Source organism: Solea senegalensis, linkage group LG13 (assembly GCF_019176455.1).
Source record: "Solea senegalensis isolate Sse05_10M linkage group LG13, IFAPA_SoseM_1, whole genome shotgun sequence".
NCBI lineage: Eukaryota > Metazoa > Chordata > Actinopteri > Pleuronectiformes > Soleidae > Solea > Solea senegalensis.
The window spans coordinates 10,039,304-10,151,224 of NC_058033.1; the positions used below are offsets into that span (position 1 = coordinate 10,039,304).

General features: G+C 42.2%; 3 protein-coding genes across 4 annotated transcripts; 1 reads left to right on the forward strand and 2 right to left on the reverse strand.

Annotated features, from left to right (window-relative positions):
- Window positions 1-489: 489 nt before the first annotated feature.
- Window positions 490-18,176, forward strand: fez1 (fasciculation and elongation protein zeta 1 (zygin I)). 2 transcript variants are annotated; one of them, XM_044042766.1, is made up of 10 exons: window positions 490-795; window positions 4,174-4,532; window positions 8,656-8,743; window positions 11,658-11,744; window positions 12,376-12,541; window positions 14,026-14,339; window positions 15,542-15,622; window positions 16,797-16,872; window positions 16,965-17,030; window positions 17,134-18,176. In XM_044042766.1, exons 2-10 carry the CDS (start codon window positions 4,204-4,206, stop codon window positions 17,139-17,141), a joined length of 1,215 nt encoding a protein of 404 aa, XP_043898701.1. In that variant the 5' UTR covers window positions 490-795; window positions 4,174-4,203; the 3' UTR covers window positions 17,142-18,176. The 2 variants fall into 2 exon arrangements, with proteins under 2 accessions (XP_043898701.1, XP_043898700.1); XM_044042765.1 differs by having other exon boundaries at window positions 17,170-18,176.
- A 1,244-nt stretch (window positions 18,177-19,420) lies between these two features.
- On the reverse strand, window positions 19,421-62,582 carry esama (endothelial cell adhesion molecule a). The gene is made up of 7 exons (XM_044042940.1): window positions 62,168-62,582; window positions 23,431-23,582; window positions 23,004-23,205; window positions 22,759-22,914; window positions 22,227-22,349; window positions 22,002-22,137; window positions 19,421-21,740 (listed from the first exon to the last, which is right to left on the reverse strand). The coding sequence occupies exons 1-7, from the start codon at window positions 62,235-62,237 to the stop codon at window positions 21,206-21,208; spliced, it is 1,374 nt and encodes a 457-aa protein (XP_043898875.1). The 5' UTR covers window positions 62,238-62,582; the 3' UTR covers window positions 19,421-21,205.
- Window positions 62,583-79,068: 16,486 nt separating this feature from the next.
- On the reverse strand, window positions 79,069-86,107 carry LOC122779120 (myb/SANT-like DNA-binding domain-containing protein 2). Its single transcript, XM_044041200.1, has 4 exons — window positions 85,660-86,107; window positions 84,289-84,544; window positions 84,128-84,191; window positions 79,069-82,538 (listed from the first exon to the last, which is right to left on the reverse strand). Exons 1-4 carry the CDS (start codon window positions 86,092-86,094, stop codon window positions 81,623-81,625), a joined length of 1,671 nt encoding a protein of 556 aa, XP_043897135.1. The 5' UTR covers window positions 86,095-86,107; the 3' UTR covers window positions 79,069-81,622.
- Window positions 86,108-111,921: the final 25,814 nt, after the last annotated feature.

Here is a 111,921-nt window from a genome sequence, read left to right on the forward strand (position 1 = left end):
GCTAACACACATGCCAATTGTGTTAACAATTAACATGGGATTCTTTTTAGCCTTGTTTTCAGAGCTGCTATTTTTTCCTGTTTTATCCCATTTTATTATTTCACTTTGGAAATAATTTACCTATTTGATTCATTCATTAATAGCTTATTTTTTATTATTATTATCATTATTATTATTATTATTATTATTATTATTACTCCATTCAGGTGTGTGGCAGAGTGATGAATCTTCATGGTAGCTGGTGACTCCAGTGCCAGTTCATTTAAAAGTATGCACTACCTTGCCCCCCCAAAAAACCCCTCCTCCTGCTTCTCCTCATAAATACTGGGGGCCTTAATGTGTTCAAGGAAGGGTGGGAGGTAGAGAGGGAGGGAGGAGGCAAGGACAAAGGGAGAAGGAGAAGATAGAGAGGGAAGAAAGGAGGCAGGGAGGAGGAGTGGAGAGGAGAGGGGTGGTGGGCTGATGTCGTCAGAGGCCTGGCTGTGGCTCCGCGCATGCGCATCCCGAGCGAGGCTGATCGCCTATTGATTGAAAACAACGGGCTGTGGGAGGACGGACACGGGCGGCTGTGGGCTAACACGGGTGAGGGAAGGGACACAGAGCGGAGCTCGAGCCACGCTGCCATCTTTGGTCTATTCTGGACTTTGACACCTTCGTCCATTTCGCTCTGGAATGAATGTGACTGCTGCTGCTGCTGCTCGAGGGAAGAAGGCGGCTCGTATTCAGCCCGTGCTCGTCTAGAGAAGCTGCTCCGTCTTAAATCCCAGCAGCAGCGAACCACAACAAACACAGCAGGTAATCTGTCCTCTGACGGTCTTACTGTCACCTTTCATGTGTCCATGCTCCTGACCTCTCTCTGCATCATTTTCCCCCCGTTCTTGCCTTGTAACCATGGTTTCCTCCTCCATCCTCTCCATCCTCACAGCTCTCCTCTCCCTCCCCCACTCTCCTCTTTTTTTCTCTCCCCCCTTCCTCTGATGAGCTGATGACATGCACTTGCTGAGAGGATGATTTTTGATTTCAGCCTCGGACGCCTGGATGTTATTGATTTGAGTGAAAATGGCTTCACTTATATTTGTGTGGGACCAAAACAAAAAGAAAAAGAATGAATTTACAGTTATTTTTTCTCCCGCTTTATGCAGTAAATATCAATTCATACCTGCTGTGGGACAATGAGTCAGACAATGGCGATAACAGATGCGAGCATCCTATTTACATACCTGTTCCTGACACACAGAACGGGAAATACCATGTGCTGATAATCCAAAAATATTTAACCCTGGTTCGATAGAAAGAATAAATACAAAATACAAATGTGCAGTGGAGCTCTAATGAGCTGTGATTGGCTTCTCTGTCATACCTGTATCCTGGTTGAGGTCTAAAAAGAAAGCACTCACACACACTAGAGCGGCAACTTATGATTTTTATGTTTTATTATTGATAAATCTGTTATTTCCTCAATTATCTTGTCCCTCCAAATTTGATATTTTCATTCAAATGTGATAATTGTTAAATATGTTCACATTTCATGAAAATGCTGTTGGTGACATGGCTGAGAAAAAGTAATTAAAGGTGAGAGTCAATGGTTGTTCATGTCTGTGTGTTTGATACACCTGTCCACGGTGTAACCCCGCCTTTTGCCTGATGTCAACTGGGATTGGCTCCGCCCCCACGTGACCCTCATGTGCATAGGACAAAGCAGTACACGATGAATGAAAACAACAGTGGTCCAGTGGAGAATTATATTGCAAATAGTTGCATCTCAAGCTTTCTAAATAGACTCATCAGTAAGCAGAAGGACGAGAGTCTGTGCTGTCAGGACATTTCTGTCCTTGCCAAATGTTCAAGCAGCAGCAGTACATCAGCAGAGTGTCCCCCCCACCCCCCGTGGCAAGGTGACAGTCACTTTCTTACATTTCCACGTTCACATTTAACACCAAACGACCTGAACGTGGCAGTGACTGACACGGCGCTTGTCAGTCACTGCCACGTGAAGGGAAGGGATGAGAGGATAATTCATTTAATTACGTAACCGGATTAGAAAATCTGCGTGTGAGGCTAATAGTGAGTTGCATTCAACATACACAGTCACTTAGAGAAGAGAAGGGCCAGTAATGATCGTGAAAAACAATATCCGGTTGCTGCAGACAGACAGAGCAGCACTCTGCTGTGTGTTGACGCTGAGGAGAGGAAGAGAGGCTTGCACAAGCTTGTTTGGAAATGGACTCCACTGCACTTACTGTACACCAGGCCATGGTCCAGCAAACACGCAGGCCATGAAACTCAGGCCTCACTAGTGTAATTACACTGCGTCAGAAAGCTGAATTTGTCTTTAAAACTGACTGCAGCACTGAGCGCGCCAGTGACTGCACCCTTTACTTTCTGATTTATGAAATTTGATATTGTTTGTTTTTCAATCGCTGAAGGTCTTTTGCCCGCTAATGAGGAAGCATTTTAAAATCTGAAACTGAACTTTATAATCAGTCTACAGTTGGTGTAATTAGCTTTCTCTCACTATATTACATGTCTGTGAATGGAAAGTTAATTTGATTGTCAACAAACTGTGTACATATGTCCACGAGAACTGTTTACTGAGTCATTATAATCAGCAATTGATATGTATCTATGTCCTGGTTTGATGAGTGTTCAATCTGAATTAGGAGTTTAAATTTATTCTGTGGTCTCAATTCGTAATTAATTAATTTCCTACAGTTTTATCCTCTACATGGTGCTTGTGGAGCCAATCCTGGCAGACACAGGGTGAGGGGCCAGTACACAAAGAAGAACAAACTTTCACACTCACACCTATGATCAGAGGTCTGAAACTTGCGCCCTCCACAGTCAATTGCATGCATCCTGCCACTTAATATCAAGTTATAATGTGTTATTTCTGTATATTTCTCTATTAATGGATTCATTATGCATCATAAACATGTTAATTTTCTGAACTAGTTAATGATCCATATCTAAACAAAACCTTTTATTTTGAAATGACGTGAAATATCATCGTAAATGTAAATTCTCAAAACTTTTGACTATTTTTTCCCCCAACTGACCAAACTAAGACACTCAGGTTCCTTGAGTACACAGGGAGAACGGGGTCTTACTGGGATTCAAACCAGTGACCTTCTTGCTGTGAGGCAAAAATGCTAGCCCCTGCAACAACGTGTGACCTATTATGTTATTATTTTAAGTAATAACTATATATTATGATTATTATTCAGTACAAAAAAGGTTTTAATGTTGTGAACATAGGAACACAAACATCCTGGTTTTTGTATAAAACATTAAGAATTTTCTGGGAGACACTTCAATGTTATTTTTTAAACTTGCCATAACTTTTACAAACATAATAATCATGTGTGCATATTTCATCACTTGTTTTATTATTTATTATGAAGTATTCTTGTAAAATACATAATTTTTACAGACTTAGACAAACTGATAAAGCTAAAGTTTGATTACACTGCTTTATTTTCCCCCACAGTTAAGCAAGCTGGATTATTGGACTGAATAGCTAAATACCCAGGGGAAGTTATAAAATATCAGATACTCAATAAAAGTACAACTCCCTGGGCCTCCTTGTTGTGTTTTTGTCAGGTTTTATATTTTTCTATTCAGCTGTGTCCACGTTTAAATCCGACATACGCGCTTGCATTTACGCATCCGATGAAATTGAGTGAAGATTAAAATAAATACATCCATTAAAAGTCTATTCCCATAAAGAAACCATTGACCTGGATTACGAATTAATGTGACACATGGTGACAAATTTTCCTGCAGTTTCATGTCCCACAATCTTGGTCACCTCATCACTTAATTCCCAATAGCAGTACTTAATTAACTGTGCTTTACTAGTTAAGCCAAGTAGTTGTGCTCCCTGTGGGACCTGGTCCCCTTCTGGCTCATTTACTTGCAGCTCCTCTTTGTCTAGACAAGATGGTGCCATTCCAGATGAGGTGATGTTGGTGTGATTTAGGAGACGGCAGATAAATTCCTCCGGGAATCGAGCAAATGGGGATCAATTCAAATCACAAAAGACTTTTTTGTGCTTTGATTTATGTGGACATTTGCTGCAGCAGTGTCATTGTCCAATCAAGTAAATGCTGATTAGACTTCACACATGGGTTCTATTTGCTTCTAACACTCTTGCTGCCACTCTGTTCCACTCAGGGCTCGGACACTAACCTGTCAGGGGAAATCATGGAAGCCCCGCTGGTGTGTTTGGATGAAGAGTTTGAGGATCTCCGGCCGTGTCGCATGGATGAGCTGGACCATCCGTCCCCGGATCACTCCTCCTACTCCACCACCTCCACCACCGTCCCACTGGCCTCCATCACCCGGGAAGAGTTCTCCGAGTTGGAGAACTTCTCCGAGATGATGAGCTTCAAGTCGATGGAGGATCTGGTCAACGAGTTTGACGAGAAGCTCAACGTCTGCTTCCACAACTACAACACCAAGACGGAGGTTCTGGCACCGATACGCAATCAGTCACACAACCAGGAGGATGAGGAGCAGCTGCAGGATGAAGAGTGAGTCCGCACTGTTGATTTTGTGTGACGCTAAAGTGTGTGTGAAGCTGCAAATGGAGTGCTCCTCCCTAGTCATATTTGCAGGTAACGTACCAGTGAATACATACGAGAATTCAGTAGGAAAACAACATATATCTCAAGGGATTAAGGCTGCAACTAACGATTATTTTCATAGTCGTAGGTTCACTGAGTAATTGTTTGGCCCATAAAATGTCAGAAAATGTTGAAAAAATATTTATATATCAAATGATGATATTCTCAGTTGTCCACGAACCAAAAGAATTCACTTTTAAAATGATTTAGAGAAAGGAAAAGGAAAGAGGAAGAAACCAGACAACACTCAAAATACTGATAATAATGACTGATAATCAAAATAGTTGACGATTAATTTAGTAATCAATTAATAAATGATTCATTTAGTAATTGTTTCAGCCCTACAAGGGATAGAGGCAACATGGAGGGAGATGATCCTCTGTGGGGACACCTATAGCCGAGAGAAGATGACAAGAATTGCAAGAAAAATTCCAAATACCGTGGCTAATAAAAGGAGCACAAAGTGACATCATGAAACACCACAGGCAGACCGTGCGAGCACACGGAGCAGAAGCTAATCTTTCGGCTCTTTATGTTAATCACACGTATGCATTCTCGCTCATTACAGCACAAACTCGGGGCCAAAACAGTGGCTCAGCTGCCCAGCATGACATACATGACAAAAGCCAGCTTATGTACACAGGCAGGCTGCAGACATCACACACAACTAACCAATCAGCAGCCTGGCCCCACCCTCACCAGCTGACCTGCACGCTGAATTATTCAGTGTGCAGCTTCGTGCACCTCAGTCGGATTTGGCTCGGAGCTTCTGCCTCTGCCGTCCTATTCGCCGCTTATCCTACGTGTTCTTTTATTGAGTTATTTATTTATTCGTTTTTGAAACGCAGGCGTCGACACACTTTGGGTATGAATAGAAAAGGCTAAAAATAGCTCATTAAGTAGCCCATTAAGAAGAGTGTGAGGAGAGAAAGCATCACATGTTTTGTTTTTTGCAGACAACATGAAATTGGCTGGTAAATATGAGCCTGTGCTAATGACGAACACAGTGTGACACACACTCACACATGTCTGTGGGTGGGGGAGTTTGTACCACACTAATCTGCATAATAAAAAAAACCAAATGCCTTAACCTGACGTGTTATGGCACACATAAAGGAACAGAATAGATATAGTCCAGTCCAAAAACCATGTGTTCCAATCTTTCCTGGAGTCTTTGTTCCTGGAACAATGACTCATTGTTCCTTCTTTTTTTCAGCACAATCCATCACAATTCTCAACAGTCCAGTCTGTGTGACTAAATCGTTATTCGGCCTAACCAAGGCCTTTTTTGCTAACCTTAACTATCAACAGTTAACCTTAACCTAAGCACAACTCAAATCATAGCTCTAAACTTGGGGTTCTGCCATATTAGGGCCAGGTTTTGGTCTCCATGTGGACTACTCGTCCTGACAAGGTCAGTGTTTATGCCAGAAAAGGTTCTTAATAGGCAGCAAATACAAGAGCACACACGCTAGCCCCTTACCCCATCCTTAACCACCACAACTAAATGCCTAACCTTAACCCATTTCTAACGCTTACCCAAAAACCAAGTCTTAACCTGATAGAATGTGAGGACCAGGTTTATTATACCAGTGTTTCCCAACACACCTGATTCAGATGAACAGCTCATTATCAGGCTTCTGCAGAGCTTGACGAGCTGTTCATCTGCATCAGGTGTGTTGTACACACACACACACACACACACACAGAATGCGATCCGCTATTAATAGAGGGATCCGACTGATGCTGATTACAGGAAAACATACAGTGTCCGTTCATTGAAGCCTGGATTTTAAATAACAAAGTCTGCATCTCCACGCAGAACAAACAACAACATTAAATCTCAAACTCATTTCAGCTTAAACCCGGAGAACATGAGTGAGTGGAGCAGTGAGTGGAGATGAGGCAGAGATGATTCTCTTCAGTGGCTGAAGGCCAGCGAACGCAGCAGGACAGCTTTGTAAAATGGAGCTTGACCAAACATTGCCTCTATATCACGCACGCAGCATGTGCTGTTCATGTGTTGTTGTTTGTACTGTGGTGATATATTCATGTGATGACCATAATGCCTTCTAGTAAATTTGACTATAACACATTTATCATATTTCTTTACCTCGTTACTGAGGTCTCATCACTATCTCTGAAATTAAAAACCAAAGATTTTAAAAACTAGGAATCCTGCACTGCTATTTATAACTCCACCAACTGCTGCTTAGTGTAGCACAGGCCAGTGACTCATTCTGCTTTGAAAAGTGAAGTCCTGGAATTAGGATGGAATTAGCCACCAGGGTGCAACTCCACTGGTTGGAAATTCTCTGGAAATGTAGCCTAATTTGCACTCGATTTATAACATCAGTAAACCTTCCTGAGGAGTTAATGGTCTCACTCGCTAGTTTTTGGATTTTTTAAAGTTGTGTTCCCCATTCTGTAGCTGTAAAGATGTTTACATTGGCTAAAAACATTGTGGTCTGAATCGGCAACCTCCGTAGAGCTGATATAAATGCAAGAAGCTCGTCCTGGTGTGATGAAAAATAACAATTCATACAATCAGGTAATTGTAGACTTAAAAACGTAAAACATTACATATTTCTATTCTCTTATCTTCATTTCTGCCAAATAAAAATAATTGTACCCTAGATTTTACACACTGTACCTTTGATGGTCAAAGGTACAGTGGTCAGCTGTAACCTAATCAGATGTCTAATGAGTGAGAACCAGTGACAGTTGCACAGGTGTGCTGAGCCTTTAAGAATGACATGATTCAACAGCTTTCAGTTCAGCCTTAACTAATATAAACTGTTAAACTACTTATCTCTAAACCATAGGCTGCATAAAAAAGGATGTAGTCTATGGTTATGTTGTTAAAGTCTATGTAAACTTGGATTCTCTTGAAATACCATCTGTGGATGACTTAACTGGTTAGTATTTAAATCCACAAACATGCTATAGCATGTTTTAGCCGTAACATGATTTCCTCAAAAATGATGATCCTAATAGATAATGAATGGATTTTAGATTCTCTCAGTCAGGTTCAACCTTCCCTACTCTTCCAAATACGGTTACTTCTGGTTACTAGTTCAAGGAACGGGCCAAAAATACTAAACCCAAGGATTCGAAAAGGCAGCTCACAGACAAAGGTCATTTCATTCCAACTGTTTAAATTGCTCCATGCTGAAGAAAACAAGTCAAAACAGAAGAGCAAACAAACAATTGTTATCCACCACCTTCCACTGAATGCAAAGTAGTTACAAAACAAAACATCGAGGATAACATAGCAGTTAAATGATCATGTATACCATTTTACTACATTGTTATTTCTTAGTTTCGTGTGTATTGAAACTTGTTAGCCTAGTGTTTGTGCTGCTTGCTCACATCCATGGCCCACAGTCACGTCTGATGAGGTAAGCAGCGAGCTGAATGGCGTCCTCTGTGTGAGCGGGTGTGGGCAGTGCCACTGTGAGCAGGGCAGCGGGCCTGAGCCAACCTCGGCCTGGAATCAGCAGGAGGAAACACAAAAGCCTCCCAGACAAAGGAGACTTCTCGTCTCAGTTTGTGTCTGTGTGTGTGTCACTGCTGCGCAGACAGACGTGCGCTTCCCTGCGTCTAAAGACAAGTGGCACAATGATGTGAGAAGCTTTATCTAACTCTCTGCTAAGGACACCTTTTAACAAGTAGTAAGCCATGCTTCTTTTCTTTCTTTTTTGTTCTTTCTGTTGCGCATTGTTGCTCCGCAGCCTCCAGCTCTGTACATTGAGCGTCATCATTGACTCAGTGCACTGAAATATTGACTTAGTTGCAGGCTGCTGAAGACAGGGCTGGGCAAACTGCTTTCTTATATGCAGGCACACATAACAACACAGCAGAATCTGCTCTAATGATGTTATATAACTGTCTAACTACATCGTTAAAAGCTTATCATCTAAAAATCCTTCAATGCTAAGGCCAAATATTGTGCTTTCTCTGAATTTGTACTTTTTTTTTTTTTTTAAATATCGGTAGTTAAGTGTATGTTTGTGTGTATTTTTTACAGTGTGTGGGACGCTCTAACTGATAACTACATCTCCACTTGGGACGGCCCAGACTCTGAGGGACTCAACGGCAACCTTTCTGACCAGGAGGTACAAGTCACCCACTTCTTTCTACGTGCTTTAGATCTATACATCTATAAATTCATTTTTGATTTTTTATTGTAACCTAAGCTACATGTATTATAAACCTGATTTTTCTTTGCTGACAAGCTGTATTATACTATGTAAACACGTGATTACTGGTTACTCTTCTTCTGGTTTTTTTGGGGTAGTTTTTCCTCACCTCACCTTAAAGGTTGTTAAGCACTATGAGACAAATTTGTGACGATGGCTCTGCAAATGAGACCAGAACCATGAGCGCTTTGTTTTTCGTGCTGAAGCAGCAAACCCGCGTCGTTCTCTCCGAGCCTTAATCACATGCTGACACTCTAAGACACGCCTGGCCGGCCTTGACCACTCGGCTGTTCAGCAGACATCTTCTTTCCCCCCCCCTTCCCTCCTTTAATTGGCTGTCACATATAACCAGACAGCAGGTACTTCACAGTCCAGGCCACATTTAGGCTGCTCAAGGCCAGAGCAGACGTTTTCTTTCCAGAGTAAGACGCTTGTTGTGAGATTATACCACACTTAGCTCTCCTATATTTAAACGTGTATATATATAATATATAAAAGTATACTACATGTAATAATATATGCAATTATGTAATAAAATGTGTAATAATGTAAAACAATACAGGCCATAGGGGTGGGAACCGGGCGCAGCAGCCTTAGCAAAGAAGCCCAGACACTCCTCTCCTTAGCCACCTCTACCAGCTCCTCTGGGGGGGTTTCCAAGGCGTTCCCAGGCCAGGCTGAGTGATATAATCCCTCCAGTATGTCCTGGGTCGGCCCTGGGGTCTCCTCCCAGAAGGACATGCATCCTAACCAGATGCCCAAACTACCTCAGGCTGGCTCCTCTCGACGTGGAGGAGCAGCAGTTCCAATCTGAGCCCGCCCCTGCGGAGGAAGCTAATTTCAGCTGCCTGTATTTGCAATCTTATTCTTTCGGTTATTACCCAAAGTTCATGCCTATAGATGAGGTAAACCGAGATTTTTGTCCTTTCGGCTTAGCTCCTTTTTCACCACACCGCATCACTGCAGACATTGTCCCAATCCGCCTGTCGATCTCCCGCTCCATCCTTCCCTCATCCGTGAAAGAGACCCCAAGATACTTAAACTCCTCCCCTTGAGGCAGGACTTCTCCCCCTACCCGGAGTGGGCAATCCCCCCTTTTCCAGCAGAGAACCATGACCTCGGACTTGGAGGTGCTGATCCTCATCCCAACCTCTTCACACTCGGCTGCAAACCTACCCAGCAACCGCCGGAGGTTGTGGTTTGATGAAGCTAAGAGGACCAAATCATCTCACCCTCCACCTCACCCCTGCGTCTATAAGTTTCTGTTCATAAAAGTTATGAACAAAATCGGTGGCAACGTGCAGCCCTCATTAGGAACAGTTCTGACTTACGGCCGGATACGCGAAACCAGACTCGCACTCCTTCCATACAGGGACTGAATGGCACGTAGAAAGGGGCCATCCATGAAGTTGTCCTATTTATTTCATGTGGATCGTTTTAGCAAAATAACAGACGACAGAACTTTTTCTGAACTGTCTCACTGTTGTTCTATCAAAAAAAACCTTCACTGATCTGCACAGGAATCCGTCAACAGGAAATACTGTACACGACTAGAGAGATGGCAGGATCCCCTCTAAGCTTGTTGTAAGTCATTCTCTTGGCCACTGCGACAGGGGTGCTCACAGAAACAGTTGAAATCTGTTTATTACCCATTTAACAATACTAGCACTTATAAATACACAAGTATTTAATGGAAAAATCTGTGCAGAACCAGTGTCGAAACAGCAATTTAACATTAAATGAGTCTTAATCCCTGAAGGTAAACTAAATAAAGAGTCAGGTAGCAGTAATTAAGGAGGAACTTTATAACTCCATGATCACAGAGGGAAAGGACATCCTGTGGTTTTCAGAACAGTCTCGAGCTGAACAGGTGCACGAACAACACAACATAACCCCTCTTCCCTGCGACTGTAGCTCCATTCTTAAGACTGGGCCGGGTTCTCTGGATCACTTTGTTTTGGCTGTTGTTGTTGGTTACCATCGGGCCACTCTCCTGGCAAATGTTGCTGACCACCACAGACGCATAAAACATCCACACAGACATTGCCAGACACAAAGTGGGACAGAAAAGAGCTGACACTGGACAGAGTTCCTGATGGATTTGTGCTATCTCCACCATCCTGAAGCTCAAACGGCTCCTTTGCTTTTGCTGATGCTGAGCTCCAGGTGTTTTTAATTCTCTCAACTCAAACTGTGTTCTGTAGCAGACACGGGTGAATTACAATATTAATGTCAAGTGGACCATATTGGACCTTACTGGAGTGACAGAATGCAGAAACTATGAAACGGCATTGACATTAATTTTGTGGATGTTTGGTCGTAAAGCAAAGTACTGGCCGTGCTGACCTTTCCACGCGGTGATGTCGCTAGATTAATGTCAGAGGAGCGTCGACGTGATTTAGGTTCATCTTCAGAGGATAGAGATCATCCGCCGGGCGCCGTAAATATCTGTTAAACATTTCTTTAATCCGTCTAACATGGATTTGTGTCCTCAGTTTAAAGTCTTGGCAACATTTCCAATCCGTGACCCACTTTATGTTACAGTTTAATGCACCCGTCTAAACCACATGGAGGAGAATTATTGCAAATGAGTTAATTAGTGGAGTATTAACTACTGAAATGATTTCACAAAGGGAGTAGATGATTGGAACAGACAGTGTTTAATAATGCAAATAGTTCCGCTCTCATTCCCAGACAGTGATCAAAAATTTATTTTAATTTAGTTTAGTATTCCTCTGCAGAAAAGCACATTTGAATCTTTAGCCTCCTTTTCTTATATTTTGTTTTTTTTAAGGTTAAATGCTCTAATGTTTCCCTCAATATTCTGCAGATCCATGAAAAAGATGAGGAGGAGATGAATGAGAAGAATGACAACACCAAATGCCTGAATGACGACCCTCTTATCACAGCTGATCAGGTATGAGCGTATGGGGCTGACACAAAAACCCTTAATGTGCTACTACTTAATGTATACTTAAGGAGATTCTTAAGGGTCAGAGCCATCAAGACAAAACAGCAAGGTTTTAAAAAGGAACTCAAACTTTGTGGAAATCTCCCTAAAGCCTTTTGAGATTTTGTACAAACACGGGGGTGATTTATAAGGGCAATACTGCACATTAGGAAGTCTGATCATCCGCTGTAAATGGCTGGAAAGTCCTGTGAAAGGGTTTATCTATCACAGAGCAATCTGTCCTGTCCTGTTCTGAGGTTGGCAGAAACACTTGACTTAGTCACACTGCACACAAGGATCGCTTTACACAGTACGACCGAATAGATCAGTAATAAACGTAAAAGGTTTCGAGACATCCAAGAGTTTACTTCTACAAGATGTAAAAGACAACACTCTGTCATGACAAGTGGAGGGTTGGACTGTTGCTCGAACATATGGCTGACATTTGAACACATGCCAAGATCCAACTCAGGCTGCCAGAGCCTGTGCTAAGTCCACTTCAAGCTCTTAAAGGCTCCACTCCACTGATAAAGAGATAGTAATGAATGAATGTCTACTGACTGTCCTTCCATCTTCCACCCTCTCCTCCCCTCCTAAGGTAATTGAGGAGATAGTGGAGATGATGGAGAATTCTCCTGACCCTGGTGAGACTGAGGAAGAGGATGAGGAGGAGAGCAGCCACTGCTCCTCCAGGACCAGTCCCTCCCTGCTGGAGGAGATCAGGCAGCTGTCGCAGGCCTCAAATAACAACTGCTCCTATGAAGGTAGGAGGTAGCAGATGTTTATAAGTCATTTTGTTCACTGCTACTATTTTCCCAGTTAGTCCGGGATGTGATTGGAGATTGGCAGCATTCCTGACAGACCCCAGTTCCCTATAAACAGCAGAGATAGACATTTGCCATAGGATGGGCATCAAAAAGAATTTATTATTAATTATCCATCCATCCATCTTCTACCCCTTATTTGAGGTGGGGTCGTAGGGGTAGTAGCTTGAGCAGAGAAGCCCAGACTTCCCCCTCCCCGGCCACTTTGTCCAGCTCTTCCAGGGGAATCTCGAGATGGACTCCTCAGGTGTTCCTGGAGGCATCCCAGCCAGATGCAGAGGAGTAGTGGATGACCAAGCTTCTCACCCTATCACTAAGGGAGAGCCCAGACACCCTGCGGAGGAAACCCATTTTGGCTGCTTGTATCAGAGATTTCGTTCTTTCTGTCACTACCCACAGCTCGTGACCATAGGTGAGGGTAGGAAAGTAGATTGACCGGTAAATTGCGAGCTTTGCCTTTTGGCTCAGCTTCTTCTTCACCAAGACAGACCAATACAGAGCCCACATTACTGCTGACGCTGCACCAATCCGCCTATCAATCTCCCGTTCAATTCTTCCCTCACTCGTGAACAAGACCCTGAGATACTTAAACTCCTCCACTTGGGGCAGGATCTCACTCCTGACACGGAGAGGGCATTTCACCCTTTTCCGGCTTAGGACCATGGTCTTGGATTTGGAGGTGCTGATTCTCATCCTAGCCGCTTTACACTCGGCTGCAAACTGCTCCAGCAAGAGTTAAAGATCACGGTCCAATGAAGCAAACAGGATTGCATCATCCGCAAAAAGCAGAGACCCAATCCTGAGTCCATCAAACCGGACTCCCTCAATGCCCTGGCTGTGTCTAGAAATCAGTGAAAGTCTAACCCTCACTGGAAATGAATACAACTTACTGCCTTATCAAGGGGTCTGGTACCCCATACTCCTGGAGCACTCCCCACAGAACTCACAGGTAGACTGGTTGGGCAAAAACCACAACTACTCCACCTGAATCCGAGGTTCGATGACCCAATGGACCCTCCTCTTCGGGACCCTCGGATAGTGGAGTAGGAAAAAGAGCTTCATGAATGTGTTATAGATAATAAGCAGAGGGCAGACAATAACTTTGTTTAAAGCTAACATTTTGAGTGATAAATAGTGAACTCATTGCACTTCCTGTGACTATTTCAAGATAAAGGTCTGTGTGTTTTCATCACATGAATGCTTTTATTGTGAAGATGCAGCAATAGGAACTAAGTAACACCTGCCATCTCATCTTATGCCTTGTGTAAGTGGTAACTAGTAAAGCTGCTGTGTTTGGTCACAGATTATTGCTTCAGTACTGACTTGACAGTAGTGTGATTATATGTGTATAATTACATTAATAGCATTAGTGGAACAAATGAAACCATTAGCAGTATAACAGCCACGCTTGTCCCTCCTTGCAGGCCTGGACCTGATGCCCAGCTCAGCCCTGGTGGAGCTGCTGCACCGGGTGGAGGCCACCATCCGCGAGTTCTCAGAGGAGCTGGTGAGCCAGCTGGCCCGGCGCGAGGAGCTGGAGTTTGAGAAGGAAGTGAAGAACACGTTCATCACAGCCCTGATGGAGGTGCAGAACAGGCAGAAGGAGCAGCAAGCGAGCAGCAAGCGCAGGCGCCGGGACAAAGCCATGAGCCTGCAGGGGGGAGGCACGCAGCCCGTGAACGGGGGGAACACAACCTCCACAGGACGTACGGAGAAAACGGGGAGCATGCCTGTCAAGGTGAGTGGCAGTGGTGGATGTTAATGCTCTCCGTGTGAATGATTATTGTCTATGTGCTGTAATTTTTTGCTCCTTTCACTCATTATTTCCCACAAATTTGTGCCACTACACCAGAGTTAATGATGCAAAAATGCTTATTTCTGCCCTCCATTATTCATTCTTCCTACTCCCTCCCACTGACTGTTAGCGTAATGGCTCTCAGGTCCATTAGCTTCTAAAGTGTCTTCCAGGAAAGATCCTAAAGTGCAGGTGACCCATTGTTGTCTTCATACAGAAACACAGAGAGACTCTAATGGACTGTAAATCACAGCAGCAGTGTTGGTAAATCCTGGATACCTGTGGCTGCATTACTGATGTAATGTAATGACCAAATGATGCAGAAGCACTATCTACATGTATCATCTATGGGATCAGGCACTAATGTTGGACGAGAAAGGCCTGGCTCACAATCTCTGTTACAGTTCATCCCGAAGGTGCTCGATGGGGTTGAGGTCAGGGTTCTGTGCTGGGCCGGTCAAGTTCTTCCAAACCGAACTCAAAGTCAAACCATGTCTTTATAGTTTATAGTTGCTCTGTGCACTGGGGGACAATTATGTTGGACCAGAAAAGGGCCTTCCTCAAACTGTTGACACAAAGTTGGAAGCATAGCATTGTCCAAAATGGCCTAGACCAAAATCTGACTTAAACATCTTAATTTAATACAAAAAGGCAATAAAAGCCAAGGATAGAGTTGGCACATGCTTCAGCAGAACAGGTTACAAATAAAAAGCAAGATACAACATCCAACCAATCATAATCCATAGCTGGCTGTAAGTTTTAAGGTGAAATACAGATATGGAACTGTTAATCCTTAGCAAGTCAAATCAGCCAAAGATACTTTTATAACTGTGACTGTTGTTTTGATAAAGGGACTTTTGTAAGAATTGTAAGGTTATTACGAGTATTAGTGCCACGCATGAAGACGTTAATCTGGACATGTCGACATTTAAACTCTGCATATGTGGATTAATCTCGAAAATTTCGAGAATTAAATTGGAATATCATGTAGAGATTTAAGTCGACATTTCTCTCTGTTCAGTGAAATTACCAACCACACACTGTTCTGATTCAGTGGCAGCTTCTGTTACTTCTGTTGAGTGACTGATAGCATTACACTGTAATAATGCTCTGTATGTCTGTGTTTGTGTTCTTCAACGTTGCAGCGTTTCAGCATGGAAGGACTGTCCAGCATCCTGCAGACAGGCATCAGACAGACATTTGGAAGCACAGGCAATGACAAACAGGTAAATATTTCAAAATATTGTCAAAACAAATGTGATTTACAAATTGCATAACTGTATCTTGTAGAGCTGCATCTGTTTTGGTCCAAAAAACACGAACTCAGCTGCTGCTGCTGCTGCGGCGGCGGCTGCACCACCTTTACTCACACCACTGCCTCAGTCCAGTATGCGGTTGAGGTCACAAACACAGTGTGTACTGTAACATGATCTCTGCTGATAGAGGGAGAAATAATGCTGGGGAATGATACACTGCGAGAAAGGTGCCTGCCTTTTTTATGCCCTTCATTCTGATCTAGGACGCTTTAAAACTGACCCACCCAGATTTACTGTAGATCCATGTAAAGATAAAGTCTTTGAGAGTTGTGAGCTATTTATTCATTTATTGTAATGCATTCATGTACAATATCAGAGTTTGGAGAGTGATTATTGAGTGCATTTTCATCATTTTAATTAATGATTCATGATAATTAATGTAGAGCACCCCTCTGCTGCTGCTAATGAGCCACTGATTTGAAACAGGTGTGTTGGGGCAGGTATAAAACACACATGGCAGTGAGCCCACAGGGCCTGCATTGTTCAGAAACACTGATGTAGAGAGTTTGTTGATGTTTTTTTTAGCATTTTGGGAACTATTCTTTTACTTCCAGGAGCTTGTCTTAGTTTACAGTTTGAAAACAGGAGGAAACAGCTTACCTTAAGCCGAGGGGAAAAAAAGAAATCCACACCACAGCAGCGTTTAGCGGAGTGTATTATCATTATTATTTGTTTTGCTTAATCCGTGCTGGATGTATTGCAGGACAAAATGCTCAATTCACTGTTTTTATGTAGCACTTCCATTCAAGGAGCTTCACATTACAGATCGCTCTTTCATGCAGTGCTTCTATATCTATCACTCACTGAGAGCACACACACACACACACACACACCAGGATTCATTTCAACATCCCACCAACCCTCTTATCAGTGGACAGCCTGCTCTTACTCCTCAGTCCTCCCTGCTTAGTAGTTATTAAAGCACATATCTATATACTGTATATGTGTACATTTGGTGGAGTGAGTGTTGAAATATTGCTTTACATCCAAGTGCTATCACTTATTTCTACATAAATAAGCCCACTTGTCTTATTAAATCTCCCCCAAAATGTTTCTGTTAAACCATCCAAACGTTTCCTTCCAGTATCTGAACACAGTTATTCCATATGAGAAGAACGCCTCCCCTCCGTCTGTGGACGACCTGCAGATGCTCACAAAAAGTGAGTGTTTTATCTTTTTTTTTATTATTATTTAAAAAAAGACGTGTATGTCCAGAGCTGACACCTTTTTCATCTTTATCTTTACCACTTAGTTCTTTATGCCATGAAGGAGGACAGTGAGAAGGTTCCCACACTGCTAACTGACTACATACTGAAAGGTAAACACTGCTTTTAATACCCAGTGCAGGAGGCTTTTAAATTGAATTTCTTGATTTTAGCCTGATGTTTTTATACTTTAAATATGTTTGTCTCATCCCACAGAGACGTAACATGACCCTCCTCTGTTTCCTCCTCCAGTCTTGTGTCCCACCTAAAGCACTGGTGCGGGGCCGGTGGCCACAGTGTGACGGAGCGTCCTCCTCCTCCTCCAGCCGAGGGGCCTTATAGTGACCCTCCTCTCACCTCTGGCCCGTGCTGCATGACCCCTTTTATCATTATCAACCATGGATCCTCACCATCGACATTATCGTGTTCACCTCAACTACTCGACTACTGCCTTTTGCTGAGCTCACCTTCTTCTCCCCCCCCACCCTTTCCTACACATTCAAGTTCAGGGCCAGACCCCAAAATGGCCGCCGTCTAAACACTAAAATGGGGGCCCATCGCTGCCCATTTTAAAGGACTTCACTAACGGAGCATGACACGCTGTTACTGATCGCAAGACCTCTTTGGTACAGGGATATGATGTCATCACTGCTTTTCTTTTCCCTTTTCCATTTTCTCTTTTGTTTCTTCTAACAAGAGTTTCAGTGTTGCCAAGTCTTTTTCTCACCAATCGACTGACCTCATTACCACAGCCGATCATTGGTCAGCGATTTATGTTTCAGACGAAAAAACAAACAAAACACGCTCAAAGAATTCATTTGAATACAAAAGCCATGCACCTTTTTTCTGCCAACTTAGTACTGTAGCGCCATGTTAATACCAACGAACAACTATTACGGGTGCAGTGCATTACAAAGCTACTTTTTCTTTTTGTTTATCTTTTTAACGTCTGATATCCAGTGCTCTTCTGATTTTTGTAAAGTAATTTTTCTTATTTGTATCTGAATACTTGATATAAACTCTCTTGTTGTTGGTTTTTTTCGATTTACTGCCACCAGAGGGACCGTCCTCTGTGTGTTCCATCCTGTTCAGACACGCAGAGTATGTGTATTACTTGGATTTATCATCCCCACAGTGAGACAGGCTCATTCCAATAAAGGCGTGCATATTTGCATATTGGCATATTTATGACTTCCTTTGCGCCATGTACGTGAATGTTACATCGCTAATCGCAAGATTCTAATAAACGTTCTGCCCGAGTGGTGTGTTCACGTGTGCTTTCTTCAAAACAATTCACGACATAACTCAAAAAATGACTCAACTTTGCAAGATTTAGTCAAAGATCATGAGTCAATAAAAGAATTTGATGTTTTAGATGAAGAATTGAGCAGAAAAGTTGCTTCCTTGTTCGTGATTGACACATTTTGTGAATGAGTACAATCTTCATTTTCACAAACAAATAAAACCTGAGCAAAAAATACTATTTATGCAATTTGGAAAATGCGTCAAAATATCATCTATTTTGAGACTTTCGGACAATTATCACTACTGAAGACATGACCTATAATGAACACACACACACACACCCCTGAGGATGTCCATATAAGGACTTGTGTATTACTCCCATGGCTATTTACCAATGATGCACCTGGGGCTCAGATTAAGGGTTAATACCCGATCGTACATATTCAGTTTGAAGTGACTACAGAGAAACTTATGTAAAAACAGGTGTTTGACAGAAGGGGAAGTACATCTGAATCATTCTAAACATGAGAGATGATCACTTCTGGGGACAAAAAGTGGTGTAACGGTGTTTTTCCCATCATAAACTGCAATTATGGAGAAAAATAACTCCAATTCCTCAATTTTAGGCCATAAATTCTGGACAACCAGACTCACTTTTTTGCATATTGTGCACATTATTCACCGTAACTTTAAATCTGGGCAACAAATGGAGATATAAATCTGTCGAAAGATAAATATTCAAATAAAACTCAAGTCGGCATGTTTCTGATTAAGTCATATATTCTTAATTCTCCTCCCCACTGAGTTAAAGGTGTTAATTAATTAAACTGTAGCTAGATGATTCTAATGCATGAAACTATGTTGAAATTATTTTTATAATAATTACCATTTTTTATTATTATATACTTCATAAGTTTAAGTATGAATGCTACAGATGAAAGTTCATCACTCACAGATTTCTTTATTGTGCCTTTTTTTGTCTCTGTCGTTTTCTAACAGAGCGACTCTGCTGCCCTCTGGTGGCCGAGCTGCTGCAATCTTAACATCACATCCAGGAGCAGCATTGATTGAATGTTTTTAACCCTGCCTGTTGTGACTCATTATGGCCACTAGAGGGACAGATCATGGCCTTTCATTTCAGATCATTCATTTCCTGCTTTTGTCTAACCCTAACCTGGATAATCCACTCTAAATTATATTTTTAAGTTATAATACACATTTGGGGGGGGGTGAAAACATGCATACACACAAACAAACGCCTGATCATTTGAACTTTAATTGAAAATAATTATACAAAGCATTGGTCATGAACATAAATATGGAGGATCCTGCACATTCACGTCCCCACACTAATCTGTAAATGTGTACAACAGCAGTAATACGATCCACCACGGTCCACACTTCTCCACATTATACAACACACAGCATATACTGTTTTTATATAAAGTCGGCTCTTGTGCTCAAATACGTGACTGTATAAAAATAAAGGTTTGCCTTGAACACGTTTGAACATTCCTACTGCGTAAAGCGAACGCCGTTTTCCAAACTATACACAACCAACACCACGGCTACGTTTGCCGAGCTCGAATCAACACGTGCTCAAAAACTGTAAAAGAAGATTTGTGCACGTTAAAAACCAAAAATAAAAATAAAAAAATGCTCCAGTGTAATGACGATACAGCAGAATGGATAGTGAGATCCTTCAGTGTCTAAACAGACATTTGTGTGACTTGAAAGAAATAAAAAAAAAAAAAAAAAGGTGAGTACATACATACATACATAGTGACTCTGCGATAAAGTCATTGAAATTAATTAATATGCAGTGTTTTGAGCTTATTTACATCTAGGGCTGAAACAACTACTTTGAGAATCGATGAATCGGTTTTGTTTTGTTTTAATACAAGCTTCCTGATTTTCCAGCTTCTTAAATGTGAATATTTTCTGGTTTCTTTGCTCCATTTGACAAAAAAAAATCATTAACACACATCTACATGTTCCTACATTTTTATGGACAAAATAATACTCGATTCATCGAGAAAAGACTTGTTCGTTGCAGCCCTATTTACGTCCTCTCATGACAGGAAGTGGTAGGCAAGTGTCTTCCTGTTGCAGTTAATCCTAAACATTGTCAGACCCTATGGCGTACTATATTATTTATATTATATTATATGATAATAACATGTTCATTTTTTGGCATCTTTGATCAATAATTCCATAATAACCTTTCAGCATTATATAAATCTTAGGATATAGAGCCATAATCCCCACAACATTAGCATTTAATCACCTGCTAATGAGACCCAACAATCCCAAACCTCTTAAAGGACGACTTGGAGCAGTAGACGATCACGGGATGAAAGCGTCTTCCTGCATCACGTAAAAATAGATCTCTTTCTATATAAAGAGATCACGTATATGCGGGCCTCTGTTACACATGGAACAGAAAATAAATATCTATCTATGTACAATCTTTGTTTGGAGAATGAAGAAGAGTCTGAGGACATTTCAGGAGCTGATTTACTGTGTTTTTTTTTGCAATGCCCAAAAGTTTCCTGATCAGACATGTAACGTTGACTTTTTATACATAGATCTTCATATGTTAACCTAAACATTGCAGAATCCCCTTTGATCGGTCACCTCTCTGAACAGTAGAGATATAATGTGCTTACAAAAGTCCTCCTTTTAAGACGTTGTTCTGTTTGTGTTCTCCAGCGATGATTCCCTTGCGGTTCACTTTTTATCACTCGCACTGCAGGCAGGCATTTAAAGGATACATGAAAAATAATAGTAATAATAAGAAGAAATGCAGTAATAAAGTAGAAACAGCATGTTTATGCACATGTCTGAACGTATGTTGCAGTACATGAATATAAAAGTATAAGTAAAGCAAGTAAACCGTGTCTGAACGTGACATTTTCATCTACTGTAAATCGCTGCTAAATAGTTTATTTTTAAAGCGTTTGCCTTCTTTAAAAGCAGATCAGTGTCTGAGCCTCAGAGAGTAAAAGTGTTTTTTTTTGTCAACAGCATTGTTTTGTGAACACTAGACCAGAGATCCGGCCTGGTTCTGCGCAGGCACCATGATGGGCACTCCTCCCATGCGGACAATGTTCGAGGCCGTCACGCCAGAGGCGGGCAGCGGCGGCGGCGGGGACGCAGCGTCGTGAAGCTGCAGCTGGGGCTGGCCGTAGGTCTGCGGCAGCACCTGGGCCTGAGGCAGCTGGCCGTAGCGCTCCGGCCGCGGAGGGGAGCCCCCGTTGGACTCGGAGTGGAGCGGCTGCTCGCGGGGTAGGATGGCGTTGTTGCTGAACGTGAAGTGGGTCGGCGTGGAGGCTCCGTGGTGGCGGGACGGCCGGTAGCCGGCCATGCTGCCGGTGGCCGTGATGATGGAGGCGGTGTCTGAAGGCGGGCGCTGCGGGTACTGCTGCAGGTGGTGGTGGAGGTTGTTGTGGTGGAGGGAGGGCTCTTTGTGGTGCGGGCTGGAGGCGATGGACGACAGGGTGCCATTCTTGGAAATGATGTCTGAGCCCATGCCGCTCTTAGCCCAGGACACACGCTTTGGAGCCTGAGCATCCTCCCTGAAAGTGAAGGGCACATGCAGACTTGATTTATGCCCAGTCGTCGTGATGATAATGGTTTGTACTTCATCATCAGTGTATTACGTACTCGCTGATTCACTATCATAACTGTCCAATACTGGTCTAAATCACTGGATCACAGGAGTTCAAGTCCCACTGGAACGTGACCTTTCTTCATTAGGGCATTCTCTCTACTGACCAGCGCAAACCCTGTGTGACCACAGCGATGTCATTGCTTTTGTTTCAACCACACAAACTCACTTGATTTCGTTGGCCATGTCGTCCTCGTTGTCTCGCCGCCTCTTCAGCAGGAAAAAGCCGCAGATGCAGAGCAAGAGTATGAGGAAGCCGACTATGGAGCCCACAGTGGCACCAGCGATCACGCCCGCTCTGTTGGCTGTAATTAGACAACACACGGCAGGGTTACATGCACGCGATCCCACGCGACTGTGGCCGCGAGTGAAAGTGCCGCGTGGTTTTACGTACGGCTGACGATCTCCAGGTTGATGATGCAGCTCTCCAAGCCGGCAGAGTTACTGGCTGTACACATGTACTTCCCTGACATGTTGCTGCTCAGGTTACTCAACTTCAGCGTGCCCGTCTTCTCATCTAGAAGACCAGAGATGGACGTGATCAAGGGTCAGATGGTGGAAGTTATAGCAAATTTACAATGTACTGCATGTTAAAATACTATATTATACTATATTAACTATTTAAAATGAAGAAACCGAAATGATAGTTTTAAGTGTTTTTAGTTTAGTGTTAAATGTTGTTCAATATTCTTCTTACACAGTGTTTACACTGTGCATATATCATTACATTTTTCATTATTTTGCCTCTGTAATTGATGTAACTGAAGTATTTTCATAATGGTATTATACTATATTACCTAGCATTAAAAAGTGACATGGAGTTGACACAATCAAGAAGTGACAGCAAATTCTCCTGACTTTAACGACTCATTGTGGAGGAACCCAAACGACAGGTTTGGCATCGTTAGCTCGTGTGCGTCACTCACTGAGCATGGGGGAAAAGAAGACTTCAGAGGTGGGGCTGGTTTTCTTCCACTTGTACAGAGGAACGGGTTTCCCAGAACTGGATGTGCAGCTCAGCGTCACGTTGCCCTTCAGCACTGGCTTCCCCGATAGAGAGCACTTAGGAACAGCAGGAGGGACTGAAGAGAGAGGAGAGACGACGAAGAGGATTTACAAAGCGTTCACCACGAACGCGACAAACTGTGCGTGACAGACTCGTGAGTCTCACCCTTCACATCCAGGGTGAGTTCAGCGGGGTTGATGGGCTTGTCGGGAATGATGATCTGGCAGAGGTAACGTCCCGAGTCGGCCTCTTCCGTGTTGTTGATGTACAGAGAGACGTTGCGCGAGGGCATGGTGGTGGTGAAACCCACGCGGCCCTTAAACTGGGAGCTGCCCTCGCTTATGGAGCCCTTGGTGTAGGAGATGATCTGCACGATGGAGAGAGACGGAGAGCCACTGTCACGTGTGTCATACATCAAATAATATCCAGTAGAGCATCAATTACAAATAATATTAAATAAAGAACTCTTCTTCTTGCTGCAAAGGTAAGAAAACTAGGATTAGCGACGTGGGTTTTACCCTTTCTGACTGTAATCTCGCACATAATAGTCACAAGTTTATCGATATTGCAGATATCCCCTTGAAATCCTTACCAGCTGGGGGCTGTTGGTGATAAAGTTCCACAAAATGGTGTTGGTGCTCATGTCACTGCCTGGTACCGGGTTGTATGACGCGCTCAGGACCACCATCTGACCCTTGATCACATCCATACTCGTTTGGGGTATCTGGATTTCAGCTAAAACACCTGAGCGAGAAAGAGAAAGAAAAGAAAAAGAAGCAGTATGAGACGTTTATACCAGAAGGTCACACTGAGATTTTTTTTTCCATCATACAAACAACTTCACAACCACAACGACCTCAAGAAATATACAGTCATAAAAATCAGTTAGAGTGCATGATATAGAGACAGGTCATACATTTTACTGAAGTACAAGTAAAAGTACTGGTCTAAACATGTAAAGTTACAAGTAAAAAGTTAGTTTAAAATGTAAAATATGTACATAGTAGCACAAAAATTCACACAAAAACACAGAGAACAGATCAGACGTCCATGAGTAAAATGTAGTGTGCATCTATGGCCAGGGTGGGGCAGCAGAGAGTCAGAACAGAACGAACTACTCCTTGAGGAGAAAATGTCAAATGCAGTTTTTTCCACAATGATTTGTGATACTGTAAATAAACATATTAATGCACAGAGGCTGCATATTTTCAATTTATTCTTATTAGTAGTTTTAAGGGAGAATAAAAAAAAAAAATCCTTTAGTAAGAGAAAATTAATTCTAGTGTATTATTATATAAAAAGAAAACTGAATTGAAGTTTAATCACAGATCTCTCTCCTTGTCCTTCTCTCTCTTCTCTCACCATCTCATTGCCATCAATTCCTATTCCTCCTCGCCTCACACATTGCCACCTTTCCTTTGCCTCTCACTCTTACTCTTTTTTTCTTTTTTTTGGTCTTTTGCTTCTCCCTCTCTTGGGGTCGCCACAGCGGATGCTCCGCATATTTGATTTGGCAGAGATTTTTTTTTTTAATGCCAGATGCCCTTCCTGACTCCCATTTATCCAGGCTTTAGGGACCAACATAAGGAATACACCAGATGTGACCCCCCCTCCACCTGTGGCTGGGGTCAATTTAAAGTGTTCAATTAACAATGAGGAATGGGGATTGGATTGAGTACCTTGCTCAGTGGCACCCCAGCCCTTGACCTAATCCGTCACAAGCTCAGTCTTCTTTCCACTTGACTATTGGCAGCTTCACCACAAATTATATACTTTTTTAGCAAATCCAACAGGAAAGGAAAGACTTTTTGAACCCAAACAACTGTCACCTGTGTGTGTGTGTGTGTGTGTGTGTGTGTGTGTGTGTGTGTGTGTGTGTGTGTGTTCAGAAGCCAGTGGATATTTTAGGACATAACAAATCATCATCTGCGTTGGCATTTTCTGTAAAGGAACAATGGTTGTTTAATTTTAACCAACAATGACCTTCATGCACTACACCAGCGTACACTGTGTAAGATACTGTATTTAGAACCGTCGACGTTCCCCTGGTGCTGTATGTTTGAACGTCACAATTTCATTGTTTAGGGTCAAGTTTCCCAGTGGAAAGGAGTGTTACCCTAAACGAGGAGCCACTTTTAAAGATGACAATCTAATTCACAATATAAATCCCTACAAAAGCATATTTGTGCAACAGTATTTGTTAGGTTTCTCAGTTGTGTTACTATAGAAACATGATCAAATACTTGATATAATATTGTACACTTTATTTTAAGATGTATTTACCAGAACAAATTATTTAATCAAGATGATTAGCTTTGGAAAGTATCTATAAACAATCTATCTCCCCCCCTTAGTTTTAAAGTAAATCCATTTAAAGGATTAAGTGCAAGATAAATAATGTTATCATTATTTTGTAATGTCTTTTGGAGCACAGGTGGAATTAGAATTGGAACAACACACCATGTAAAGGGATCTCCGCAGAGGGAGGTGTGCATATCAGTTTCTCCGTCACCATGGAGACGGATGGAGTGGATAAGTGACAGTGACAAGAGAGACAGGGAACGTGTGTAGGATACACTCTCGCGGGAATGTTGTTTTTAATAAAGAGACGTGCTCAATAAAGTCATGACGATGTGGGCGGACTGAAGGAAATGTAAGAAATAATGGAAGAAAAAAAAGTGAGATGGATTAAAACAAGAGAAGAAGAGAAAAGACAGGACACAACAGCAACGAAGAGGGGGGTCATCGTGTCAATTGCTCTTTAGAGTCTTAAGAAGATTGGCGGTGAGCGTTCAGCCTCACACAGATGACTGACTGACGGGTAGACGGTCGGATCAGTGAACGCGGAGCGAGAGAGAGATGAAAGAAAGAGGCTTAAACACAAATGTAATGAGTCAGTGTGGAGCAGGAGCCTGCAACAGGCTCCACTGAGAGGCTGCAGTAAGTCTCACAGAGGAGGAAGGATGAGACCACGGGTTTCTATTTATGGAGCGGTGGGAAACAGGACTGGGACAAGGAAGACAAAGCAACACGAGCCAATGAACGTGTATTTTATTATAATAACAATAATAATAATAATGATATGAATGATAACTTCGATATGTGATGAACTGGTGACCTGTCCCGTTTGTACCCCGCCTATCGCCCTATGTCAGCTGAGATTGGCACAGCGCCCCCCCGTGACCCTCATATGGAGGACACAGAGGGAGAAGATGGTTTCACAAAACTCAAGGTCGCTGTACCAAGTAGAAAGAACACAAGCCAGAACAAAAAACAATCAGGTAGCAAAAACCTGTTGCTCCAACATTGATTTAAAAAGACTCCAAAGTTGTTGCATGGCAAATAGCCAGAGGGAGTGAGTTCCAGAGAGTTAGGGCATGCATAGTTTTGCCTGCAGGTGTTGGGGACGGAGAGGGGACCGAGTTCGGCAGACCGCAGGTTCCCGGGAGGGACTGTGGACATGTAGGAGGTCATAAAGATAATGTGGAGATAAAGTGAATGGAGAGACGTGTTGCAGAGGAGGAGAAGCCGAGTGCAGATGTTTCAGCGTGTGTGTCAAGGTTTTGTCCGAGTGAGAACCCTGGCAGCAGAGTTCTGCACACACTGGAGCTGATCCAAACAGGACCATCTCAGAAAGCACAACATGTGGTGCCTTGAAGCAGATTACACTACTGGAGCAGAAGTCCACACTGGGTGCCACTTCTACCACTTTCTTAGGTGCCATGTGTACCTAATAAAAAGGCTGCTGAGTGAACACACAACACTCTATATTTTGTAAAGTCTGAATCTGATAAACATGGAAGCAGTTGCAATACTACGGTGTCTATATTGACTGTTAACTGGGACAAGATGGCAAAGGTTGAAAATCTGGACATGGCCCGAGCCATTATGCTTCTTTTCCTGTGTTGGTGGATTTGAATGATGCAGATTCCTGTGTGCCATCCCTCCTTCCCCATTGGTGCTCCTGTTCCTGCCCCCCTGACTCTCTTCCACCACCTGCATCCCTCGGTTGACCCGCTCTTCTACCACCGTGATTGGTTTGCCCTGTTCCAGCTCACCTGACCAATCCTCACTCACCTCCTCATCAGGCACACCTGTATAAATACCAGTAGCTGACATTCACTCAGTTGGTGCTGTTTATATGATGTGTTGGGGTTGGGAATTTGTATTAATTGTTAGCTATATTTTGTGACTTGTGTTGAACCTGTGTTTTAGTTTAAATATGAACTGTCTGGATATGTCAGACTTAAGGGTGCTATTCTTATTTTGTCTTTTAATTTTGTTTCCTGTACCTTTTTTATTTTTGAATAGCATCCTTCTCCATCAGTTCCTCCTGTTCTTTTTTTGTGTTATACTGATCTATTCTCCTCATTAAAACGCTATTGAATTTTTTGAACAACCTATTTAAATCTGGTTATCTACTTCGCTTCCCCTTCCATAACGAGCCGGAGTCGTAACATTGACATATGTCTCATGATTTTGGGACTTGAAATGTGGTCAATGTAAACTTCTTTGTGGGAAAGAAAATGTATTGTGTTCAATAAACACAAAAAAAACACAAAAGTGCAATTCATGACCTTAGTGTTTCACTGGGGAAAACGTTATGCTCCTCATTAGTGCAGACAGTTTGTGAGTTAGCATGACCAAATTAGCATTTTTTTTTTTTTTCTCTATAAAAACATTTTTACAAATGCAGCTTTAAGAAGATTTCCTAACACAAATCCTTGATGATTTTGGTTAATAGGGGTAAAACAAAAAATATGATGAGAACCTGGGTTTTATCTGTTAGTGGATGTTGAATTTGTGGGAAAATCTGACCAAGGGGGAGGAGACAATGATGAACAGGATGGGGCCGAGTACAGAGCCTTGGGGAACACCAAAGGAGACAGGAGATGGTTGGGATGTGAATAATTTCAACTGAATTAACTGACTAACTCGTGTGGACCATATATATCGTGCATTGTGTCGTCACGTACCACATAAAAGATGAATGAATGAATGCATGCAAGGCTGGAAAAGAGGGATGAATAGAGAAAGAGAACAAAGCGACAGGGCTCACATAACGTAACGTCCGCTCCTCACTCTCGATTTGGTCAGCAAGCATTCGTCTTTCTCACTGTGGCAGGTCTGAAATCCAGTCTGCAGACCCGAGGACAATTGGCTCTAAATATTCAATGGTGACTGATGGAGGGGAAGATGGGAGTGAGTCTGCTCCGAGTGACGAGAACCAAGGTAGTAATGAGGTCTCATCACTGTAATGGGGAAGATTTCACTAAGCCTAATTTAACAAGGTGTTTTCATGGTTCAGTGGTTTCTGTCTTCAGAGGTGAGCACACTTTGTATCAGCATTTCGAAGTGACGTCATGGGATTATAGGGAAAAAGTGATCGGGGAAAGTGGCATGGACTGATGGTGTTGTAATGAGATTTGAATAAGTTAAACATTATGGTCAAATAGAAGAGAATCCGCACAGTCCTCTCATACATGACTGATAGCCCAAGGCGCACTCTCCATCTCTGAGACTCCCTGCTGATGTAGGAAGTTGCTGCCAATGCGGGAGAAGCGACTTTTCCACTGAAGGGACGTTTGCGTGCAGCTGCTACGTGTGAGAACGAGCCAAGTGGGGCGCCCTCTCCCTCCCTCTCTCTCTCTCTCTCTCTCTGAACTGCCCTGTGATTTTTTTTCAGAGTCTTCCATCATATGCCAACATCCTCAGGCTCTAAACAGACCCTGGAGGAGGTGCAAAAGTCTACTTCTCTCTCAGATCACTTGATTTACATGATGCTAAAAACAGGGTGCTAGAATTTTTCAAACAGAAAACATTTTTTATAGTTTTATACTTGTGTGGCTACTCTCTTGTTGAGATTGTACCTTTTCTAGACTTTCTCAAGATTTTTACACAAAATTCCAGACTTTTCAAGGTCTGGAAAACTCAAAGATTTAAGACTTTCAAGACTTGCACAAGCACCTTGTAAAAGGTTTATTGAAATAATTGATCAGTGACAATTATACTCTTATAATATAACCTTAGTTACTGACTGTAAACCACTACCTTTTACAGTCGGAAAACAATGACACTGACTCATAATGTATAGTGAGCGAGTGACATGTTAAAGCCATACTGCTTTATACCTGTGGGGACTTCCTATAAAGTGTTTCTATTACTTTTTTAATGTCTTGCTTTTGTCTGACGTTCTTTTTGTTCCTTTTCTTTTATTTATACTGAAAATTGGTGTTCTGATTTTGTGATTTCTTCCATGGATATCCTGTTTTCTTTATTTTTTTAATCTCTTTCTTTAAACCTTGTGTTTTTATAAAACAATTATCATTATTTTATTATTTGGAGCCAGAATGTGAGTGCTTGAAAAAAAAAGAATCACCTGAAACTTGATTCCGTGGTTCAGAGTGTGAAGAGCAAACATGAGTGAGTTGGCATTCTGCTTAGTGCTTAGGGGACACAACATGTTTTTTTCCTTGATGAAAGCCTGATGTGTGTGTGTGTGTGTGTGTGTGTGTGTGCGTGTTTATGTATATTCATGTCCTCTAATTACAGGAAACACTTTAGATTGTTTAATTCTACAGGCTTCAGTGAAGATAAAGTAGAAGCCATGCAGCGTTTGATGACAGTGAACTCGCAGTAACTTAGTGTCTTTCATGCTAAAAAAAAAGATGGGTGGGGTGGGCCGGTCGCTTCCCCCATCTTATCAGTTAGTTTGAGTAAACCTCTACAGCAAGTGTGTGTGTGTGTGTGTGTGTGTGTATGGGGCAAAATAGGAATGTCATAGGTAAGTGCTTGTTAGTTTAATTTGAAGCACAGTGAAGATTAGAGACGATAAGATCTGGATGAGCTGCAGGAAGAAGTGGTTCCGTTTTTGAAAAGTTGGCCCAGGGGACAACTGAGTTGTCTCTCTGGAGGCTGGGTGGGAGAGATGGTGATGCTATTCTCTCTCTCATGGAGATAAAACTACTGGAGCCACCACAGAAGCAATGACTCAGTGGCGGTTCCCCGATCATCAAAGCTCTGTACTGGCCCCCATCCTGTTCATCATAACAGATCTATAGAAGTATCCGTCTCAAATGATGATAGTCCTTGCCACATTGCTAACATTTACACTCTGCTGTGAGCCTCATCACAAAGGTTTGAGATCCTCACTGACTCTGAACCTCCTCATGGACATCATGCATTACTATGTATATTGTAAAGATGTCTGATCTTGTTCCTTTCATATTTAAAGAGGCTATATGTGGAATATGTGGGATATTTCAAGTGGTTTTTGTGCAGATCTGTGAGGAAACAAAGATGCTCTCTTTGTAGAATAAGATGTGGATAGATCAAGTTAATAATTAATCTAAAAGGATATTTTGACACATTTTGGCTGTAACAAATATTGCGCCTCCCGCGATTTGAAAATTGGAGTAGGCTGGATTGCAATTTCGAATAATTGTTCAGCCGTAATGGGTCTGCATTAAGAGGAGTGTAACGCTGTTTCATGTTTGCCTTTCGTAGAAAAGGTTCACCGTCTCAGACGTATACAGAATAATGTTGTAGAGTGTTTATTTGTCTCTATATATATAAATACTGCGTGATGCCAATTTATAGGAAGGACGTGCATCACCGTGTCTGTTTTCAAGACAGGAAAGAAATGAGACTTTTCGACATAATTGTAGTGTCATTTGCAGCACACTTACACACAGACAGAACAAAAGCCTTTCATGAATAATTGATGGTGGAGGAGTGAGAGTGGCGGAAAAAAGATGCACGACTGATTCAATGTCCCCGTGCGATCAACACGAGTCCCGATAGCTACATTTAAAGTCGTTCACGGGGAAACCGGTCTTAAATGTTTATATACATATTTATATGTGTGTATAAACCAATTCAAAGTATGTGAAAGTGGAGAACACTTGACAAATAATAAGCTGTGGGCGCACACATTGAGCCACCTTTCCTCCAAATCAATGGTAATGCTCTACTGACTCCTCACATACATGATACTACAGCCAAATTAGTCTCACGACATACGAAAATCAATTTAATCTTTCTTTTCTTCCATGGACCGTGCACATGCACATACACACGTATGCACACAAAACACTGGAGCATGTCGTTCAACCGAGACGACTCGGGCCCCGAAAGCTCATCATCTGATAACTGCACGAGCGTTGCTCCTTTCAGTATAATTAAAGCAAGAGACACAGTGCTGGGACTCTCACAGAGAGGAATGTGTCATCTCTGTCCTCGAGCTGCAAAACTACCAGCCACTCATCACTTGCTACATCAAGAGAGAGACAGAGAGAGAGTGCGAGAGAGGAGAAAACACAGAAGGCATCTGCTTAATTGGGGGAGAGCAGAGAGTGCGAGGCCGGCAGGGTCAGCAGTGTGTGCATGTTTGTGTGCTCTGTATATACCATCTGCCTATGAAACACATTGTGATAAATATCTTCGGCACTCGGCTTCCTTTTCGTATGTGCTTCAGGGTCTGAATCCGCCGTGCCCTCTTGACTGCTAAGCACAGAGAATGATGTAGAGCCTATAGTCTGCTGCACCGTATGGAAGGCCGAGTTTGACCTTGCACGTCGAGTGACAGCATTGCGCAGTATTTACCACAAGTCATGTATACAGTACGTGCACATAATTACGAGGCGATGAGTGACCTTCAGTGCCAATGTTGTGCATTTCCCTGAACAGAATAACCAAATGGGTTGATATGAAAACAGGCATCAAACGGTTAAAATAAATACAATGCAGTACATTAGTGGCAGTAAACCTAATGAATTAAGGCATTCTTAATCTGTTTAACAGCAATTAACTGACCAAGCGTTAATCATTAATGTCCCTCCTGTCTGCACTGCCAATAAATCTGCCAATAAACTCCAACAGAAGACGAGGACGGCGGAGAAGAAGATTCAGGATTCTTATTTGCATTATTATCTCCGTTCTCATATTCTTACTCAACAGTGTTTTTGTGCCAGTGTGACGCGCCGGCCTGTGATAGCGTCTGAGCCTTTAGCAGAAAAACAGAACAGAGTGAGCGCCGCGGTTAATTGGATCCGCCCTCCATCTCACCGAGACATCATGGGAACTGCCGAAGAGCAAGAAACGACGAAAACTCGTCAATGGATTGAGCCCGAAGTTCTTATTAAAGACAAATTGCAGATAAAAAAACAACATTGCTCATGTGACGCAAACAGTCTTATCAGCCGGCCTCCGATGCAGCTTTAGAATGGGGGGGGGGATATCACGTCTGCTGCCACAAAAAAAGGTCTATAAGCATTTGGTGATTAGAAGTGAGACTGTGAGTAATCTATTGGGGCAAAAAAAACAAAAGCAATAGTTCACATTGTCTATAAAAAACAAATAGGACAGACATTCTCGAACCCCTCTGGACAAACATACACTTCCTCTCTATTGTGTGGATGATAGCAGGGAGGAAAAAGCTGTGCGTCCTGATAATGCCGCGACGGGGCTTGATTCCAGGATTAACCTGTGAGGTGCTGTTCCTGTGAAGTCCACGCGGACACATCAACAGCCGTTAATGCTCACCGAGTGCTCACTATTCCCTCACGAAAGCCTGACTCACTCATTTATGAGTATTTGTGTTATTTTTAACTTTTTTCCAATGTGTTGCACGGGTAGCAAAGTTCGACTGGAAGCACGACCACTGTGTTTTCGTCAACAACTCAGAGGTCTGCTTAACAGTGAGGTGTAGGAGTCTAGTATACTCAAGCTCCTGTATATTAATTGCAACTAGTCTTTTTACTGTTATATAGAAAACATCAAATCTTATTCTTTCTGAAAAGAATACTTAGAAATGGAGAAAAAGAGAAAAAGGAAAACCAACAGCCATAAAACACAGAGAGTCAGCATTCTGAGAATGACTTTGGAGGAGTCGGTTTACATCCTGGTTTCTTAACACGGAACGCAAGTTGGGGAAATGTATTCCTTGAAAGGTTCCTGTTGTACCAGGTGACATCTGCTCTATCTATTTAACAACGTCCACTTTTCAATTGTCCAACAGGCAGTTTGAACGACACAAACTTACAACTAACAAAGTCATTTGGAATCTGCGTGGTTTCATGCCTGATAATAGCTGCTATCTGAAGCACTGAGTAACACGTAACCGCAGCGACAGCCCCGGTGACTCAGTGTCACTCTGAGAAACGCGGGAGTGTGAGGCTACATTTCCTGTTTTTATTTAAAACCTTAGCTGCAGAATGTAGACCTGTCACCACATAAGATATGACCACACCCACGCCGACATCCTTGATGCATCCACAGCGTCACTGACAGCTGTGGATATCAATCCCGACAATATGAAGAGATGACGGGCGATATGGTTTTCTAAGGACATCGTTGGGCCACAGTGACGGGAGAGATATGGGTCGTGTTGACATGGTAACCCTGGAAACCTGGGTATCGTTTTCTCCACTTTAATCAAAGGACGGCGGCCGTTACACCATGACTTGACTCCGTTGTGTCAAGAGAGATGGACGAATATGTCTTTGTGTGTGTGTGTGTGTGTGTGTCTATGCCATTAAAGAGATGTGGTGGCATGGTTGGACGCTGACAGGCGGTTCAGTGAAAGAGGAGGAATGGGTTCCTGCCAGAGATGAGTGAAATAAGGGCAACTGTGTGATTGCTGAGCAGAACTGTGTGGAGAAGATGACTGCGTGTAATTTGTCGCGCGGGCCATCGCTACCACATAACATGTGATGTGTGTGTTGGGTCGATGTCTTGTCCTGCTGCCGCCAGTGAAGTGCGGTGCCGCGTCAAGCCGAGGCCGAGGCGGAACTGATTAGATGTGGCGACGATCGGCGTATTTTTTTTTAATTTCTGACAAAATGCTTTCATCCCAAAAGGAACACAGGAATTGGAGCGGTCCTCTGAGAACAGCGACGCTCTGGAGTGAAGTGCTTTCAAAACATGAGCGGAAAGGAAGAGTTGGGGCTTTTTTTGAGATGAAAGCAGCTTGTTTGGCACTGAAGGAATGGACAAGGTCCATAATGACACCATTTGGTTCTCCTATGGTGCAGTGCACACCCTGCAGTCGGTCTGCCTCCCCTCTCTCAGAACTGGAAGCAGCAGATGTTGATGATTGGATGGTTAGTTCACATAGTGCGCGCGTGTGTGTGCACACGTGTGCGTTAACCTGCATTATTTGAAAAAGACATTCCGCAAAGACAAAGGTTCCGAGATTCCGACAGTCTTGATTCAGCTCATTACATTTTCAAAGGATGCTGATATTGTGACATCTTCCTCTTATTAGCATTATTAGCTCCTTTTGTGATTCCTGGTGCATCGATAAGTGTCTCGTTCATTTAAAGGATGCAACTCTTTCTGTTGCTCCTCCATAATTAAGTGCCCGGTCCTGCATACCCTTGGAAAAAAAAAAGGCGAGGACACAGAAGAAGAAGAAGACTGTGCTCAGAATCAAAGATAATGGCTCTGCAGTGAGAGAGAGACAGAGGCATTCATCTTGTTTTGACACGAAGACTGATAACGTGTAGGGGCGAGGGAGGCGAAAGCGGCGAGGGGACGGGGTTGTCCGTGACATTAACCGAGGATTTCAGACAACTTAACATGCTTATTTGACCTGGAATCTGAACGAATGTCAGAGAAACTTTCAGACTGTATAGCGCAACGCTGTCTCCAGTAAAATACAGTGCCTTAACACACAATTTACCAGCATTCTCAATTACATTTTCAAAATGAATGTACTATTTATGTTGTTTTTGACATATCACCAAGTATTTCTCACACAGAGATGGAGGTGGAGACATCTGCCAAGCAGCAAACATGTAAATAAATAACTTTGCTTGAGAAAAACTAGAATACTCCTGACAAAACCTATTTGAAAATGGAGTTTAAGTGTGTGAGCACATGATTCCAGGAGACTGTGTTGTATTTGATCATATGCAGTTTGTGGATTAGGCTTCGTCATCACTAGTTAGAGCAGTGGTGGACGACAAATGGTGGGAATCATAATGAGAAGCATTCAGTTTGAGCTACCAGGTTTGGATTATGGAACATTCTGAGGCAATTTAGAGGCAAAAAAAAAGCACACGCACACAGTGGAATCTCTGCAGAAGGAGGAAGTATCCTTAAAGAGGATTAGCGGGGAAATTTGGCGGTTGAATTCGGCATGTTTTCTGTTCGGACTTTGCAACAGTGAAGTTTAAAAGCTCAGTGGAGAACAAACTGGGGAAAACACTTTGGGTTACACATGTTTTTCCACTCACTCACAACTCAACAGTGAATGAGAAAATCTACCCAACCAAACATATGGACTCACTGCCCTGCACCTGCTCCAACACACCTGAATCCATGGTCAGCTCGGTAGCACGCTCTCCAGAAGCCTGATAACAAGCCACTTATTTGAATCAGGTGTGTTGGAGCGAGGAAACTAATGTCTTTGTGGGGGCAAAAGTCCTGGCCTGAGATATTAGGCTTTCAGGTTGTCAACAATTATTGTGAATGGTTAAATAATCTGAAATTAACCTTCTTATGTAACTATCTGACTTCCCTCCGTGACGTCACTCTCCTAAACAAATGATACAACCGTGTATTCCCTCTTGTGTCTCCCTTTGTTTTCTATGCCATTATGTCTTGAAAGTGTAGGCCTACACACATCTGTCATGTCACAGTCCTCGGAAAACATCCTGTTTCCTTCTTACAGAAGACACATAAGCAAACTCACAAGCAGTGGGGGAATCCGAAATCAACACAACAGCTTGGAGGCGGGAAGTAGGAGGCAAAGTTCAGCGTCGCTAAAGGAAATAGGGTTGGGTTTTTTTTCTTATCCAACTCAATAGCATGGATTTTCCAAAAGAAAAAGAGAAGTCTGAGCTGATAACAAGTCAGCATGCCTGGTGTATTTGAGGAGCATTAGTCCCCGGAGACGGCGTGAAACCAGGGGAGAAACAACCACGGGAGTCTCTTGTGTATTCATGTCAAAACTAAAGTGCGACTTGTGAATGGATTATTCAGAGGAACATCCATCTCTGATGACGCTAAATCTTTCAGCTGTGAGAAGCTGTTTATGGAGAAACAAAACTGTTTGCTCAGTGTCATATTTCTGCTGGCAGAGGCCCACGAGTGACAGAAGAAGTCGAAGTGAAATGGCCAACTGAAGTGTATGGTGCCTCTGTACTGTACTGTCTAAAAAAGGTATTATTTATTGCAGTTTGGACATAATAATAATAGATAATTGTAATAGATTAGGGAAGAGTTTAAATGTAAGCTTGATTATCTTTCAGTGAGGCGAGACAGTTGTTGTGTCGACGTCAAACCGGATAAAAGCCCTCAGACCTTGTGTGATAATGTCCTTTGAAAGTGACTTAAAAGCATATTTTGTAGGAAACCCTTTATAAAAGGGATATTACCTGGTTTTTATTTCTATTTTCTTACTTTTGTGTGTATTATTCCCATGTATGTGTAAAGCAGATGTAACCTTTTTAAATGACTATGGATGTAAAGTTTTATTTTTCATTATACCGATGAGAGAAAGTTTTCCACAGTCTAAAGATTTAGTGCCAATTTTACCTTTTCATAAAAGCGATAAAGTTTACTGCATTCACTGGTGACACTTATGACCGGCATTATTTATCATCAGCTGGAGTGAGTGGTCATTTATGAGAAAATCATTTACATAACAAAAAGATCAGTTTATGTGGTGTTTGGGAGACATGATGTAAATCCTAAAAACGACCCAAACGTATATAACAAATAACCCATGTCAACCTTTTACAATGCAGTGCATTAATGAAACGCGGACTTAATTTTATAATATAAAGAAAAAAATGACTGGGGTTAAAATCACTTCCACAAATATTTAATAGCTCCATGTTTGACCTTTTTGTGTTGGGAGTAAATCTGACTCATAAAATAATCACAATACACTTCAGATATGCCTGTGCTCAGTCCGTCTGCAGTTTGCTGATAATATCACGGTGTCCGGGAATTATTTTTGCCTTGTTACAAACAATTTTTCCCCGATAAATAATAAGCGCAACTCTGCTCTGCGCTGTTTGACCTTCAGTGGCGCAGTCATGAGAGAGAGTGTGATTTACAGTACGTGTCATAATGCGCACCATCGTGTATGACAAATGATTTATAATAATAGCAATTATTCCATGTAATGACACGGTTGCTGCTGTAAGGAGTGTGGAGCACAAGGGGGTTAGGGCCAGTGTGGCTATAACTGGAGTGTGTGAATACTGTATTGAGTGAAGTCCTGGTGGGGGGGGGGACCTACATTTATGCTGTAATCAACTATGTCTCAAATGTAATAACCAGATATTACTACAGTAATGGCAATATGCACATTTGTGACATTAAACACAGCAGTTCCATCACTTTTCTGATTTTAACCTTGTTTTTATGCAACCAGTACAGTTGATTATTAAGCATTAAGATACTCTCAATTTATCTCAAGGAATCGATGAAGTCAGGCCTTCGTTACACAAAATTCACATTCGAGTCAAATTCCTTCAGTCGTTTCATATGTTTCACCTTTTAAGTAAAATGGCTCGAGAAGCGGTGAGAGAATTTTGTGTTAAAGTGATTGGGACTTTATTAGGGGTTTGATGACACCATGCAATTTCATTCTGCGGGGAATAGGGCGCATTCCTATCAAAGAAGAAGAGAATGATCCTAGGACACATCTGGTTATAGCGGCTCATCAGCTGAAAGGCTCGTCGGGCAGGGGAGTTGGGGTGTCCATGTGCACCCGATGCACACCCAATGCGCCCTTTGTGTGCAAAATCTTCCCTGCACGTGCAACGCACAGCCTGCATGTTGACAACGTAAATCGCGACATGCTGGATTGGGTTGGGTCGAGTTGGGCGTGTGGAAGTATCCCACTCGCCTGAGGCACCAAAAGTCTCCCTGCACTAGGACACATGCCCGAGTCAAGGTCAAACAATACAATACAAAAAAATACAAAAGTCTGTGGAGTTCTCTTTTAAAAAAAGGATAAATGAACCTGTCCGATCAGTTGCACCAAACTCAAGATGTTGGCATAAATGTTTAGTTTTTAGTTTTCAGGCAGGTTGGAGGTTCGAGTAATGCATACCAAAACCTAATCTGAGATTAATCAAGTCAGATCTTTGACCAGCTATGAAAACATAAATCATAACATGATCAAAAAATCTTTGGACGACTGGAGAAATATATACGTTTTCCCCCTCCCCATGAGTCCTATCCAAATAATTGATTAGAACGTGTGGACAGGGGTGTTCGCCCTGAAACCTCTTTCTCTCATCTCAGCTGATTGGTTTAGATGGCACAGCAGCGAGGAGACCACACTAAGCCTCAACATCCCTAATCCTATCAGTGTTCAAAGGCAATACTGAAGGTAACGCTCGCACATCTGGTGATGGGACGACAGCAGCAGCAGCAGATGGACCAGGAGTCAGACACGTAAATACAGTACGTCGACCCTCAACTGTGCCCCGACATCCACCCGCAAACACGTGTAACTGATGAAACTACCTGCCATGAATAAGAGTGACTGATAGTAAACATGTCACTGACGGAAATCAAAACTTGCAGTGAGAAATATTAGCGGCGACGGGCACGGCGAACAACTGTGCAAGCAGCTCGGCTCAAATCGCCGAAGGGGATCCGTCATCGGTAAGCAGTGTATAGAATAAGTGTGATAGAAAATGCTTTATATAGATGAGAAGAGAAGAGTACAACACTAATATTAATTTATTATCTGTTATACGCATCCATTTCCACCACCTCCTCCATGCCATATCAACATCGATTTGGAATAATTCACAATAATCAGCGGTCGATTTGTAGCTGAGCAAAAACACCACTGTGTCCACTTCTGGACACAGATAATGAGCGTCTTCTCCGGTTCAAACAGACAAGGACAGAAGCTGCTCCCTCACACAGCCTCACACACCTCCTCACTCCTGTGACACCGAGAGGAGCAGCTGCCGTTTGATCTAGTGCTGCGGCAGGAGCAGAGACCTCTATACCTTTCCCTTTTTTCCCTTTCCTGGTAAGACTTTTTTCCTAAATCGAGCGATTGTGTGAGCCACAGACAGCTCCACGAATCTCCCAGAATCCCTCAGTACAATGGACAATGGCGTCCGGCTCCGGTTACCGTGCACCTGTTTCACTGGTGCACAGAGGCTAGCAAAAGAAGGCAGAGAGTCACACACACACACACACACACACACTCTCCCCATGAGTTCAGACACCCCACAACCACCTCCCCTTTCCCCTTCACTGAAGCTGCCACAGCGAGGATCCTGTTGCAGGAAGGAAGGGCGTGGTGCCGGCTACACGCTGACTAAATTAACAATCACTGCACAATTGAGTACTAGCTCAGTTTCAGCGCAGACACATTCCGTGCCCTTAATAAATCCATCACCCACAAAAAGGTTACAAAGTATTGATTTTTGCCCAGCGTCACTCCACGCCATATGTCATCCTTCAACGAAAACCTCTGGACGGCTTATTTCTTTCTTTCCTGTGCGCCGCCACAACAACGGCCCGTTCCTCGCCAACGACATCGTGTCTTTTATGCGGAGACACGGGGAAAAGACAGAATGTTTTCATTTATTTTGGAGGATAACCGCTATCAGTGGGGTTGATCGCCAGCGGGGCGCGATTGGTCCTGGATGGAGAGGAGAGCGACGACAGGAAGGAGGAATGTGCTAGAAGGCCTTATCTGGGAGCGCCAGGCTGCTCTGACGGGAAGTGGAATGTCAGGAGGGGAAAGAGGAAGCACACACACACACGCATGCATGGGCAGGCGTGCACAAACACACAAAGATCCAAAGCTGCTGCAAAAGCAACAATCCCACACTTCATTTTCTGTCTGTGGTAATTTCACTTTTATTTCCTCTATCTACCAATTCATTTTCCTTCATTCCACGTCTCTCTCTCTATTTCCCAGCATCTTTATCAGTTGCATTTCAATTGAATGTGGACGAACAAAGGGAATTTGCGGGATTATCATTCTCAACGTCTCGTGAATATCAAACGGTGAGAGACGGAACTAAGAAAATGGAACTATGGGCACAGTTCCTATAGTTCCCAAAATGAAACAGCATTTGTTTGTATGTGCTGAAGATTGTACAAATCAAAAGAAAATAACTCATGAAACCTTCAGTCAGACCACGGACGTGTTAAATGAGAGCAATCAAAGAGCCGGCGACGAAGTAAAAATAACTTTTCATAAGCCACCTAATAGACGCTGTCACCGAACGTCCTCGTCCAATTATAGGTTGAAATGAGAGCAGCGACGGGCTAATGATGCATCATTTTCTCATTAGAGTTGAATGAGTTACTGCTCTGCAAAAGCAATGGGCCAACGCAGCAACAACGCAGCAACAAATAGCTGCGAGTGTGAAGGACATAAAAAATCAAATGAACTCGAGAGAAGAGGAAAGAGGAGAGCATCAGTGTGTGTGTGGATCGAGTAATCCGATTGACACGTATTAAAAAACAAGTTTAATGAAACCTACTTTTCTTTTTTTTAGCTCGTATCTGGTGTCTGATAGTATTGCTTGACAGAGCCGTCGTGGCCAAACAGAGCCAGAGTATTCCCCAAAAGTTACACACTGCAACTGACCTGGTGGCAGCTCAATTTGGAAATTATTTGTTTGCAACCATGGCCTCAGAAGACTTCGACTTCATTAAATCCTGTCCAGTCTGAATCTAGCTTATGTGGAAGGACACTATGCTGTGAGCATTCTGGCACACACACACACACACATGCACGGACACATGAGGCTATATGCACACACACACACACACACACCTCTCGGTGACACCCTGGCGTCTGTTGGCATTTGTGCCTGTGTGCTGGGCTTGTCACTCGCCGTGTGAAATAATGCAAGGGCTCCAGAGCAGAGAGCCACTTTCTCCCTCTCTTCACTCCTGAGTGGCCTGACAGCGAGGGCCGGCTTTGTCACAACAACCCCGGCTCGACTTAAAGCCACACATCCGACCGGGACCAGAGACCAGTTAATGGACCCACTGACTCACTCGTCTGAGAGTAAGGTTGGGGGGGGTGTATGCGGGTGGGTTAAAGTAGACACCAAAACAGCAATCTGTGAACACACAGCGATTTGTGCTGACAGGGCAGCGATGACAATGACGCCTCACCGCACCATGTGATGAAAATAACAACCACCATGTATAATGCAGGGCACTTCCCTTCCACTGAACTAAACACTCTTGACTCTGCAGAATGTCGCTGTCCCTTCCCAAAATGCCTTTCACCACCAACGGTACAAGTGTCTGTACAGTCACCCCAACGACTGTGTACATCCTTTGGGAAGACGGCGGTGGTGGTGGTGGTGGGGCAGTGATTATGCGATGCACAGTAATGATAGCGATATCCTGTCACCGTCTCACTGGGATTCACTTGATCTGCCCAGTGAATCTCACGTGGGGGAGAAAGGAATTACCCACTGATGCTGTTCAAATGTTAAACAAACAAAGTGAGCAGTGAAGGAAGGCAGGAGGTGGATGTTGGGCCATCACTGCCAGGAGATAATGAGCTTAATAGACTCCCTAATGACGTGAAATGTGAAATAACAAATCGTTTTTCACAGGGTTACATTTGCTAGCGTGTTGCATGTGCCAAAAATATTTTATTTCTATTGTTTTATATTTACATAGAATACACACACTCTCCTTCCCCCACATTAGACGACCACATCACCCCAATCTGTGCTCTTCTTCATGGGCTCGCTGTGTGTGTGTGTGTTTGGGAATTGATTTTAAGATACTAATCAATTTTTTAACGCAAGCCAGGGACTGGCTCCAAGCTCCATGAGCAGAACTGTTGACCCTACACAAACCAGCTCACGGCCTTAGATTCTCGGATGAGGTCGTAGTGACCGCTCAAAAGTCACGGCTTTTTATCTAAAAAGGCGGCCGTGCCTTTGCCGCCGGCGCCCCGTCGACTTTGGAACGCCCCCCCTGAGCAGAATCAGTAACTTCTATTCAATTCATTCTTAAAATACAATCCTGTCACTGAACTCATCATCATACTTATTATTATTATTATTGATAATGTGATGATGATTAATACTCCAGGAACTCTGTGGTGCACAAATACATCCATGAGATGAGATTTATGAGTTTTTAAAGACATTTTTGGGGGGCTTTTTTTCTCTTTATTGGACCGGACAGTGAAGTGTGAAAGGGGGAAGACGATGCAGCAAAAGAACACGAGTGGAATCGAACCTGGGTCACTTTCTTTGTACAAAAACAACCTTCTTGACCTCTAACTGAATGGTTAAAGGGGGTCAAACTGTCATAGAGAGGTCATGGATCAGGGAGAGGCCACTCATTTGGAAATAATGTAACTTTACAGAACATTAAGAACGGTCACTTCTTCACTGTGCTGTTAAGTATTGGATTTTCTCAGCACAACGCACAACCAGCAATTCAATATGGACAATTCCACGTGTCAGGTCCAGTTCCGGGCCAAAATGTAGGCCAAAGTTTAAAGGGAATGCAGGTTGTGTGACTTTCCTGCTCCACGTTTATGGTTTACAGTGTAACCTGGGCTACGTTTGAAGACTGAAAGTGCAAAAAAGTGAAAGTGAATAAAGACATGATCCACCTACGCATCAGTAAATGTCAATAAATGACACTTATTTTACCATTCATTTCTACATTTCTTCATCATATTTATGTATTACTAGGTCATTACTTTCTAAATGTGGCAATTTCAGTGATCCCTTTAAGCACAAAGAGACCACTTCATGGTCAGAGGGACGAACCAGTGGCACGATTACTGTAAACATACACATGGCATGTGATGCGAGTATTGTAGTATGACACGCTTGAAATCCTCCGAACCAGTCAGTCATTTGAGTCACGCTATACAACACATGTTGCTGAACTCTGTGTTGCTTTCAGGCCAGAACCAAATGGCCTGAGACTCTTAACCGTGCATCTTCACGTAACGGGATTTCTTTGGCTCAACATTCAGATGTTAAAACTGCCACCGAAGAGAAAATATTCACCTGTGGTGAAGCAAGAGCCTGCATCACTTTTGTTTATGCTTCACCTCAAACACCTCGAGTGTGAGCGTTCACAGCCCAGAAGGCGAGATGACAAAGAGCGGCTCTGATCGTTCCCGTAGCCTCCCCAAATTTCCCTGTCACTTCGCACACACAGAGAAAGATGAGCGAGAAAAGCAAGCGCAAGCATTTGTCCAGCAGAGCATAAGTTGCACTGGCACGGTCTCAAGAAACCGACGACCGGCGAGCCCCGAGGTGAAGTGTGTGTGTGTGTGTGTGTGGGGCACAGCATGTGCAAATACGAGACGATGTCTGCGGTCTGTTAAACGAGTCCTGCCGAGTGTCGAGGCCCCGCAAACAAAGACGAAAGGGTCCCAGTGAAACGGGGTTTGTGATTCAAGTGGACACGAGGAGGTCGAAAACTCCAGGGGCGAGGAACTGGACTGAAGCAACGTGGGGGGGGAGAAAAAACATCCAAGGTGCTACTGTCGGCTGGAAATGAGCTCTTATATAAGCAACTTCATCCTGTCCTCGCCCACCAACTCCCCCCCCCATCTAGCATAAGTCATATCTCTCCCTCTATCCCCCATCATTTACTGAGGGCCACAGTCAGTTAGGGCTGAGGTGGCTGACAGTTCTTCCTCTTCCATGACGGGGAAGTCTGCTACAGTGTGTCAAGTGTGTGTGTTTGTATCACATACAGTGTGTGTGTAACTGCGCCACACACTCCAGTTTCAGTCTGCCTGAGCTTCTGTGTATGGAGTGTGGCATGTCACGGCCAATTACAGTGTGTGTGTGTGTGTGTGTGTGTGCAGGACTCAGTGGACTGCATACATGCCTCTACGGGTACCTGACCTACCTGCTCTGATCAGGTTTCATCTGAGCTGCTCTGCTCACAAGAGTGGAATTCTTCACTTCTGTTCAGCTCTTCCCTGAATCCTAATTCCTGTAGTCCCCAGTGCTTTACAAAAAAAAAAAAACTGGTATAGTGCAGATCCGGATTCTTTTCAGTTCAGTCTAAACTGAACTACAGGTGGATAAGATTGGGTGATTCATGTCCTCAGACTTTTAGACCCCACTGTTTTGTTGTCACTTAAATACCATGGCATTGGTTTGTGTAAATTAGCAGAACAATGATGATGCCCTGCTCACACCTGTTCATATAATGACATTGTATGTACACAGGTAGGAGAGGCACCGATGGAAAAAGGGAGTCAAATCTGAGAAAATGAAAACCTGAAACACACCAAGAAACAATTCAAACTAAACTAAACTAACAATCAAGCCAAAGAGTGTGGTTGTATGAAGTCGACAACAGTAGGTGAGGCTGTTCATTGACGCTCAGAACACGTTTATCTACAAAATGCCAAAAAAAAAACTGTGGCTAAATGTTGCCCAGACCACATTTAGTGGTGGTGATGAGATACCAGCTTTACTTGTAATCAGATCATCCAAATTTGACTAATTCCAGGTATAAACGGGGTCTTCAGAGTTCTACTATCATACTCTTTTTCTTTTTTATGAATGTATTACGATCCAAAATCTACAACAAACAAAAAGCATATTGTTGGTTTGTGTGTGTGTGTGTGATGCTGTCTGGCCAAGTACTTTGGCTTTGTCCGCCTTTCAGATTAAAGCAACCAGGCTAATTTGCTGCTATATTGCAATTCCAACATAATCCGACTCTAATCCTCTTGGACTCGATTAAACAGCGGAATCTCCCGCTGTAGTATCGGGCTCTATCTGCCGCACTCCTCATCCGTGCTCGCTTTCCTCGTCACATTCTCCCTGCTCCTTCCTCCCTCTCTCTCTCACTTCCCACATGTGCTTCCATCCACCTAGTGACTCTCAACAAAAACCCTGTGTATGTCCTTTGGTCCGTGTGCTGTCTTTTCTCTGTCAATCGTCCTCTCACTGACTTCATTGTCTTTATTCTTCAGCGCTTACGCCCGGATCACACTCTGCGTTGCTCGTGTGAGAGCGAGAATTGACCCTTCACCTGATTATTATAGCTGCTAAAACGGTTTTAAAAATGTAATAGTTACTGAGGCCAGCGTGTATCAGGCCTTATTCTCTATGAGCGCACAGATAAATGCACAATCCACAAAAATGCTCCTACTATAGCTTCACAAAAACATTCAACTCATGTATAAAAATACTTAAACTAGAAACACTGCACAATTTGGGCAAGATTTGGAAGGAAAACAAGGTTTGTGACATCATTTGAAAGCAGTCCTGCGATTTCATGTTCACAAGGTAAACAATTAGTATTTTTGTCACAGTTAACTCGAAATAGAATCAATACTATTGGTTCAGTCGATCGATGGTTCTCAGTGAACGCCACCAAGTGTGAAAGGATTGATTCGAGACACACCTGAAGGATCGAGTTCACAAGTATGGGCTGGATGAACAACCTAGAAAACATAATATTTCTAAACAAAATAGTAATCATGTCTGTGTCGCACGTCCATGTACTGTATGTTTATATTCAAGCGCCAAGTCATTGCGTCGCCGAAAGAATTACGAGTCAATTCCCTCGGGGAGGAAAGAGAAAGCAGAGACACATTCCACGCTGTATGTGGGGACAGATGATGTCATTAGGCCGCCTGAAAAATACTTCAGTGTGTTGTTCATGGAAGAAAAAGACAAATGCACAAACATCGCGGAAATTCCACAGCACTGCAACGTATTTCAAAGCTTTTTAAAAACTAGTCTGGGTGGAGTTAAACTTAAAGCAGCTCCAGACATTGAGACCTTGTGTTATCCTTGTTTTCCCACATGCCACTCACGTGAGTTCATGCATGACTGATTGCAGCTGAGGGCTACAGGTGACACGGTTTTCCGAAAAGTGCAGCGCTTAAGCATTAAAATGAGCCACACCACCCTCAACCTGTAAGTCAATTTTCTGGATCAGGAGCCCAAAGCCTGCCTCACTGACTCAATCTCACCTATACTATTTTGTCCTTCTATCATAATTACTGTAATAATTAATACGCGTCAAGCTGCCTCTCCTCACGTCGCAGCAGCAGCATTTATGATTTATTGAAAAGCTCTGGGGTGGTGTCATGCACCACCTCAGTGTGCCTAACCTCGCGCTGACATCATCCCCACTCACTGACAACCAGTCAGACCTGAGCGGAACAAACCAGGTCTGACGATTATTATTCATAATCGATGAATCCGTCGATTATTTGCGTGATTAATCGCAAGATGTTGAAAAATGTCGATCAGTGTTTCTCAAACCTGGAAATGATGACGTTTTCAAACGTCTTGTTGTGGGCGTTTTTGTGATATGGAGCAAAGAAATCAGAAAATATTCACATTTAAGAAGCTGAAAAGTCTCAAAATAAAAAATAATAATAAATAATAAAAAATAGTTGATGGTTAATTTAGTAATCCATTAATTGAGTAATTAACCAGTATTACTTACTTTACTCATCGGACACTTTTAAATGTGTTTTTAAATGTCACAAAAGCAATTCATTACTTTGTATTTTTGCTTATCAACATATATTAATATGCTGAAGACTTAAAACGAGTGAATCGAATAATCCAAAATTATTCGTGTCGATGTTCAAAATGTTGAAAAACACATATAGATTGAGATGATTTCACCAACATTCATATTTTAAAGATTTATTATGTATTAAAATAGAATAAAAATCCCAAACCTTGACAAAACACTGCAAAATAAATGTTACATACAGAAGAAAACCTGTATGTAAGGCCTTATGACTTTTCTAGTCTGATTTCACTTTATATCAAACCATTTTTACTTCTTTCCCAGACTTTCTCTCTAAAAGAAACAGCACAAAACATCCATGCACACACTTTTGAGAATGGAAAAACCTTCAAAGGCCACTGTAAACATTTGCAGGCATTCTGACCTCTGCAGCATGGTGGTGCGCCGGTTACCACTACAGTGCTTCACAAGAAGAAAGTTCTAGTCTATTCTCGTCATGGAGTCAGTCAACCTAACACCCGCTTCTGTCTGCCGTGGTGACTGTTAACAATGCATTTGTGAAACATGACATGTCAGAGGCAAAAGAAACACAGAAAGGTGAGCCTCTTTACTGGCAAGGGAAACAATTCAGTGACCTTTTAAGAGGCTCTACTGTGTTTGAAAAACCTTGATATACCATACAAGGCTCTAACACAAGATTGTACCAATGCGTCTCTCATGTAAATTTAGTCGGGATCCAACTCTCTCTGCGACTCTCAAACATAAAAAAAAACAAAACATGGAACAATGAAGGTTAATTCCATGTTGACGTGAACTCCACACACCAACTCTGCTGACCATTTTACATAAACCATCCATCAAACAGTGACGGGAAGATAAATGAGCCACGAGTGATAACAATCACTGATTATAATTCTGTGTGTGTGTGTTTTGTAATTGTGGCGCTCACGTCTTCACAAGTGCACCATCACGAGCACGTCCTCCCGCCTTATCGCACGCTCTAAGTGCTGCTTGTATCTGTAATTGGTTGCCAAAACTCCGGCTCTCAACTTTGACGGCCGAAACATAAACAACAGTTTGATGAAGGACGGCGGCGCAATCACGTCCGTCCCGGTGACAGCGGCGGACATTCTTTGGTTCTCTCACACGCGGTTTGGGACGATACATCCACCCAGAGGAGGCGGGATCCAGATCAACAGCCGATTACAGGAGACGCAAACAACCACATTTACACTCACGGTCTCCAATTCATTGAAGCCAAATCTACATGTATGCAAGTGTACCTATAAATAAAGCGCTCACACCCACACCCACATGAGAACATACAAACTCCACACAGAATTCAACTCAATTATGATGATATAATATCATACAGCTGCAGTTTAGAACAAAAATAATCCCTTCCTGTGGTAAAGGCTTGCAACTAACTATTATAGTCTATATTAAGTGATCATTTATCTTCTCCGTTGATTATTGGCTTAGTCTATGAAATTACCACGAAATGACGACGTCAACAAATGGTTGCAATAGAGCAGCAACTAACGATTATTTTCATAATGTTGATCAGTGTTTGTCAAACCTGGAAATTGTTTCCAGGTTTCCTTGTTTTGTCCACAAACCAAAAATTATTCACTTTTAATGATTTCTTTGTTATATGGGGCAAAGAAACAAAGAAAATATTCACATTTAATCAGAAAATCTTGTTTTAATCATGAAAGAAGCTTCAAACAGATGAATCGATGGTCAAAATAGTTGAAAATTAATTTAGTAATCGATAGTAGTATCAAAAAAAAATCAAAATTGTTGCTGAGTGATTTAATTACTTAATCATTTTAGTCAATTATTGCATGCCCTATGTGGTTTCTTAGTTGTGTGAAACAACTTTTAATGACTAATTAAAGAGAAATGAATTGCACTGCAGTCCATTACTGTCACAAAGGTCCAGGTGTAGCCAGGACTGGATGTAGCTTTGTTGGAATTTATTGATAGAATCACAAAAATGACCCAAAATTACGGAGCTGTGCGGAAAGTAAAAGCGGGAGAAAGAGAGGAAGAAAGACAGGGGGAAAAAAAATGGTTTGGCATTTGACGTGTCGGATCTATTTTTAACACGGGGAGGAGGTAACAGACAGATGAGCGACAACTTTCGATGGTTAAGGGGAGTTCTGATCGCTGCTCCTGCGCCCCTGCTGGGTGATGTCTTTCTCACTGACAGGTAGTGTCAATAGGAGAGACGAGGCAGGAACTAGTGCTCCTCTGAGGGTTCCGCGTGCGTGCCGGTGTTGTTATTAAACGGAATCTGTAAAGCCATTTTGATGATGATCAAGATAGCAGGGGGGGAGGTGTGCGCGGGAGGTGAACTTGAGAGAGCGCGAGGAGCGATTACGGATCAGAAGAAGCTTGCCTTTCCCTACTCTCTGTGGATGTGTGTTAAGATGAGTGAGTGACTGTGTGTGTGTGAATGGAGGGGGTGGGGACGTATGGATCTGCCACCGTGATTAAAGTGTTCCCATTGCGGGAATTGGAGGGGGTGCCGTGGAAACAGCATGTGGGTGTGGGCATCCAGGTGAAGATTTTCATTTCCAATGACAGGGTGATGAAGACGTTTAACAGGGCCTTTAATGTGTGCACCGCTACATGTATGTGTGCATACGAGTGTGTACCTACACCATTTGACTGTGCTGCTACAACTACAGCACTTTCCCCCATTTACGCCTTAGATATCGTTTTCTTACTGACATGTACAGCTTAAACAAACTTTCTTAAGGTCAATTGCCTCACTCGTGGTGACTCTAAATGTCTCACATAATGTCATGCATATATACATCGACATTAGGGATCCGTCGAGTGAAAACTTAGGCACAAAAACTGAGCACTTTGCCTAATTACTCTTAACGTCTGAGGTTAATGGGCTCTTACAGATAGTTAGCCTCAGGAAATCATTGAACGTAATGAACAGTCGCTAATGAACACTCAAAACATCAATGATCGTATGCAACCAAAGGGGCTTTCTGCCTGTCGGTGCGGGCCCTCAGTGGGGAATCTGTCGCTTTTGTGGCTCAAGTGTGCGGCGAGCTTTTTCCCCCAAATTTGCACTTGTGAAACAGAGTCAGCAATAAGCTAAACTGCTTCAAAACCCCGACTTAATCCTGACGGATCCCGTTTAGTTGAGCAACTTCCACCTCTTCAAACACATGTGCAGAGGAGATTATGGGGGGGTTTCTGTGCCTTGGCTGTACCATACTTCAGAGAGCCTGTGCGCAGTTAGTGCTGCTGCATGCAGACACATGAGAGGACAGGAAAATGAGGAAGGGATCATGTGTGAGTTTAACGGCAGAGGGAGACAGGGCAAAGTCACTTGCTTTCAGACCTGCACTGACACACAGACATATTCCTGAAATCGTCAAGAGGGCCCTTAACTCTGAACACAAATGTCCACAAAAGGTCAATCAGGACATTTTCTGGAACGTCTCCCGCCAGCTCCTTTTGTCAAATTACCCGGTAAATGTCTGCGTGAACTCATGTGAGACGCCTTTGGATAATTCACAGTGAGGGAGCAGGGAAGTGCTCTGTCTCCTGCATCAGCAGTCCAGGCTCCACACGCTTTCCCTGGATTGTCCAGAACCTCTCAAGAAAACTCTGGAGCATGTCTGGCCCAAATTCTCTGGATGTTGTCTGGAGAAACACTTCTGAAATGGCTTTAGTTTGTGACGACATGATTTACCTGTCAGTTACATATCAGTGTATACCGCGCGCTGCTGTTCCTGAAAATAGCACTTGCGTCAGAGAAGCAATGCAAGGAAACTGACGTAGCCTTTGAGTGGGGGCACAGCTCGTCAGTGGCTTTTACAATTGACAATGGCTGCATGTGGTGACAGCTGGACCAAGGGAGTGGACATCAATGCCTTGTGAGCGAGGGAGGGGAAGTGTCCAAGCAAGGACGGCAATACGACTGATTGTGCCAAATGAAACAACACACAAATAGGAAACTGTCCCCAAAGCCTTAGATGTTTTTGTGACTGACCAAACATGACGGTCTCAAAGATAAGATCCAAGTCAGTGACCTTAGTGTTGGGATTTCTTTTAGGAAGTCACACTAATAAATGTGGGGAGGAGTTGAAGATAGATGGGTCAGCAAAACGATTATTTATTTATGTTTCTCGTTAACATTAAATTAGGATTTTTTTTTCACTTTTTACTTTCAGTCTCATTAGAAGCTGTGCTGTACACAGAGCTGTCATAGGAAGTAAAACAGACTTGGGGTCCCCAAGTCTTCCTGGTAGAGGTGTAATTCAGAGGATTTGCAGCTCTTGCCACTGAAGGGTCAAGGAATTATTGGACAGACCTTGTAGCAAGCCGTCAGAGAAATCTTGGAAGCAGACGAAAGAAGCAGCCAGTGGATATGGCTAAAGCAGAATGACACTTTCTGGGCTCAAACCACATTAAAATAATCTGCTCCAAATATCTCAACAAAAGGCTTCTCATAAAGAGGTGGGACTCATGCCCAGATTTGAGCACTGTGACAATTGCGAGGAGGCTTGGAAGGCCAAACGCACAACAGAACCAGAAGAAACATAATATAACTCTTCTTTGTCATGAAAATGCCAACCCGTAAGCACCCTATTGGCACAATGGGTGGTCAACTCTAGAACATTGTCAGGACCCAGCAGAAACCCAAAAGGTCAGACCAGGTTTGGACAAATGTTTTGAAATTGTAAGCGTGTTTGTATGTATTCCCCGTGTGCGTGGGTTTTCTCCGGGTCCTCCGGCTTCTTCTCACAGTCCAAAAACATGCAATATGGGGACTAGGTAAATTGGTCCCTCTAAATTGACCATGAGCAGAGAGAATTCATCCAGTGTAGCACTCTAGTAAGTCATGTGCATCGTTAGTCTGCAGAGGCAGCGATGGAGGACTTAACCCTCTGCTCTTCCAGTGTTGCTACATTACAATTCTCAGACAGAGACTTATTTTGTTGTTGAATTTGGAGAACATGGAAATGGATGACTATTTTTTTGCGAAGCGATCTCTTATTAAAAGCCCCTCAGTACTTAATCTGATGATTGCAAACATGTTTTTTCTGAAGGCTCTTGGAATGAAAACATCCAATTAAGGCAGCTTTGGCAGAGGCCTCCCTGAATACTGTACAAAAAAAAGAAGCATATTAGCATCACATTAGGACGCATCCACTCTCGTGAGTGAGGGTGCATTAGCAAAAAGAGAGCACGGGGAGGGCAGCGATGTGGGGAAAATTTCCAATAAATAGCAATTATACTGTATATGGTGGAGCACGGTGATGGCTGGGGATGTGAGGTGAGGTGGGGTGGGGAGGTGACGGCACCTCTGAGCCATTATCAGAGATAATTACATAATCTGAGCTCTCTCTCTCTGGAGTGTAGCTGTATGTGACAGAAAAACAGATAAGAGCTCATAGTTAATAAACACCAAGCAGAGAGCAGAGAGACGGGGGTGGGGAAGAAACAATGTGAAAGAATGATGAATAAACCACATGCACACACACACACACACACACATACGGAATATATAACAGTGTACTTATTCAGACACAGGTGCAAAAAGAATGGATGAGGAGCTACACACTCATACATTATATACAGAAAAAAAGCAACACAAACACACACACACAGTGTCACCCGCCCGGCTGACCCCAGACACTGATGCTGATGAGATGCTGGAGCTGCAGACCTCAGGAGAGATGGGATAAAGGAGACGGAGAAGAAGAAGAGGAGGAGGAAGAAGAGGAGGGTGGCTGCAGGACAAGATGAAGAGGAAAATAAGAAGGCAGGGAAGAAGTAGTGGTGGTGGTGGGGGTGAAGAGTGATGGTGCCTGTGAGCGGAGGGGGGGAACGAGGGAACTAGGGGAAAGATACATTCTCAGCCGATAATCTAATCTGACCGCGTCAATAAACAATGACCACAAATGTTATTAATGAAATTGCCTGTCGTGCAAGAGGGAGCACAGTGTTTCATGCTGTCTGTGGTGCTGAGATGACAAGAGGTCATGCTCTTGTGGAATATCACACATGATGTGCTTGGGAAATAATGTGATCCTGCAGAGAAGCTAGTTTTGCTTGCTGGTAGACAGCGGACTTTAGAAGCCCCCCCCGTCTTAGCTTCATTCTGCTGAGCTCTTTCTGATTTATGTATGTCTCACTGCATCACATGCTCTTCCTCACTCTTTGTGTCAGTGTGTTGTGGAAATCTGGTCCAAACAAACGAGGAGCGTTTCCCCTGCAAGATGTCCGTCCAAAGAGGAAAACCACATCTTGCAGAACTGCCAAATTCTGGGGACTTAAGAGATTTGCTCCTAAATCTGTCTTTCCTAAATAAATTACAATAGAAGCTTTATGGCTTTTCTCTGATCCCTCAACAGTGAAAGAGAGTATTCTTTTACAAGCGTTGGTCAGATGAATGACACCATCGTCCATTGCCGGTGGCCGACTGACATCATAATGTGGGGTTAGGGTTATGGATTATGTTTTACTACACAATCATCACAACTTTCAAGCCGCTGTCAGTTTGTGAGCAGAGTCACATTTGCTGCAGCGTCATATTTTAGCATAGAGGGACGACAGAGGAATCAATCTACAAGTATCTCTCGATAAGTGAGCATATTTCCCTCAGTGTTGACGTAATCCTTCAGAGACCTCTGACTGATACATACATAAAGATGACTTTGACATAGACTTCACAAGACCCAGCACTGCACCTATTTACAGACACATCATCTACAAGTTTTTTAAATATGATCTTCAGGCTTCAAAGCCAAAATGGATCTGGATGTGACTCGTCCTTGATCTGCGTGCCTCCGCTCTCGGTAATCTTTGACACCGAACCGCACTGCGCCGCTTGATCCTTTTGCTACCATCCTCCTTAATGCACCTTTGCTCAAGTTCACAGCAATGCAATAAAATACAGCGATATTGTAATAGATCAGTAATGCTGATGTCCGTTTGCCAACAATCACGCGTTCGTTCAATCAATCAATCAAACTGGCGTCTTTAATTTAATTTGTGTCATCTATTATAATTATACCCCATAACACGACCATTTCACCACCAAACTTCCTCTAGAGGAGCAGTGTGCATTGAGTGTTGAAGACAGATTTTGCCTTGAGGAATGTCTGAAGGACACGGGAGACATAAACCTTACTTGTGTCTCTTTTTAATGGTCCTTCTTCACACATTCTGCCTCACTGCGCTCTCCGGTGTGGACTCAATACAATTCTGAAGCCCTAAAGGCCTCAGCTTAATAGAGTGACTCTAATGACTTTCCACATAGCTGCCTGCTGCCACTGTCACCTCAGACACAATTACTCCATCTGGCTTTCACTTCGCCAATTATACTTTTGCAAATGTCAAATTAATTCCTCTCAGTACTCAGGTGTCAGTTGATAACTATGAAAACTTTCATTCATACCTACAAAAGGAAAGTGGTGCAGCTCAACCACTGCATGACGGAAAACAAAACAAGAGTAGATGCCCTTGTAAGTGGGATTCATTCATTCATTCATTCATTCATTTGGACAGTGGTCCAAATGAATGGCTTGAAGATTAAAAGATTTTTATATAAAAGGGAGTTTTCAAAAGGAAAAAGCAAAGAAATACCCGACGAGGTCCAACACTGAAGATGAGGGGATCAAATTTTCAACCACATGCTTCATTTTATTTGAATATTTTGAATGTCACATTGTGAAAAACAGCCACTCTGCTTAGTAAGATATGTACCTGCTGTGAGAGAGAAAAATCAACCTTGCTACGAGAAAATAAAAGCTGCATAATGACTGCGAGTGAAAGGCTTGAGTTCACAGTTTAGAGTTTCAAAAAAAATGAAGAGATGAGAATAAATCTCACCAAAATATTTTATTTTTCAGTAATGTTTTACTGAAAAAAGGTGGTGGGAGTGTCTGTTTGTCTTTTCCCCTGCAGGCTGGCCAGAGAAACCCCAATATCTGTTTTCCCTCCACTACCTCCAACTCACCTGCAACAGTTTAAGCCTGATTGCCACCACCCTCTGTTTAAAAGCCCAGACCTTCCGACCAGTCTTTGCCAGATTGTTTGGTCTTCATTCTGGTAACAGTTGGGGTTCTGTTTGGGTTTTTCTTTGGGGTTTTGTTTCTGGGTCTTGTTCAGGGTCTTGTTTTTGGGTTCTGTTCTTGCCTGGTAGCAGTCTAACAGTCACAGTGGCCATGACTTTTGGCCTTTTACACCAATGTTTGTATCTCAATGTACCAAAACCACTTAACTAAGAGTTGTCTTTGATTCCAAAGTGTATTGTATCACAAGTGAACACATTTCCTGAGGAAGTAAATGAGATATCACATTCACAGGATCAAAAAGGAGGAGTTTGTGGAAACAATGACATTGAACTTTTACTTTGGCACAGTTTATTCTTGAGTCCAAGACAAAAAAGTCTCACTGAAATAACACCTCGAAAGAAGTGTGACAAATGGATGGACATAGCTAGTTAAGGTAGCATTAGCAGCTAATGTTACTGTTAACTGGCCCCACACTCCATGTCATTACTGAATTATTGCAATATCACAATTCAAAGCCATGTTTCTTATACTAAAGCAGGTTTTCCATCTGGTTCCACTGATGTGTAATGGCGATCACAAACACTGTTATGTAACACAGGCAGCTCACGCACAGATTTGATTGGCAGTGTAAGATTGCGAGCCACGTTAACACTTCAAGAAGAAAACCAGGATTATATCAGTGTCCCTGAAGTCAGATGTGGCATTAGACTATAACCCCACCCCCACATAAATACCACCAAGTAAGAGTAATTCAAAACAGCCTATCTTGTCTAAGCCCATGCCCTCAATTCCCGTCTGTCCACAGCTTTATTAACTTCTTTTTTTTTTTTTTTGAAGGACAGGTCAGTCAGATGTGTGGCTGTTGTTGTCTTCTCCCTGCAACATCTGTCAGCAGCACTCAAAGACAGCTGTGATTGTTCTGAGGCTGCCCAGAACATTGGTTTTGGGTCTTCACAGCCTCCGCAAGAAGCACTCTTGCCTTAGCAGCAAGAAGACCTGGGTTTGCTACCTGGTCGGAACAAGGGACTTTCTGTAAGAGTTTGCATGTTCTTGAGTGTGTGTGTTGGTTCTCCAGTTTCCTCCCACAGTCCAAAAACATGCAGATTTGGGGATTAGGCAAATGCGACACTCTAAATAGACCGTGAGTGTGAGAGTGAATGGTTGTTTATCTCTGTGGCCTTATGATGGACTGGCGACCTGTCCAAGGTGTTTTTTTAGCAGTGCTCTTACCGAGTCATTCTTGGTGGAATGACGTTTGCAGTTTAAGTTGGGAGCCTTCAAATATGCCACTTTTAAAAACTGCTGCACACCTAACTGCAGTGTTGACGGTTTGATTCCAGCTGTGGACTTTTACATACTACATGCCATAACTTCCCTTCTCTCCCCCCTTTAATTCCTGTCTACCTATTTTCAAATGACTGTCAAATAAAAGTATAAGTGCAGAAAAACATACATTTTTGCCATTAAAAGCACAGGGCAGACATAATTAACAGACTGCCACTGCATTTTCTGACAATCAACAAAGGTGCCAGGGATTCACATACATTGAACCCACAATTAAGATGATTCTGTGTAGGCTATAGACAACATGACCTATTATTAGTTCTTATGAATGGTTACTCTTTTACTCAGTCCAGCGGGAGAACACCAAGCAGAGCAGCCAGACTGGACTTAAGAGCATCCTCATAAGCCTCCTGTAAACAGTCATTAACTAGCATGCTGTCAAATCCTGGCTACAGTGTTATCACAGTCAACCCTAAATTACATGAGTTGGCTGACACTGCAATCCAGCAGTACATGCTACTATTATCACTTCAGACAGACTCTAAAAGAAGCCATAATATCTCCGTAAATACAAGTTTTATGACGTGTGTTTCCATACATAATGGAGGATGTTGTTGTTCATAACCTGGAAATAGCTCTGTTTATGTAGCCCATTCGCAAAAACAACACACACAACCACGCTTTACGTTCTACAAGAGATTTTTATCAGGACATGGAGGCATCTTTCCAAGCTTCAGTCACTCATGTGGGAAAAATGTCAGCACCCACAGTGTACAATCACTCTGCCCAAGTGTAAAAGCTGGTTATGCCTTTGCCTTCTGAGTCAGGAATGAAAACAAGGACAGTGAGGAAAAAGACAGAGAAAGATAAGGAAGACCGCGTGTGTGTCTGTGCCTTTAAGAATCCCTAGGCCAGGGCTGAACGTTGGGAAAGTCACCCAGTGCCTTTCTCATGACCCCTGTGAGGAGCCCTTCTTCCTTCTAGATCCATGGACGTCACAGAGAAGCCAGAAAAGGGACATGCAACACATTGTGGGACACATGTCATGCTTGGCCTGGCACCAAAACGCCGTCTTGGAGCATATTTTACATTTGAGGGAAAAAATCGCTAATTCCTATATTTATGCATTTACAAATGACAGCAACACACCCACACATCTCCAAGCAGCATCCATACCACACTTACTTCACACATTAACAACCATGACGTCTCTTTCCCACAATTTCTCCCACACAATGCTAAAAATATGAATGTTTACACGTGCTTAAAAATAGTAGTAAGTCAGTGAATGTGGGGTAGGAGTCGTCAGGCGACTCATCAAACCTCTCGTGGTCTGGACGAGGTCTTTCAAGGTCAACGCAGCATTTGAAAACACAGCTAATACCGCACTGCTCTACATTCTCTAATTAATCCTGCAAAAGTGATTTAAATTAAAGCAAAGACATTAGATTAGGGTGTTTACGCGATGACCGCAGACTTAACTGCGGTATATTCATGATTGTCAAAACCCCTATCTGAAGTGGCAATTAACATTTATCATTGAAAAGCCAATCAAGTGATCGATAGAATGAATAAGAGCAAGAGACAAGGCACCATTATCAATACCAGCCTATTCTCCAAGAAGAATGTTGATCTTTCACTTATCTGCAGACCATGGAAAACATTACATTTGTACATTCTGTACAGAAAAAGTGTTCACCAGGAGGAGGAGGAGGAGGGGTTGCTGGTGGTGTGTAGCAAGACATCCTCCAAGCAGCAGATGTTTTGAGAGTTTTTATGTATGTCACGGTAATGACATGTTGCGACGGAGTCTTGGCAATTATGCATCTTAAAACTGCAGTGCATGTCGTATAGAAATAAATGTGCACTACATTCAAACCATTGACAAATGAGTTGACACAATTAGACCTGAAACAATTAATTGATTATTAATCGATTACTAAATGAATCAACAAATATTTTGATAATCGATTAATCATTTCAAAGCTTTTTTCATGATTAAAACAAGATTTGCGATTGTTTAAGCTTCTTGAATGTGAGTATTTCCTTAATTTCTTTGATCTAGATAATAAAGAAATCATTAAAAGTTAATAATTTGGGTTTGTGGACAAAACAAGACATCTGAGAACGTCGTCATTTCCAGCTTTGACGAACACCGATGAACATTTTTTTTTAAGGTTTTCTGATATTTTATGGACCAAACGATTCATCGAGAAAATAATCGATGAATTCATAAAGACCAAAGAGAGGCAGAACAATAACATCAATAACAACAAAAAAAGTTACTCCCTACTTTAAATAAAGCTGAAATACAGAACTGGAGAGTCTTTTTATCTATGACGTCACCTGCACATTGATAGTGTCTCTCTGTCAGTGTTGAAGCTGAACCTGATCTAATCTTCCTACAGGTTCTTGTTCTCCTGGGCCTTGTACACCGTGCCAGTGGGTGTAAAAACATGATTACAAGAGACACCGGTACAGATTTTTACAGACAAATGATTGGACAGCAAACGACCTCACTGTCCAAAGGGTAAAGCGCACTGTTGTGTTTCATTACGTTTGCTGATAAATCCCTCAATCTCCTTGGTCAAATCAAAATTGCACCAGTTGCTGGGAACACATACATGAGGACTGCGGGCATCAAACTACTATAATCCCAGCTCAAAGTGGAACGGGGCTTTGCTGCACATCCATTTAGTATTATTCTAAGAAATAGGCAATTAAAGATAAGGCCATAGTCAGAGATTAGATGAACCGCATTCCAACGCTCTGCCTCAGGCAGTCTCTGGGGACATATAGTATATTCTGGGATGAAGAGGTGTCACGGTAACAATAAGGGGTGGACCAGGAAACAAACTCGCGTTGTCGCATATTTATCATTGTCATATACAGTGTAAATGCCAGGCTTAAGAGTTGTTACTTTAGAATAGTGGGATGATCCATGCCATAGGGGGTCCTGTGTTCGAATAGTACATGTGGCTAACATTAATTCTTGCAACCCTCTCGTGCACTGCACTAAATCATAGATCTGACACAGAGAATAAGAAATGGCAGCGGCCCCCTCCATCTCAATGGAGCCTTTGAAGATGTATGAATTGACCTTGTTAAATAAGTAAAGTCCAGTGTGAGACCCCCCTGGAAAACAAATGAAGAGGTTTTTTGGCCAGATGCTGTGTCCAGAATAGAAGAGGAATTGTGCTGGTTGAGCGATAGAGCGCGGTTTATATATAGAGTATGTTATTGCCGTGTACAACTGGACTTTGACAAGGGATGACAAGTTTCAAGCTTGACACGTTGACTTTGTAAATGCAAAGGCTCCGTCTGACGGACAGGTATAAAAAAAAAAAAAAAACATGTACCAGGTACTATCCTCAATGGAAAAGCAAGAAAAACGAGTCAAGTAGTGCTAAAACTGTATAATGGAAACGCGCCACAAATGAGATACAAATAAACAAGCTGACAGTACTAGTATGAAATAGCAACTGATAGACCTGACTGGAGGTGTGTTGACATGACTGCAACCTTTTTGCCAAAGCACAAAAATGAAAATGTTACGTGACTCATTATGTTTTGGCAATTGCGAGCACTTACTTTTTTCCACATTTAAGGAGACAAAATCTGTGACTGTGTTAACAGACTTAAGCCCCCACATCATGAGTAATACCTGCACCACTCACACATACAGACACCACTAAAATTGTCAATAAAAGTGTCAATGCCAGCAATAAAAAAAATAAAAATAAAATGATGTCTTTCCTTTGCACAGGTCCATATGATTTTAGCTTGGGTCATCTAAATATAGAATAATATACCAGCTTCTGTTGTCCAGATAACGCCAACCAGAGTGACCTGAAATTTCCATTATTAAAACCATGTCCATACAGGGAAATAATGGGCATTCTCTCTGAATGGGGTTTTTGAGTTTAATAATTAGGCATAGTGCCAGTTGAACTTAGGCTAATCTAATTAGCTGATTCACACAATCCTAATGAGTGTAAGGAACTGTTGTGCAAAAAAGGCTTAACATTAATAAAGACATTGAAGAAGCAAATTCAAAAGTAGCAACAAGTTCACAGTATCAGACCACTGTTAGTCTATTCTTATTTTTCATTTTATTAGTATATTTAATCATTATTTACTTAATTAATTGTATGCTTTTCCTGGGTCCAGCTCTCCTTAACATTATACATTTGCTGCTTTTTATTTGTTATTTATCTTAAAGAAATACTTTCCCAACTGACCTAACTTTTGAAAAAGTGGAAGGGTCAAACCTAGACATAACTGATTTGCATTATGACCAACAATCAAATGTTTGACATTTGTACATGGCAAAACAACTTAAAAAAAAAAAATCTATCAAACAATTAAGTAACTGCAGCTCTTCTGTATTCAGTCCATATATGAGGAGAGGATTTTATTCCCAAAGCCCTCCCCTCAGACACCGGTGCTGCAGATTAATGAGTCGAGCATTAAACGTCTATGTAGCTCTTTATTTCAAATGCATATTTCGTCATTGATTTTTCTTCTGATTGCGACAATCTGGCAACAGTCTGCACTGCTCAGATTTTTCTTTCCCCTGAGGCGTTAGCTCATTCACGGGACAACATTTGCTCACTTCCTGCTCCTGATGCATCAGGGACTTAGGGCGCGCGTGGCTTTCCTGTTGCCACAGACTGCCTTTCATGGCTACTTCCTCCCTGCATCTGCAACACACAGTGTTTTCAGGACACACCTGCAGGGTGACTGATTAAGAGTCGAACGCTGAGGTCAAGGTCGGCTACTGTGCTTGCATGGCCCTGTTGTGTTGCGACACTGAATCACAACCTTCTGTGCAAACTCAAGTCACTTGGGGACATTACTGCCCATCAAATGTCCCCAGAGGGAGTCTTGATAAAATGGTAGCATTTCTCAGGTAATGCTCTTCCCTCAGGGTGTAACAAGCCAGCCTGAGATTGCCTGTGTCAGCACAAGTGATTGTTTTGGCAACAGTGCTGGGAAGCACACAAGGGCTTTGGGCAACTCTGAGTGATTCTAGGCTAAGGGTGAAGATCCTGCACGTCTCCGTGTCTCACAGGCCAAATGCAAGTCATCACCCTCGCAGCGGCGTGGTCCTATCGAGGATCTGAGCCGTCACGCCTATGATTCCCTTCGGAACAGATAATAAAATAATTATTCCTTGCCATGATATGGCACCACTGTGAAAGGCAGCTGCTTCAGAACTATACACCCACATATCAAAATACTGTCCTTTTGCTTTTGACTTCGGTCTCAAGTAAAAAATGTTCAGAACCACCAAGAAATGCAAATCAGCATTCTGTACGTTTACATGCACAGTAAAATTGAGCTACAGCCGTAGTGAGCGAGATGGACGGTGAGATGGATCATGTTAATCATGATACAAATTAGCTCTTGTGGTTGATGTGTTGTCTGAAGATACATCGTCTCCTTCTACTTCTGGGTCAAATACTGGGGAGGAAATTATCCTACTCCAGTCCGACTAAGACTATGAATTGCATTTTCCAGGTATATTAGTCCGACTAAGACTAGTTCGATTTCAGTCGGACTAACGTGTTTACGTGACATTGACAAGAAACCAAATGATTGTCTTAGTCCGACTAAAACTGGACCTTTTAACATGTATGTAAACGCACTGACTGAGGTCAAACCTGAATGTTTGACTACAACACAAGGATTCAGACTAGTTATCAGATTGATATGAACATATAGTAACACTGTGTTGCCTATTTATCAAAAATGATCAGTCAAACGCATTTGCTCTCCTGCAGTCAGATGGAGACTGCTTCAAGTTGTTCTGCATGTCTTTTGTCATTTTCTTATTTTTTTACCTGAATTAATCATTTACAACTTGTTATTTCTTAAAAAAAAACAAAAAAAAAACAACAACATTTGCAGGCTGCTCTGTGCCCCAATTTTTAGAATCAAAGAACTGGCAGGGGGAGAGAAGTAGGCTGTGTGTACTGTACAGCGATCAGTGGAAGTAGGAGTTTAATACATTGCTAGAGAGAGAGAGAGAGGGAGAGAGTGCGATGGCTGAGCCAATGTTACAGCAGATATAAAGGGATTATTTTCCCTGGAAGACATAATCATGTGTAACACACTTGTTTCAAATCCTGTGAAAAACAAACAGGTGTTACGGCCTTAAATCCACCTCATCATCATCATCCCCTGACACATATACAGGACAGCAGTGACTACGACTGATATCTAAATGAATAATGTAAAAATAGACTTTACATATTGAAGATTGGAATGTCAAGATATGAAATACATTTTTTTTTTCTATTGCTTAAATGTACTGATTAACTGGATGAATATGTTGTTACTGTGTCATATAAGGGGTGATGAGTGAATGTCACTTTGAATCAATTGATATAAAGGAAGACAGTGTGCATTTTTTGATATATTATATGATATAAAATGATAATTATTATTTTATATTTATATTGATTTTAACATGAATATGTATAGATACATAGATAGATAGAATAGCCATTGACTCACCTGTGAGCCCCCCCACAAAGGCAAAGCAGAGCAAAGTAAGTTTCCTCGGGGGAGAAGTGCAGACCTCCATTCTCGCTGTCTTCGCGTAGCTTTATTTTTTATTTCTGTGTGAGAAAGAGAGCTGCGTCCCTGAAGTCTGTCCTCTCCTCTGTCCTCCTCCTCCTCCTTCCTCCTGTGGAGACGCTGTAGGTAAGGGACACTTCAGGTGAGGTGAAGGAGACGCGGAAGACACGGGAGTCCTCTCCTCTCCGACTCTGACTGGTTAAAGAAGTGACCACCACCTCCGACACCGACGGTCGAGTCCTCTTCTTCTCTCAACACTCGAGAGCAAGTGCAACAGTGAGTGTAACTCCGCATGTGGTCACGCTAAGGAGACGAAGAGAGGGAGAGAGAGACGGAGATGAAGCCCCAGCGAGCGAACTGTCGTCAGGTTTGCCTCAACAGCGCGGACTACTTCCGTTTGCTGGCTTAAAAATAAAAGCATTAAAGCACGACCACGGTTGTGTTGAATGCTTTACGCGACGGCGGCGTTTTATTTTGAAAGAAACTTTGAAGGACGTCCGAGAGTCCGTCCTAAAATGACGCAGCTACACCTGTTCACTCACAGGCGAAGTTATATTTCCAAACTTATACTTATACATTATGTGTACTTTTGATTTGGTTTGATTTCTCTTCATTGTCACAATCGTCAATACACATTTTACCAAAAAAAAAGACCGCAAGGTTTAAAGATCCAGTGTGCAACATGTAAAAAGAATGAAGGTAAAGTGTATAAATGCTTTACAATTAAAATATATGGTTTTTCATAGTCATAGAAAATGCATTAATACACTCAACCTTCATTTACCTGCCATTTTGCATTCTGACAGCTGCCTTTCAAATACTGAATGTCCCTGAGTGCGAGAGATGGGTGATAGCTGTCACGATAAAGAATTATTTAACACATTTTGAACAAGCATTTTTCAAGTAGAGGTGTGCTGGAAAGGTCAAGAAAGGCCAACCAAACAAAATGAGAAGTTGATTTACAGAATAAGGAAGAAAAACTGGTGGGGAGTAAATGTCCTGACATGACCAGGCCTCCGAATGTGGCAAAGACTCAGTCATTGTAGCCTAATCATGATGCACCTGACTCAGGAGACCCAATCGCAAGGCAGTTCAGAGAATGTTGGGAATATTGGTGGTTCTACTGCAAATACAGATACAGATGTACTTGGTGGAACAATCAACATCAATACTCCAGGACTGGCAACAACTGCCTTTGCTGATATATAAACCTTCTAAAAAAGAGTCCAAAAAGCTAGATGGAGAACAAGTGTATCTCTTCACATTGATCGGTTTGGAGGAGCTTGTGAGGACAGTGAAATGTTAGTGTTTTATCATCTTTTGGATGAAATATTTCTTTTTCAATCTACAGTCTACTGCAGGATTCTATAAAGTGTATTATTATTATTATTATTATTATTATTATTATTATTATTATTATTATTATTATTATTAACCAGGCAGATACACTAAGAGCCTATGCTCATGTGCAACTTACTGCTTTCAAATACCCTGGCTCTAGCTCTCCTCAACAATCAGCTTTTCAGTTTTCAAAGCTCCTCTCCCCCACACAACCTCCAGCTCCTGCTCCATCATGTGTGAAAAGGTGTGGGTCTGAAAGCAGAGGAACGGACTGGACTCGGCTTGACACGAATCCCCAAGGTGAGCTCACCCTGTGATGTAAAAATATGGAGTGACCTGTACTCTCCGAGGTGGCCAGACCCCCTTTATATTTCATTTTCTAAGGTCGCCCGGTTGCCTAAGCAACTCGCGTGAGGCTAATGTGGGAGGACTGCTCAATTATGAGAGGTGAGCAGGGGTTACACCTGTGATTAAATCCAAAGGAGCAGGGTCCGATGATCGCTGTGGGGGATGAGATTTTGTTGTGCTGTTGCAAATTGCATCTGGGCCCTGCAGCGGAAGTGTGCGGAATCCAGGAGGAAAAGAGCTGTCAAAACAGGCCAGTTTTTTGTAAAAAGAAATCATCTGAGCGGGGCAGAGAAGCGATAACACTGGATTCTAATCCAGAGCAACAAAATGACGTGCGGTGGTCGAATGGTAAACGACCTGGAGGACAAAGGATATCGCTCACAGGATCCAATTGAAGTATGTCATGCCCTCACCTGTCAAAAATAGAATGAGAATTGTCCTGAAGAGATAAAGCAAGTCATAACTTTGTTTGTGCCGCCTTTATTTGACAACAAACAGACAAATCCATCTGCAGCACTTGACTCCTGCCGAAACGTACACACATAAGATGATTTAAAGTCATCTCTCGCACCAAAGTTCACATAGAAAAATCCTGTTTGGTGAGTTTGTGCCACTTTGGTAAATAATTATGCACAAAGGACTTCACACACCAGTGTTGTACTGTATAGATGAAAAGCCTATTATACAGTTATTTCAGACAAAAGCAAAGAACATGAATACATACAATATGCATGCATGTTTCCCTTCACTGAGTCAGACTCTTTTTGTACCGACAGTGTAAACAGAATAGTGAATGGAAAAATGTAACATAAATTATTAACTAACACAGGACCAGAGCACAATACACGTCGTTCTATAAGATTGAATGCACCGTTCAAAGGAGAAATATCGTGTTTTTACTGTATAAATCTTTATATACGGTGTTGGTAGAAGGTGAGTCTGAAGAAGTGTCCAGATATTTGCTCCACACACGTGTGTTTCTTCTTAAAGGTCAGTCGCATTGTGTCCTTGTGTCTGTCACAAACTATTCTACACACACACACAGTGTTTGTTTTGGCTCTGAAAACTCTTTGAATGATTTGTTCCCAGCTTTTATCACTGGTTAATGTCACATCATTTCTTTTTCTCAGTGACAATACAATAACTGTCAGCAGTGAACATGCAGTAGGGGGTTGTTTTTTCCCACAATGGCTGTCTGTGGCCATCTGCTGGCCATATCTGTGAATGACACTCTCCAGGTCTGAATCCACTCACACAATCACGAGCAGCTATAAAAATCATTATAAACCATTTGTATTGTTTTTCTTCTTTAACATAAAACCACTTTAACCATTAACCTCTGTAATCTCAGCCTTGTTCACTCAAATGCTCTTTTGTTGCTGCTATAAATAACCTTATAACAAATTGTGGATCGTGTTTTGACTCTGTTTTTGTCTCTGTGTTGCTTTTAATCCCTATACAACAGGTAAAACATGACTGTAAGAACATGAAGCCGTTATGCCTTTAATTTATTGTGTATTTTATTTATTCTTCTGTACAGCACTTTGGTTAACAGTGGTTGTTTTTAAAGTGCTTTACAAATAAATTTGGATTTTATTGGAAACTGAAGCCGCTAAGGTCAGGGTACCAAAGTATAATCCGTGTTTCTGACAAAACCAAAATACAGCCCAAATTAGTTTTTTGCAAATTCCTTTATTCTTTTTTTTTCATGTGGTTAAAAGACAGACTAGAGTTCCTAGAGGTCAGTGGTTCGAATCTTACACAAAGTGAATGTTTTAGTAGACAGTGTGGAAATGTACCTAATCCCTATATTGCACCAAGAAATTAATCTTAAGATCATCAGCACAAATAACTCAGTCCATCAGAAAATGACTTGTGTCTCTGAGGTTGGGAGTTCAACTCTTACTGTCAACTGAACCTCTGCACTACTTTCAAACTTCAGACCAAAATATGAAGGTAAAAATACCAGCAACGTATAGTTCTGCAGCTCAGTAAGAATAGCTCCTGCGGGAAGAACTGGACCTGTATGTCTGAGTTTGTCAGTTCAAGTCTTATGAAGAACTCAAGTGTTTGAGTTCAGTGTTCAAAGTAAACAGTCAAAAGCTCTAAGAGAACCTGAAGAACTGGGAAGAGAAGGTAGCTCAGTGGACAAGAACGCTGCTCTGAAGTCCTTAAGTCATAGTGTCAGTTCTTGTGAGGAGCAGGTGCTTTTAAAGCTCTCCATTCAAACTCAAGATTAAAAGTAGACAGCAAGTGCTAGACAAAGGCATTCTTGGTGGTGTGGTGGCTTTGTTCCAAACCATAAGGTTGTGTCTCAACAGTGAGGTGGCAGGTTCAGTTCCAGTTCCCAACACTGCAGTTGTTCACCAAATCACTGAGTGCATCTGAAATAATTAATTACAGTGTACAGACATTACTGGTTAATAAACCACACTTAATTGATTTAATGTATACAAATAATGACTATTCATACAGTGTTCAATATCAACATTTGTTCTTTTTTTTAATCCATTCTTACCCTTCCCTCTGTCATTTTGTAAGTATGACACGTTTTAGATTTTCCCGCGTTGTTTCGGGTTCTCTCGGGTTCTCTCTCTTGTACTTCTTCACCAACGTAAACGTCATCACGTTTCAGACGCACTCTCTTCTGTGACCTGTAGTCGGGGGTGAGTCGTGGAGCGGTCTGCGGGTCTGCAGCTGGACCCTTCTCACAATTTCAGCTGCTATTTTTCTTTTATTTGTCCAGCGAGGACATGAACGTTGAATAAGTACAGGTGGAGCTGCTCCTGCACAAACACACACTGATTTAAAAGCCTTTATGTAGTTTCCGTGACTTGGTACATTCCACTCCTCCCCTCTGTGTCGATCTATTTGGAATGTTCCACTTCCTTTGTCGGAGGCGGAGCTTCTTCTGCGCAGAGACAGAAACAGCGAGAGGACGAGCAGCAGTGGGAACTAACATGTGGACAATCATGTGAACAAACGTGGTAACTGCTGTTTAAAATGATCCACACATTTCTTAGATTCTCTGTTGACGCTCTGTTCACACCTGCTGTTCACATCCGACCACAGGTGTTCAGGTTACACCTGCTAATGCTAACGTGACGTCACTGCTCCGCTGCAAACACACGTGTGTTGTCAATGTGACAGTATGTCGTCAAAACTGTCCAAATATGAACTTTCCGAGTGTAGTATGTCCTCAAAAACGTTTAAATATAAATTGTCCACATATGTCAAAGAATGTCCTCAACACAAACTGTCAATAGACCATCCAAACGGTTCAGAATGAGTATCTAGTCTGGCCAGTAGCAGGTTAGCTGCTGCTAATGTGACGTCACTGCTCCGCAGTAAACACACGTACATGTTTTCAAAAAAGTGACTTAGTGTCAAATATGTCACTATGTAGTATGACGTCATACTGTCAACAACTGTCCAAAATGTCCTTGTATAATATGCAGAAGTGGGTAGAGAAGCCAAACAATGACTCAAGTAAAATGACTGTTACTGTAAGATAATAATTACTCAAGTAGAAGTAAAAATAAAATAAAATACTCTTAGAGTAAAAAAGTGTGAAAAGACGACTCAAGTACTGAGTTTCTCCGGATTTATTTTTGAAATATTCAGAGCAACACAGATAGACCCAACATAATATAAAACAACAATGTTCAAATGTTAAATAATAATATTCTAAATAAAACAATAAATACGGCCTTTAAAATAGGAAGAGAAATAGATCGCGCATGTAATAAAAAAAGATTTTTAAAAAATGACGTAGCGACCGTCACTTAGCCAAATGGAATGGCGTAAAAGTAACGTTCTTTCTTAAAGTATATACTCAAGAAAAAGTAAAAGTACGTCTCAATAAAACTTTATAGTGGTGTAAAAGGTTAAACTATGACCTGTCTAAAAGTGTCCTAGTATAGTATGTCCTAAAAAAAAATATCTTCATTATTAGTAAACTGTCAAAAATGTCCAAATATAGTACATCAACAAAAAAAATTCACTATACCATTAAAACTGTTTAGAATGAGTATCTAGTCTGGCCAGTAGGGGGCAGATTAAGTAAAAAAAACTGTTGACGAGCAGTGGTAAAGCAGAATTTCAAAATAAAAGTGTCCGTGTTGATATGGATCAATATATAGTTGACAATAAAAAGGTTTTCCTGTGTTTTCCTCACATTTCTTCACTCATTTACTGCACTGAGCACATTTGAACACTTTAAAGTGGACACTGATTTGTCTCATCATGTCCTCTGACTGAAGACCTGCAAACAGCTGCCGTTAAAGGCACAGTTTGTGTGTTTTCAAGTGATTCCATTCACAGCCGTCGCTAAATACATCAGAATCCTCTGTTAAATATTGAGATTTTACAGATGTTTTCAGGATATTTAAAGTCTTTGTAACTGATCTACAACTTTGTTTGGAGCAGGACCAGGACCAGGAGCCGGAGCCAGGATCAGGACCAGGACCAGGACCAGGAGCAGCGGGGACAGGTGTGGTAACTGCTGCTTAAAAATGATCCGCACATTTCTTAGATGTTCTGTTGACGCTCTGTTAACATCCGACCTGAGGGATCCGATCACAGGTGTTCAGATTACACCTGCTAATGCTAATGCTAACATGACGTCACTGCTCCGCTGCAAACACACGTGTGTTGTCAATGTGACAGTATGTCGTCAAAACTGTCCAAATATGAACTTTCCGAGTGTAGTATGTCCTCAAAAACGTTTAAATATAAATTGTCCACATGTGTCAAAGAATGTCCTCAACACAAACTGTCAATGGACCATCCAAACGGTTCAGAATGAGTATCTAGTCTGGCCTGTAGCAGGTTAGCTGCTGCTAATGTGACGTCACTGCTCCGCAGTAACACACGTACATGTTTTCAAAAAAGTGACTTAGTGTCAAATATGTCACTATGTAGTATGACGTCATACTGTCAACAACTGTCCAAAATGTCCTTGTATAATATGCAGAAGTGGGTAGAGAAGCCAAAATATGACTCAAGTAAAAGTACTGTTACTGTAAGATAATAATTACTCAAGTAGAAGTAAAAATAAAATAAAAATACTCTTAGAGTAAAAAAGTGTGAAAAGACGACTCAAGTACTGAGTTTCTCCGGATTTATTTTTGAAATATTCAGAGCAACACTGATAGACACAACATAATATAAAACAACAATGTTCAAATGTTAAATAATAATATTCTAAATAAAACAATAAATACGGCCTTTAAAATAGGAAGAGAAATAGATCGTGCATGTAATAAAAAAGATTTTTTAAAAATGACGTAACGACCGTCACTTAGCCAAATGGAACGGCGTAAAATTAACGTTCTTTCTTCAAATATATACTCAAGAAAAAGTAAAAGTACGTCTCAATAAAACTTTATAGTGGTGTAAAAGGTTAAACTATGACCTGTCTAAAAGTGTCCTAGTATAGTATGTCCTAAAAAAAAATATCTTCATTATTAGTAAACTGTCAAAAATGTCCAAATGTAGTACATCAACAAAAAAAATTCACTATACCATTAAAACTGTTTAGAATGAGTATCTAGTCTGGCCAGTAGGGGGCAGATTAAGTAAAAAAAACTGTTGTTGAGCAGTGGTATAGCAGAATTTCAAAATAAAAGTGTCCGTGTTGATATGGATCAATATATAGTTGACAATAAAAAAGTTTTCCTGTGTTTTCCTCACATTTCTTCACTCATTTACTGCACTGAGCACATTTGAACACTTTAAAGTGGACACTGATTTGTCTCATCATGTCCTCTGACTGAAGACCTGCAAACAGCTGCCGTTAAAGGCACAGTTTGTGTGTTTTCAAGTGATTCCATTCACAGCCGTCGCTAAATACATCAGAATCCTCTGTTAAATATTGAGATTTTACAGATGTTTTCAGGATTTTTAAAGTCTTTGTAACTGATCTACAACTTTGTTTGGAGCAGGACCAGGACCAGGACCAGGAGCCGGAGCCAGGATCAGGACCAGGACCAGGACCAGGAGCAGCGGGGACAGGTGTGGTAACTGCTGCTTAAAAATGATCTGCACATTTCTTAGATGTTCTGTTGACGCTCTGTTCACACCTGCTGTTAACATCCGACCTGAGGGATCCGATCACAGGTGTTCAGATTACACCTGCTAATGCTAATGCTAATGTGACGTCACAGCTTCACATGTACACACACACATTTCACTTTCTTTAATAAAAGGAACAAAGAAACCGGAAAATGTTCAACATTTGTAATGAAACAAAAAACAATTAATCGATTATTTGACAATTAATTTAGTAATGGTTTTAATTATGCAGTAATTGTTGCATCTCTACTTGTTTTATATTTTTTTAAATAATCATCAAAGACACCATGAGATATACTTAGACAACAGCGCTTGTGCAAGTGAGCACTTGGCACCACCTAGTGGACTGAAATGTTCATTTATTTAGTTAATTTTTAATGACGTTTATTTGTAACGTCAGTTAAAAAAAAACTATACACTAAAAAAAAGAATACGCCATATTTCACTGTATTAGTTTTCCTACTAATAATTCTCTCAAACAACGTCACATCCTGTGTGTAACGTAGCAACCACAACAACATTAGCTGGAAAAGTCGCACATTGTATCAACGCAGTTTCACGCATCAGAGACTCGTCACATTTAAACTTGTGTTTAGCACACTTTCTGGAGCAAACCATCACTCTTTCACCTGTGATTTCATCCCCTCACGCGGACGTTAACAGCACTTGTCAACAGAGTTTAATGTGTTCACATCATTTTTACATTGTTAACCAGTGAAAACTGTGGACGAGTCAAAGTGGCATCATTCAATCAATAAATACACCATTAAATAATGACTCACATGTGTGTGTTGTATGTTGTTTTTACATCAAATGAATTTGGTATTGGAATGAATGAATGACACATTTAATAATGAGACATTTATGTATTTAATTCCAATGTGAATGAATGAATGAATGAATGTGAGACACATGTGAGTCATTATTTAATGGTGTATTTATTGATTGAATGTTGCCACTTTGACTCGTCCACAGTTTTCACTTGTTAACCATGTAAATAGGATGTGAACACGTTAATCACACAGAAGTCTCATTCATGTGCTCATCATTTTTAAGCAGCAGTTACTGGACACCTGGACCCAACTGTGTGGTCAACAGTCCAGGGAGTGAACCCCTATCATTTTTTTTTTGTAATTTTTTGTTTTTTTAAGGCTTTTTTTTGGCAAAAAATGTGAAATAAAATGGTATAACCCCCTGCTGTCATCTGTGCGGGTGGCCGGGGGAGCACAGCCCAGCCCCAACCTCCCACCACTACAATCGCAGTGAGAGCGCGCGTAGTTAGACCCCGGCGCCGGGGCCAAGTGTTCGCACCGTGCTGGATTTGAACCAGCCACAGCCGGACTGGCACAACCTTGCGGTTGCGAACCAACCCTTCACGCCACGAACCCTTTTGACATTTGGGACGGAGCTCCGGGCGTTTTTGAGTCTTCACTTTGGCTGTGAAACCTTAAACTTTGACCTATAAGGGAATCGAACCGCCAACATCGGGACTGAAAGCCACTCTCTAACCAGCTGAGCTAACTGTCCATGCTATTCCTCTTGGTTTTCTCAAACTTATTCACTCTCTGTGTAGAATATTGGGCTTAAAATGTTGCTTCACGTAAGATTCGAACCCATGACCATAGGAACGACAGTCCTTGCCTGAACCATGTGAGCTAGTTGTCCTTGTATGCTTCGTCGGCCAATTTTGAAGCCTTTCAATAATAGAACTCATGACTTCACAGATCTCAGCCTTATGAACTATTTAAAAACATCTGTCCCTCTTCATGGACAGCATGGTTGGTGTAGTGGTTAATGCTCTTGACTTTGGAACAAGAAGACCTTGGTTCGAGACCCATATGGAACAAGCATCTTTCTGCAGTTTTTCATGTTCTCCCCCGGGTTCTCTGGCCTCCTCCCACACTCCATCAATCATCTACCACTGTGTCCTCCACTGGAGGGCCATGGCGGCTGCTGTGCCAAGCTCAGCTGTCATAGGGTCATAGGTGGGGTTCACCCTGGACTGTTGGCCAGTCCATTCAAAACATGCAATACAGTAAATTTGCACTTAAACATTCACTTCACGTAAGATTCGAACCCCTGACCATAGGAACGACAGTCCATGCCTGAACCACGTGAGCTAGTTGTCCTTGTATGCTTCTCCGGCCAATTTTGAAGCCTTTCAATAATAGAACTCATGACTTCACAGATCTCAGCCTTATGAACTATTTAAAAACATCTGTCCCTCATCATGGACAGCATGGTTGGTGTAGTGGTTAATGCTCTTGACTTTGGAACAAGAAGACCTTGGTTCGAGACCCATATGGAACAAGCATCTTTCTGCAGTTTTTCATGTTCTCCCCTGGGTTCTCTGGCCTTGTCCCACACTCCATCAATCATCTACCACTGTGTCCTCCACTGGAGGGCCATGGCGGCTGCTGTGCCAAGCTCAGCTGTCATAGGGTCATAGGCGGGGTTCACCCTGGACTGTTGGCCAGTCCATTCAAAACATGCAATACAGTAAATTTGCACTTAAACATTCACTTCACGTAAGATTCGAACCCCTGACCATAGGAACGACAGTCCTGCCTGAACCACGTGAGCTAGTTGTCCTTGTATGCTTCTCCGGCCAATTTTGAAGCCTTTCAATAATAGAACTCATGACTTCACAGATCTCAGCCTTATGAACTATTTAAAAACATCTGTCCCTCATCATGGACAGCATGGTTGGTGTAGTGGTTAATGCTCTTGACTTTGGAACAAGAAGACCTTGGTTCGAGACCCATATGGAACAAGCATCTTTCTGCAGTTTTTCATGTTCTCCCCCGGGTTCTCTGGCCTCCTCCCACACTCCATCAATCATCTACCACTGTGTCCTCCACTGGAGGGCCATGGCGGCTGCTGTGCCAAGCTCAGCTGTCATAGGGTCATAGGCGGGGTTCACCCTGGACTGTTGGCCAGTCCATTCAAAACATGCAATACAGTAAATTTGCACTTAAACATTCACTTCACGTAAGATTCGAACCCCTGACCATAGGAACGACAGTCCATGCCTGAACCACGTGAGCTAGTTCTCCTTGTATGCTTCTCCGGCCAATTTTGAAGCCTTTCAATAATAGAACTCATGACTTCACAGATCTCAGCCTTATGAACTATTTAAAAACATCTGTCCCTCATCATGGACAGCATGGTTGGTGTAGTGGTTAATGCTCTTGACTTTGGAACAAGAAGACCTTGGTTCGAGACCCATATGGAACAAGCATCTTTCTGCAGTTTTTCATGTTCTCCCCCGGGTTCTCTGGCCTCCTCCCACACTCCATCAATCATCTACCACTGTGACCTCCACTGGAGGGCCATGGGGGCTGCTTTGCCAAGCTCAGCTGTCATAGGGTCATAGGCGAGGTACACCCTGGACTGTTGGCCTGTCCATTCAAAACATCCAATACAGTAAATTTGCACTTAATAATTCACTTCACGTAAGATTCGAACCCCTGACCATAGGAACGACAGTCCTTGCCTGAACCACGTGAGCTAGTTGTCCTTGTATGCTTCTTCGGCCAATTTTGAAGCCTTTCAATAATAGAACTCACGACTTCACAGATCTCAGCCTTATGAACTATTTAAAAACATCTGTCCCTCATCATGGACAGCATGGTTGGTGTAGTGGTTAATGCTCTTGACTTCGGAACAAGAAGACCTTGGTTCGAGACCCATATGGAACAAGCATCTTTCTGCAGTTTTTCATGTTCTCCCCCGGGTTCTCTGGCCTGCTCCCACACTCCATCAATCATCTACCACTGTGACCTCCACTGGAGGGCCATGGGGGCTGCTGTGCCAAGCTCAGCTGTCATAGGCTGGGTTCACCCTGGACTGTTGGCCAGTCCATTCAAAACATGCAATACAGTAAATTTGCACTTAATAATTCACTTCACGTAAGATTCGAACCCCTGACCATAGGAACGACAGTCCTTGCCTGAACCACGTGAGCTAGTTGTCCTTGTATGCTTCTTTGGCCAATTTTGAAGCCTTTCAATAATAGAACTCACGACTTCACAGATCTCAGCCTTATGAACTATTTAAAAACATCTGTCCCCCATCATGGACAGCGTGGTTGGTGTAGTGGTTAGTGCGCTTGCCTTTGAACCAAGAAGACCTCGGTTCGAGACCCATATGGAACAAGCATCTTTCTGCAGTTTTTCATGTTCTCCCTGTGTCTGCGCGGCTTTTCTCCGGGTTCTCTGGCCTCCTCCCACAGTCCGTCAATCATCTACCGCTTTGTCCTCCACTGGAGGGTCGTGGGGGCTGCTGTGCCAAGCTCAGCTGTCATAGGGTGATAGGCGGGGTTCACCCTGCACTGTTCGCCAGTCCATTCAAAACATGCAATGCAGTGATGAGGTAAATTTCCACTTCATGTAAGATTCGAACCCCCGACCATAGAAACGACAGTCCTTGTCTGAACCATGTGAGCTAGTTGACCTTGTATGCTTTCTTGTCCAATTTGGAAGTCTTTCAATAATAGAACTCATGACTTCACAGACCTCAGTCTTATGAAATATTTAGCAACGTCTGTCCCTCATCATGGACAGCGTGGTTGGTGTAGTGGTTCGTTCTCCTGACTTTGCAGCAAGAGGACTTGGGTTTGAGACCCAGTCAGGACACGGGTCTTTCTGGGGTTTTTCATGTTCTCCCCCTGTGTGCGTGGCTTTTCTCTTGGTTCAGTCCAAGAACATGCAATATGGGGATGAGGTTAATTGCTCAATCTAAATTGACCTGGTCAATCAGGGCTGAGGTCTGTAAAGTCATGGGTAATCTACTATTGAAATACTTTCAAGGAGTGAATGGTTGAATGGTTGTTTGTCTCTAGAATTCCTCACACACAGGTTGTTGTTTCAAGTGGGGCTCGAACCCAAATCCTTTTGATTCAGAGGTAAGAGCACTGAGCACTAACTACTACACCAGATTGGAGCCTGTAACACAGGACGGACATTCTTAAATACTTCATCATTCTGAGGTCTTCGAAGTCATGAGTTCCATTATTGAAAAACTTCCAAATTGGACGAAAAAGCATTCAGGACAAATAGCTCATGATTCAGAGCACTAACCACTACACCACTGTGTGGCCCATTGTGTAGTATGCTGTCCAAAATTGGTCAAAAACGTCATACTATAGTATGTATGTAAGTCCTACTCTATTCAGGGCTTTTGGTCTCCTTTCACCTCTGACATACAAGTCTTATTCTTCTAGCAAGAGCCATTCTTACTGACCTGCAGAACAACATGTTGCTGGTATTTTTAAATTCCAATGTTGGTCTTAAGTTCTAAAGTTGTAGGAAGTTCAGTTGATTGCAAGATTTGAAATCACAACCTCAGGTATGGAAGACTTTTTCTGATGGTGTGAGCTATTCATTCTGATGATAACTTACTTGGTGTACTTAACTTTCTCGTTTGAGAACAGCCACCCAGGCGTCCGACTCCCCGACACCCTGCTGGACCTGGCGCGTGCAGTCACCTGGGGATCCGACTGGGGAGTCAGCTTGCAAGCAAAACAGTTGGGAAGGAGCCCGCACCACCTCCAACTGTCTTAAAGTGTTTACCTTTCCCTGCACAGTGTGACAGTGTGACATAAAGTCTTTACTGCAACACAGATGATCAGAGGGTGAATTTCTTGGTGTTCTTGAGTTTTTAACATTCTCAGAGTCTTTCAAACATTATAATCACTTGAATCAGCTGATCTAATTCAACAGACCATGAAGTTGTGTTGTTCAAGTCCTCAAGCTGTCAGACTCACTTCCTCAAGGTTCTTCAAGTCAGTAAGGTTTAGGATCTTGCCTTTTTTATTTTGACTACCAGTGTGAAGCTCAAACAGACAGACAGACAAAAGCTCATAGTATAGTATGTTGTCCAAAATCACCTGAAAAAGTCATAGTATAGTATGTCGTCCAAAATCACCTGAAAAAGTCATAGAATAGTATGTCGTCCAAAATCAGTCAAAAAGTCATAGTATAGTTTGTCGTCCAAAATCAGTCTAAAAAGTCATAGTATAGTATGTCGTCCAAAATCAGTCCAAAGTCATAGTATAGTATGTCGCCCAAAATCAGTCAAAAAGTCATAGTATGTCGGCCAAAAATCAGTCTAAAAAGTCATAGTATAGTATGTCGCCCAAAATCAGTCTAAAAGTCATAGTATAGTATGTCGTCCAAAATCAGTCAAAAAGTCATAGTATAGTATGTCGCCCAAAAAATCACCTTCAAAAAAAGTCAAGTAGTATAGTATGTCGGCCCAAAAATCAGTCAAAAAGCATAGTATAGTAAAATCAGTCAAAATCAGTCAAAAGTCATAGTAAAGTATGTAAAGTATGTCAGTCAAAAAGTCGCGCATAGTATGTATAGTATGTGCGGAGTATGTCGCCCAAAATCAGTCTAAAAGTCATAGTAAAATGTATGCCCAAAATCAGTCTAAAAGTCATAGTAAAGTATGTCGCCCAAAATCAGTCTAAAAAGTCATAGTAAAGTATGCCGCAAAATCAGTAAAGTATGTAAAGTATGTCACCCAAAATCAGTCAAAAAGTCATAGTAAAGTATGTCGCCCAAAAATCAGTCAAAAAAAGCCATAGTATAGTATGTCACCCAAAATCAGCCTAAAAATAAGTAGTAAAGTATGTCACCCAAAATCAGTCTAAAAGTCATAGTAAAGTATGTCAGTCAAAAATCAGTCTAAAAAGTCATAGTAAAGTATGTCGCCCAAAATCAGTCCCATAGTAAAAGTATGTCGGCCCAAAATCAGTCAAAAAGTCATAGTAAAGTATGTCAGTCCAAAATCAGTCAAAAAGTCATAGTATAGTATGTCGTCCAAAATCAGTCAAAAAGTCATAGTAAAGTATGTCGTCCAAAATCAGTCTAAAAAGTCATAGTAAAGTATGTCGTCCAAAATCAGTCTAAAAAGTCATAGTATAGTATGTCGTCCAAAATCACCTGAAAAAGTCATAGTATAGTATGTCACGCAAAATCAGTCAAAAGTCATTCAAAAATCAGTAAAAGTATAGTATAGTATGTCAGCCCAAAATCCAAAATCAGTCAAAAAGTCATAGTATAGTATGTCGCGTCCAAAATCAAAGTCTAAAAAGTCAAAATCAGTCTAAAAAGTCATAGTATAGTATGTTGTCCAAAATCAGTCTAAAAAGTCATAGTATAGTATGTCGCCCAAAATCACCTGTATAGTATAGTATGTCGCCCAAAATCAGTCTAAAAGTCATAGTATAGTATGTTGTCCAAAATCAGTCTAAAGTCATAGTATAGTATGTTCAAAATCAGCTCCAAAAAGTCATAGTATAGTATGTCGTCTAAAAATCACCTGAAAAATAGTATAGTATGTCAGTCCAAAATCAGTCAAAAAGTCATAGTATAGTATGTCGTCAAAATCTGTCAAAAAGTCATAGTATAGTATGTCGCCCAAAATGTCCAAAAGTCATATTATAGTATCAGCTAAAAGTCAAAAAGTCATAGTAAAGTATGTCGCCCAAAATCACCTGTCCAAGTCATAATATAGTATAGTCGTCCAAAATCAGTCAAAAAGTCATAGTATGTACCCAAAATCAGTCTCAAAATCAGTCAAAATCAACAAAAAGTCATAGTATAGTATGTCAGTCCAAAATCAGTCAAAAGTCATAAAGTAAAGTATGTCGTCCAAAATCAGTCACAAAAGTCATAGTATAGTATGTCGTCCAAAATCACCTGAAAAAAGAGGGGGAAAAAATCATTCACCACATTCACTCTCATACCTTTAGAAGTCTTTCAATAGTAGCTTACCTATGATCACAGACCTCAGCCTGACTGACCAGGTCAGTTGGTCAATTTAGAGTGACTAATTAACTTCATCCCCATATTGTATGTTCTTGGACTGTGGGAGAAAGCCAGAGAACCCGGAGAAGCGCCACACACTCGGGGACAACATGAAAAACTCCATGCAGAAAGATCCAGGTTTCTCCTCCCGTTTCTCTCTGCGTAGAAGAAGCTCCGCCTTCGACCAAGGAAGTGGAACATTCCAAATAGATCGACTTAGAGGGGAGGAGCGGAATGTACCAAGTCATGAAGTACACAAAGGCTTTTAAATCAGTGTGTCTTTGTGCAGGAGCAGCTCCACCTGCAATCAATCAACGTTCATGTCCTCGCTTATGCCTTGGGCCGGCTCTGGCCTCATCTCTTGTCATATTTGGCTATTTTTTGTATTCCGCACAGCTCTCCATTAAAACAACCTGCTCCTCTTGGCTGAACTAAGCAGCTGGCGATCGCAGCTCAGGTCTACTCTTCATGTAATAACTGCGCCACCCTGTGGCTAAACATCAGCACTGAAGTCATAACTTCACAAGTTCTCATTTTCAAAAGTTTTACAATTCACACTCAGCTAAAATAATAATAATTATGTATCACGTTCTCCCAAAACAACCAGCAGTTATAGTTTCAATTAACTAAAATAAATGTGAACCATACATGGCTGTAGAAAGAGAACTGTTACTATAATAGTGTATGATAATACGTTTTTTTTTACTTTATTATGCATGATAATACGTTTTTTAACTTTTATTTTGAGGTTGTTACATGCCACTTCCGCTTCCGGTCTGTCCGCCGTCATATTAATAAATGAACACATTTGTGCCGTTATTTTTTTATTTTTTATTTTTTTAATTTTTTGATGCTGAAAGCATTGTATTTGGTTCGATACAAAAAAGTTAAAGGGGGCGCAGTTTCCGTATTTTGGTTTTGTCAGAAATACGGATTATACTTTAGTGCCCTAACCCGCTAAATGGCATTCAGCCATAATTCATTCATTAAACATTTTTTTGGGATATAGAATAGAATAGAATAGAAATCATTTACTGTCATTGTAGACAGTAATACCAATAAATAAAATACTTTAAAATAGTAGTACCTATTTGTTTATAGCTCAAAATAGATAGTTCACTTCTACGGAAATAGTACATTGACTATAGGTTTGAAGAACCTGACATTTAACAACAGCACAACACAGTAATACGTCCAACCCACTGCAAAAAAACCACACAAAAACATGCACAAAACAATGACTCGGACAAACCCATCTCCACTGTGTGGCAAATGACAGTGAAAGCCCCCTTTTTTATTTGTTTCTCAAACATGTAAACATACAAGACGGTGACTTGGAAACGATCGAATACAAGACATTGTGTGAACCAATAAAATAGAAAATATCATATTTACCTTCATACGCTGTGTAAGAACCAAACAAATGAACACCGCAAAGATTGCAAAAGCCGGAATGCTTGAGAACAGTGATATTCTTAAATATATATATATCTTTATAGATATAAGGTAGATTTTTATATACATAGATTAATCGGCGACTTCTCCGTCCATTGTTTGTTTTTTCCTCGACACAGCCGCCTCTGGCACATTGCACATAACCTCTGAAAATCACGTTAAGAATTCGTCTTTGATTATTGGTCAGAGGTGAACAAACCTCTGCAGTTTATAATCTCAATCTGATGTGAAACGCACAGGCGGGCGACTGTAGAGGCCTCGTCTACGCCTGCACATGTGCACCAAATCACATCATCCTGCAACACTGATATGTGCGAAATCACCGGACACGTACATCCCACAAGTGCAGCTAGAGATGCTCCCGAATACTGGCCACCGATACATACAGTACTTACTTAACTAGGTTTACTATGCAATGTTTTATCACTTATTTCCTGATTTTTGGCTGATGATACACAAACACAAAAGTAGTAGATTTTCTGATGTCCCCACAGTGTTTTTTTTGAATGTTAGTGTTTGCTTGTGCAAAACTCTCAGGACCAGAAACACACAGGAAATAAGCATCTGAAGTGTGCAGTACATGTCCCTCTTGTTTTCCCCTCAATGTGATGAACATCCCATGCATGAAAATAAACCTAAACACAAGCCAATAGTCTATTCTTATTCGTTTGTGCTTCAGCTGAGCAATGTTGTGAAGAACCGTCTGTGTGCACTTAACGGCGGTAAACGATGAATCCCATCACTCTGACTCGATCAAACACCGAAAACTAAACACAGTCTTTGCTCAACTGTAAGGACCGCCCAACGCAAGCCATCGACACGGATATTTGAGCCGATATTTGAGTGCGTCAAAATGTTAAATGTCACTTTCAAATCTTGCTCAATAAATCAATATTTATTATAAAAGAAAAATGCCATGAGAGATTGGCTTACATTTCAGAATTGTATGCCCAAAACAGTTTGAACTTTGGCACCTTTAAACCCTTTTTCCCTTATTCAGTAAATGTTTGTGTTTCAGGTCACAAGTTCAAGCCTCATATGTGTATACTTGTACAGGTGTTCTTTTTCTGTTTTCCCCGGCCTATAATTTACATTTTGTTAGTGACACCACAAGACATTTTTCATTCGATTCAGTCACAGCACACTTTGTTTTCATGAGTCTGACGTCTAACTGCTGCATTGAGCTGCTGCCACTGCGGGTCAGCTAACACAGCATGCTATCCCTCTGCTGGATCAACAGGTTTCCACAATGGCCAACACTGATTTATTTATATTTTGTCCCTCATTTGCATAGGAGCATCTCCTAGCTGCAGCCCAGTTAGAAGTGCAAACAAGTTACTCTTATAGCCTCACTATACTTTTACAGCCTCACACATACAATACATGCCCACGGTTCCACTCATACTTAAAAAGGGCTCCATGTTTGTCTGAAATTGCACGTTTGATGATCTGATCGCAAATTGTTTTCCATCCCAACATACTGTCCTTCCTGTAGCGTGTGCAGTTGAAGCAGACCTCCACACAGACTCTAAATCATATAGAGTGCATACAAAGAAGTAATAGAGCAATGCCAAACCAACTAAACAGTGCCAGGACAGTTTTTGAGACCAAAGTTCACATTCACCTGCAACCAGGCACCTATTGGACAATCTATTCTCCTCTGAATTGCGACATATTTACAGAATTTAGCGTAACGTGGTGCTGAAGTAGACCTAAAACGAGCAACTGGGATCCTTAACTCATCAGGAAAATGTTTCCCGGTGTTAGAAACATCACTTCAGACTGCATCTTCTGCATCTTACACGGACCCTTATTTTAAATCCGAATGAAACTGCGGGCACGTATTGTTAAAGTGTGACCTGCGAGCTTATGCAGTTCTCTGTGGACTGAGCACAGAACACGGAGATTATCGAGAGGCGTTGAGACCTCTTGTGGATTCAGGTCCAGGCCTCAACAGTCGAAGTTAAAGGCAGTCTAAGAATAAATTCCACACTCTGGTCCCCTCACTGTTTTGTTTTGCTACATCCTACTGAGGTAGACAAATGCGCACTGCAATAGTCACCTTTCCAACCCCACAACTCCCTGATGAAGCAATAATTATTTACATTAAATAAGCAGCAGAGACGTTTGTAGTGCACATAAGATGAAAAGAACAAGTACATACTTCGATAGTTATCCTACTATTCCCATGTTTTTACACAATATAGCCGACATATTGTGCACATTCATCGTTATTTTTGAGAATTCATTATAGGATCTAACTCATCTAGGATCCATTCTTCATGACAGACTTGGTCACGCCTCATGTTTCTTTCGCTTTCTTTCAGTGAATTCAAGTCGCCGCTGCCGTGTGTGGTTAAAACGCGTCTCTGTTGTTGTTGTATTTCAACGGATAACCCACAGCGGTTTCCAGGCACTCCACCAGGGACCCTGCCGAGAGGAAGTCCAGCTCCACCTCAATGAATTTTAGGTAAATGTTAAAATGTCGCAATGAGTCGACGCCGTCCTGACTTGCGTCGCGGCCGCGGGAGTTCTCGTGCAAGAAATGTGTCAACGCTGAGGGCTCCCCGTGGACATGGTGTTTGCCGGAACCCTGAAAGTGCTGGAAGAGGCACTGCTGTATGGTCCTGTCCTCAGCTATGCCCAAGTAGCAGTACGTGACTTTAGCCCCAGTCCTGTCACTCTGCCCAACTCCCTCTCCGTCAGCCAGACACCGAGCTCCATTTTCTGAATCACACCGAGGTAAGCTGTGGTCTTCTATGTCACTCAGGGGAGAGGCGTGAGCGGCGACACTGGAGGAACACGCCGCCTCATAGCCGACGGCGTAGAGTCCGTACGCCTTGGGGATGTCCCCTGGAAGGAGGTAGTGGTATGTGCCATTGCTGCAGCATGGATCCCTAGACTTGGACACAGGGATCCAGTCCACCTCCATGTGCAGCTCCAGGCAGCGCGCCTCGCTGATGGTGATGTCTAGGAACTTGTAGTAGACGTTCTTCCAGTTCATCTTTTGAACTTTGGTCATGATGATGCGGCCCTCGGGCTTCTCGGGGTTGAAGTACTCGCGGAGCCTTTTGCCGAGCGGCACCTGGGAGCTGATTTCGGCGTAGTGGTACCGGACGGCCTCACGCCAGCGCGTGTTGTAGCCCACGCCGAAGATGGCCAGTTTGTTGGAGAGGTGCAGCCGCGAGAAGTCGGTCCACGTTTGGAAATGCTCCCATTTCAGCTCCACTGAATCCAGGATGCGCATCACGGTCTGCATCATGTCCCTTTTTCTGTGGAGAAGAAGAAGCAGTACAACATGATATTTTTTTCCAGGTTAGGTAGTGGTAAAGCAGCCAAATACTATTATTAATAATGCCAAAATATCAAATGCTTTCTTTGTATATGACCATCTCCTGCCAAATCTTCCAAATAAAAGGGCAACAAAAGCAACATGGAGATAATTTTAGGGTTAACTTTAAAGGGGACATATTATGCAAAATCAACTTTTTAACCATTTTAATACTGATATTTGGGACTCTGGAGGCCCTACCAGTCACCAAAGTGTGGAAAAAGAATACTCAGTCATGTTTTCGTGGTTCCGCTTAGTGTAAGTATAGGCGATAAAACGCTCGATGTTGAATTCCCTGCGCTTATGACGGCAGCATGCGCATTTCACCGCGAATGTTACCGCCCCACTAGTACGTTTACTTCGCGAGCTCCACCTTAGCTCCACCTTGTCCCTGCGAGAGTGCAGGCGAGGGAGGAAGAGCGGTATTATGTCAACGCGGAGGGACAAGTGTGCTGTTGGTGGCTGCACAGTGGAGCACAGTGTTTTACAGAGGATTTTATATATGAAGCTAATGTGCCGGATAAAGTCAGCAAACGTGTGTTCGTGTGTTTGCACCACTTCACATCAGACTGCGGCCAGCGGTCACCGTATTTAGTCAGGGGACGTATTTCACCGACGTACAAACACACAAATTTGTAAGAAAAGATCGCACAGAGCTCATAACTGACCATTCTGACATGTCCTAATTAAACATATTTGTTCAGTACGTCCTCCATGACCGGAGCACAGACTCAGTCTGATACAATCACATAAAGCAGCTGTTTATGCAGCTCACCGCTGATCGCCAGCGGCACGCGGCGAGCTGCCTAAACTGCCCGGAGCACCGGGGCTGGTCAGTGGTGGCGATCAGCGGTGCTGCACTGAAAATCAGTTAGGGGCATAGGGACATCGGTGGCGATCAGCAGTTCGGTTCATAAGTGTTTTAACTGATTTCCAGTTCGGCACTGTTCGGCTTGATCCTTATGTAGGACGTCTCTTCCTCGCTTTTTCTGCGCACGCTGCCATGTTGATATTGTCAGAGAACTAGTGGAGGGAGGGGGAGACGAATAGAGCTGCAAAGCGCTGTAAAGAGGACAAATCAGAAACCCCCTGGAAGAAGTGGGTGTGTGTTTGCCTGTGTCTCATTTGCATGTAAAGGGACCATGCACGAAAACCGAGCCTTCTGAAAGGGGCGGGTTTAGCAGGGTTATTGAACTACTATGATTCTTCATCCTTATGGTATTTTGACCAAAGCATGTCACTGACATGTTCATTAGGACACCAGGGAACTATTTTAATGGGGGAAATAGGGTATAATAAGTCCCCTTTAAATTCTCTTACTTGGACACACTGTGTCCGACAGAACTGCCAGTCTGAATTTCCAGAAAAAATAACTATGCTTCTGTACTTTCCACAAACTGTTCAATACCCAGCACTTAACAACAAGCGCATCCCAATTTAGAAATCCCACTGATGCCTTCCCAACACTGTCATTTAACGGAAAGCTTTATAAGCTCAATGTGGATTTGACCTCTGCTCACGCTAACTTACTGGATTTGCTCCGACAGCTCTGCTTGAATCTGTAGAGCTCGGCTTTTAGGCACCTGGATTTCTTCTAAAGGGGAAAAAAAACAAGGACAAATATTAGATGTAACACCGTGTTCTTGTGTCATGCGCTCCTCTCCGACCACTGCTCCCTGTGACAACCTCACCGGTCTCCATGTCTCCCTCCTGGAAGGCGGAGTCCAGCGCCTGGTTGCACCAGTCCTCCTGGGAGAAGTCCTCCAGGGTGCTGCCATCGGACTCCATCTCCTGATACAGGCCGCTGCTGTTGATCAGCACGGGGGCACAGCTCTGGGAGTCCCAGCCGCCCTGACCAAACACCTTCTCCAGCTGCTCTAAAGTGTAGCTGCTCTTCCGCTTGCCGATGCCGTGCTCCTTCACGCGGCTGTAGCACCGCCGCAGCGTCTGTGTGTGGAAATCACAAACAAATATGACTCAGTTGTTGCTACACTGTGGTAATGAACATGAGAGGGGTCACGATGTGGTCAATTTACAGGTGAAACATTGTGGGATTGTGAGTTTCTATCCTCAGCTTCTTTTATCGGATGAGCACAGACAGATGACTTTTATTGCATTTAATTTCTGACCCCCTTTTAGATTCTCAAGTTTGGTTTCAGCACCTGCATTTGATGCTGTTGCAAGAATAACTACTGTATGTTTCTACCTGCAATTAGCGTGCATAAGCAATAGCAGATGGGCTGCTGCAGCAAAAGACCACACCGTGTGACCCACTGTCACTTTACTGGGTGTCCTGTCCATGAAAAAAAACTGGGATCTGGCTCAAATGTTGTGGCACAGCTTAGTCTGAAACCCTCCATTCTAAAAAAAATGAATCACATAACTGTAGTGAGCAACTTTAAACTACAAACCACAGTCAAGTTAGTTCACATAGAACTGAAAAAGCACCCCCACGTGAGTCTATGTTGGTTTCTCAGTGTAGTGGTGTTAGGTTTCTCCTTCAGCATTGATGTTGGTGTTGCCCAGTGGCATTTTCACACGGACTGCACACAGGAAGTCATTTGTTTTTCATCTGGACAGTGAGTGAGCAGCAGCATCATCATCATCGTTGTGGTTAACAAACAGGTTGGAGTATGAATGTGAACACAAATATGTTGTTCTTCTTGCCCCAGTCTTCCCCCGTGCTTCTGCTGTACACATTTAATCCTAATAATATTGCTTAAAATAGTCAATTTTCAGATGAAATACGCAGCATACATATACTTTTACATTGTTTTTGTTGACAAAGAACAAATGAAGGCACAAATAATACCATAAAAAACAACAAAAATCACCAAAGGTTACACACAGCAGCTTTAAATTCCCTTTATATTTACTATTGTCTCATGTCAGATACAGATACTGATACAGATCAGCCACAACATTAGATGCAGTTACTGGTGTGACTGACAGCAGCTGCATCTTCGTGTCAAGGCAGCTACAGGTGAAGGTCCCCGGTGATGGAGGACGAACACGCAGCAGCCACAGTGATAACTAACGATACCATAAACCTGGTCATTCACCTTCATCCTCTCCCTGCACTGGGAGGGGGTCCTCTCGTATCCCAGCTCAGACAAAGCTCTGGACACCCGCTCGTACATGGCAGGACCGGGGGCTTTCCCGGAGAACACGGTGCCCGCGACCTCCAGCTGCTGCATCCTCGCCTCCGTCAGCCTCTCGTTGCCCCACACCGCGATGAGCGCGTTCGTCTCGGATGGGGTCCATGACATCCCGCGGCAAGCGGTGAAGCTGTTGGAGGAGGAGGAGGAGGCCGCCGTCCGGCCCGCGGTGCCCGAGGCCACGTTCAGAGGCGAGAAGCGGTTTGGCGTCGGGGGGTTGGAGTGGTATTGGTTACTGTCACTCAAATCCTCCGACTCCGGGGATGGCACCTCGGTTTTGGGGATTTTTAACGGCGTTGATATCTCCGGAGAGGTCTCCACGGTACTGGACGCCGCCATGTTGCCTCTGTTGCTAAGGGGAGGGGGCGGAAAGTGACGTGCGGGGCGTAGCAATAGGAAGCGTGGGGGGGGGAAATACGGCGGCGTGGGTCTACTGCTTTACGTGTGTGTGTTTGTGTTTGTGTGTGAGAAAGACGAGCTCTGAAGAAGTGGTGGTGTGAGAAAGAGTGAGATAACAGGTAAAGAAACACAGCTAATAATGTTACTGTGTCATTTTTCTGCGTCGTCTTTGATACACACACACACACACACACACACACACACATACCCAGGGCCGTAGAAGTGATTTCCTTTACTCCACACTTATACGCCCCCAGACCCGTGTACTGGAGAGGCGAGGGGGGCCCAACAAACAGGTGGCACAAACAGTTTTTAATTTGTTTTTACTCATTAGTTTATGTCAGGAACTCTGAAAAATAACAGAGGTTAGGTGCAGGCACACAAAAGAGAACAATGTGGTCACGTTTACAACATTTTTGCTTTTCTGGGAGCGCAATATAGCTTAGCTTTTTTAAAGCTACATTTCATGTACTATTTATTTATTAACCGTTATCTAACCAGGTACATCCCATTGAGATTAAAAAGTTCAAGGCAGCATCACATAAAAGCACAAATAACAAAGTTACACAAATTAAAACACGGAATACAAACAATGACAACTAATAAATCAACAAGGTATGATTCAAAATTGCAAGTGGATGACTGACAACACAGTACATGTGACGGAATCAGCCTCAAATACTCTTTGGATAGTGGATACTAATACTAATTTGGATTTAAAGGCACTCCTGTCATGTTCAAATCATTGTGCTACAGGTTCCATGTAAAAGGTGCAGAATGGACAAAAGCCCTTTTACTTATTTCAGTGCGGGCACAAGGAACAGAAAGCAATTTTGATACTCAGGTTAAACTGGTCTTTGTCAACTCTGCAATAAACTCTGAACGTCCTTCATTCTGACGAAATTCCTCAAATAGCTCCAGACACTGCAATTTTTTCTTTTTTTTTCCTCCACCCATGAATCGACCAGCACCAGTTATCTTTTGTCTTTGTTTTGATTTATTTTCTTGAATTGTCATTGTTCATTTTAAAAATGATATTTTGTGTTTTGCTTTATGGCTGGAAACAACATTCCTGGAAACAACAGGGTGCCAAGCTCCTCTGGTAAAAGGCTGCTGGACGTCCCCAGGTCAAGATACATTTGGGTGACCATTCCTTTGCTGTCGCCACTGCCATGCTCTGGAACAGATTACCCCCTGATCTGCATTCACTTACCTTCTGGTGGACTCTGAAGATAATGCAGGTGGGTTGTGCAAGGTCATTAATGAATAAACGAATGGCTATGATAAATAAAAGAGGTGAGAATCCTCACGACATGATACGGTACACGATACATGGTCCACAATATCAATAATATCACAACACAACGATTCTGTGATAATCGATATTTTGCATGACAATTATATAGCGATACATCACAATAGATGTCTCACTGAAGAAAACAAAATGTCAGTGAAAAGGTTTCTCTATTTATTCACAACATAGAGAACAAAGTGCATAAAGTCCATGTATTGATCGTGGATGGAGCATCTCTTAGCGTAGCTTTCCCTATAACTACAAATATTTACAATCAGTTTAAAAAGTAATAAAAGTAACAATACTTTATAGGTCTTTGGACCTAGTATAACAGGTGTCACTGGATTTGTTGACCCCTCGCCTTAACATCTCTCTTGTATTTGGATCAACAGAGCACTTTTTCTTTTTGATGGCCTGCAGATTAAAATATCTTCAGAATTTTTAAGTTTAGGTTGACCTGACATAAATGATTTTTATCCAAGGCTAATTTGCAATCCCTGGTCAGGCTTGTCTATAAAAACAAAATGGGTCGTTATACAACAATTTAGTACATTAGCTAAATGTACATTTAATGTAAATGTAATGTAAATGTGCACTGTTTATTCTAGTTATATATTGTAGTGTAGAGGGCCAGGCAAAACAATCATTTTAGTAATTAACATATGCCGCAAAATAGTTTTGTACAGAAGTGAAATGCATATTTTAATTATGATTAAGCTGCAGTACTGTGCAACGTTCACAAAAATGCAAAGTGAGCTAACAGAAAACAAATCTGAATCAAATCAATATTTGATGTGACCAATGTTTGCCTTCAAACCAGCATCAATTGTAGGTACAGTACACTTGCCTAGAGTCAGGGATTATGTAGGATTAAGCATTTATACCAAACAGGTGCTAATGATCATAATTTTCATATGTAGATGCAGAAACACAGACATTAACTGAAACAGAAACAGCTGTGTCTTCTCCCTGTGTTTGCATGGGTTTTCTCTGGGTTCTCCGGTTTCCTCCCACAGTCCAAAAACATGCAGATTTGGGGATTAGGCAAATTGGACACTGTAAATTGACCATAGGTGTGAGTGTGAGAGTGGATGGTTGTTTGTCTCTATGTGGCCCTGTGATGGATTGGCGACATGTGCAGAGTACCTCACCTTCTTGCCTATGTCACTGAGACTGTGACCCTCATATAGAGGATAAAGCATTAGATGGATGGAGAAACAGCTGTGTAGGAGGCTTAAAATGGGTGAGGAAGAGCCAGACTATGCCACCAAGGTGAGGATGTAGAAGACAGTTTCATGTCACAGGTCATTCACCATGGCAAGGTCAACAAGGTCTCTCCCAGGTAAGGATTTCAAAGCAGACAAAGCAGCAGCTGACTAAGACGTCACTTCGAAATTGGAGAATGTCCAGAACTGGCAAGAACCTGTGGAACCCAGGTCTGGCCATAAGTGGTCTACATGGAGGAATTGCTTTCAAAATGCCTTACTTCAGATGTGAAAACAAGGCCAAGCGACTCAGCTTTGTACGAGTACAAGTCTGTCTTTAGTGATAACTATTTAGTTTGATATTGAAATTATTTTACTGTGATAATGTTCTTGGTCATATTTCCCTGGCCTAGTTTGGACTTTTCCTCATTTATGTAATGTAGAAAAGTCATGAACAGTTGACCTCTGTCAATCACCTTGTCTATTAATGTTCTCCTGTGAGCGATTGATGGAGGAGCGGTACTTTTCTGTCCATATGAGAGAGTTCTCTTTGTAGTATGACAAGTATTGATCAATATAATATGTCCCAGCTGTAGAATTTCTTCCTCATTACCGCACCAAAGGTGAAAAGTCCAGCCGGACACAGACTTCACTGTGCTGTGAAAGGAGATGTTTTATTGGATTTTGGGTGTAATTGGTCATTTGATGAGGCCCAAACGATGCATTGTGTCATTGTTTGTGTTATCTTTTCCGTGACAGTGTTTGACTGGTGTCCTTCGGGGACTCCGAGTCATTTCAGTCTCCTGTGCCATCTGTCCACCAGTGTTTGTGGTCATTTGGGTGTTGACCTGGCCAAAGAGACAGTAAAACCCTTTCTGGATGAGGTCAACACACTGGCTGTCTGAGAAAGGTCAAAGAGAGGAAACAGTGGTCTGACTAACCTTTCCATGTCACAACTGCAGCTGGCAATTAGTTGTCAACGTCTGCTGTCAGGGAGAGATAAAATGTTGTGGGTTTGATCTTGAAAATATGGCTCATTCTAGACAACTTTTAAGTTCCTAGTAATTCCTGTTTGGTCGCAAAAAATTTGGGGGAAGATCACAGGTCACTTTTCCTCAGAGCTGGTGTTGTATCATTTAATATGCAGTGGACACATTTTTCTTCATTATTTTGGTTGTGGAGTAAAGCAGTTCCCTTTTGTGCCGTAAATCAAATAGTTGTTTTTCTGTGTTTTTCTCTTGCCTAGTTGCCAAGAGAATAATAATAGAAAGCTACAGTCTTTTAGTATCTGATGGCTGAATAGACCTATCCTGGACCCACAGGTTCTGTTGTAGGTTTGACATGTACATGAAGTAGTGGTGTTGGTGTCGGCATTACTCCTGGCTGTCCTCTCCTTCTCCAGTGCATGGGCGCCCTCTAGACTCAGCTGCCACCAGGAGGTTCTGTCAGTAGCCATGTTTTTCAAGGACCTCAGGCTTGAAATGACATCTATTAAATGCAGTTTTTAGCTGGTCTTTATAGCGCTTCTTCTGCTAGGCAGCCAATGACAGGGCATCCTAATGACCCAGCCCTGGTTGTTGGTTTTGGGTGATTGTGGCCTCAGTGCTTTGACAGCCTGTATTCCTGAGTATCTCCGTGTGTGGGGCACATGATCTCGCCAAGTGATCCTCGGGATGCACTGGATGCAGCGTATGTGAAAATTCCTCCTGGGACTTGATGTGGCGAGTTCATTGAACAGAAAACAAGGCTTATAGGGGACCACAGATGTGTCAAAATGGCACAGAGGTGTCATTTTTGTGGCACGTTTAATCCAAGGAGTTGTCTTTTTCAGCTCTGAATAATATATCTGGTCAACCTGAATGTACCCGCTTAGCATGTATTGTGTGAGTATGCAATAACAGGTGTACTTTGTCTTATTCATCTGTGTTATATGACTCCATATACAGTAGTAGTCCAAATAAATACTATTAAAAATACATTGAGATTGAGACACGCTGCTAATCCGTGTGACATTCATTTGCATGATCGCATCATGACTGTCACTGTTTTCCTTAACAGATAAACCAGTTATTCCAAGGTGAAAGTGGCACCCCCTGCTGGATCACAGGGCAAACTGCTTGGAACCACCTGTTGCACTTCCAGACAGTAAGTTACTTTTCAGTAAATTAAGGAATAATGAGCATAGAACAAATTATTTTTATATAAAAAACAGATAAAGTTACATTTATTTCATAGGATCAATTAATTCATGTTTTTACATTTCAACTATAAGTTAAGCCAGCTATGCACGTATTTAATTGTCCTATACATGTACACACCACAAATCAGTTAAATATTATTTTTTAATATTGAAGTCGTGTATTTTCCCCTAAATTTTCCTCATTCATTTCTCAAGGTTAGGGTACAATAAACTTTGCACACGGGTCTGCAATTACTCAATGCTTACTTAAACGTAGATCTCCATGATAAATATTGAGGATTGAAAAGTGGGTTGCTCCCATTTTTTTTTTTCCCCCAACTGGCACATCCAAGAGCAGAGAGGTCAAATCTTCTGGGGCCTCATTTGGGTTTTAATATTCCAGAAAGCACATTGGAACAAAATAGTGAGGATCTGTGTTAATCTATATACCATCAAGAGGCTGACACTAAATTCTGGGGACATGTACCGACATAACTTAAATTTAATGAGACGGGACTTTATTTGCACATGTCCGGGACATGGATTTCACCTTTCAGTGTCACAAGCTTTGCCAACACCGGCTGAATTTGAAGTTTGAGAATAGCTTCTGTCCTAATAAGGGACTTGTCGTGATCGTAATCCCGGGCTTTTCATCAGAGGGACGATTTGCTTTTTTTTTCTGGGGCTGCGGTGAAGGCATGAAAACAAAGTTGTGTTTTAGCTGAATGTGGATTTTGTGAACTGAATCTATTTCCCTAAATTGATGTGTGCATGTTTGTTTGTGCCACGCTGTGCTTCTACGGCTGTAAGGATGGATGACTTGACTTGACAGCTCCCCAAATGTCTTGCTTGGCTGCTGCACGGGTCATAAACCCCCCACCTCCTCCATGTTAGCAGATGGGACGTGAATAAAAATTTTAAATAAAATAAAAGCGCCTGCCAAATACTTCAAAATAAATAAATAAATAAAAAGACAGTTTTTCTTTTTTCTTAGGCAGTCCCTATCCAGACTGATGTATGTATCAAATTTGGTTTAAAAAGCTATAAAAAAAGGGGCCGGTGATGTCATGATTGACAGCTGAGATTGACTCCTGCAGACTGATATGGGTTTTTTTTGTTATTAGTTAGGATCAGGGCTTGTGTCTGAAACTCAACCTTTGTGCTGTCAAAGGCGGCGATATTAATTTTACCCCTCAGTCGGGTGATGGATTCACTTTTGCCTCCATGCTCGTCTTTGATTAGGCCACATCTGTTACCCATGAGCCTCGGCGTTAATGACAGTGCCAGGAATGCCCTCAAGTGTTTTCATTTGAGTGTATCTGAGTGCAGTCCTCCTCGTGATGATTCCAAAGTCATTACCTCACATGTGTGAAGTGACACAACGATTATGAAGTTAAAGTGCGGCGCGTCAGCTTATGTTTAATGCTTTTTTTGTCACCGTCTGTAGAAGCACCTGGAGTTTGTTTCCAAGCTCTAAGTCCTCAGGTTACTGTTTGATACACTTTGTTGTGTTGCATCCTGAATGATCTGTAATTGCCCTTTATGCTCCTATATGATCCCTATCCCTTCAGTGCTTCTCTGCACTTGGTAATGAATGGAAGCATACATGAAATACTGATGTAATTTGTTCTGGGTTGTCAAATAGCCATATGCTATAACCAGGGTTGACTACTTTTGTCAGATGCACTCCTCAATGGTTTCCTCTTCCTTGAAAGTTTATTAGAATTTCAAGTACAATATTCCAACATCATTTGTTAGCCATGCAGGCCAGGCAATTTGTCCAACATCAAAGTGGTGCTAAAAAGGAAAAATAACACTGCGACTCACATGTTCAGGCCTTCTGAATGTCCAATCTACTGTTTTATACAGTCTTCGAAAATGAGCCCTCCCTTTTAGAGAAAGCTTCTTTTTTTTAAAACTCTAGCGACAATTTCAGCGTCATCTCGCTCTTATCGCAGCGGTCTGATTGGGTTGTTACTGGAAAGCTGTGAAATGGCCGTTTCCGTGAGCTGCCACCTTGATGCTGATTGCGCCAGACATGTAATCTGAAGCACATCGGGATGAAAAATGTCAGAAATCATACCTGAGGCGAGCGACCTCAGAAACTCTGTGAAGTTGATCAAAAAAAAAAAAAGCTGAGGAAGTTGCTGAGGTTTTTTTTTTTAATATTAATAAGATTTTAATTTCTATTTCTATTTCTAGCTCACTGGGAGCCGTCAGCCAGCTTACAGAGAAATGTCTCAATGCCAATGTTAGTTCTTGATGTACTATTACTTAGATGGCTTCTACTGAAGTTAGTTGTCCTGTTGCCTCACTTTCTAATACTGAGTCACTGTAGAGTTGAGTCTACACTGATAAATTGCTGTTTAAAGAGGGTTTTATCACCTGTTGTCTCTTGTGAAATGGTGGCTGAAGCTCTTGGCAAGTGATCAGCACAAGAAAAAAAAACTCCTTTAAAGCATTAATAATGACATTATGAGCCCTGTCAAATGGACGAAACACCTTCTGATTCATTTAGTAGGTTTTTGTTTATAAACAAAATTAAACGTTGACCTGTTTAAATAAAGTTGTGACAGTCTTTCCAGGATTTCTTGAGATGCTCTGCTCAAAACCACAAATGTCAGTATTATGGTGGCACAGCAAATGAAAGTAAAAATGATGATCACCAGACTAAGTACAATTTATTATCCGGCTGCCAGGGATATCAGAACAAAATGCCAGTACATCAATTACACATTTCGCAGTTTAAAAACTGCTGACTGCTTGAAAGAAAAAGTCTGAGACCACCAAAATGATCTGCTTTAGAACTACAAATGTCAACCTACAGTTAATAGATTTGCAAAAAATAGATGCTGGTATTGATGTACAGAATGTCATAGCTATCCTCCAGACAGATGTTGGACTGTAAGATGTAGATGCTGGAACTCCACTTACACACTGCTTTACCCTCCAAATGAGGGTCGCACGGGAAGAACCCAGGTCGACACCAATCGTGTGATCAATTGCTACCTATCCACCAACAAATCCATTCAATTTCATGTTCTTGTTTCTTTACAAGTCCATAGTCTGCCACTTCACATTTTGAAACAGCAGAATAATGCAGTCAGACCATCTCTGGAATTTTCCACCCGAAAGCTGGATTCTCCCACATATCCTCAAACAAAGGAAAGCCCCATGAGTCCCCATTGACTCCCCTGATGCCGAAACACCTCTCTCATCCAAGCCTACCCCAATCAGCATTTAGCTCTTTAACTTCTTGCAGCTGGGCTCCACCGCCCCAGTGGATTCCCCTATCCTGAGCTAACGTCCCCCAAGCGACATGGGGGCCCAGGTGCCATCATTGAACAAGGCGTTGGGGTAATTTGGCTCAACGTACCCTCAGACACACGGGCAGGGGAGGGACTTTGGACATCAAACACTGTCTCATTAGATTTATCGGGATGAAACTGGAGACCTAATGAGAGGCAGTGTAATGACCAAAAACATCTGATCTCCACATGCTCCAAACAAAACATCCAGGTAGGGACGAGGGTCAGGGCCAAAGTCATGTCATGCCTCCCTGCCTCTGAGGGAGTCCGGCGCGGGGAGAGTAGCTGGGGACTGGGGGAGTGCAAGTTCAAGCACTTACAGGACTTAACACTTGAGTGAAGTGCTGCTCCTTTGTCTTGTGGATTCTTTAAAGCTAATCCATCCAGACATTTGATGCAGGCCTCATGTGAAGTGGGTGTAGTGTGGGTTTATTTGTTGATTTATGCCGCATGATATCTGTGTCTTGAGTATGCATTAAACAATTTTACAACTTTGGACAAGGAAAAGTGGTAAAGCTTGAGTTTAGAACTGGCAAATCTTTGCAGGTAAAGGTTTCTATGCTGTAAGCAGCTGGGTACTATTACCCAATTAAATAAATATCTCGGGCAGCTTTTTGAATTAGAGTAATTTTCTCAGCTCATTAACATCTCATGAATGCTAAATTAAGAAACAAATAATCGCTAGGCGGTGATGTTTGCAATGTCACCGCTACAGGAATTCATATGTAAATATATGTATGTAAAATTTTGTTCTTCTTGTTGGGAGTTTTTATTCCAACAAATCACAGTCTGGGATGTTTCATGCATAGTTAAGACGGCAAACCTGATTACATAAAGAATATTATGCACACTCCCATTAGGTATTCCTGCAGTCAGCGACTATGAGATTCACAGGGTCGGTTGTAAATCCCCAAAATGTCAGGCATCAGTGGAAAGACAAAGGAAAACAGTTGACATAAGTGAATGAAGGGTTGCTAATGGTCATCACTGTCTCTGCGCCCTTCCCCCAACTCACTGAGGGTTGTTCGCGGGGAACGGTAATTTATGAGGTGATGGACGTTGGATAGATAGACTGGATGTGGAATGATTGTACCATGATGGAGTGGAGTGCTGAGATATTCCACACACTCCTCCCACAGCCCCAGCTTATCATCGTTGGACCCCAGGTGTAGAGCAGCTGAGCAACCTAGTCCTCTTGACCCACGGCCTGTCCACAGCTCAATACACCATTAGCCTCTGCAGCTGAACTGACCAGTGTGGTCAACGCACACTGTCTACCGTCCAGTCTGGAAATTACAATCATTGCCTCCTGTTGTAGAGAAAGGACAGTGGAACCTATTTCTCATGTATTTTGACATCACAGGTCCTCAGATGTATGAATAGTATCCATACCAATGTAGGTAGAATTTGATAATTATAGGAGCAATGATTTTCAGCTGGTTCACTTGTGTCTGGTTTGACCAAGAAGGGAGCTTTTGAGCTGATAGGATTATGTACAAGTGAGATGATGAAAGTGACTCTTTAGTGTTAAAATGCATCCTGGATGCGTCTCCCGTCCTTTATTCAAATACACTTTTGGCTGTTTGCACGAACAAACTTGTGTTTTTATCAAGTTTGATTGTCCAGATGTGTTTGCTGTCAACAGAGTGGTTGAGAGAAAAAAAGAAATATGGTGATCAGAGATAATATTGTGGTGCAGGCTGCAAAGAAATGAACGTATGAGTGCTGAATACAGTTAATAAAACTGTAAAAACTACCACCGGTTAGAGCCTAACTTGTCTAACTTGTCCTGAGGATGAATTGCGTCCATGATCGGATCACTGAGGACAGATTTTAATACCAGATCTCAACGGGTTATTTTGACCACATGGGGTCATTGGTCACTAAAGTGTAGCTTGCTATTGGTCGCTTTTCCACACTTTTAGACCATATCTTTTGTATTGTTGGATAGATATTAAGTTGGGAGTGTGAATCTTACAGCTGCGCAAAGCAAAAAGAAAAGTTACGTGATAAAAATTAATTACATTTCACTAATGTATAATGTTTCTTTCAAGGACATCCCCCCATTTTTTTCCTCTCATAAGTGTGATCAAAATGACTTGGTTTCAGTCGTCTTGGGGAATAATGGACCTGTCAGATGAAGTGTCGGCCACTTAGAAAATATTAATTTTAAAGGTGACTTCCACTCAGTGTTTATACAATTTCAACTTTATAATAACAGATAATATAATACTACCCTCACTCTATTACTGATGTTGCTTCAAATTGAACAAACCAGAGAGTAATTCTGCAGCCTCAAGTGAAAGTACAATGACATGGTATGAAATGATGCCAATGTCTTTGCTATGTGAGGAATGTGTGATCCTTGAAAAATCCATATTTTCCATATACACGTAGGCTAAACAGGTAAAAAGAGAAGTTCAGATGACGTCCTTGATATTCCCATTAAAGCCCTTCCTTAATGTGACTAAAATGAAATGGATAAGACTGTATTATTTCTGACCTTCATCTGTCATGGATTCCCCCCCTCACACCCCTTCCTCTTCCTGCATAGTAATTCACTGCCATTACTTCTCAACTGATGGATAGACACTCAGTATATAGACTTTAGTGAACAAACCTTTAGTGAATATACTGTAAAAGTCCGAACTGCACTCAAACGTATCACAGTTTTGGTTAATAAAAGGGGAACTTCTTTCATATTGACAACTTTTGTTTTTTGGTTTACTGACACTGTCCCAGCCGTTTGGAAGTGTTATTGTTCAGCTTCTATTGTATCGGGTTGACTTCTGGTGTCACGACATTTCCGGGTGAGGTTAAAGATCACGTGGCCAAATGTCAGCGAACACGGCAGATGGCGAGCCGCATTGCAGGGCCTCTGTTTCACATAAAAAAACTGACGCTATAATGACATCTGATGAGGTAAAATACAGGAAAGATACAGACATTTTAAACATGTTAAACAATGTGTTCTTTTCTAAAGTGAATTACATTTGACGACAAATTATCAAAGATTAATAAAAATCAACATCAACACAAACTGCTAGATGTCAGAAAAATAGACACAATGTCCAACTTAAAGCATCACCACCTTGTAATCACTGTAGCAGCTTGTCCAATTTATATCTTGTTGCCAAGTGATAAAATAAATCCTCTGACGATTTAATGTTTTGCCGTTAAATTAAAACATGTAGATGTATCCATTTCAGAGGCAGAGACTCAGCAATACCTCGGAGGTTATAAAACTGGTGTCCCTGAACATACATGACACCCATAATCCCCTTTGTTAGACAAAAAGCCTGCGACACAGCAGCGTTCGCGGGTAAGACAAAGGTCACGGAGCGTCACAACAAACCTTTCTTTTCTCTTCTGACAAGTGCCAGGGCACAGAAGACAATTTATCAGAAAATAGAGATGACACATAACACTGGAATAATGAAGCAGAAAAAATGTACGTGACTGTCACTTTTTTTTTTTTTACGAGTGTGCGCATGCATCTGTGTATGAGTGATGAGGGGCGGTGTGTGTGCGTGTGTGCGTCCCTGCTGTGAGCCTAATTAAAAGGCTGTGGGTGCAGAGGGGGCTTTATATCCCTGCGTCTCTACCTCACTCTGTGATCCGCCTTTGATTATCACAGAGCACTAATGCCCCACAAATGCAACCGCACATGTGTCCCCCTCCTTGTCTGAGGAGAGGAGAACAACAGAGAGCACCTTTGCCGTATAACTTCATTATGACAGCGGTGAAAAGGCGGTTTTCACCAAAAAAAAGTTTGTCAAATGGAAGTGAATTTACTGATCAAAACAGAGCTTTTACCGACGTTGTCACATGAATCACGCAGTGATTTATTTCCTCTCAGATCTAGTTGACATGTGCATTATTTTCCCTCTGATCTCTGGCAGACTGTAGACATATAGGCCATGTGGGGCAGTCTCCCAGGGTGCCACGAGCGAGTGGGGCACCCAAGAGAGGGAAGGAATATTTTTGAAATTGCTCCCAATCTTCTGTAAAACGTTGACCAATATGCGTTTTTCGTATGGTAGAGGACAATCTTTAGAAATCACTGCAGCCAATGGCCAATATGTGATGTCATTTTTACTTTTATTTTTCATATAGGTGCGGGTCATACTGTGCTTAAAGGAAAATATTTGTATTGCACTTAACAAGTTTTTATGGATATAATGTGTCTCATAAACTTTACCAACTTCACAGTCATCATTTATAGTACCATGCAAGTTTAAGGCCATTGACCGCAACATTACATACAGTGTAATTATATATTACAACAACAAAAAGCAGCTTCTACAGGTTAAAGTGTCAAGTATTTAGCTTACACTTGAAAAGTAGCTCTTAAAACTGGAGTGGGACCCTTAATTAATCCATCCATCCAGTGTCTACCGCCTTATCCTCCACATGAGGGTCGTGGGTCGCTGGAGTCTGCTGACACGGGGCGAAAGGGACGCACACCGTGGACAGTTAGTCAGTCCTTAGCAGGGCCAACACACACAGGGAGATGAACAACCATTCACTCTCACATTCACACCTACAGGCAATTTAGAGTGTCCAATTAACCACTGCATGTGGATTGTGAAAGGGAAACCCTAGTAGGTAAAACCTGTATTTGTCCTACAACTTCATGTTAAAACATATCTGCTGTGAAAAAGGTCTATTTAGACATGTTTGAGCATTACATACACGAGTTAAACTCAATGACTGCTCATAGACCAACTTTTCAGTCACATCTTTCCAATCCAAATACCAATGAGAACAGAATTTGACACACTTGAAAGCTGGTGTTGTCCTAAAACTATAGCACATTACTTTACATCAGAATATGAAAGCAAACCATTTATAACAACAGATACGAAAGATCTTTAATCAGTAATTCTTAATATGCCCTATAGGCTGCCTACACAGAGACATGTTTTTGTTACAACTTTTGGACATTTCCTGGTATTCTGGTTAAGGTTAGAGTTAAGGTGTGAGTTGTGGTTAGGTTAAGGTTTAGGTTAGGAGTTAACTGGTTATGGTTAAAGAGGCAACATACTATTGTTGTTTTTGTAGAGGTTCCATGCAGGCAGATTTCAATGATACTTGGTACTGTTTTGATAAAACAAACCAGTCGCAATCCACAGATACTTTGGATACAGAATAAAGAGAAAAGCATGATTATTGCAATACTTATAGGCGATTGTCTATTGCAACTCTCAGGTTCGGGATAAGGTTTTGTCTAGATGAATAGCAATAGCTGCACAAACCTCTGAGTGCACGTGTGTGTGTGTAAAACATTAACAACCCCTTCTACTTCCATATGCACAAAACCATATACTTAAACACACATTGCTCCATTTGAGTTTATCCTCCTGTGATGTTAGAGACATAATCCCCTGGTGTAATTGCATTCGGGGGTTTTCTGAGAGGCTTGATATGCCACTGAAGCCACTTCAGCAGGCAACTACGAGTCTCAGGTCTCTCCAAGGTCGGTGCTTGATAGCATACGTCTCTCCATGCCTTAATCTCTCCATTCCCAAACAGGACGACTAAAGTACAAGCATCGGGGCGGGTAATTAGTTAGCATCTGTGGTGTGCCTCTTGATTCGACATCATTTGAAAATGAGCAGCTGAGTCGAGGCACAACGGTAGACCTATGAATAGTAACTCAAGGAGAGGGAGAGAGAGAGAGAGCAAGACAAGAAAGGTATGAGACAGATAGTTTTTAAGTGAAATGTGTCCCTTTTCCACTGAGACCTTTCATCAAAGTAGCTTTAAAAGAGGTGTAGGCATGAAATTGAGGAGATCAAGTCTGCCCTTGGCAGGAAGGGTCTGCACAGTGTTGGGTTCATCCTTCTTTTAGATTGGTACAAGAGAAAATGTTTGACTTTGACAGGAATTTGCTCGTGTCGTCTCATGTCAGCATTTGTGTTTAAATGGAAGATGTGCCGAGGGGCTATCGTAGCATGTAGTTGTGAACGCACCAGACCCAGATAATCTCCTGCGACATTTGCTACACTCAATCTTCTGGACATTTTCCAGAGTTCATGTCAGAAGTTATCACCAGTTAGACCCATTCGCTCACATTGAGCTATTTTCTCCCCCAATCAGCTGAGTGTACTCAAACCGTTCAATTCAGTGGAAACACATCACATGTCTAGCTTATATATTATGTTTATTATGATAGGATACTCTTCTGTTGCTAACTGTTTACCTTTCATCCAAATGTTTTAACTTCCACCATTCTCTGCTGATACATTACCACAGTCTCTTCATTAAGTCCTATGGAACTCAAAACCGCTTTTGTCGCGGTGTGAGGGACCCCAGATGATGCCTGACTGTGGTCGTCCATCACCCTCTGTCACATGCCCCCCCACACCCTCTGACTACTCCACAGCCCAGCATGCATATTCACAGGAGCTGGTGTCCTGTCCGAGGAAACCAAATTGCCTCTGACTGTGTCTGTTCTTAGTCAATTTTAAAATGGGCTAATAAAGAGGGGCAAGATTCCCCCGTGGTAATGGCTCCCCAGAGATCCCTGCCTAATTAAAGGGCTGCCCCTTCCAATGAACAGTAATCACTCATGGCTGTGGGTAGACAAACATATGAGCTTTTAAATGATAAACAAACAGGAGACACTGGTTTTGTATTGTTAAGCATCTAAAGAGATTACGTACTCATTGTAAGGGAGCGTAAATGTTATTAAAGTGGTACCAGGACACTTCAGGCCCTGGTACCACTTCAAGAGAAGTGAGTCTGAAGGACATTTGAACACTTTTCACTCAAGTCAAGAAATAATAGTTGCTACATTAAGGTTATAACTGAGCACAAAATTCGTCTAAAGTGCCTTTTCGGTTTCAAATTTGAGCTTATATCAACTTTCTGCACATGGTCACCCTCTCTACTGCTGAAGAAAACTTTTCTAACTAAAATATTCTGTTTAAATTACATTGATTTAAGCAGTAATAAAGAGGCATGTGCAGACATGTGTCAGCTCAAACCATAATAACAACTTTGCAAGGTCTTTTTTCTGTGAGGGCACCTGCCTGCTGTGACTGGATGAATACACTAACCCTATGCAGTGATTTTTGTATGTTGCTGCCATTGTTCTGCTCTCTGCATGTTGATTATGATGAGCAGTTGAACAAAAAGGGCAGAAATTGCAGTGGTATTTGACAGTACTTCAGTCAGGAGCTGATGTAAAGTCACAGAATTCAGTACCATACAATTTTGTCATGAATATCATTTGATATTTTTGCTGGAAAACTCATTCACTGTTATACGTTTGTATTTGAAGCTTAGATGTGATTCTAAATGGTGTATGGAGTGGTGGTCAGAACTATACGCAGCTCATTTATATACTTTTATTCCAAAGACACATTTTGTGCATAGATGTTTTTGTACAGTGATCGCCAGCATGTTTATGCAGCAAGGTCGACTCCGCTGCCTCAAAGCTGCCCAAGCATCAAATCTTAACAAGACTCCCTTAATGATCTCAACGAAATGCTCACTGACTTAATTAAATGATTTGCTATTCATTATGCCAGAGAGTGCAGCCTGTGTGTGTGTGTGTGTGTGTGTGTGTGTGTGTGTGTGTGTGTGTGTGTGTGTGTGTGTGTGAGTGTGTGTTCCTCATGTTGTGGGGACCTAAATCTGTTTACACAGTCACATTATGGGGACAAAATGATGTAATGTAATGTAAATGATTACATTTTAAGGAGAGGGTGAAGTTAGGGTTAGCTTTAGGTCAGTAGTACTTAGGGTTAGTCTTCAGGAAACGAATGTAAGTCAATGGAATGTCCTCTGAAGTCATGGAAACCATACTGTGTGTGTGTTTGTGTGTGGAGGGGGGTAGGTTGGTACTATCGTGGGCTGGTGTTCGACTCTTCAATGACATGAAATGTGGACTTCTTTTGTCTTTTGTACATTCGCACGTCCTTCATAGTTTCATGCAGTCTGTTCTTCTGTAGTGCCCCCCTGTATCTCCTATATATTATATCTACACTACTTCAATACACGACATGCATACATGCTATTTTTAACCAACAATACATACATAGCAGTTATTTATGTGCAAATGCAATTTGTATGTTGTAAATATAATTCAGAATGCTGTGTAAAAGTGGGAGTTGCTGTTTTTCCATTCAGTGCCACTGCAGTTCCAGACACCCTATGCTAGTTTTTTTTTTTTTTGCCAAATTCCTGTCCATTGTTACTATCAGTATTTTTTCTCTCGACATCACCTCATGAACTCACGAATGAGTGAGTTACACCTGATTGGATAAAGTGTTGTGGGCTGCTGGAAAGGTCTCTCTTAGATTTACTGTCAGACCCAAGGCCACTGACCAAGAACTCTGCTTTAATTCACAGTAAGACTGCAGAATGAGCAGAGAATTTTAAGGGAACTAACCCAGAACTGGGTCAGTTGAAGTAGTTTAAATGAGATCAAAGAGTTTCACAGGTTTACACACAACATCAGCTGACTACGCTGTAAACTTGTCCGGTAGTTTGGTGGCCCTGAACACCTCTGGTCATTGTAAAACGACTGTTTCTGATGTGAGGAGCCTCTAAATGATGGCATCACCACTACAACCGCTGACATTTCCTGCCGACAATTAGTCATTGCCACAGGGCCAACGCTGTTAATGGTTTCAGTGTGAAAGATGTGAGAGTATTAGGTACCAGTGGAGGAGGAAGACCAGTGGGTGCCTGGAAAAGAGCCACGAGTCTCTCCGCCCTAATTGCCCCGAAAAATCCCTCTAGCTGGGTTTATGGAGTGGCAGGAGGGCCCGGTGCCCTTTGAGAGGATTTGTTAAGCTAGCCCCGGTTTTTCTTGCTCCCGACCCTCCCTCAGGAGCAGAGGGAGATGGACTGCAGAATGGGCACCAGATGGAAGAAGCATAACAGAGCTGCAGAAGGAGGGGGGGATTGAAAAGAGAGCGCGGTGGGTGACTTGGCTGGTACCACAATTCTTGTTGTTCTGTGTTGTATGGACATATGCAAGAGTGTTTCCTACACAGATGCAGGTGTGGAAATACACAGACACCTGATATGCACAACTGAGAGCAAAAAAAAAGAAGAAACTTCCTAAAAACAATAGAATGTTTTCTACAGCGACAGAGGTTTAAACAAACATTTTGATTTTGGATCCCATTCTGCACCTGCTGTGTTATTCCAACCAATTTTCTGGGGCCTGACCAGCGATGGCACAGTTAACCAAGCAAGGCCTGTGCATTTGCATCACAGAGACACTGGTGAAAATAAATGGATGGGGACTAAATTGAGAGGGAAAGGCTGACAGTGGGTCCATCATGTTGTGCTCTCTGTTAATCATTTCTCAAGCCCCTCTGGCTCCAATAAAGCAGAATAAAAGAATATAAAAGAACAATTTGGTCTGCCCCAGCTGTGAATAACCAACCTATCATGCCACACAATAGCCCAGTCACGCTTGCTATAATTCAGCTTGTGATCTCGGACACGCCCCTCTCTTGCCACATCTTTGTTAAAGTCACCCGTCAGGCATATTATCATGCTCTCCCCACCCTTCCTGCCCAGCCAGATGGTTAAAATCCATAATTCACTGCCAAAAGAACCCCCGAACCCCCATTTCCACATCCATCCATGCTTTGACATTACTCACACCATGGCTCATTATTAATAGTCCCCAAGCTAATTAAGCTCAGCTTTGTTGAGCTGGGGTGCAATAGCTTAGTCATCTGGGAGGAGGTCCGTGCACCTGGGGAGTCTACCTGTTACAGTGCATGGCTCATCAGCCTCACAGGCGGAGTTAAAGGGGCGGCAGCTGTCTGGCCTGCCCTGGCACTTAAAGAGGAAGCTGGGTGTTAAGTGCCAGTGTGTGAGAAAGTTGGTAAAGCATTGAGACACCTAAGTAGGTGTAGTACATACATGTAAAAGTATGCTTTGTATGTAAGTATTGTATGTAGTGTAATAACAAAAGATTGCAGATTGCAGTGCCCTGCACATGTCTTTATTTAACTTACTAAACTACACTTCATTTCTTTTCAAAAGCAATAAGAGAATAACTAGCAATCTATAATAAACTGGGTACACTTGCCACATTTTATCCTACTTTTTTTTTCTTGACAAGATGAATAGTTTCTGGGAAATGCTACCTTTGTAGATTGTGTTTGACTATTTTATGCGATATCTGGTGAAATATTTCATTTGTGTTTTTTTTAAAGCATTTGAGGCAAAATCCTCACTTTGGGGGTAAAAGTCTTGATGGTGACATGTACGTGAGTGAGTCCCCCAACAAGCATCTGAACCCAGTGTATGTGTTTGTATAGATTTCACAGTGTTGTGAGCACATCCGCATGGAAAACCATGATAGTATATGAAAACAGTAGAAAAATGGCATCAACCTTAAATATAAACACTAATACGATGAATCCAGACCCAGCTGATTTTATCTGAGACTTTATATGCACAATTTAGCGTAGTACCTATTTTAGGTCAGTGGCTGAGACATACAGATTCATGAGATTATATGAGATTGACGGCAAAGATAGCTACATCTCACCGGGTAAGCTCAAGTTAGAGCACTTATTAAGCTGTGACAGGAGCTTGCCATTGATCTTCCCCCTGGATTGCATGGCCTCTTTAATTTCGGGTGCCCACTGTGCACAGCACTGAGGGGAAAGCAATCAAGCTCAAAAGTTTTGCCCTCCTTGACATTCCGAGGCTAACAAAAAACTCATCTTTCTTTTTTTTTCTTGTTGGTGCCAATCAATATGACGCAGACCTCTTCTGTCTTGTGCCGCGATGTTTTCTCTCTCCACACTGATTGGAATGAACTCCGGTGCTTCGAAAGGTCCAAACGTGTTGATTGTGCGAACGCGAGCCAATCTCACTGAACGACTCAAGGTCTTTTTTTTCTTTTTTTTTTCTACGCAAGTCACTTCAAAGTGTCACTGCTGTGTGGTGGAAAGGTCAGTTTTCAAGAAGCACTTGAAATTGCCCGGTCTCTGTCACATAGGACTGGGGGGGGAGTCTAACACCGTCACTTGAAGAGTTGTGTCTGGTCATAATACTAATACATATTTAAATGAGTACTTAACATTCATCTGCATTCATCTGCAAATAAAATGGTATGAAAATCAGAATAGAATAAAAATGCATATGAAAAGGTGTGCGGGGAGAATTCATGAGATGCAAATGTCTGACAGATCCATATTTTCCTACTTAATATCCATGGTGTCGTGGTTAATTGTGCCTTTGTTGTGCAATTATCCAGAGTTTGCTCAGGGTTTAGAGAGTCGGGCCGAGGGGTGCGGCCCTAGTGCTTTGTTTAACTTCCTCCCCTTGTGGACCCGCGTCTAACTTGGGCCTCTGGAGATTGGATAATCCCCTGACTAAACCATATGGGCTCTGTCACTTCCAGTTATGCTTCCTGCCGCATGACTTGTGGTGAGGAGAAACACATTCTGACGACTAACAAGGACTTTTCCTGCGCTCAAAGTGGCATGATTGTCTCGATTTTGACCACAGCACGCAGGCAGTTCCACTGCTTTGAAGCTGGCTTTGAAGTTACGAGGCAATTGGAGAGAATGAGGGAATCAGCAGCAGGGTTTCCTGAAGAGCCACATTGTGAGAGGGGTGATTGGACACTGTCCCCCAGAGAGAGAGAGACAGCGGCCATTTTGCTCAGGGGGCCTGTCCTGCTGGCCCACACACTAAACGTAGAGGACAGAGGCGCCAATTATAGTGCATTGGCATATGGGCATTGGAGAGAATTGAGCTCTAATGATGGAGCTTGCCAACTGCTTGCCAGTGCAGGTCAGTGGCATATGATATTTACTGCCAAACACCCCCCCTCCACTCCCAATTACTGCCTCCTCCTATCCTGATGTATCGGTGCAGGAGGCAAAGACTGAGGGGGCAGGATCATGCACCTGCAACTTGGTATGGTTGCTGAATTTGGCTGCTTGCCGCCTTTAGCTTCCGCTATCCAGTTGTGAAAGATGGTGCTGGGGATGCTTGTGGCTGTCTGTGTGCCCCAGCTCAGAGGTCCCCCAGGGGACAGACTGCAGCAGCAGCAGAACCCAGCAGTGCACACGCCCAGACCTGGCCGCAGATGTTCCTCTGTGGCACCGTGTGGTGTCTAGTGGCAAAATCGCTACCTTCTTGACGCCTGTCTAACTGCAGATGCTGGCGGGCAATCACGTCTCGCTGCTCAGGACAAGTCAGACATTAACCACACTTTATATCAGTTGACGCTCATCCTGGGGAATAGGCCTCACACTGGGTCATTACACTGACAGGCACAACAGCTGACGTGACAATGAGCTGCAGGGACGAGGCCAAAGATTTCTTTGGACAGTGCATGTAAAATCAGCAACCTTTACCATGTAACACCTTCTCCTGAGCAAGAGGTAAATCTTCCCTGACAGTGGGACAAGCTGTCTTATCTGTTTTCACACAGGGTACCTTTACATGGAGCATTTTCTATTTGAAAGCACAAACAAAATTTATGTCCTCTACATATGATATGATACAATATACTTTAATGTCCCATGGGGAATCCATTTTGGGCTTAGTTGTACTACATTACGTGGACAAATATTTATGCCAAAGTCCTATTCAAAATATTGATGGTAAAAGCGCACACATATATTGATACAAATTTTATTCTGATCGAATAATTATAATCTGCATGAGTAGTTTAAATCTTCCATCACAAACCAATTGAAAGGCAAATTGTGCAAAGGAAAATGGTTTAACCTTTTGTGTTTTGTGTTTCACCGTTGTTACAGCAACCACATTCCACACTACGTTGTGGATGTATTGCTTCACTTCGCTCACACTGCAAGCAGCAAACGGTGAGATTTATTCAACATTCCAAGTCTCCGGCCAATCAGATTACATTTCTACTTTTAGCTCAAACACAACAATGTCTATATAGAGCTCTTGGACATTGTTGTTCTCCTCGTTGCCAGTGTTTTCGTTGGACAGATCGCACCCAAAATTGCACCAGTAGCAACCTTTGTTACTAATTGGCCATGTCAGATAATCCTCTGCAAACTTCTGATAGCCCACCAAAAGTAACAGAGATCACTTCCTTTATTTGGCTCAGCTTGAATCAGCTAATTGAGTGATTTACACCATTCATTAGCAGGAGGAATAGGGGTTGCATTTAAGGCACATTTAAGTGATTGCGGTTGCTAAACTTTGGCTGCATTAAGTTAACATAGGTTTTTGATCCGCAGTCCATATACAGTGTAGGACATCCATCAATGACTGACACATTACACAGTTTAAACACAGTGCATTTGCTTGCAGGTCAGCACAATGAAATAAATAGTACAATTAACAAAATCAAAGAATAGAAAAAGAAGTTGTATATTATGTCAAATAAAAGCAAGGGTGAAGATATGTTATCCAAGTCATTGAGACCCGGGCTGAGCAGCTTTTAGCTGACTTCTATAGTGCTGACAGAGCTGCAGCCGCTGAAGCTGTTACATTGATTTGTGGGTGTAACACAGAAAGCTTATTGCTCAAATGCTGGGAGGTGAAATTGTACAATTCCATACAGTGCCAAAAGTCACGCAGTGAAGCACAAAAAAAAAAACACTGAAAATCTGAAATTGTCAAGTTATTTTCCTCCAGTCTTGTACGGTGATGGAAATGCAGACTGTGTATACTCAAGTAGGCTTGTGGCTATTTCACCAGCCTGACCTCGGCATGCGACTATACACTACAAATCAACACCCAACCGAGTTGTTTGAATTAACTTTATAGCACATACAGTACCGTGTTCCTGCATTTTTGCATGGTCAGGGATCCGTTCACTGTCTCTTCTACCTGTCTCTAATGTCTTGAAGTCTTTAAAGTATTTCACTTTGCTTTAATTTATGTATTGATATTATACAAATTCACATGTGATTCCGGGAATGGAGTGTAGGTCTTTGTTATAGCAGCTTTTATTTTGCACACAGTATCTTTATCCAGCTAAATCCTCAGCTCATGGGCTTATCCTTTACCAACGACTGTTAATTACTCAGTAGTTGGCGAGCGGAGCTGTGTTTCAGCTCAGTGAGTGGGACTACGCTGTCAGAGCTCTGCACTGAACAATTTATTGAACACTTTTTTCTTTTAAGTGAACTAACTCTAATGATTCAGTGTACAGGGAAGTACCGCATTGCGTACTCAGTTCACGTCTTTCTTCAACACTTAACCCCTGTGAAAGACATCAAACATCATTTATACATTTCCAAGTTTACCTTAAGATTATGGTCAAAATGTTTGCTGCAGTATTTAAAAGACTGTAAAGATCTTAGTGGAGTCATGTTCTGTTCTCTGTGATTAAACTGAGTTCTCACAGCCAAAAGCAAAACTGCCAGATCTTAACTGAAGCCCGAAATAGACAGTGAGCTCTTCTCAGTTTAAGGATGATATTGATCCACATGGGAACTGCCTTTAATAATACAATATGTTCTCACACCTTTTTTTTTTCCTTTCAGAGAGTTCATCTGCAAGTACAGTTATTTGAACAAACATTTGAATTTCTTTTGCACCATTTGACCCTCAATTCCCATCCTGTATCACCATATAAAGATTTTTTGGGGACCGTTATGCAAACATAAAAAAAAACAACAACTCCATATCCCAGCAGAGCAATACAAAATTGAACAGACGCGAGATTTAGCAGTTAGATAGCGTACCAAAATTTTCATTCATTTGTGAAATATGCATGGGCCGGGGAGCTTTACAAACAGTTACGTTAATGGGCCTCAGAGCAGGGAAGACGCTGGAATAGACACATTTTTTTACTTGAATTTGCCAATATCATATTAGAATTGATTTTCCAGTGCAGTGGTGATAGAAAGATGACATCATCCATGCTCATGCTGGTCCATAAGTCTTTGCTTTTACCATCTTGTTGTTTCTAATTTCCAGGGAACAACAAAAACTCAGTTTGCAGCACAAAATAACTGCATTACCCATGATATAATAAAAACAATGAAGCAGGAAAATCATCTGCTATGGATTGACCGTTTTGGAAATGTCAGAACATGGAACAGTGTGTTTAAATGGGATGGCAAAAACATGATATCTGTGAGTTTTTTCCAGTCTTGACCAGGTTTGTTTGTGCCTCAAACTAACCATACGCTATTTTGCTTACTGTGCTTAAACCTTAACAGAAAATCACCCTTATTTTCTCAGAATACCAAACATGCCACACTATCACAGTCCTATGCATATCAACACAAAGCGTGCCACCGCCTTCTCTAAAACAATGGTTTTCTTCTTCAACCAAGAAGAAAGAACAAAAACACCAGGTGTTCTTATTACTTTTCCTATTGTGTTGGTTTCTTCTTTGTTTGTTGTATTTCTTGGTGGGCTACAATGTTCATAGACCCTGTCATGGAAATGCAAGCCACATCAGGGTGAACCTTAGCCGCACCATGGCGAGCTGAACTGAACTGCACGGTAATACTTGTAGGAAATGGGGATATTGAAAGGTCAATGTTTCCATAATTTGCACCTCGTGTTACGCGGACTTGTTACATTGAATTGCAGGCTCATAAACAGGTCCAGTTCTCTACCGCTGAATAGCTAATTAAACTTTCAAATAATTCACCAAAATGACAAATATCATGTGGAGGCAATGAAGAATTTCAGTTCATTTTCTCCTTCTTGTGTCAGTGCTGTGTGGGTATGTGAAGAGGCGGAGTCACAGTGAGACAGAAACACATGCACGATTCATCCAATGCAGTGTTGACATTAATGACCCATCTGCATCCATCTCTGCATTAACATTTCTATAAAAGGGCTCAACAGTCCCATTTATCCCCGTCTTTGATGGATGTGCATGAAATTGGGTTTCATGCTTCCAAACAGAGGTCACCATCCACATACTTGCTGTTTGCCACAATGCTAATACTTGGCTATTAAATACAATAATGTCAAAAAGTGAAAACATGCCTTATAGTGAACTAATAGTGTTACTATTTCTGCTAGTAGTTCAAATGCTTAGGCGTATATCTAGGCGGTAGGACCATGTAAGTTTTGCGTGTGGGACGTAAACGCAGTTCTACACACTGCATGTAAAGTAGGATTTTTCCACTGTGTGTGCACCACCGATGTCAGCATATTCACCCCCAAAAACATGGCCGGCGTGATGGCAGATTACACGGCCGTGGAGACTCATTACAGAGAGTTACGAGTAACTGAGGAGAGGAACCACGGAGCATGCAATCATACACATATCATTGCAGTTGCACTTTTCTGCTGCCTCATTATAGATAGTTTATTACAGAAATAAAACAAACAAACAGACAATTGGGTATTGAAGGCAGTAACAACATCATCAACAAGTATTCTCTTTTTTTTTCCCCGTTAACACGCTATTATCACCTGATTGTGTTGATATTTATTTACTTTCTTGACATAAAAAGTGTTTACATGATGGTTGGATAATATCAAATCCAAATAAATGACTATTTATGCACAATGTCCTAGAAGTGACAGGCTCTCGGGTTGCTCTGAATAAAATAAACCACAAGTTATTGCAGGTTTAGGTCTTGGGCGACATTCACACCATAAAGCTTGGTGCTAAATTAGGATTTATTGCCTGTCTGATTTTTGTGGTTTAGTAGTTCACATAACCTAAATGTCTGAAACGTCAGACTTTTCAGTGTGATTCAACTGACCACAGTCCTGAGCTGACCAGTATGTGGTGTTGTACCGAAATAAATAACACAAGGTCATAAAAACCTGCTTGTACGGTTTTATGCATAGGCTATAAATCAGTGGGAGTCTTGATTATGAAGATGATTAAGCCATGGACAGGATCACTGCAAAGGCAGTAGATTGTTATCTTTCTTCCACAAGTCTTGGTATGGCATCCTTTCTGTCCTGAGCTCGCTTCTCTTCAGATGAGAATTGACAGACGCACTCGATTCATACATAACAAATGACATGAGGCAATCTCTTCATCTCTGAAACTCCAATCTGCCAATATAACAGTCATTGCATTTATTGTCCTACTTTCTTTCAGACTCTTGTTCTCTTCCCGGTTGCTTTGCAGCCTCGAAAGTTATTTTCAATACTGGAATAAATAAATTTAGCAATTTTTTGCATGCATGTACATGGCATGAGGGCCCATTTCAGTTTAGTGTGTGTGGAAAACATGTAGAGGATTGTCTTCCTTAGCAACCTTTTCCACCAACATGTCCTGGAACATTTAATAACAGGAACTTATACGCTCAAAAGAGCCTGGACCTCGTTGTGCGTCCACTCGACGTACGTCCACTCCCCCTAGTTGTGCGTAGGTACTTTTTTGGGACGATTTTAGGGTAAATTGAAGTTGGAAAAGGGGCTAATTTTTCCCACACAATGTAACCTGACTCTAAATATGGACCGCGTGGAACAAGGTGTAAAACTGCTAATTACACTGGAACAGGCCTGGCTGTGGTGCTGGAAAGCCTGCTCTTGAGGCGATTGATTGAGGAATTAGTGTGTGAGCTTGCATATGTGTGTGTGTTTTCAGCTAGAGTAGATCTAACTGTGACTATTTATCTGACACAACTGTCCCTCCTTCCGTGCCATGCCCCATATTCTCCACCCTTTAGCGCTGTGTGTGTGTGTGTGGACATGGGTGGCACAGATGCCCCATGAATGGAAGACCTGCTAAAACAAAAAGGGGGAGGCTGGACCGGATGCAACCCCGGGAATAGGGCATGGGACGGGGTCGTCACGGCGAGTTTGTTGGCGGGAGGGCTCCCATTGTCCCAGTGACGGAGCAGGAGGACAGAGTCCGCATGGGGG

Bases quoted from the DNA above. Each gene is read 5' to 3' on its own strand.
- LOC122779120 (XM_044041200.1), bottom strand. From the start codon at position 86,094: ATGGCGGCGTCCAGTACCGTGGAGACCTCTCCGGAGATATCAACGCCG. The intron at 84,545-85,659 runs GTGAATGACCAG...TTCCACACACAG, and splicing joins AGTGCAGGGAGAGGATGAAG to ACGCTGCGGCGGTGCTACAG. The intron at 82,539-84,127 runs GTAAGTTAGCGT...TCTTCTCCACAG, and splicing joins GAGCTGTCGGAGCAAATCCA to AAAAAGGGACATGATGCAGA.
- fez1 (XM_044042765.1), top strand. From the start codon at position 4,204: ATGGAAGCCCCGCTGGTGTGTTTGGATGAAGAGTTTGAGGATCTCCGG. The intron at 4,533-8,655 runs GTGAGTCCGCAC...TATTTTTTACAG, and splicing joins GAGCAGCTGCAGGATGAAGA to TGTGTGGGACGCTCTAACTG. The intron at 16,873-16,964 runs GTGAGTGTTTTA...TTTACCACTTAG, and splicing joins CCTGCAGATGCTCACAAAAA to TTCTTTATGCCATGAAGGAG.
- esama (XM_044042940.1), bottom strand. From the start codon at position 62,237: ATGGAGGTCTGCACTTCTCCCCCGAGGAAACTTACTTTGCTCTGCTTT. The intron at 23,583-62,167 runs GTGAGTCAATGG...TTTCTCGCTCAG, and splicing joins CTTTGTGGGGGGGCTCACAG to GTGTTTTAGCTGAAATCCAG. The intron at 22,915-23,003 runs GTGAGACTCACG...CTCTCTCTTCAG, and splicing joins ACTCACCCTGGATGTGAAGG to TCCCTCCTGCTGTTCCTAAG.